At 37.8% G+C, this 142,372-nt stretch overlaps 6 protein-coding genes and 1 pseudogene across 13 annotated transcripts; 3 read left to right on the forward strand and 4 right to left on the reverse strand.

The window, feature by feature from the left end:
• Positions 1–8,259: 8,259 nt before the first annotated feature.
• LOC127435583 (ornithine decarboxylase antizyme 2-like) lies at positions 8,260–20,497 on the forward strand (annotated as a pseudogene).
• A 2,174-nt stretch (positions 20,498–22,671) lies between these two features.
• LOC127435582 (proteasome subunit alpha type-4) lies at positions 22,672–31,448 on the reverse strand. 3 transcript variants are annotated; one of them, XM_051689138.1, is made up of 9 exons: positions 31,366–31,448; positions 30,135–30,160; positions 29,900–29,942; positions 29,626–29,788; positions 26,232–26,309; positions 25,709–25,797; positions 25,495–25,625; positions 23,292–23,415; positions 22,672–22,949 (listed from the first exon to the last, which is right to left on the reverse strand). In XM_051689138.1, exons 2-9 carry the CDS (start codon positions 30,135–30,137, stop codon positions 22,795–22,797), a joined length of 786 nt encoding a protein of 261 aa, XP_051545098.1. In that variant the 5' UTR covers positions 30,138–30,160; positions 31,366–31,448; the 3' UTR covers positions 22,672–22,794. The 3 variants fall into 3 exon arrangements, with proteins under 3 accessions (XP_051545098.1, XP_051545099.1, XP_051545100.1); XM_051689139.1 differs by lacking the exon at positions 31,366–31,448 and adding an exon at positions 31,203–31,255; XM_051689140.1 differs by lacking the exon at positions 31,366–31,448 and adding an exon at positions 31,072–31,185.
• A 4,122-nt stretch (positions 31,449–35,570) lies between these two features.
• On the reverse strand, positions 35,571–59,768 carry LOC127435576 (iron-responsive element-binding protein 2-like). Its single transcript, XM_051689129.1, has 21 exons — positions 59,716–59,768; positions 56,454–56,549; positions 56,122–56,287; positions 55,896–56,033; positions 54,782–55,003; positions 54,608–54,677; positions 52,404–52,587; positions 52,187–52,326; positions 48,289–48,460; positions 48,096–48,196; positions 47,405–47,521; positions 47,157–47,316; positions 46,929–47,064; positions 45,050–45,134; positions 44,687–44,968; positions 44,501–44,605; positions 44,261–44,403; positions 41,062–41,209; positions 40,837–40,959; positions 38,196–38,381; positions 35,571–37,960 (listed from the first exon to the last, which is right to left on the reverse strand). The coding sequence occupies exons 1-21, from the start codon at positions 59,753–59,755 to the stop codon at positions 37,847–37,849; spliced, it is 2,928 nt and encodes a 975-aa protein (XP_051545089.1). The 5' UTR covers positions 59,756–59,768; the 3' UTR covers positions 35,571–37,846.
• Positions 59,769–63,671: 3,903 nt separating this feature from the next.
• Positions 63,672–69,379, forward strand: LOC127435580 (solute carrier family 25 member 44-like). 2 transcript variants are annotated; one of them, XM_051689134.1, is made up of 4 exons: positions 63,672–63,861; positions 64,423–65,116; positions 68,168–68,295; positions 68,386–69,379. In XM_051689134.1, the coding sequence occupies exons 2-4, from the start codon at positions 64,480–64,482 to the stop codon at positions 68,575–68,577; spliced, it is 957 nt and encodes a 318-aa protein (XP_051545094.1). In that variant the 5' UTR covers positions 63,672–63,861; positions 64,423–64,479; the 3' UTR covers positions 68,578–69,379. The 2 variants fall into 2 exon arrangements, with proteins under 2 accessions (XP_051545094.1, XP_051545095.1); XM_051689135.1 differs by lacking the exon at positions 63,672–63,861 and adding an exon at positions 63,919–64,080.
• A 2,641-nt stretch (positions 69,380–72,020) lies between these two features.
• skic8 (SKI8 subunit of superkiller complex) lies at positions 72,021–81,577 on the reverse strand. Of its 2 annotated transcripts, XR_007896255.1 has the most exons (11): positions 81,217–81,577; positions 81,104–81,131; positions 80,738–80,843; positions 78,909–79,081; positions 78,636–78,784; positions 77,174–77,267; positions 76,720–76,813; positions 76,504–76,596; positions 75,947–76,025; positions 75,313–75,706; positions 72,021–72,118 (listed from the first exon to the last, which is right to left on the reverse strand). XR_007896255.1 is itself a non-coding variant. In XM_051689137.1 (10 exons), the coding sequence occupies exons 1-10, from the start codon at positions 81,226–81,228 to the stop codon at positions 75,617–75,619; spliced, it is 918 nt and encodes a 305-aa protein (XP_051545097.1). In that variant the 5' UTR covers positions 81,229–81,577; the 3' UTR covers positions 74,971–75,616. The 2 variants fall into 2 exon arrangements, 1 of the variants encoding a protein (XP_051545097.1); XM_051689137.1 differs by lacking the exon at positions 72,021–72,118 and having other exon boundaries at positions 74,971–75,706.
• Positions 81,578–92,196: 10,619 nt separating this feature from the next.
• Positions 92,197–105,318, forward strand: crabp1a (cellular retinoic acid binding protein 1a). The gene is made up of 4 exons (XM_051689141.1): positions 92,197–92,399; positions 93,991–94,169; positions 102,074–102,187; positions 104,881–105,318. The coding sequence occupies exons 1-4, from the start codon at positions 92,327–92,329 to the stop codon at positions 104,929–104,931; spliced, it is 417 nt and encodes a 138-aa protein (XP_051545101.1). The 5' UTR covers positions 92,197–92,326; the 3' UTR covers positions 104,932–105,318.
• Positions 105,319–116,807: 11,489 nt separating this feature from the next.
• sin3aa (SIN3 transcription regulator family member Aa) lies at positions 116,808–138,050 on the reverse strand. 4 transcript variants are annotated; one of them, XM_051689124.1, is made up of 22 exons: positions 136,215–136,376; positions 135,675–135,736; positions 133,839–134,048; positions 133,375–133,569; positions 133,155–133,261; positions 131,504–131,789; positions 131,072–131,320; positions 129,912–130,064; positions 128,846–129,001; positions 128,254–128,340; positions 128,032–128,150; positions 125,805–126,015; positions 125,522–125,638; positions 125,180–125,418; positions 124,698–124,881; positions 124,029–124,611; positions 122,037–122,206; positions 120,627–120,800; positions 120,444–120,536; positions 120,206–120,300; positions 119,861–120,056; positions 116,808–118,553 (listed from the first exon to the last, which is right to left on the reverse strand). In XM_051689124.1, the coding sequence occupies exons 3-22, from the start codon at positions 134,016–134,018 to the stop codon at positions 118,323–118,325; spliced, it is 3,825 nt and encodes a 1,274-aa protein (XP_051545084.1). In that variant the 5' UTR covers positions 134,019–134,048; positions 135,675–135,736; positions 136,215–136,376; the 3' UTR covers positions 116,808–118,322. The 4 variants fall into 4 exon arrangements, with proteins under 4 accessions (XP_051545084.1, XP_051545085.1, XP_051545086.1 ...); XM_051689125.1 differs by lacking the exons at positions 135,675–135,736; positions 136,215–136,376 and adding an exon at positions 138,017–138,050; XM_051689126.1 differs by lacking the exon at positions 135,675–135,736.
• Between the last annotated feature and the right edge of the window lie 4,322 nt (positions 138,051–142,372).

A 142,372-nucleotide genomic window follows, 5' to 3' on the forward strand; every position in this document is an offset into this window, starting at 1 on the left:
TGTGCGAGTCTCAGAATGGGTGATCAACTGATACACCTCTGCGTCAATAAGGACAGAATATACCTAGGTGAGCATGCATAAAGAACAGCCTGAACTCAACGCATCACTGGTGACAGTTCCTTTGGCTGCATTACAGCATTTTGCCATTGCTTAGCAGTCTGTCTTTGAGATAATGGGTCAGAATTCACGGTGAGAGAGCTTTATAGCAGAGGTCGGGAGAGAGAAATAGGCAGTAAGACTTTCTATGAGACCTGTATGTGTAATGCATTACAAAGACATTCTTACTGCAAAAGAAAATTAATGATATTAAATTTAATATATATATATATATATATATATATATATATATATATATACACTACCGGTCAAAGGTTTTGAGACACTTATTCTCTATTTTAAGTTTTTTTTTTTATGTTTTAGAATAATAGCGAAGTCATCAAAACTATGGAATAACATAAATGGAACTATGGGAATTATGTTGTGACTAAACAAAATCCAAAATAAATCAAAACTGTGTTATATTTTAGCATCTTCAAAGTAGTCACCCTTTGCCTAGAATTTGCAGACATGTACTCTTGACATTTTCTCAACCAACTTCTTGAGGTATCACCCTGGGATGCTTTTTAAACAGTATTGAAGGAGTTCCCATCTATGTTGGGCACTTACTGGCTGCTTTTATTTATTATTTGGTCCAAGCCATCAATTTCAAAAACTTTTTTTATTATTAAATTTTAGTTTTACAATGAAATAAATTAATATGGTGGCACAATTATATTTTTGTCTACAAAACTAATTTCAAACATTTAAGCATACGCCTTCAGATCAAAAGATTTTTAAGATCATGTGAAACATTTCAGTCAAGCGTTTCAGAAGTTTTGACCGGTAGTGTGTCAGTAGCGGTTCTATCTTGTATGACTCCTTTTAGCAACTCCCCCCACCCCGCTAACTAAAGTTGTTGACGTTTTGGGGGATGGCTGGGGTTGTGGGTGGTTGGAGATGAGATGAGATGTCTGGTGGACTTCAAGGCACCCACTTTTTTGTGTGGGCGCCCCGTGCCGCCCCCGGCAAGATGCTGCTCCGGGCGGCTGCCCATGTTGCCCATGCTTAAATCCGCCCCTGTATACTGTATATATACAGGGTTGGGAGGGTTACTTTTGAAATCTATTCCACTACAGATTACAGAATACATGCTGTAAAATATCATTTGTAATGTATTCCGTTAGATTACTCAAGGTCAGTAACGTATTCTAAATACTTTGGATTACTTCTTCAGTACTGGTAGATTTTTTCACTTGTTTTGACTATAAAAACTCTGCCAGTACAGTAAGACAAAATACACGTTAAAAATACATTCTCTGAAAAACCTCAATATCTTATGCAGTGTTGTTTCTAAAACAAGATAAATCAAATTGATCTTGTTTTAAGGATTTATAGATATTTTTACAGGAAAACAATACAAAAATTATTATCAAGAATATGATTTTTGCTCTAATATCAAAGGTCTTACTAGAAAAAAGAAATTAGGATCTAACGTGAATTTTCTTAATAAAAAAAATATGATCATGTCTGGTAACAAGTGCATGTAAAATGGATAGAAATAGCATTTTAGCTTAGCGTAAAGCTGACAATTTACACAAGGTTTATTTCTATTTCTTCTGCTCCAAACTTACTTTAAACTTACTTCTCTGTCTGCTCGTACGAATGTAACACATCATAAGAAAGTGTTTCACCGCTGTTCAAACACTCTTTGGATCGCATCATTTATATGTATAAATGTTTTCCATCTGAAAGGACTAAATATTAAATGAAACAAATGACAATAAAATGCAAAGTAATCTCTTCAGTAATCAAAATACTTTTAGAATGTAACTGTATTCTAATTATCAATGATTTAAATTGTAACTGTAGTGGAATACAGTTACTTATATTTTGTATTTTAAATACGTAATCCTGTTACATGTATTCCGTTACTCCCTTCCGTTACTACATATATATATATGAAGTATATACTGTATATATTATGATGCATTAAGATTATAATACAGTTAGAATACTTTATATATACTTATAAAATAACTTAAATAGGTACAGCTGAAGTCAGAAGTTTACATAAATCTTAGCCAAATATATTTAAACTCAGTTTTTCACAATTCCTGACATTTAATCGTAGAAAATATTCCCTGTCTTAGGTCAGTTAGGATCACTACTTTATTTTAAGAATGTGAAATATCAGAATAATAGTAGAGAGAATGATTTATTTCAACTTTTATTACTTTCATCACATTCCCAGTGGGTCAGAAGTTTACATACACTTTATTAGTATTTGGTAGCATTGCCTTTAAATTGTTTAACTTGGGTCAAACGTTTTGGGTAGCCTTCCACAAGCTTCTCACAATAAGTTGCTGGAATTTTGGCCCATTCCTCCAGACAGAACTGGTGTAACTGAGTCAGGTTTGTAGACCTCCTTGCTCACACACGCTTTTTCAGGTCTGCACACAAATTTTCTATCGGATTGAGGTCAGGGCTTTGTGATGGCCACTCCAATACCTTGACTTTGTTGACCTTAAGCCATTTTGCCACAAATTTGGAAGTATGCTTGGGGTCATTGTCCATTTGGAAGACCCATTTGCGACCAAGCTTTAACTTCCTGGCTGATGTCTTGAGATGTTGCTCCAATATATCCACATGATTTTCCTTCCTCATGATGCCATCTATTTTGTGAAGTTCACCAGTCCCTCCTGCAGCAAAGCACCCCCACACTTCACAGTTGGGATGGTGTTCTTCGACTTGCACGCCTCACCCTTTTTCCTCCAAACATAACGATGGTCATTATGACCAAACAGTTCAATTTTTATTTCATCAGATCAGAGGAAATTTCTCCAAAAAGTAAGATCTTTGTCCCCATGTGCACTTTCAAACTGTAGTCTGGCTTTTTTATGGCAGTTTTGGAGCAGTGGCTTCTTCCTTGCTGAGCAGCCTTTCAGGTTATGCCGATATAGGACTCATTTTACTGTGGATATAGATACTTGTCTACCTGTTTCCTCCAGCATCTTCACAAGGACCTTTGCTGTTGTTCTGGGATTGATTTGCATCTCTAGGAGACAGAATGAGTCTCCTTCCTGAGCGGTATGATGGCTGAGTGGTCCCATGGTGTTTATACGTGCGTACTATTGTTTGTACAGATGAACGTGGTACCTTCAGGTGTTTGGAAATTGCTCCCAAGGATGAACCAGATTTGTGGAGGTCCACAATTTTTTTTCTGAGGTCTTGGCTGATTTCTTTTGATTTTCCCATGATGTCAAGCAAAGAGGCACTGAGTTTGAAGGTAGGCCTTAAAATACAACCACAGGTACACCTCAAATTCAGTACACCTCCTATCAGAAGTTAATTGGCTAATTTTCTAAAGGTTTGACATAATTTTCTGGAATTTTCCAAGCTGCTTAAAGGCACAGTTAACTTAGTGTATGTAAAGTTCTGACCCACTGGAATTGTGATATAGTCAATTAAAAGTGAAACAATCTGTCTGTAAACAATTGTTGGAAAAATTACTCGTGTCATGCACAAAGTAGATGTCCTAAACGATTTGCCAAAATTATAGTTTGCTAATATTTAATCTGTGGATTGGTTAAAAAATGAGTTTTAATGACTTCAAACTAAGTTTATGTAAACTTTTGACTTTAACTGTAAAGAGCGCAACAGTCTGTTTCTGGAAGTAAAAATCCCAAAAAAATTTCCATAGGCGATTAATTTTTAACGATAAATAATAAACCTTTAAAGAGAGAGCTACCGTGAGCTCCGAGGTTGTTACTTGTTACACGTTGTGTCCACGTTATTTCAATGTAATTTTTTTAAAATCACATTTAATAGCGGATTTCCTGGTGAAGAACTACATTACCCATGATCCTGAAGAGAAACGCTTGACAAATCAGAGGATTGCTGCAAACAAAGTGCACCAAATGAGCTCTGCAGCGACTGCCCATTCCAATGATGCACAGTGAATAACGTCTCCCTACACTCTCAAACTTCTTATTTATTCGTATTTATATGAATATTTTGCAATAAACTTTATTTTGCAATAAAATCAATAGTTTTATATTTTCACATAATTTTTTAATTCAATTACATCATTGGAAATGCTTCATGGGATTGTAGTTCATTCCCTCATGAATGACAGTACGTACACAGCCTTATCTTTTTGTCTGATTTTCAAATATCTTTTACTTCAAATCAACATTTGTAATGTTGTGATTCACCTAGAAGTGGGTTGGTTTGGTTCATGCCTTACAACTCTTTTATGAAGAATTTTATGAAATCACTATGGAAAAAATTAATGAGAAAATACTTGCGGAACGAAGACGGCTGAAAAAGTAGGCTGACACTGTTGCACTATATTATACCTAAGGATACAAATACATATAAAAATATATAAAAGATTGCAATATGTATTCTAAGGCTTCATGTATACCTGTTATTTATTTTATGTACATTCATCATAGAAAGTGTAACTAAAGAGGCTTTACAGTCAAGTCATAATAATAAAAAACTATAAAATAAGTAATGAATGAAGCAGAAATCAAGTAGTTTACTGGCTGAGATAATCTCTCCTTGCTGGCTCTGATCTGATTACCTGACACAGTAAACAAGCATTTCCTGGATTAAGTGCCAAACAGGAAAAGATACAATGGACCTTTTAATAGATCTGCAGGCTGATGCTGTCAGTGGAATAAAACATACTCCCTGTCCCATCAGAATGGTGTGTCCCACATTACTGCAATGTGCAATGTGTGTGTGCATGAGTGTGTGCAGGTCTACACTGAGAGATCATAATGTAGGACACAAATACTACATTAATGGGATTTTGTAGTCTGAATTTTATGATGATCTTATGATTTAAGGTTTTGTGCAAGTTCATTAGTACAAATTATTGATTTTTTGCTTTAACAACCTTCATCATTTTGGATCAAATACTTAATTGTTTGTAACTGATAATCTCCAGGCAGGACTATTATTACAGAGCATCATTATGGAGGAAATATATCTGTTGTTTGTTCCTGGTGGCAGCTCTCAGACTCATTTTGAGGGAAACCACACAGAGGGGTGTGTGTGACCAGGAACTGTGGCGTGATGCAAAGTAATATCTCCCATTAGCTCGTTAAACTTGTTTATCTGTTTCAGATTCACCACACCTAGCACTTAAGACACCATAACACAACACCAGGGGCGGACTGGCCATCGGGAGAACCGGGACTTTTCCCGGTGGGCTGGCTGAGAAACGGGGCCGAATGGGCTGAAATGGGCCGCCGTGTTATGCAGAACGGGCCACAAAACGGTGCCGTGATATGCCGAAGGGTGCAGCGATATGCAGAAAAGGACAGCAACCCCCCCCACCCCCGCAAACCCCCCCCAACCCGCCAGATTTCCCTCCCACCCCAAAACTCAACAACTTTTGCGCCAGTTTCTATGTAAAATCCTGGGCCGATTTCTCTTCCCAGTCTGCCCCTGCACAAAACACAATGAATGTAATATCAGTCAACAAGGACAAATGAACTATGAAATCCAACACTGAGCGAGAAATATACAGAATTAAAGTGCTTCCTCTATTATTTCTGTGGTTTCTGCTGTCATGAGACAAAGAAAAAGACAATTTTCGTGAAAGCGCTAATTCTAAGTGCAGTTTTCGTGCCAACGCAAAGCGCAAATGGGCATGTCTGGGAGTGTTTGTGCTAACTGTGGGTGTATTGTATGTTGATAAAGTGGCGCAAAGCGCAGTTTGCTGTTTTCCTGAGAAATAGGTCATTGCGCTAAGACATTTGAAATGCAGGTCTGTTTGCAGCGCAAAGTCTAAATTCAGTTCCTTCATTTGCAGTTTGGAGATTCCACCAGCAGGTGGTAATAAAGTTCATGTCCAGGTTCTGTGGAACATTAAATAATGTCTCTGACAATTACTGTTGTAGCCGTTTTATTAAACAAAAATGTATGACATTTGTGCAAAAGGGGCCGGTGGAAGAAATTGGAGGGGGTAAAATGTTTGGATTTGGTATGATTTTGACCACTTCCTTATTTTGATTATATTTTCGTGTAATTTGAATTTAGTAATATTTTTGGTTACATTTTTTGGTGTTTCAATAAATTAATTTTTTTTAATCAAAATCGACCAGTAGAAGTGCGTTCTGATAAAATCACTGTTAATACTAGCCATGATTTGTATGTCAATAGATGAAAATGATTAATAATACATACATTCTCTATAATTTAACAGAGTAAATCCAAATCTTGATGATAACCACATTTTACATGCGCATAAAATGAGCATTTCACTGTCATAGAAATCTTCTTATGAATGTGCTGTCTTTGTTTATATCGCCGGTGCTTGACAGGGTACGGACTATATCATAGGACACAGATGGTGCCTCAGAATTAAATTGCACTTGACCCAGCCCATTTGCGCCTTGCATGCGCGATTTCGCCAAACCCACTTGCGCCTAAACTTAGCGCATGCTTGCACTAAAATACCAAAACTTCATGGCCATGCCCATTGACTTTGCGCTTATGACTTATGGCATAGTGCTGCGCTTAGCACTAGCACTCTTAAAATAGGGCCCTATATATTTTAGTTTTGAGGTCATCTATATGCTAGTATGCAAAATTAAATTGCATTTTCACATTTAACAGTTTACAGTCTTTTTTTTCTGAGAAAACGGACCAAAAAATGACTCATCTTTCACTCATGGGCATGTTTATATTTTTGTCCTATAAAATACTCTCTAGAATGAGAAAGTCCCTTCCTCAAACACCAACTACAACCTATTAGCCAATCATGATTTTGACAGACTGTTATGTAAGCTAATGGTGCGATTCAGACAACTTAAAACTCATTTTCCACCTCCTACTAACGCTGCTTGATGTTGGACATCCCAATTGAGAAGTCCTCAGTGAACAGTGTCATTTTTATGTAATTTCCAAGATGGCGTCGACCAACGAGTATAACGCGGAGCTGGGTTTTGTGAAGCGTAAAAACTATTTTTTTTGTATTTTCACGGCACGAACTGTATGAACATACGCAAGCATTTCGTGTACATTAATTTTATGTCCCCCCCAAAATTGGCATGAGAACACTAAATGTTCTAGTTGAGTCATGGCGTGATCTTGTGGTGTGTACATTTGACCGTGACATGTGATTGACAGGAGCATATTGAGGTCAGAAGTGGGAAATTTTAACTCGGGTATTCCTAACCTAAAAATTCAACAAGTTTTAATTGGAAATACATCAACAAAGGAAAGAAAACTATGCTTGTCAAGTCATTTCATGGGGTCAGAACCCAGATTTCAACTTGATAATGATCCCCTACCCTGTTTCGAACCAATGTCATTCTAATGTAGAACCCACACCTCTTTGAGGTTCCATTACTACTGGAAATTCAACCCCAGTGCCTTGCAGAGTCAAAGCCAAAGCACTCTGGGCTGTGTGGGTTCTCCCTGGAGGTCATACACTTCACTCACTGAGACTGATCTTCACTCACCGATGTATCTGGATCACATCGCCTGGTGTCTGGTTCCTAATCCTTTAATTCCTTGGCACAGGGTCGTTTCCATTATCAGTTCTTACATAAGTTCTGTCCACACCATTCCCCAAAGTTCTTTTATCTGCGGAATGCCTTACAAAATAAAAAATGCAATTATAAGAGTATTTTCAGCATTTTTTATTTATTTTTATTTTTTTTTTTATTTTTTTTTTGCTAGTTAATTTCATTTCTAAGAATTAGATCATATGGTATAACACGATATTTGAGAATAAAAGATTAATTTTATGTTGTGGGGAGCAGTGTGTTCAGTTTACGTTTGCGTTTATATTTGCGTTTATATTTCGATTATATGTACATTTGGTGAATCAGAAATTCTTTTGAAAGTTGCAATATATAAAACTACATTTCCCATAAACACTCAGTGCAGCAAAAACAACACACTTCCATAAGCAAATTTCAACATGCTTCCGAATACCGTAAATTAAAGAATATTTATGCTTAAACTTGAATATAATTCAATATTATGCACTCATCAACGTTTAAAAACAGAGAAATTAATAAATAGCCCCACTGTTGCTTCTTTGTTTTGAGGTTTTCTCCTGCGCTCCGCTTCGCAGAACTCTTTTACCGTGCGCGCTGACGTAGTGACCTGGTGATTAATATTAATTAGGCCACGCAACGTTCGATTGGCGAGCGTCTCGCAGCTTAATTAATATTCAGAAACGGCTCCTCAACGTCACCGCGCAGATCCAGCGAGCTGTCAGAGTGCAAGGCGCACAGCGAGGAACGCATCGAGTAATACCATAACACTGAGATTTATTGACTATATGGTGAATTTATCCGTGGACTTTCTGCTCAACAGTCACTGTTCGGGTCATTAGAGTAAGGCAGTCTACGAGGAAAACATGTGCAACACAGAGGAGAGGTGAGAAGCCACTCTATTAAATAATGTTTTTTGTTTTAATATTGTTTACATGTAATACAGTTATGCAAAGGCATCGTTTCAATTTTAAATTGTAACTTGTAGTTACTTGTTATAAATTTGGAATGCATATATATAGCACGAGATATATTCATGTTTTGTAAAATATTCCATGCATTTGTATTTTTAATGTTTGTTAACATTAGTTAATGCATTCGGTATCATGAATAAACAATTAACAATGTATACATCATTTATTAATATTTGTTAATATTAGTTAATTGTTCATTGTTATAGTGCACTAACTAACTAATATTAAAATATATTACTATATGTTGAAATTAACATTAACTAAAATATAAATATATGCTTAAGTATTGTTCATTGTTAGTTCATGCTAACTAATGTTGTTAACTATGGAACCTTATTGTAAAGTGTTACCATGTTATTATACAGTATATAATGTTATCATAAAGACATTTATTGTTATTATTATCATGAACTGTTATTACTGTCATTTGTCTTGAAAACCATAAGAATTATTGACAAATTAGCATCATCTTCATAGGTGTTTGCATACAAACATCTGACACATGTAAAGATTTGTATGTACAAATAATAAATGGTCAGTGTTTCGTTGTGCTTAAGGATCAGACGCACTCTTATCAAAGCGGATTTAATGATGAGCAGACAGGATGAGTGTGAGAGACAGAGAGAACTGATGCTATAAATATTTCATCCATAACCTCATCAACTCAATTAGGATTCATGAGATGGTAACAGGACAGTGCTGACCGAATCATTACTGGCCCAAAGATAATTAGTTTTTCCTAAACTATCTAATTTCCCAGTGTGCAATTTCCTAATCTGGATTTTGCAATTTTGCATGCTTAATTTTGGAAAACCCAGCACAGACCATCAACATGCATCTTGTTATGCAAGTCTGAACACAAGAGTATCAGAAGTCCAGGTAAGAAGCTGATAAACCACACCAGATTTAAGACTATGGGGGACAGAACATTAGATAAAACATTACATAAGATATATTGTTGTTTAGCTGCACCATCTTTGTTTATACAAAGAAAGAAAATTCTGTCATCATTTACTTACCCTCATGTTGTTCCTAAACAGTATAACTTTCTTTGGAATACAGAAGGAGATGTTCGGAAGCAGTTGTTAGCCTCAGTCACTATTCACTTTCATTATATGATAAAAAAGATGCAATGGAAAAAAACATCTCTTTTTGTGTTCCACTTACAAAGACAGTCATACCGGTGAGTAAATAATGACAGAATTTAAATTTTTGCGTAACTGCACCATGCATTTTCCATGTGTGTGGGAAAATGTTTTCCTCGCAGGTCATGAGTTGACATCCCAAATCCATCCACACTCACATTCATGCGACATCCTGTTTCTCAACCTCACCTTCTGTTTGTGTTTTCGATGTTTGACTTGGCGCGAAGCCAGACTTGCACAGCTCTTCTTCTTTTTTTCTTTTTTTTTTGGAAGAATGTGGCAGCAAATGAATCAAAATCCAGATGAGTCTGCAACAAAATAGAAACATGTCAGACTTGTTGTCGATAAGGCATTTCGCTTGCTGAGGCTGCAGTCTGATATGTGAAAAACACAAACCTGCCATATGTCTCCAAAACGCGTTTACTGTGAGTTGAAGGTCAGACGACACCCTACGTGCCCCTCTCTAGCCAAATGATAACTGTTTTCCTGAAAGACTTGCTGTATCCTGTTTTAGTTTCAGCTGTTTCCTGGTCAATCCTCAGCCACTTTTTGGAGCGCCAGTAATTACGGCACTAAAGATTAACCTGATCTGGAGTCTTTAAACCAACACGGACAGTCACCCCACGCTGCCCCTTAAGCTCACGAGGTCAAGTCGAGTTAGGAATGGCTTTGGTGATAACACCAACAGCCATGTGTTTGTTTTCAATTGGAACGTTTTTCGCAGAAACTGAGTTTTGGAATTGTTTTGGGGTCGGATTTTGTTTTTTTACAATTCTTCTTACCTAAAACAGACATCATTATTACTATTGCTCATATTTAGAGTTAGTAAACAAACCCTTAACCTTAAGTATTAAACTCTGGTGTCATTTGTCCCACACGATTTGTGCTACAGATGCAAATCTGAAACTTTTCTTCATGCTGAACAGATCCAAGAAAGATCCACAGACCTGTTTTTGTCAGGCTTGTGATGTCGTGAATTGTTTCATTTTTTTAAGTTGGCTGGTCCAGAGTATATAATCAGAGACGGTGCAGGAGAGGGAGGTGTTTGAATTTAAGAGAGCGAGAGTATCGGCTTTCAAAACAAGCTGACATTTCACTTGCAGACATGCATCGCTCTATATAGGGACCAGGGGAGAAAAGAACGAATCAAGTGATCAGAAAATGTCTACAAAAATCTGCTCAGGCACTGTGATACTTTGTACTTAAAGGAAAAGTTGACCTAAAAATAAAAGGTCGTTGTTTACTTACCCTCATGTCGTTAGGCAAAATGTTAGCCTCAGTCACCATTCACTTTCATTTGGTTTGGAACAAAAGATGAAAACATTTACTATAAAATAGTAAGGAGGGTAACCGAAAGGGACAGGAGACGTCTTTGGCTTTCATGTGCGGACTATGCAGATTATGTTGCCTGGGTTACTTGTCCGGTTGCTAGGGTAGTGAAACCACGACAGCCTCCCTTTTCCCCTTTGCTTGTTATATAATTTGGCTCATGAGGGTTGCAAACAAACCACACTAGCTTTGAACAGCCATTTATTGTGGTTAGTATTTAGTCCAAGCCTCTATCAGCCCAGCAGAACATGTTAGAAGCATGTCAGGAATGGTTTAGGCCAGTGTCAGCTGATACTGGCGTAAGAGATATCATTGTTGTGCTATCAGATCAGCTTATTACCAATATGCCAATATATACACTCACTGAGCACTTTGTTAGGAACACTATGGTGGTCTTCTACCTCAAGGTTTGACATGTTGTGCATTCTAAGATGCTTTTCTGCTCACTACAATTGTACAGAGGGGTTATCTGAGTTACTGTAGCCTTTCTGTCAGCTTGAAACAGTCTGGCCATTCTCCATTGACCTCTCTCATCAACAAGGCATTTCCGTTTACAAAACTGCCGCTCACTGGATATTTTTTGTTTTTGGCACCATAAATTCTAGAGACTGTTTTGTGTGAAAACCAGGAGATCAACAGTTACAGAAATACTCAAACCAGCCCGTCTGGCACCAGCAATCATGCCACGGTCCAAATCACTGAGATCACATTTTTCCCCCATTCTGATGGTTGATGTGAACATTAACTGAAGCTCCTGACCCGTATCTGCCTGATTTTATGCATTTCAATGCAGCTACACAATTGGCTGATTAGATAATCGCATGAATAAGTAGGTGTCCTGATTTGTTGCATTATCTCTTTGATATATGAAATATAAAACATCAAATATATCAACATATATTTTATTAAATTATTTCTAATTGTCTTGAAAAAGAGTGTTTGGTGAAATTCCCATGCATTTAAGGGTTAAACTGTTTATGATCTTACCCCGATAAAGTAAAACCTAATTTATGTATAGATTAGCCTAAATTGACTATAGATTAGTTTAGTTCCATTTTTGTATAAAAGTTCTAAACAGAGCTTTTTAGAAACATGAATATTGCAAGACTGCATAAATGGGTGATGTTTTAGTATCAATGTGTGTCCTGCCTTCTTTGAGTGAAAGATCTCCCAGCGTGACATGAGGACATAAATGTCTGTTATTACCATTTCTAAAAGCCAGTGCTGTAACTCAAGCCCTTTGGGATGTGAAACGTTTTCAGCCAGGCTGCTATTTAGAGACTTGTTTTCACATCATGTGCTTGTTTATGATCTGTGCGAACTGTTTGAGTCTGTTATCTCAGACAAATCAGTGTTGTCTTTCCATAAACCTGAATATTGGTCTCCTAAAAAGATTAAGAAAAAAAAATGGTGGGAAGAAATATTTTCAGATTAATTTAGCTTCACATTAGTAAAAAATGTGTTCATGCTTTACTCAAACTGACTGTCTCAAGCATTGGCACATGTCTAATCAGAGGACTCTGTGTAAATGTGAAAACAGTATTGCAGAAAACATTACAAGGTGTCTGATAAGTAGGGATGCACCGATCCTATATCTGGATCAAAATCGGCTCCGATACTGACGTTTTTAACCCATATCGGTCCGACGAGCCCGATCCAAATCCGATACTGTGTGTTAGCCATGGTTGTTACCGTAAAGCTCCAAAAATTACAAAAAATAACCATCAAAACTCCATTAAAGTACTACATATGATTCCTGCATGTCTCTTGAAGAAATATGATAGCGTTGTGAACCGCAAAAGGCTGTGTTTAATGAATAAATATATATAGTCTGCACGTGCAGGGCTGCTGTTTTCTCTGCAGGAGAGGAATATGGTATCGGTGCATCCCTACTGATAAGAATGAAAGAAGAGAGAGAGAGAGAGAGAGAGAGAGAGAGAGCTTTGAGTTAAGCAGACAACCAGACGGGCATCTCTGCTATCAGCTGCCAACCATGTGCCAAGCATGCATTTGATTCTCAGATGCTGTAGCCAGAGTGAAACTAGCAAATCCAGATTGGACTGATGTCTTTATTAAAGCATTTCATTGTCCTGTACTCTATGTTTAATTTTTTGTGTTTAATATTAATGTTTTAATGCAAAGATCAGCTCCAGATGTATTCATTTATGAACTTATGAAGTGATTTAAACATACAGAGTTCTCTTCAGCAGACATGATGAGATGTTCTGTCTCTCTCTTTTTCTGTCTGGCCTGTAGTTGTGCGGTGCTGGGCTCAAGGCAGCAGGCTCCAGGGCCTCTGTGGTGCTCCTGATGCCCCTCTCCCACTAGCGAAGATCCCGGGTGGGCGGGGGACAGGCAGGGATCTCCCTCACAGCGTACTGCACAAGGTGAGAACACGTGCACGAATCCCTTCCAACCCAACAGACTTTTTTGCATTCTGTTCCATTATGTCTCACCTTAAAAAGGTTACTGTGAGGCACTTACAATGGAAGTTAATGGGGCCAATTTTTGGAAGATTTAAAGGCTGAAATTTGAAGCTTATAATTTTATAAAAGCACTTACATAAATTATACTGTTAAAACTTGTATTATTTGAGCTGTAAAGTTGTTTAAATCATCATTTTACGGTCATTTGAAGGTTTTAGGGTTCACAGCGTCATGTCGTCATGGCAAAGAAGTTTGGCCTCATTTACTTCCATTGTAAGTGCCTCACTGTAACCCAGATTGTTGCTTTTTTAAATGAAAAGAAGAGACAAGTCTAAATATTTTTTGTGGTAATCAGTATTATGCCACAAATGCTGTTGATTGAGCTTAACTTGTATTGAACCTGGAATATTCCTTTAATTTATTGCAGGTTTAACCTATGGACAGTGGCGTTGGGATAAATACCTGAATAACATTAACCAAGAGCTTTAGTAAAGATTAGGGCTTTTCCAAAAACACACAGACAACCAACCTGCAGCCCGAGGGACGAGAGGGGTGTGGAGAGAGAGCTTGTTTTTTTGTCACGTAGCTCGGAGGCATATTTACAGCTAGAATTTCCATTTGGCCTACATTTGCACAGCAGCGGCTTCAGGCACTTGAGCTCTACGTGCAATTGACCATGTGTGTGCGAGACTATAGATGTCAGCACTGTCTGTGTTCAGACATGTGACCGTTGGAAAAGGTTAAAGAGGGTTTGGATCATCTTTTAAAGCTGCAAGTGACTTTTGGCTTCAGTGAACAAATTAATTTATTTAAATTGACTGATATTAGTCAGGCAGACCCAGTCAAAAAATCTGCAGGATTATAGTGACTACATTACTGAAATTACTCTCCCATTTCAAATAACATAATTGGTACAATCCAAACTGCTTCAGTAAACACTGAATGGGGATGAATTGTGTACTTTTCCCTTTGTTTTGGAGGGTTAAAGGTATTTTTCTCTGAAGCAAAAGACCTTAGTGGTCTTACATGTGTCTCCACAGAAGAAATCTCAACAAGGTCTCAAACTGTGCTCAGATTTGCCAAGATAGCCTGTAATGAAAAGTTAGAGATTTTTCCTCATCAAATTTCAAGTGCCACTTAGTGGACATTTCACCTCAGAACTGCTGCGATAAGTGTAATTAACCACATAATGTGATTTTACAAAAATGTTGCCACAATCAGTTTTCACAAGATCAGGCTGGTATATCTGTAAATGTTTTAGGTTCAAAGCTAAAAGATATGGACAAAAAGCCACAAAAGTCCAATTTAGATTTCACAGGGTCTTTAAACACTATTTCTTCCCTCATTCCATCCCAGGACGAAAAGTTGACGGTGACCCAGGCAGGGTCGGTCAGTGGAGCGCCTCCTGTCCTGCACTTCCAGTACCAGCTGAGCGAGCGACGATTCTCCTTCTGGGACACGGTTCTTTCAGACGACTCACTCTACCTGGAAATCCCCAATGGAGCTCTCCATAATGGCAGCAGAGAAGGGTACGCACACATATGCCATGTGTAGGGCTACATTGCTCTATATTGAATTAACAGTGGGAATAGATACGTCTGTCTCGGCAGGGTTCTTTTTTAATCGTCTTAGTAGAACGAACGGCTGGTTTAATTTTAGTTAAAAATAGCTTGACTTGGTTTTCCATTTGACACTTTATCAATGGTATGAGATTGGGACAGATGCAGCGGATGGAAAACCGAATCCAGTTGCTCTTGACAAAAGTTCTACCAGTCGTTTCTTATTTAGATACAGTCATGTGTTATCTTGGAGGTCACTGCAGACATTAGAACAGAGGTTTAGACTGTTTTACCTTCATAACCAGCTGGTGGATTGTCAGCGATGTGTGTGTGTATCCTGACTAAAGTTAGTCTGCGGCTAGTACATCTGCATTATTATATAAGATCCAGATTATGTAAAAGCAGCAGTGCATCACCATCTCTCTCTCTCTCTCGACACTGCAGTTTTACCAGGGTGCTGGAGTTTGCAGAGGAGCAGTTGAAAGTCAGCTATGTGTTCCTATGGTTCTACAAAAACAGAGACGATCGATGTAAGGTCCATTTAAACACACATTAAAGGGACAGTTCACCCGAAAATGAAAATTCTCTCATCATTTACTCACCCTCATGCCATCCCAGATGTGTCTGACTTTCTTTCTTCTGATGAATACAAATGAAGATTTAAAAATATATATATATTTCAGCTCTGTTGGTCCATACAATGCAAGTGAATGGTGGCCAGAAATTTGAAGGTCTTAAAAGCACATAAAGGCAGCATAAAAGTAATCCATGCGACTCCAGTGGTTAAAGGATTAGTTCACCCAAAAATTCTTTAATGATTTACTCACCTTTAAGCCATCCCAGATGTGTATGTCTTTCCTTCTTCAGCAGAACCGAAATGAAGATTTTTATAAGCACATTTCAGCTCTGTTTGTCCATACAGTGAATGTGAAGGGTGCCATGATGCGGCTGGCTCCAAAAGTCACATTTAGGCAGCATAAAATAATCCACATGACTCCAGTCGATCAATGAATGTCTTATGAAGCAAATCGATAGTGTAAAAAATAAATTGATAATTAAAACTTTATTAGCTTTTAAAAAACACTTCCTGCTACCAGTTGACCCATCACAGGGCTGTCACATGATGTAAGCGTAATGGCGCATTCACGTGAGAAGTCGGAAGTGCGCGCTGTGTATACAACAGAGGAATGAACTTCATGCAAGAGTTAGGTCATTTCAAACAGCAAGACAGTGGTGGGCAGAAGCAAAACGATTTAAAGTAAACATTTTAATTAGCGATTTGTTTCTTACACAAACCTATCTATTTGCTTCTGAAGACATTCATTGATCGACTGAAGTCATGTGGATTACTTTTATGCTGCCTAAATATTACTTTTAGACCGTTAAACAGCCAGCAGCCTCACGGCACCCATTCACTTTCATTGTATGGCCAAACAGAGCTGAAATGTGCTTATAAAAATCTTCATTTCTGTTCTGCTGAAGAAGGAAATACATACACATCTGGGATGGCTTAAAGGTGAGTCAATCATGAGAGAATTATATTTTTTGGGTGAACTAATCTTCAGAAATGATATGATAGGTGTGGGTGAGAAACAGATCGGTATTTAAGTCCTTTTTTCTAAATATACACTTTCACATTCTTCTTCTGTTTTTGGTGATTCATGTTCTTTTTGCATATTGCCTCCTACTGGGCAGGGAAAATAATTTATAGTAAAATAGGACTTAAATATGGATCTATTTCTCTCCCACACCTATCATATCGCTTCTGAAGATATGGAGTAAACCATTTGGATTACTTTTATGCTGCCTTTGTGTTCTTTTTGGACCTTCAAAGTTCTGGCCACCATTCACTTGCATTGTGAGATGAGCTGTTCTTCTAAAAATCTTAATTTGTGTTCTGCAGAAGAAATAAATTAATACACATTTGGGATGGCATGAGGGTGAGTAAATGATGAGAGAATTTAAATTTCCCTTTAAAGAGATAGTTCACCCACTAATGAAAATTCTGTTATCATTTAATCACCCTTATGTTGTTTCAAACCCATATGGCTTGCTTTCTTCCAGAACACAAAAGGAGAATTTGAGTTTTTTGGTGAACTACACCTTTATATTGGATGATATGATTAATCTCAAAATTTATTCTGTTTTGGCTTTGTTTCACCTGTCCGTAACTGATGAACTGTCATTCTCTCTGCTTGTTATGGCAGTGTCCATCATGAAGACCTTCCACTACATGGGTTTTGAAGTCGTCAAACCGGGTCACCCGCTGGTGCCAGCCCGGCCCGATCTTCTCTTTATGGTTTATTCCATGGACAGCAGCAGTTCTGATGAAGAGTGACCATCATCACCCTCTCTAAATGCCCCCCACCCCTCCTCCTCACCTTCTCTGTGACCTGCCCCCCTCTCAATACCTTTGCATCAAAGTGAACTTAAGCCAGGGGCTAAGACACGAGGGAGGGTCATAGCTGGGCCGACTAACACTCTGATTGGTTCAGTTTCTATTATTATCCCACCGATCAGTTCTGATTGGTTGTTCTATCAGCAAGAGGTGGGTTGGTGCTAAAGTAGAAATCTAGCATATCCTTTCTGTTAATTCACATCATATATCCAACTGTCTATACGCTCGTATACTCTATGTATGACACTCAGAACACAATATAGATTGCAGAAATGGTAATAAGAGTATTATTACAGAAGGGAATGTATTTTTAATTGATTGTGAACTGTTTTCTTGTTAAGGTTTTGCTTTCGGGTGGTGGTGGTGAAACATGAATTTATTATTTTATTCCAGTTTGACTTGATTCCAGTCTGTACTGGTTTTGCTTTTTTTTTTTTTTCCAAGTCTCAGCAATAAATATCACTAGTTAATCATTCAGCATGCTCAGAGGAAGGAAGTTGCTTAGTTCTCAGCTCTTAGCAACTAAGATGCTTTGATTCACCTTGCTCATATTTAGCACAATTAGCCCTCTAACTGAGCCTTTGAATATTCATTAGGATTTTTGCTCTGTTCCATTAATTTCAGGCCATGTTCACACTTATATGGTTTGTTTGAAAACATTGATTTCACTATGCTTACGCCTCTCATACACACTGAAACAGCGTTTTCCTCCACTGAAAATGGAGTGTTTCAAAAACTTTCTCCATTACCACATACTTTTGAAAACGATGATGTTGGGAAATCGAAAAAATTAGTTTGGATGTGGCCTCAGAAAGTCAGAATTTCCGACTTCCTACTTGGAAAAGTGGTGTAGTCAGACATCCAACTTGGAAAATAAGGCTGCAACAAACTATTATTTTGATAATCGACTAATCTAATGATTATTAGAATGATTATTCGACTATTCGGGCGATTATTGCAATGATTAATTGACTATTCAGCTTGTGCCTTGACTTAAAATTTTGTATTAAATGTGCTTACTAACAATAAAGAGGATAAAATCATATTTTAAAAATACCTCTAAATGACATTCACTGAATTAAAGAAAAAAAAAAACTTTTTATTAAGTTTAACTCAGTAAAAAAAATTCTAGAATGGTAAACAATTCTATTTATCGTGTTTTTGTCTTGTTTTCCATTTAAAAATATCTAAAAATCCTTAAAACCAGATACATTTACTTGAGAAGCAACATATAAGATATGAAGAATTGCTTTCAGAAAATGTATCTTGAATAAGTGTATTTTGTATAAAAGTGTATTATTTAACTTGTTATATTCAAGATATATTCTCTGAAATCATATCTTATATGTTGTTATGTAATATGTTGCTTCTTAGGTAAATTATGTTGTTTTAAGGAATTTTAGATAATCTGTTTGGAAAGTCTGGACTGTGAGCTGTGTTTTCTTCCTATCCTCAAACAGACACCAGCTGCTGTTGGTGCTCCTCTCACACGCCCTCATTAGAGTTTAATGCGATCTCAAGTTAAGTTAAATGAGATCAAACGACTATTCGACAACTAAAATTTTTGTCGACAATTTTTTATTGTCAACATTGTCGATAATGTTGACTAATTGTTTCAGCCCTATTGGAAAATTGTGCGGAAATCTCGAATTCTGATTTTTGCTGCGATGTGGGTCTATAACGTCGCACGAACGTGGTGGCAACCAGGAAAATCTACACGGTTGATGATAAATATTTAATTTTACGCAAATAAGTGCATCAATGCGTCAAAGTTCCTAAATTACATATAATGGTAAACAGTAAATTATCGTCTCTGTTGATAATTGTACACCTGCAAAACAAATGCTAGCATTGCATAGCATCATTTGTCCTTCGCAGTTTGTGCCAGGAGACTTGTTTGTTGACAGTCAAACACTTGCAAAGCTATCGGTAGTGAACAATGCCATTTTGTTTCTTTGCATGTCATCTTCTGAGCGTCAGGCAATGGAATATTTTTATTGTTCGGAATCAGAGACATCAAGTAGGAATATCCCACATCTGACTTTGAATGGAACGCAGCATTCGACGAAAGAGCTTCAGTTCATTAGAACAGTGCATCATTCCAGACCCCAACAAGGCACTTGAGTATTAGTTTAAGTTTAGTTTAGGTTTTTCTCAGATTGGGTTTGAAGTTTGCTTGTGATATGAATCCTTTGAGTAGAAGTTGTCCATTCAGGTCTGTTGCTTTTATTGCTTCAAAATGAGAAGTCAGGCACAAGACGTACAAACTTTTAGATGCATGGTCATGTTTTTGATAAAAAATTATTCATTTAAGGTAATATTTTCCCTCATGTCTTTTACATGTTATTAAAAAATCCCAAACGCCCTGGTCTTTTCCTGGGCAAATGCATGGAGCAGAGGTCTTCAGTACGAGTCTTACCGACGTCCATCTTCATGTTTCTCACCTTTTGTCTTAACCATCTTAAACCAAACCAAAAGGAAACATGAACCAACCCCACCCTTGTCCGTTGAGGGCTTTAACACAAGCACTTTAGGAAAACACAAGCAATTTAGCTCACAATGCATTGTACATCCATTACAGAGAGATGTACTTTGAGCCGTTGAGATGTCTTGCGGTGTTTAGTGAACTTGACACACTTGCCAAAGATAATGGTCTCCATTCAAAGCTAACGCCTCACGTTTCATTCAGATAACACTGCTAAATCTACCGTAGCAGCCTTGGTCCTGGCGTAGTCAGGTATAACATGCAAAAACATTCCCATGAGCAAAAGCCTCTGTTTCTTTGATTATTGGTCATCTCTGTGGAAATTAGGTGCAATCTTTACATCCAATCCAGTTCTGGATGGCTAGCAGGGTGGCCTTTAGGTTTTGCATGTGTAAATAAATCTTACCTTTCCTCGTGGGCTGTTTGTTCATCCAATTAAAGTTTATTTTTATCTTGATCAATTGATTTTATTTTGTCTATATTGGTTGATTGATGGATTTTTTTGTAGTGTAGAATTTAGATTATATCAGATATTATCATTTAATGACAATCTACATACACTTGTGTACCTTAAATGTTTTCCTTATGTCCAAATAAAACATGAAAAACCAAAACTTGATGATTTGCCTGTTTTTTTTGTCCCCCAAATGAAATTGAATTAGAGTATTCCCGCTGAATTCCACCATGCAACAAGGACTTCCTCATCAGAAATGGACTGAGAAATCTGAAATATCACAAATAATACAATATAGAGCTGTTTAGTCCATTTTTAGGCCAACCATGAAGGCTAATTCATCATCACTGGTTCCCTCATGAATTTCCGATGAGTTAGCGGTTTTCGAGTACAATAATTTCTGTGGTTCACAGATAACATTTGAATGTTTTTTGTTTGTTTGTTTGTTTTAAGGTTCAGTACAATGACATTTTAAAATCCAATAATTAAATTTTGCAAACTATATATTGTATTTATAATAGGGTACAACGGGCTAAGGCACCTCTTAAGGAAAATGTGCTTTTTTTTCTGGTTCCAAAGTGTTTCAAGATTATATATATATATATATATATATATATACACACATTTTTATGTAATATTGATAGAGCAACATCATTTGGATGAAAAGAAATAACAAAAGTTTGTATTTATTAAAAAATCCTTGCAAACAGTTCATCCTATTTGTGGGTTCTTAGCATCAAAACGTTTGAAAACCCCTGCCTTAAACATGAATTTTGAACCTGCTATGTGTTTTTCCTAAGTTGCTAAATAAGGACTACAATTCTTGTCCACTTCATTAATTGTATAAACTCACATCATTGTGGTATTTGTAGTCCTTATTAGCAACTTAATAAAATTCACATTAGAGGATTGACTGTAATTTATGTTATCAAACAAAAGCATCTTCAAGCAATGTTAACCACAGACCTTATAGGTCTACTCATTTTATAAATTATAAATAATGTGCTTATGTTGTTGGTCCTCACTGTGGTTAATTGCCTTTTTCTGCGCTGATTTTGAGAGAAAATCTACATAATGATAAAATGTTATTTTTATTTTCATACATTTGTTAACTTTTAGGGGTATACTTGCATATAGATGTCTAATAGGCATACTGCAAGCCACAAAACTGCTATTTTTATGTTTATGGTGTCTCACGTTGTGCCTAACACCACTTACTTGTGTTGTAAAATCATTACTGGCAGGTGGGCAGGTTAACGGGCTGAACGAAGAGCAGATGTCGTTTCCAAAGAGACCCGCGGGTCATATGCGCTTAACGATCCGTGCTAGGTTACATCACGGTAATCTTCTCCATTAAAATGACCTAAATTCTCTGTGTGTAACACAAAAACGTTTCTGAGTTGCCGGGTAACTGAGTTCCACGGCTGACCTCTGAGACCTTTAATCTGCGTGCGTTTATGAAACGCGCGAAATATTCCCGCGCTTTTTAGAAAGCCCGCGAATCTTAACAGGAATCAGTCTGTCGTCTCTGATTGATACTTAAAACTTACCTTAACTACCCCTAACTTTTAAATTATACACACATATTGTTTTCTAGAAGGTATTTTAGCATCTTACAAAACAGTGTAACTATAGCTTCCACCAGAATTTTGTAACTTCAGTTATTGATACTACAAAGAACTGAGGAATGAGCTACCAATATCATTGAATAAAATGATAAAGGCTATTTCCCAATGTTTGTTCTTTTTGTATTCTTACATTCTTGTGGACTTACTTGACGTCATTACAACTTATAAAAAAGAAAATAGTTTAGAGGTTGTTGAATCTACACATCGCAGCACATCTCAAAACTTGTATGTATGCGTTTTATGTCCTCTTCTGAGTTTGCTCATTCAAGGTAGTTAGACAAGACTGATTTTCACTTGAATGCAAGAACAAGAAGGCGTTCACAGCTTTGAGAAACACCCAAAGATTCTTATAGCTTTTTACATTGTTAGAATATTCTATTTTAATCACAGTTTTACAGTAACTATGGTTATTTTACAGTACACTTATGGTTACCATGGTAAACCTTTGTATCGGTTAACTGGGTAGGGATGGAAGCTGCTCTTGGCTTACCCTAAAATACACCCATATAGAAACTAACAGCCCACACCATCCTGAAAGTTGTGGGTTACACAATATGCACATTGGCTGCAGAGATTTCCAGAAGAACACTTTTACATTTAATTTATTATTCAACATTTAACACCAGCTGTTGGTTGAAGTTAAGTGAGAAACCTTCTACAACTTCCTCACGACCTTGCACAACATTATCAGAAAAAACCCAGACCAATGCATTTATCTTTTCGTTTTGTATTTAATAAAGAAAATGACAGATTGACAGACAAAGCAATATGAATTTCTCAACAAATCCCAGCAGGGTTTCGCCTTTTAATAGAAAACAAGTGCAAGGTTTTATTTTATTTGTCTTTCTCCTTCTGTTCCTTGTCCTTTTTGTCCTTCTCTGCTTTGGCCTCTTCTGCTTCGTGTTTCTTGATCAGTTCTTCAACTTCCTTCTGCTTGAGGACTTTGATTCTAGTCTTGCCATTCTCTCGTGTCAGTGTGGCGATCTCGACTGCACAGATGGACACAAAGAAGATAATCATGATTCGATCTTAAAATGGAAAACTGAAACTTGGTTCAGTTTAGAATGGCTGAAGCACAATTTTTAAAAGGACAGTTTTAACTCTACAGTAGTTTTTTTTTTTTTCCTTTACTGAAGTTGAGTGTTGTTTTAACTGTTCTGTGCAGTGTGTGAGCAGCTGCATTAGGTTGAGAGCTCAGATGGGTCTGTATGGTGTCATGATCATTCATAATGAAGAACTTCGCTCTACACCAGACTGTCTCCATCCACAAGCCTCGTCTGCACGCTAAAACATTTATTCCATCTCCCTCACACATACACACACACACACACCTTTCTCTGCTGAGAGCTTGCTGACGTCCATAGTCTTGTTTAGCACTTTGACAGCAAGAGCGAGGGCAGCTGATAGTGTCATCTCTCCCTCTTTATAGTCCTGCTTTAGCATCGACACAGCCGCCTATAACACACACACACACCTTAAATCTCTGAGTTTGTGAGTGTTCTGAGAAAATCTCACTTTTTCACCACACATTTTCACAGAATAAAAGGGTTCAGGATTGACCAACAGGCAATTACAGAAGCATGTTTAGCACCATCTACAAGCCATATTATGATATTACTACAGTACACTAGTAGTTGGACATGGTGGTGTCAAATCTGAGAGTGAATTGTTCTTTTAAATAAGCTTGAACTGATTCACAATGAATTCAGAAATCATTTAACTGTGAGAGAAAACAGAGTAATACTGTGGACATGATTAAACAGTTAACATTATTTGGTATAATATTTATTTCACTAGAAAAGGAAAGAGAAGGACTTCTAGGAACACTTTTGAATGATGACTTCAAGGAATCCAGTTGTAATATTGCGTATAACTTTATATATAATGTTTAATTACACATCTAACGTTTACATTAGGGATGCACCGATGTATTGGCCGCCGATATTTATCAGCCAGTTATTGACCAAATTAAAACCATCAGCATATCGGTTATAAGTATGAAAATGGCAATATAAAAAACTGATGGTTTATTTATAATATCAACACACTTTGTAAAAACTAATAATGATAGTCAAAAAATGTAGAAGGGTTGGCATTCCTAAAAACATTTAATATTAAAATTTTTCTTGTTCTCACATTATTGAATAATGCTAAATAAAAGCTGTGTTTTAAAGGTGCCCTCAGTAACTTTTGCCTTTGTGTCATCTTGGACTTACACTGACACCTAGCGGCTTGGATGCAGCATCATTTAAAATCAATAGTTTTCCGTTTCAGATGCCATTGTAGAAATGTATTATTCACAGTCAGCCATGATTAATTTAATCAATGAGTGAAAGTGTCAAATAACAGGACGGTTACTGAGATTAAGCGAGTGGTATTCATCTGGTCATGTGATTCTAACATGGCAGCCCCCATGTGCGGACCCTCTCCATGTAGAATAAAACAGCTTTTATAAGGTTACTGATATGACTTGAGTCTTCATTTTAATGAGAGTGCTCATGATTTCCCCATATATATTGCAAAATTACAATTCATGTCTTTAGGAGTTAAACTTTTTTAATGAGGAAAATATTACGGAGTGCACCTTTAAAATGTAGTATGCATTTCAGTGCTTCATCAGCACTGTGTGAGCAAGTGGCGCCCTCTACCGGTCTGGATGGCAATATCCATTAACCATTACACCATGATAGAATTTAACAGGGTGTTTTATTCCTTTGGTTAAAATTTTATATTTTTCCATGATGTGGTTGACATTTGGAATTGCCCAACATTTACATAATATGAATTTGTGATGTTCTATTATATATAGTACATACATGTAAAATGTGAGTTCTGTTGTTTTGAACTGCAAAACCAAAAGTGCAAAAATGTAGAAGCACAAAACAACCTTTTTCACATCAATTTTCATGCTTGATATTATTTTATTCAGTCTTTTTTATCTTCTATTTATCTTTCATTGTGGCTCTCTTTAAAATGTTGAACTGTCATGTGTTCAACAGATCCAATCCACATTCAATGGAAATTATTTATTGTTAGAACAATAAAAAAGCTTTTGTACCTCTTTGTACATTTTTAGAGAGTTTAATTTCGGAGCAAAACAGTGATCTGATGACAAAATAATATAAGTGACAAAATACTGGTATCGGCCAAAAAACTTCATATCATCCCTATCATTCATATCATAAAAGTTCATCCCTAGTTTACATCTTGTGGCTTTTTTTTTTTTTTTTTTAAACAGTGTGCATTTTAGCATTGTGCCTTACTATAACTGGTTTTTGCTCTTTTTATTTTTAAATGAGGGATGAGTCTAAAATATTTTTTGTGGAAATTGAACCCAGAACATTCCCTTAAATGAACAGGACTTCCAAATGCTAGTTGAACACTTCAAGCTGGTCACAAGTACAAGCAGAAACAAAGAAGCAGACAACATGACAATATATCCATACTTGAAATTTAGAACAGTCTTCATTCGGTCTCTGAAGTTAAATACTTTTTATTTTTGTGCTAATGCTGCTGAATGTGCGTTTCACTCACTGCGCTGTTGTTGCCGATACATGTGGCCTTCCAGCCTCCGTAGTTTCCGCTGGGGTCACTCTGATAGAGCTGGAATCCGTAATGTTTGTCCCACCCCATGTACAGAAGAGACACACCAAAGGGCCTCTTACCTGACCACACACACAAACACACTGTTTACAATCAGCAGCCCAAAGCGTTAATGTAAAGTTGTGGTTTTATTTTGCAGTCGTACCTCCAAACTGTGTGTAAGCCTGTTTGATGTCACAAAGTGCAGTAACCAGCTGCTCGCAGGGGATTGGCTCCTGATACTGCAGGAGATACCTGCAAACACACACATGTCCTAAATCCTGAGGCTATGCTATGCATAATGAATATCAGATCATTTAACAAAAATATGATATTATTTGCAACAAAAGCTGGAAATGAGTTGGAGGAAAAAAACAACCAGCCATAACTGTTTAAATGTTTCACCACATGGAGTTGTGGGGCTACGACATAAGAAAAGCAACCTTTTAGCATAATAGCTAAAAACATTAGTAAATGGTCAGACTACAGTTCCTATATTGCAATGCATTATGCTGTAATTACTAAAAATGTTAACAGGACACTGGCCAAAAGTCTAAAATGTATTCGCCAACAAATTTTCCAGTCGCACCCAGTGCTTGGCAGGAGTGAATTTTAGACCCTGCCAATCATTTTGGCTGGCAAGCAACACAACACTTTTTTGAAAGGTGTCCAAATAAGGTTTTACTCACCTCTGTGCGATGAGTCTCAGTTCGTTTGTCAGGACATTGGCGTCTGAGGTAATTCCTGCTACGCTGCATGCCATGTCTCTGCATTTACACATACAACACATCTCTTACACATACAGATTTCTCAAGCACAGAAATTAACATTATATATCCTCCATATTACTTTAAGACTTTAACAGAACTAAAAAACTTGACAATGAAATTACTGACGAAAAATTTGTTGACGAAGGGTCTTGTCTTTCGAAAAGATGCATCATGATGATAATCAAAACATACCATTGACGAAAATAAGACAAGAATAAATATTGCAATATATAAACAATGCACTAACACAGAAAGAAAAATATAGAAAGAATTGACTCAAATAATCGAGTGCAGCCTATACGGTGTATGTGATATTAATCAGTGATATTAATCAGCTATATCCACAACATAAACGTAATATTAAAACTTACATCTGTGCAGACAATGAAGCAAATGAACAGGTGAACTTGAACTAAATTAAGTCAGAATGCATAACTTGTGAAAACGCAGTTTCCTTTAATGCTTTGCACGTGATGCAATTTAGTAAACTGTCTAAACGTGAGGAATTCACAACAGAGAAGCTTCTAAATAGCTAAAACATCAGTATATTCTTTATAAAGTATGCATTATTATATCAGGAGCTTAGGTTTTCAGGATAGTTCTCATGTTGTTTAATCATATGAAACATTTGAATCTTTAATATGTTTAAACATTTTAAGAGGTTTATACTTTTTTAAATATGTGAATATTTGGTTAAAGTTTGATATGTTACAGTTTGACATGCTTTTGGCATTTTGCTCACTATCGTCAACTAAAATTTTATTTTTGTTGACTAAAATTATATGCCATTAGTCAGAAATATTTACTAAAATTAAATATGTCATGTTGAAATTAGATCTGTCAGAATTAACACATTTACACATGCAATTAATTAAGTTTAAAGCGTACATTTTTCTTAATCATGATTAACGCACTTACCGTTAATACAGCACAAACCAACATAAACACTGGTTTGAAGGGCAGAAACTTTGCAATGTGTCTGCCAGGAGTCATTACACTGACGCACACTTCACAACACACACACACCAGAGCCCTTTTGTCAAGGCGAGCCTACAAGCTTAGCATAAAATAGCATAACACGGCAGTCCCATAGACATTCTTTGGGTGGTACTGTCACAACATGCTAGATGACCATTACACTCTCTCCTACGATAGAGCCGCGGCAGTTGTTATCTCAGTAAATAAAAGAAACTCTGCACACACAACAGCGCTTCCATGATAAAATGATGGAGAAAGGACCTCTTGACGTTTTTTGATGAACAAAACAAGCCAAGATGGGACTTGTGATAGAAATTAAGCATTTTTCAGCCTATGCAAGTCACATTTCTATTACCACTGAAAAGTCGCCAAGTCTTAACTATCAGCAAAACGCAGAATGAGATGCTTTTCATGTGGAGTTTAAAATGCAGATTGACGCTGGAGTTGACGCCCTGACGCAAATCATAAAACGCAGCTTCACGATTGCTGTAGGAAAGCAGACAGCCACAGTCTACCAAAAGATTAATATTGGATTGGCCCCATTCACTTCCATTATACAGTGCATTCAGAAAGTATTCAGACCCCTACATTTTAGTTTTTTTCACATCAGTCTACACTCCATACCCCATAATGACAAAGCAAAAACCAGATTTTTGATAACTTTGCAAATTTATTAAAAAGAAAAACTGAAATATCACATTGACATAAGTATTCAGACCCTTTGCTATGACACTTGAAATTTAGCTCAGGTGCATCCCATTTCTCTGAATCATCTTTGAGATGTTTCTACATTTTGAATGGAGTCCACCTGTGGCAAATTCAATTGATTGGACATGATTTGGAAAGGCACACACCTGTCTATATAAGGTCTCACATCTGAAAATACATATCAGATCAAAAACCAAACCATGAGGTCAAAGGAACTGCCTGCAGAGCTCAGAGACAGGATTGTGTCAAGGCACAGATCTGGGGAAGGTTACAAAAAACATTTGGCTGCACTGAAGGTTCCTAAGAGCACAGTGACCTCCATAATTCTTAACTGGAAGAAGTTTGGAACAACCAGGACTCTTCCTAGAGCTGGCCACCTGGCCAAACTGAGCAATCAGGGGAGAAGGGCCTTGGTAAGAGAGGTGACCAAGAACCCCATGGTCACTCTGGTTGAGCTCCAGAGATCATGTGTGGAAATGGAAGAAACTTGCAGAAGGACAATCATCACTGCAACGCTCCACCGATCTGGGCTTTATAGCAGAGTGGCCAGAAGGAAGCCTCTCCTTAGTGCAAGAAAGCAAAAATGCACCTAAAGGACTCTCATACTGTGAGAAACAAGATTTTCTGGTCTGATGAAACAAAGATTGAACTGTTTGGCTTCAATTCCAAGCGTCATGTCTGGAGGAAAACAGGCACTGTTCATCACCTGCGCAATACCATCCCAACGGTGAAGTATGGTGGTGGTAGCATCATGCTGTGGGGGTGTTTTTCAGCGGCAGGGACTGGGGGACTGGTCAGGGTTGAAGGAAAGCTGAATGCAGCATAATACAGAGATATCCTTAATGCAAACCTGGCCCAGAGCACTCAGGACCTCAGACTGGGCCGAAGGTTCACCTTCCAACAGGACTATAACCCTAAGCACACAGCCAAGATAACGCAAGTGTGGCTTAGGGACAACTCTGTGAATGTCCTTGAGTGGCCCAGCCAGAGCCTGGACTTGAACCCAATCGAACATCTCTGGAGAGACCTGAAAATGGCTGTCCACAGACGGTTCCCATCAAACCTGACAGAGCTTGAGAGGATCTGCAGAGAAGAATGGCAGAAAATCCCCAAATCCAGGTGTGCAAAGCTTGTCGCATCATACTCAAAAAGACTTGAGGCTGTAATCGCTGCCAAAGGTGCTTCAACTAAGTACTGAGTTAAGGGTCTGAATACTTATGTCAATGTGATATTTCAGTTTTTTCTTTTTAATAAATCTGCAAAGTTATCAAAAATCTGGTTTTTGCTTTGTCATTATAGGGTATGGAGTCTAGATTGATGTGAAAAAATAAATATTTAAAGCATTTTAGCATAAGGCTGCAACATTACAAAATGTGAAAAAAATGAAGGGGTCTGAATACTTTCTGAATGCAATTTAAGTGTCACACTGTAACAGATTTTTGCTTGGTTTTTTTTGTGTTTTTTTTAAGAAAAGGAGGGATGAGTCGAAATAATTTTTTTGTGGTAATCGATATTTTGCCACAAATGCTGTCGATTGAGCTTAACTTGTATTGAACCCGGAATATTCCTTTAATGTAAACAGTGCCCAGCCTGAAGCTTTGAATCAGATGTGAAAACCACAACTCACTCATTGAGTTTGTAAATCTTCTCAGAGAAGAAAACCTCATCCAGCAGTTTATGAATGTTTCTCCTCTCGGCTGCCAGCAACACGCCATCATTTGCCAGAATGCCCAAGCAGGTGCCAGCGTGACCGATGGCCTCCATGGCATATTCTACCTGATACAGACGCCCTGCAAACAACAAAACACACAATGAAACCCCGATTAGGGTACAGAAGACATGAAGTCAACATTCCAAATAATAATAAAAAACTTAAAAACAGTGGATAAAAATGGACTCACCCTCAGGAGAGAAGATTGTCGTTCTAGAGTCATACCTCCGAGACTAAAAATAAAACACACAAAAACACAGCCTTTTTAATTATAAGGGTCAAAGAGAGAGTGGAAAATGGTCTTGTAAAATTTAACAACAACTGTTTTGGTGCAAAGAACCTTGACTAATATTATAAGTTTAAAGGACATTAAGATGGGCCTTTACAACAGTTGATTAAAATGGACCAATAACTGTAAGACTCACCATAGTGTCCTCTGATTAAATTACTCCTGTAAACAAGAGAAAACATGCATCATTGATTAAAGAACCTTCCCATGCATACAATCTTCATAATAATAATTTATTTGATTAGTTTGTGCTGCTGTCAGAATCTAAAACATCCACAAAGCAGCTACAAATTGAAACAGAAAGCAGCCTAACATTAAAGAAATTCTTAAAAACACACCTCCAGTTCTCAGCCAAACACACTATATTTTATTATTAGAAATCATATGAGAATATGACGTATAAATGTGAGTTTTAACCCTTATGCATCAATTTAAAAAAAGTTGCTCAGAGGTCCTTAGAGGACAATAATGTCCGTGTCAAAAAACTGCCATAAAAATAGTATATATTAATATTATTTTCCACTTTCAGTGAGTTAATTTTTTAACCAACATCAGTCTTGATCATAACTACCAAATAGTCATTCATTTTCAGGATTTTAACCTTTTAAATGCCAGTTTGTTTACATAATGCCACTGCTGTTTTTCACTCACACACACTTCTCAATACACACACACAAAACACACTCTGACATCCATACCAACACACCCACACAATTTTAGCTGCATCATTTATTCAATTGGCCTGCAGTGCTCTATAATACAGCAAACAGAAAATAGGGGAAAAGCATGTATTTGCTCCATAGGCTAAACATGAGAAAAATGGCGCCATCTGATGGAAAATATTAAAAATGTACATTTTGAAGCCAGGGCTCCGGAATGAAAACATAATATCATAGAATTCATGATTCTATGCTTATTTGGCACTGGGATCAAATATTGCAGTTTTAATGGGTTTCAATGGGGACATTTTTGTCCTGAAGGTCCTGAGTGTAACTATTTTGTGTACACAGTGTATTATAGATGTATTATAGGAACTGAGGTTGAAATATTACAATTCCCCCCAAAATACACACCTTTGGCAAAATGTATGCCGTTGGCATTAACACAAAAATGAAAAAGACAAAAATGTCCCGAAGGTCGCACATGGGTTAAAGCTGCTTTCAGTTTCTCCAGATTGAATGTGTTTTAGCTTCAGCATTAGCACCTGCAGAACAGCATGAAGCAGCAACTTTACGCTGTCTTTAACGTATCCTTCACCTAGATGATCTCAGAGCGGCTTAGTCGTTTACCTATGCTGGGTATGCTTAGGTATATTACGAACACAACGCAGTAATTCAAAATATAGTAAAATAATGTTATTTTCATACCTAAAACCTTTGCTCGAGCTGCCTGGTCACTGTTGCAGGCTCGCGACGCCACTCAAGAATCTCACTGCAGCGGGAAGTGCGTCCACTCTGCATTCACCCTAGCTATTGTCACGTGTGTTAAATGAAGCTCTCTGATTGGCTCCCTTCAGACGCTTCTGTCTAAATTCGATGTTGTGCTAGCAGCTTAGTTTTAATTTCGATATCATTACAAAACAATTAAAGAACTACCCTTTAATGAAACATTTGCGTTGAATAAATGTACTTTGGAATGTTAGTAGGTTATGATTTTATGAAGTTTTTTGCCTTGTAATGACGGAAAATTACAATATTAACACTGAGCTTTATGGGATTTCACTTATTCATACTTACTTTTGCCCGCTTCCGGATGTTGTGTGCTGAAGAGAGTGGGCGAGATGGACAGAATATGGTCTTCTACGCCATTCGGAAATAAATCGTAGGTCAGTTCTCCAGCGCCTAGCGCACGGGAAGACCAACAGCAGCCATGAATTAAAGGAATATTCCGGGTTCAATGCAAGTTAAGCTCAACAGACAGATTTTGTGGCATAATGTTGATTACCACAAAAATTAATTTAGACTTGTCCCTCCTTTTCTTAAAAAAAAAAAAAAAAATCGAGGTTAGAGTGAGCCACTTACAATGGAAGTGAATGGGGCCAATTTTTGAAAGCTTTTAAAGTCAGAAATGTAAAGCTTATAATTTTATAAAACCATTTACATTCATTTTTCTGTTCAAACTTATGTATTATTTGAGCTGTAAAGTTGTTTAAATCGTTGTTTTTATGGTCATTTTAGGGTTTTTGTGTTTAAAGCGTTATGTCGTCATGGCAACAAAGTAGGAAAATTGGATATAACTTTACACAGAAAAGGTTAGTAATTGATTTTATCACACTAGAACTATTTTAACACGCATATTGTTTACGTCTTGTGGCTATACTTTTGAAACAATGTTTACAAATTGGCCCCATTCACTTCCATTGTAAATGCCTTACTAAAACCCCGATGTTTGATTTTTTTTTTTTTTTTTTTTAAGTAGGGACGAGTAAAAACTTTTTTTGTCATAATCAACATTATGCCACACATGCTGTCGATTAAGCTTAACATGTATTGAACCTGAAATATTCCTTTAAATATTACTGAAACCATTTTATTTGTCTTTTTCTTTAAAAACACAATCCACCATTTTTTTATTTGCTGTCAGATATTTTGCATGTGTTAAGCTGTATTCCTATATATTTAAATATTTTAATGGAAGATATATCCGGAGATATATTAAAGAATATGCAAACAGTTAATATCTCCCTCAGTCTCTCTAAGATAAATGATTGTGTTCACAGAGAAAGCAGTACGTTCTATCACATTTTAAGCAACTATAATGAGCTATGTCTCATTTATAGCTCTACCATACACCATGCATCTCATCCACAGGGGCTCCAAGAGCTCTGTCACAATTTGAACACTGTTTACGCCTCACATCCACACTGGAATGGCATTTTCCTCCACTGAACATGAAGACTTTCGAAAACACTCTCTAGTACCATGGCTAACCAAGATTATTTCCCTTATACTGTGTTAGATGTGCTCTAACTCCATTTAAATAATTAAATAAAACTATGATACTTTAATCACAAATGAGTTATGTTTACTTGTATCTAGTTAACTGTACATAAATAATTAAGTTCACTTTACTTGAGCACAAAGAATTATGTTTCCTTAGAATAAAAGCATGCAAACCGATTGCCTTTAAATATCTAGGTAAGATCAACTACTTAGATTTTACACTGTAATCCATTTTTAATTGAAAACTATGTTTTCAGCTTCCCAACATCATCCTTTCCCAAAGTATGCGGTAACAGAGAGAATTTTTGAAACTGACTTCTAGTGTGGATAAGAGCTTTAAATGTAACAAAATTAATGTTTCCATGTTTTCAGTTGAAAATTCAGTATTCAGTTTTCAGTTTCCTAACATCATTGTTTTCCAAAGTATGTGGTACTCAGGGCTGGCCCAGCCTACAGGCGGCCGCCTTGGGCCTCGACGTGCCTGGGGGGGCCCCACGGACATGTGCAAATTAAATGAACAAGTCATAAGATTAAGAAACATTGGTGATTTTTATTTTGAAATTCTCCACAGTCCAATGGCTTGTATCACACACACACTCAGAACGTGCAACACACGTGGACCTGGTCATTTAACATCCACATTACAATGACCGTGAAATCTAAAAACCAATTTTTTTTTGTGATTTTCTCCCCTTTTCTCCCCAATTTGGAATGCCCAATTCCCAACGCGCTCTAAGTACTCGTGGTGGCGTAGTGACTTGCCTCAATCCGGGTGGCGGAGGACGAATCTCAGTTGCCTCCGCATCTGAGACCGTCAACCCGCGCATCTTATCACGTGGCTTGTTCAGCGTGTTACTGCAGAGATGTAGTGCGTGTGGAAGCTTCACGCTATTCTCCGAGTCATCCACACACAACTTACCACACACCCCACCGAGAGCGAGAACCACACATTATAGCGACCACGAGGAGGTTACCCCATGTGACTCTACCCTCCCTAGCAACCAGGCCAATTTGGTTGCTTAGGAGACCTGGCTGGAGTCACTCAGCACACCCTGGATTCAAACTCGTGACTCCAGGTGTGGTAGTCAGCATCAATACTCGCTGAGCTACCCAGGCCTCTAAAAACAACATATTAAGTATAAAATGAGCTCTGGATGATCACAAAATAATCACAAATAACTGAAAGTTACAACAAATAAAATAACAGCAGTACATCTAAAATCGGCAAGAAGTAAAGCTAAGCAGTACACACTAATCTGCATAATTTATTCATAATGCAAAGCATTGCTGGGAACTGGAGTGCGGCTTCTTATAACAGTATTATTAGCCACAGATCGCACACCTTGCTGAATAATGCACTGACACAAACACATGAAATAAGTTATGAAAAATATTTCTTTGAAGCTATTTGAGTCTTTGAGGCTTATTTAGAGTAAAGGATAGCAGAAACAGTGCGTGTCAAATCATTAGGGCTTTTCACGTTTTCTCAAGAATAATCTGCTGGGGAAGAAATTCAGACACTGTCGATATACAGACGCAAAAAAACTCGAATAGAGTGAACATATGAGCAATTCATCTGGAAAATAACCAAACTATCTGCAAAGATCTCTGTTCTCTAAGAGGTGTGTTTATTCTTTCATTGTTTATAGATACAGTATAGGTGTTGTATTATAGGCCCTATTTAAAATATGCAATTTTATATATACTGTTACCCAGTATATTATCATGCTTGCAGTTCACATGACCAAATATTAATTGAGACACTGGTTTATTTGTATTTCTAGAAAAAAGTTGAAAGGCGATCAAAATAAAGCAATAAAATGGTGAGTAGTCACAGCCCCTACTGAGCTATACAGTATAGTGCTTTCCATTTAAAAAATCTGCTCATCATGTTTGCAGTGGTTCTAGGATGTTTTAAAGTTCTGACAATTTTCACACTGGGGGGCCCATTTTCACGATATTGCCTAGGGCCCCACAAACCCTTGGGCCGGCCCTGCATATAGCACACTGGATTCTCCTCAGTACTTCTTAGTGCACATACATCTGCACTTTTGTTAAGTACAATTGAGTAAAGAAGAATGACTTTAATTTAACAGGCTCCAAGTTCACCAGAGGTAACACTAATCACCCTAATAGTGACTTCACACAAATCACAACTATCAACCAGCTACAACAAAACAACAATAGTCATAAGAATTAAAACTACATTAGTTTTCTTATAACAGTTATTATATTTCTCCATTAAAGTTCTCTTGTCTTGACCAAACATACATAATTAATTCTGAGTTAGTAGTACTCAAAGCCAAAGTTTAATGAACGCACATATTTGAGTTATGTGACACTTCAAGTACTGTTTAAAACTAGTAAGAGTAGTAAAAAATTAAGCTTAAGCTGAGTCAACAATTTTTTTTTAACTTTAAGATAACTTAGTATTTACAGTGGTGGATGTGGCCTAAATTTTAAAATTACATTCTTAAAAACCACAAAGTAATATTAATCTTTGCTGGCTTGTTAATTTCTAAAAACACAATTAAAATAAACGCAAAATTAAAATAATTAAAATATCTATGCTGTCATATGCGGTGGAAACCTAAGGTATTATAATTGCATAAAGAGACAAACGCATCATGCTCATGTCACTGTTTAATACAAATTATTTACAGTAAAAGCATAGTTAAGAAAAGAATGACATTTATTTATTCTACTGTATTGTTCATTCAGACGCTCAGGAATTGCATACAGACTTCACATACAGAACATGAATGTAGCCAAAACACTGCAGGACAGCACAGCCCAGTTAGTCTTTAAAGGCAAACAGAATTTTAATGACGTTTAGATTAATATATCAGATGATGTTAATGCTTGGCCATCAGATGTAAAAGTCAGATATTAAAGAAACAAACAGTAATAAGGTGAAACTCATGAAAACATGTCCAATTTATTTATTACCCCAAAATCAAGAGAGAAAAAAATGCCTACAGAAAATGAAAACATTTCCTCTCCAAATTCTCATTACATTAATGCGTCCAGATGTTTTAACCTTCGGTTGTTTTTATGATTCTCAATGGAAATTCTCATGTACAACAAATGCTACCATGAGATATATATATATATACACACACACATACACTTTTCAATTTAAATAATTTTAACAAAATTTAACTTCATGTACAGTTGTGCTCAAAAGTTTGCATATCCTGGCAGAAATTGTGAAATTTTGGCATTGATTTTGAAAATATGACTGATCATGCAAAAAAACTCTCTTTTATTTCAGGATAGTGATCATATGAAGCCATTTATTATCACATAGTTGTTTCAAGGAGCACAATACGACGATACTTGAACAAAAATGAGCTGCATGGTCGAGCTGCCAGAAAGAAGCCTTTACTGCGCCAGTGCCACAAAAAAGCCCGGTTACAATATGCCCGACAACACCTTGACACGCCTCACTGCTTCTGGCACACTGTAATTTGGAGTGACGAGACCAAAATAGAGCTTTATGGTCACAACCATAAGCACTATGTTTGGAGAGGGATCAACAAGTATTGTGCTCCTTGAAACAACCACACCGTCTTTTTCCAGAGCAGCCTGTATTTCTCCTGAGGTTACCTGTGGGTTTTTCTTTGTATCCCAAACAATTCTTCTGGTAGTTGTGGCTGAAATCTTTCTTGGTCTACCTGACCTTGGCTTGGTATCAAGAGATCCATGAATTTTCCACTTCTTAATAAGTGATTGAACAGTACTGACTAGCATTTTCAAGGCTTTGGATATCTTTTTATATCATTTTCCATCTTTATAAAGTTCCATTACCTTGTTACGCAGGTCTTTTGACAGTTCTTTTCTGCTCCCCATGGCTCAGTATCTACCCTGCTCAGTGCATCCATGTGAGAGCTAACAAACTCATTGACTATTTATACACAGACACTAATTGCAATTTAAAAAGCCACAGGTGTGGGAAATTAACCTTTAATTGCCATTTAAACCTGTGCGTCACATTGTGTGTCTATAACAAGGCCAAACATTCAATGGTATGTAAACTTTTGATCAGGGCCATTTGGGTGATTTCTGTTACCATTATGATTTAAAAAGGAGCCAAACAACTATGTGATAATAAATGGCTTCATATGATCACTATCCTTAAATAAAAGACAGTTTTTTTTTTTTTGCATGATCAGTCATATTTTCAAAATCAATGCCAAAATTTCACAATTTCTGCCAGGGTATGCAAACTTTTGAGCACAACTGTACTTGGTTCTGGACAGGTTTCATGAGATTCACCTAATAACTCAATTTAATTATCATCATCAATGTAACTCATACTCTCAAAAACAGCAGACATTAAAGGGACGCTAATAATAAATAAACTGATATTTAACTGGATTGGATCAAACAAATAGTGCTTTGCTGTCGTGACAGCAAGATGTGGACACTCATGCAGAACAGTGTGCTGGGAGATGCTGGACGTTTTTTGTATGTGTGGACACTGTTAAAATCAGCACCATGAGAGAAGAACGAAGCCTGTTTTGAGATCAGAGCCCTGGTCGACAGTGAATTCATCATGCAGTATTTGAGCCCAACACTAGATGCGTTCACATGGACAGAAAGTTTCTTGACACATGTTGCAGGCGCTGCAATATGAAATGTCTAAATTAAACTAACTAAAGCTCTGACTCCACAAATTGACTTTAGGGTTTCCATTATGCCAATATGTGGAGAGAATGATTCGAAAAGTAACGCTGGACATTTAAGTGCAAGAACGACATCCTTCTGGAGTGGAAGATTGGGCAAACAAGAGGTACAGCTTTAAGAGTTCATCCACCTACTGAAGGCCACTAGGTGGCGCTTTGCTGATCAGAGGTCCACGTCGTGTCTTTGTGGCATCTTTGTGGCTATAAGTCTAATTTTTCTACTGTTGCAAAGAGCGAGCCACATACTTCAGGATGCCTCCGTTTCTGAAAAACACCATATCTAGCTCGTTCTCGAGTAAAGCCACCACGCTGAAACTCTTCCCTGTGCTCGTCTGGAAACAAGAGGAGATGAGAACACAAGCCGTCACACCACAAAGTAGTAAAGCTGTCTAAACTATGCTTTCCAAAAATAATACATTAACTTTAGAGATTATTTCATTTGAAAAAGTACAAAAATAAATAAAATAGGTATTTACAGACAAATTTACACTTGAGACTAGCACAATCAAGTCTGAGTCAGTCATATTTGATAAGTAGCAGTATATTTTTCTAGAGACAGGTCTGTACCTCTACTGTAAGCTGTTGTCTGGGTGTGAGCTCCTGTGGGAAGTTGATGGTGAATCGCTCTTTTCCACACAGCTCCAGTGAGTCTGCGTTCTGTCCTGGCAGGAACTGCAGTGGAGCGATGCCCATCCCCACTAAATGGTTCTTATGAATCTTCTCAAAGCTCTCCGCTATCACAGCACGCACCCCCTGAAACGGGCACACACAAACACATAGGAGTTTAGTGATAAATGTTTCTGAGATGTAAGTATTTTATCTGTAATGCAAACAGCAGAAAGAAATGCCAGTGATGGCAAGGTAGCAAAAGAACAGTGTTAAAGTTTGAGGTAAAATGACTGTTTAAAAGTTGTAAACCCAAATACAGATATACATATATAGAGAGAGAGATAATTGAAAGTAATATGTAATATAAGTGTGTTTATTCAACTTCGAGCACTTTTATGGCTAATTTATACTTACTGGGAGAACAGACTTCGCTTAGTTCGCCTACAAATGACGACGAAATGCAGTGACGTTTATGTTCTGCCAATGTGTTCGTTTGGTGAGATTTCTCCTGTTCACGCACATCTCTGAAATTCTTGAACTAGGAGATCTCGGCTGGTCAAAGAGTGTTGATAATTGGTTAAAACTAATAGTGGGTGTGGTTTGGACGTGACGATTTTTTTATTTACAATCGCGCATGCCAGCTGAGGAGTTACCTAGGTTACTGTTGTTAAAATGGATAACTTTGAAGCCAGTCTCTTAGAGATTGCGCGAAAGTATACTTTTTTACATGATTTGCAACACAAACTCTACAAAGACAGCGCAGCCACCACAAATGAGTGGAGAGAGACTGGAGTTTTTAAAAGTGGAATGGGCCGTGACAAGTTTAACTAAGCAAAGAAGCGACACAGCGCTAAAAGTGGCGGTTCACAGAGAGAAAAATCTGCATTATTGGCTTTACTTGTGGCTGGAATAGTACGTTAAACACCGTGACATCACCCTAAATTAACTCATTTTAAAACGCCGCCGCGCTCAATTATAAATACCAGCTTCGTTCGCCAAGGGTGTGTTTGTTCGCCCAAGAGAAAAAAAGATCGTCTTTTTCCAAAGTATAAACCAGGCTTTAGCAGTGTTAAAGCATTCTTCACAATCTCACAATTTTTTTTTTACATCTGTCTGCTAACAATGTAAAGTCATGAAAATTCCCACCACAGTGTCATAGATCCAGCACATCTCAAATTCTGTACTGTGTTCAATAAAATTGACATTGATGGAAATGACATTTTTTAATGTTTAAAAAAAAAAAAATGTCTGACTCCTTTGTCTTGTTAAGGCTAATTTCATTGCTAGCGTATGACGTATCCTAAATACACAAAAGAACAGGATTTTCATATTTTCACGTAATTTGGCAAAATGACGGCTTGATTGGCAATGACGCAGAATAAAAATACTCTGCTCACTAGTGATATATATATTGTTTTAATATAACGTCTCATATTTCATCTCAAGCATGATCTTCACTGACAATTTTGTCGACTTGGTTAAGTACACTAACTTCTGAAATGTTTTTAAAAATTAGGCACAAAATTGTTTAGTGTGGTGGAAACTACACAACTGTGGGATTGTAATTTTTTTTTTTTATTGATAGAAATCATTTTCAAATATATAAATATTGACAAGGTTAGTTTATTTCACTCTTTGTTTAGATTGTCATAGTTTTAAACGTGTAAAAATTAGAACTTTTATAATGGATTTATAGTTTAATATTGAAAGTCAGGCTCTGGGACAAGACTAAAACAGTCAAATCTATAAATAAAAGGCATTTGAAAAGTAGCAAAAATAAATTATGAAGGCCTGGCAAAAAGCTTCCAATTCAGTTTTTTTTTTCCCTCCCATTTTCTCCTCAATTTGGAATGCCCAATTCCCAATGCGCTCTAAGTCCTCATGGCTCAATCTGGATGGCGGTGGACGAATCTCAGTTGCCTCCGCATCTGAGACGTCAATCCGCGCATCTTATCACGTGGCTTGTTGAGCGCGTTACTGCGGAGACCTAGCACGTATGGAGGCTTCACGCTATCCTCCGTGGCATTCACGCTCAACTCACCACGTGCCCTACCGAGAGCGAGAACCACATTATAGTGACCACGCGGAGGTTAACCCAATGTGACTCTACCCACCCTAGCAACCGGGCCAATTGGTTGCATAGGAAGCCTGACTGGAGTCTCTTAGCACGCCCTAGATTCGAACTTGTGACTCCAGGTGTGGTAGTCAGCGTCTTTACTTGCTGAACAACCCAGGCCCCCCCCCAGTTCAGTTTCAATGTGTTCATATAACAATGACATTTGTTTGTTTTAACAAAAATCAACCTCTGGGACATGCCTGAAGATGAAGAAACACTCATAAATGGATGTACAATTGAAAAATAGGCCTACTTTTTAAAAAGATATAAAGTTTATGAAGACCAAAATAGATTCGACTGTGACTGAAATTATCTACAAAAAAAGTTTTGAATGGAGTCTGTATGTTAAGCTGTTCGGGCTGAATTAATTGCAAAATGTGTGACAAGAAAGTTAAGTTCCCTGTCAAGAAGGGATTTCAGTATAGTGCTTCCTGGCAAACACTGTAATAAAGATCACCAGACAGAGGAGTCTGGGTCTAGTACCAGTAAACTGGGTCCTTTAGCAGCCCAGTCCCGTGAGCTGCCTGAGCCGTACTCCTTTCCTGCCAGGATGATGAGAGGAACTCCATCTCTCTGATAGCGCTCAGCAGCATCAAACACATCCAGCTGTGACGGAAACACACACATCAAAACACAAAGCCAATACAATACCTCAGAGCTCACAGCCAGAACGGATCATGTTTGGACCGGTTCAGTCTGGTCACTTACCATCTGTCCTGATGGAATGTGCAGTGTTTTGGGTCCGGTCTTTCCGATGAGGCGGTTCTGGAGCTTTATGCTGGCAAATGTTCCTCGAGTCATCACCGCATCGTTTCCTCTCCGCGCGCCATAAGAGTTAAACTCACGAGGGGTCAAACTGCGACAAACATTTCAAGAAAAGAACTTAACAGGCTGAAGATAAATAGTGCTAAAAGTAATGATTTCAGATTCACAGATGAATCAGTCTTACAAATATGTTCTATTGACTATATTGAACTGATTCCCAAAGTATTTGCTATTAACTCAACTTAGAGAACTTTTAAAACAAACTATTTAACTTAATTAAAAAAACATGGTGATGACCTTAATCTCACAACAAAAATGTAAATGCCATACATGGACTTTTGTATACACTTATGAGGGATGAATCAGTTTATTTTAAACAGTTCATTCAAATGAACTGTGTAAACAATATGGGGATGCACTATATATCGGTGGCCGATATATAACAGTGTAACAAATTGTTTTATTTTTTTTGTTCCTGGGCAATAAGTGTTATTTCCTAATTGCTTATGCCTCAAAAGTATAGAAAATGGCTGTTATTATTCCCCACAAACTTTGCTTTTGTGACCAGGACAGTGATATTTTGAAATGTACCTATTTCCAATGAGAAAACAGGTGAATTTGTGTCTTTTCATTTACATAAAGTCAAAAAAACAACAACATATGAATCCAAAATCCAAATCATGTATTTATAAAAAAAAGTAATATTCAAAGGCGTGCTGGTCCATAATGGTAACAAGTACCCGTCTCTTCCCCTGGCTCACTCGGTGCACCTCAAAGAGGATTACAAAAGCATCAAGACCTTGCTGGATGCCTTGAAGTATGATGAGTACGGCTGGGAGGTCATAGGAGACTTCAAAATGGTGGCATTCCTGATGGGTCTCCAAGGAGGTTTTACCAAGTTTCCCTGCTATCTTTGCCTTTGGGACAGCAGGGACACCGAGGCGCACTACCACAGGCGGGACTGGCCACAGCGGACCGAGTTCTCTGTGGGGAGGAACAACGTCAAGTGGGAGCCGCTGGTGGACCCCCGGAAGGTGCTGATGCCACCACTGCACATCAAATTGGGCCTTATGAAACAATTTGTCAGAGCTCTAGGTAAGGAGTCGGCAGCCTTCAAGTACCTTCAAGACTTCTTCCCTAAGCTGTCTGAGGCAAAGGTCAAAGCCGTTGTCTTCGTCGGACCACAGATAAAGAAGGATTTTGGATTCATATGTTGTGTTTTTCTGACTTTATGTGAACGAAAAGACACAAATTCGCCCGTTTTCTCATTAGAAATAGGTACATTTCAAAATATCACTGTTCTGGTCATAAAAGAAAAGTTTGTGGGGAATAATAGCCATTTTCTATACTTTTGAGGCATAAGCAATTAGGAAATAACACTTACTACCCAGGAACAAAAATTGTGTTACATAGTGTAATTGGCCGATAACCGGGAAAGACAGTGTGCGTGTCTTTGTGAGGGAAAGACAAGCTCTGTTTGGATTATTTCAACCTTGTTACGTTGTCGGGATCATCTGCTTTAAGTAACGACATGCCATTTCCCATATTCTGTTTGTTTCATGATGCAATAAACGAAAACACGACTAAAACGCATGTTACTTAGGGGCGATAATTTTCGCATATTACTTCACGAAACATAAACAGACTGTGGGAAATAGTACATCATTACTTACAGCACTGCGATTAAAAGAAAACCAAACACAACCTAAAACGGAACATTTATCTTGAAATAATTGTCACAGAGTGACTCGAGATGGCTAAAAACACTATTTACTGAAACAAATATGCTTGTTGTATTTTACAAGTTGAGACTTTTCTAACGTTGACTCATGACTATTCGATCTGAATGATGTTTTTGACTATTCCCATTATGATTGGTGCGTTCACATTTCATAAGTTTTACAGTGAAACTGTAACAGATGAGCATTGTAACAAGCATCTGTAAATGAGCACATAAGCTCAATGCAAGCACATACATACACAAACCACCACTGTACAAGTCTGACAGCTAGAATACATATTACACCATGTAAACAGAGATTAGGGTTTGTATTGTGTTTTTTTTTTTTTTTTTTGTTTAATGTTCGTTACATGCTATTTATCGCCTCATTTTGGTTTAGTGCATTATTACAGCTGTTTGAAGTTCATTATACTCTCTCTGTTAGCGAGTCATCGGGATTACCGTAAACACTCATATAAATGGGCACCATACAATTTATGCAAGTGTATTGTCATTTATTTCTCATTCAAATCAGCATACATCTGTAATAGAGGCACATTTCTGGTTCATGTTAAATCTACCAAACCTAAAATAGCAGCAGGTCCAAATTCCAAGCTTTTAAATTACACATTTTTCAAATGAGAAGCTTTTAATGAATTAGCTAGCATTTCCAGGTTAAAGGATTAAAAATTAAAAAAAAAAAATTTTAAATATCGGTATCTGTATTGGCCACAATGAGCTGTGAATTATCGGTTAATTAGTATCGGCCAAGAAACTCCATATCGGTGCATCCCTACAAACAATGATTTGCTAAAATGAATCTGACTTCCCAAGGCCACTAAAGATTATAACCCAAAGAATAAATAGTGATAGATTGATATGTCGTCCAAGCCGATTAATCGGCCGATATTTGGCCATTTTGCAATTATTGGCATCGGCCGATAATCTGAAAGGGCTTCACTCCAAAATATTAGACACATGAAATTCAAGAAAATCGCAACAGAAATATCTCACTAATATATAGTCAAATTATATATATAATGTTTTAAGAGTGGTAATAATTATCGGTAACTGATAACCGTGTTCGCTTGGCTGATTAACAGAAGTGTTAACTTGTGTTAAAATGTTACCATTTCATTTGTCAATGGATAGTCAACACTTTATGCTTTCAAGGTTTTTTCTTACCAAGTTTATGCAAATCTGAGTAAATATTGCATAAGTGTTTGGTTCACTTTAGAAATTTCATGCACATCTGATTTGCTGTTGTTAAATTGTATTATGTTTATCGGCATTTATATTGGCAATCCTGATCTCTAGATATCGGTATCTGCATCATCCAATGATAAACCCATTGCGGTTGACTACTAATAAATAATAAAGTAGGATTGGAATAACAAAAACAGTGACTCCAAAGCATCTCACCGTTTGTTCTGCAGATATCTGGCAGCAGGACTGACTCTAGCAATACTACCAGCTGGAGAGATGTGATCAGTCGTAACTTTATCACCCAGAAAGAGCAGAGCGTGAGCACTGTCAATGGACTGAGGGGAACACACCTCATTAGACTGAACGAGAGAGGAACAAGAGGGGTGTTAATACTGAAGTGAAAAACTGTTAACGTGTGATGTTTGGAAGAGAAATCTGGATCTGAATGACACTCACCAGTTTACTGAAGAAGGGCGGACAGTGAATGTAGGTGGATTTGGGATCCCATGGGAAGAGGGCAGATTCGGCAGAGTCTAAAACGTTCCAGAACATATTTCCTTTCTGCACATAAAAAACACAGTATTCAACAAAACAGACAGAATAAGCTGCAGACTACTGAAGGAATAATGTGTTTCTTCTCACCCCCATCTTGCTCCTCAGCTCTTTGAACATGGAGGCAATGACAATGTTCTCTTCTGTGTGGTGCACCTCTTCTTTAGATGGCCAGATATCCCTCAAATACACGTCCTTCCCTTCAGAGTTCACACCCAGCGGTTCCATCTCCAGGTCAATGCTGATGGTGCCTGCGATTGCATACGCCACCACCAGTGGGGGTGAGGCCAAATAATTAGCCCGAACGCAGTCGCACAGGCGTCCTTCTAAATGCCTGTTCCCAGACAGCACGCCACATGCCACCAAATCACCCTGCACACGACCAGACAGTTAAGGTTAACAGAAGATCAGAAAGAAAGAACAAGATAGAGAGATACAAGAGCTCTGCTTCACCTGTTTAATGGCGTCCACCACACTCTCAGGTAAAGGCGCTGTGTTTCCCACACAAGTGGCACATCCATAACCAACCACCTCAAACCTGTTACACATACACAATCAAAAATCATATTGAGGTTGTTTTCCAAACCACTGGGAAAGTGTGCAACTGGGTTAATATAGTTTTGAAAATGTCTCCAGTTTTTATACTTATTTGATTTTCTTAGCTTTATTTTGTTTTGTATTTTGTAAAATCACATTTTAGTTTTTGTTCTTTCACCAATTCAATTTTATTATTGTACTTCTTTAATTTTTTTCCTCTTTTTCACCCAATTTGGAATGCCCAATTCCCAATGCGCTTTTAAGTCCTCGTGGTCGCGTAGTGATTCGCCTCAATCCGGGTGACGGAGGATGAATCCCAGTTGCCTCCGCGTCTGAGACCGTCAACCTGCGCATCTTTTCACGTGGCAAGTTGAGCATGTTGCCACGGAGACATAGCGCATGTGGAGGCTTCATGCCACCCACCGCGGCATCCGCGCTCAACTCGCCACACTAACCACATTATGGCAACCACGAGGAGGTTACCCCATGTGACTCTACCCTCCCTAGCAACCGGGCCAATTTGGTTGCTTAGGAGACCTGGCTGGAGTCACCCAGCACACCCTGGGATTCGAACTAGCGAACTCCAGGGGTGGTAGCCAGCGTCTTTTACCACTGAGCTACCCAGGCCCTCTATTATTGTATTTGATCAAATGAAATTATTTTTATTGTATATATACAGAGGCAAGAAAAGGTATGTGAACCCTTTGGAATTAGCTGGTTTTCTGCATTAATGGGACATAAAATGTGATCTCATCTTCATCAAATTCACAAGAGTAGACAAACAACAATGTGCTTAAGCTAATAACAAACAAGCAATTATAATCTTTCATGTCTTTACTGAACACATTTTATGACCCATTAATTCAGAAAAACAGCTAATTCCAAAGGATTCACATACTTTTTCTTGCCACTGTAACAAATATGTTATTTTTTATATTTTTATTCTATTGTTATTTTTCTATTTATAATTATTTTTACTGTTTTCTAAGCTATTTAGTTTTTTTCATTTTAGTTTAGTTCTTTTGCAAACTTACACTTTCCTTTTTATTTATATATTTTCACTATTATATTAAATATATATATATATATATATATATATATATATATATATATATATATATATATATATAATTTTATTAAATATATAATTCAAAATATATATTACATTTTTTAAATATATTTGTTTATTCAACTTGTTTTATTGTTTTTCTTTGCTTTTTAAAATTTTCATTTTCAGTTTGTAGTTTCACATTTGTATTTATTTTTGTTATTATTTAAGTTTCATATTTATTATATTACAATCAGGGCTGTCAATCGATTACATTTTTTAATCGAATTAAATACATGATGTGCCGATCAATTAATAGAATTAATCACAATTAATCTTATATAATCAATAATTGAGAAAGGCCCAGAAATAAGGATAATGTAATATATAATAATGAAAATAATTCTAAATGTAATATAAAATAAATATTATAATTCAGTTCAAATACATTACATCATTTACAAATATTGTGGCAGCAGACAAATAAAGCATTTAGGCAATACCAAAAAGTGGCTTTATAAGTCAAAATATTGTTTGTTTTATTTTCATATCATCATCACAACCCTATTATTGGCCTTCTCTCTGCGCTATTTTTAATCGTAGGTCTGTTCTCATGCGTCAGACGGACACTTTTGGAGCATCTCACTTTGGTTGCGTCACATTCATATAATTAAATCACACTAAATTAATGTGTTAAATCGACAGCCCTAATTTTTATACACTAGTATCTATACACTGTATATGTACCCGAGTTTCTTGAGGAAGGGCAAGACTCCACTGGTGTTCAGGTAATGTGTAACAGTTCCACTGCCGGGCACCAGACTGGTTCTGATATACGGTTTTACCGACAGTCCAGCCTCAACGGCTTTCTTCGCCAACAGACCTGAACCAAACAAACACACACTTTTTTCTTTAGATACACCATACAGTGCGACAACAGCTCAGATCAGATCTGAAGGTGCATTGATGTCTGACCTGCAGCCAGCATGACAGATGGGTTGCAGTTATTGGTGCAGCTGATGATGGCTGCAATGACGACAGACCCGTGTGCCAGGCTGTACTCCGCCCCCTCATGCAGGAAAGGGATCAGAGTTCCCTGCTTCTCTTTGGACACATGGAAGCCCTTAAATCCCACCTGCACACAGACATACAGCACAACATATTGACCAGACAGCTCAGACAGACAAGTGACACATTCTTCCAGAAAGATAGCAGGTGTGTACCTTCTCATTCAAGCAGTTAATAAAGTCTTCCTTCATGCAAGTTATGGCCACTCTGTCCTGCGGCCGTTTGGGTCCACTGATGTGAGGCACAATGGAGCTTAAATTCATCTCAATTACCTATGAGACCATCAAGGAAACATCAGTTCATTTAACAAGAACCTAACAACTTTAAAAATGGATGTATTTGGCCTGGGCGATATGACGATATAAATCGTGATGACGTTACAAAGTGCCAATCAATAGAGATTGTTTTTACCTTAAAGTGCTATGGAGGATATCAAATAGACAGACCGACATTCTAACCACCACTGACGAGGAAAACAGCTACAACATGGTGTCATGTACCAAAATATGGGGGTTTTAAACTACATATCACCCTTACTAAAATTATGTTCAATGATGTCTGATATTAGAGAAAAGCCATGTGTGCCTACAGATATTCATATATTCTCTATAGAGATGATTGCTATTGTGATATAAAATTATATCATGATATAAGATTTTGGTCTTATCGCCAACCACTAGGATGCATCACTGAAAACAGGACTTTTCTTGCTCTTTTGAAATAAGATTTTGATGTACTATATGGACATTAAAAACTCAAAGCCACTAAAAGTGTTTGATATGAGCTGTGAATACATGGTGTAACATAACCAATCAGCTCACATGCCAAAAAGAGACCGAACCGCACCTCTGTATACTGCGGCTCTTCTGATTGGTCGTCGTAGCTTCTGAAGAGTTTCACAGCCTTCAGGTAGTCTTCTAAAACCACAAGCTTCTCTTTACTGCAGACTGTCAAACAAACAAAATATTGATAAGTTTTTACATATACCTTTATTAATACTTCCAAGTTTTAAATGCAGTGTACACCGGATGGTCCGTACTGGTGTGTTTGAAGTGCTCCAGGGTGATGTCATCCACAGGAAAGAAGCTGATGGTGGCGTTATACTCCGGACACATGTTAGCAATGGTGGTCCGATCAGGAGCCGAGAGCTGTGACACACCGGGTCCGAAAAACTCCACAAACTTCCCGCTGATTCCAGCTTGACGCAGGTACTGAGCCACAAATTGAACAAAGTCTGTAAACTAAACATCTACAACCATAACTCTGCAGATGTTTAATTAGTTTGGCTTCATAACAGCAGATAATTAAAAAATGAAAATGTGAATTGGCAGTTGTTTTCTTATGGACCAAATTTTTAAAGGGATTATTCACCCCAAAATTAAAATTCTCTAAACATTTACTCACCCTCATGCCATCCCAGATGTGTATGACTTTCTTTCTTCTGCTAAACACAAATATTTTTAGAAGAATATCTCAGCTCTGTAGATCCATACAATGCAAGTGAATGGTGGCCAGAACTTTGAAGCTCCAAAAATCACATAAAGGAAAAATAAAAGTAGGGATGTCCCGATACTAGTATCGGTATGGGGTCCGATACTAGTATCGGTATGGGGTCCGATACTGCGCTCATGTACTGGTACTCGTAAAAATGCTCTAATACCAAAAAACGATACCATCTGACATACAAATGTCATTACGTTAACATTTAGCACACAGATTTAAATCATGACATGTGAGATTATTTTACCGCAAAAGCTGCAATTTAATTATATAAATATTTAGTTTGCATGAGCGGCGCGTTGCAAATGTGAGCTCTTGTGAACGTTTGGAGATGGTGCTTGTGCGATGGCAGCTGCATGTACCTTTTAATCCTCCTGGGCTCATACAGGGAACACAGTCATGTGCATTACATGCTCTGTTCGTAGAAGATGACAGAGAACAGAGTGCAAATTCACTTTGTTGCACGAGGCACAAACGAAGTACATATTATTTAATTAAATAGCAGCCTGGCTTTTCCAGAATGGGAAGCTCGGCACAACGTCAGAGCTACTTGGTCATAACAACACAAACACTTCACAATAAAACTCTGCCAAAATAAAAGCTCAATTTAAATTAAAAAAGTATGACAGAAATGTAATATTCACTGTTATACTACAACTAATAATAATAAAAATAAATCAATAGTAATTTTATTATATTTATTATACTTATATCTGTGATGCTCTGTAGTGTAGCACTTTATTTGATCAAATATAACTCCAATGTATTTTAGAGGTTCTGAATAAAAGCACTTCATTTGATAAAAATAATACAATATCATGTTGAAAATTGTTATATTTTAATTTAAAGTTTTAATGAATTTATTTATTTAAACACCATTTTGATGATAAAATAGAAATAAACTGTTGATTTCTTTCAGAAAAAAAAAAAAAAAAAAAAAAACAGGTATCGGATTAGGTATCGGCGATGCAATCACTTTGGGTGAGAAACAGATCAATATTTCAATCCTGTTTTACTATAAATCTCCACTTTCACTTTCAGAATGTGAAAGAATGTAAAAGTGAAAGTGGAGATTTATGGTAAAACAAGACAACCCTCTGTGGTCATGTTGGAGAAAGAATCGCCACTGGCTAGTAGATTTTTTTGACAACATGTAAGCATAATACAACTGAAAAAGATATTAAGCAAACCGAGAAAGGGGGCCCTCTTCATATACACCAATCAGCCACAACATTAAAACCACCTGCCTAATATTGTGTAGGTCCCCCTCGTGCTACCAAAACAGCACCAACCTGCATCACAGAATAGCATACTGAGATGATATTCTTCTCACCACAATTGTACAGAGTGGTTATCTGAGTTACCGTAGACTTTGTCAGTTTGAACCAGTCTTGTCATTCTCTGTTGATCTCTCTCATCAACAAGGCATTTCCGTCCACAGAACTGATGCTCACTGGATGTTTTTTGTTTGTGGCACCATTCTGAGTAAATTCTAGAGACTGTTGTGTGTGAAAATCCCAGGAGATCAGCAGTTACAGAAATACTCAAACCAGCCCGTCTAGCACCAACAAACATGCCACGGTCCAAATCACTGAGATCACATTTTTCCCCATTCTGATGGTTGATATGAACATTAACTGAAGCTCCTGACCCATATCTGCATGATTTTATGCACTGCTGCCACACGATTGGCTGATTAGATAAATCACATGTTGGTGCCAGATGGGCTGGTTTGAGTATTTCTGTAACTGCTGATCTTATGGGATTTCACACACAACAGTCTCATGTTGGCACTGTTTTGGCGGCACGAGGGGGACCAACACAATATTAGGCAGGTGGTTTTAATGTTGTGGCTGATCTGTGTATATGACTTCACACAATATAGTATATTGTACATTTTATTTTTATATTTTGCCTCATAATTTAAATTACATGTTAGCTTTTTAAAAATGTAAAAATTTCACATTTTTTATGATGTCAAGAAATTGCATTTTTAATAATGAGAAAAGCTGTTTGAAAATTCATACACATTTTTAACAAAAAAATTCACAAGGTTGGAACCCAATAATGAATACTAGGACTGTCACAATTATTCAATTTGGCAGACGATTAATCGTCTAAACAAATAATTGCGATTATCACGATTCATTGCCTGATTTAGGTCTTTCACGAATATGACAATTAGACTAATTACAAACAACAAAGTCATTTATGCAAATTTAGCTTGGGTTATATAATAAAATAAGGGTATATGATTTCCTTTTCAGGCTTCAAAAACATATGAATGTCAATCAAATATGAAAGTATTCATTTTAAAATAATTAAAATTATATTTTAATTATTAAAATATTTCTAAATAACTAAATTATACCTCCCTTATTTGTCAATTTAGTCTTGGACCATTTTTCTTTTTCTTTTTCTTTTGTTTGTTTTGTAACCCAGCCAACCTGTATAGCTATTATATTATATTATATTATGCAATAGTAAAATATTTCTGCCTTAAAATCTTCACTTTCACACATTATTTTAAGGCTCTCTGATTAACTCATAAGCCCTTATTTCTCATGAAGGAAGACTTTGATATTCTGTTTCTTGCATTTTATCATCTCTACATATAGAGTAGGAAGTCACTGCATGTCATTAACACGTCGTGAATGAACCCCCAGTGACAACGGACATTTGTCATTACACAGTCATTAAATTAAAGTGAAACTGGAGTGCTTTGCGTTCACTATTAAATGAATACGTTTATACCTCGTTTATACTTCCTCTGTAGACGGCGCGCATATCAGAGCGCTTGAGAAGCAGTTCATCTTCACGTGCTCTCAAGAGAGCTGCAGGTGACGTCCGCAGTGGGGTTTCATGAGTCGCTCGGAGTTCAACTGAATGAGACACAAATGCTTTTTCATACGTGCTCATGAGACACAGCATGCAGGGAAAAACAAGGCTGAATCCATCTTCTTAATCATCTGCTTTTTGTTCAGTAAAAGATTCTCGGTGCTTCGACACTACACAACTCAATCACTGTCGAGTGAAATGTTAATAGTTATTTGGATTTGGAAAAGTATTTGGATTGCTTTTATGCTTCCTAAATGTGATTTTTGGAGCTTTAAATGTCTGGTCACCATTCACTTGCATTGTATGGACCTACAGAGCTGAGATATTCTTCTAAAAACCTTTGTTTGTGTTCTGCAAAAGAAAGACATAAACATCTGGGATGGCATGAAGGTGAGTAAATGAAAGAATTTTCATTCTTCGGTAAACTATTAATTTAATACTTTAATGGCTTTTTTGATGTTTTGGAGCTTGACATACCCAGTCTGCATTCACTTTCATTATATGGAAAAGAGCAGCCAGTTTAGAAGCAAACCTTTTGAGCAAACTATTCATTTAAGAGCACAATATAAGACTTTAAGGGCACATAAAGCTCTTTGTACCTTTGTGATGCCCAGGACAATATCAATAGAAGTGGCAAGAGGATGGATGGAGCCAACAAGTTTACAGCCAATGACCTGTGGCAAAGTCAAAGACACTGGCTGACCTAACATGACTGCCTCTGATTCAATACCTCCAACACCTGTGAGAGAGGGAGAGAGTTAGGAATACCCATTTGTCAAACACAATGTGCCACAAATATCTCAGGTGTCCACTCACCCCAGCCCAGGATTCCAAGGCCATTGATCATGGTGGTGTGGGAATCTGTTCCCACTACACTGTCTGGATAAATAAACCCCTCCTCTTCCTGTACCACCTGACACAGGTACTCTAGATTCACCTGGTGTACAGCTCCAATATCTGGTGGAACTACGTTGACATTTTTAAAGGCTTTTGAACACCACTGGAGAGAGAATGTAAACACAAACTCAGCATTAACAGTGCCTTAAAGATAACTTTCTTTCTTAATCCTTTAAGCTCTGAGGGTGTTTTTAAAGATTTATTTTTTCTGTGGCATACCCAAAATTAAAGGCTTAAAACAAACAAAAAAAAAAAAAAAAAAAAAAAAAAGAGGGTCAAGGATTTGGTATAATTTTAAAGAATCATTTTCACATTTTTTAATGATATATATTATGAAAAATTCTGAGACACTCAGAATAAAAAACCTGAGCCAAAAATTAACTTTTTTTCTTATTTTTCTGATTTGACATTATATTTCTCAGAGTGTAAATAAGGTAGCTCCGAAAAACTTTGTTGCGTTTCCAATCATGTCACCTGTAATGGAGTAAAAGTTTGTGTTGATACAACAAAGCAATCAAAAGTTAAAGCATTACAAAAATGCCACACCAACAATCATCCATGCGATTATCTAACCAGCCAATTGTGTGGCAGCTGTGCAGTGCATAAATGCAGATACAGGTCAGGAGATTCAGTTAATGTTCATATCAACCATCAGAATGTGGGAAAATCTCAGTGATTTGGAGCGTGGCATGATTGTTGGAGCCAAACGGGCTGGTTTGAGTATTTCTGTAACTGCTGATCTCCCGTGATTTTCACGCACAACAGTCTCTAGAATTTACTCTGAATGGTGCCAAAAACAAAAAACATCCAGTGAGCGGCAGTTCTGTGGACAGAAACGCCTTTTTGATGAGAGAGGTCAACAGAGAATGACGAGACCGACAAAGTCTACGGTAACTCAGATAACCGCTCTGTACAACTGTGATGAGAAGAATATCATATGTGGGTTGGTGCAGTTTTGGTGGCACGAGGGGGACCTACACAATATTAGGCAGGTGTTTTTAATGTTGTGGCTGATCGGTGTATAACAATGACTAAAGGTATGCTCTCTCTCCAAAGCATCCAGGCATGAGTAACGAGATCTCATTTAGTTTCATTCTGTGTCATTTGAGCCATCACTGAGTCTGTGTCATGTACTTGGCGCCATCTCCTGGTGGCTATATGTAATTAGAGTGAACGATCCTCTCTGCCCATATTTGGATGACTTCCACCTCTGGTTCCAGTGATCCGAATCCTAATACGATTTGGTTTAGCGTTCCACGACACTGAAAAACATACTACATCATTTCCGATGAAGTCATCTGATCCAGGAAAGCTAACGTGTTTTTAGCCAGATAGCACATTTTGTGCTGTGTGCACATAATGCTTCATGTGGATTATCTAATGATCTATGCATCCAATTACGTTGTGTGTGGGCTCGTTTTAAAGATAATCGACGACTCTAAGTAATGATATGTGATATTTTATGTTCTTTCGTGAAGTTATAAGTGCAAACGTGGCATATAAGCAACACCTTTTTACATTTAACATGTATGTCAAACACATATACTTAGCTATTACTCCCTATATTTTTGTCTTTAGGTAAAACAAATAGGCAGGTTGTATTCTTATCTTTGAGAGCTTTCCAATGACATATGACACATTGCTAATTGACCAGGTTGATGTTTTTACTAATTACAATAATATGTGCAGTGCAGAATTATAAATAAATTACCAAACTGGAACACTTCTGATTTGTCTGCAAATTGCAAAGCACTTGTTAATTTTTGGTCATAATGCCTACATGTGTTGTAAAGTACAGCTTCTAAGCTTTAAAATGATACCTATTTTTTGTTGGTCAAGACTGTATTAATATTAAAATATTAATATTTTGATAAGTTCTTTCTTGGCGGGCCCATCCGAGCTTTAAAAGTCCTTGGTCTTGTTAGGCATGATTCATCTGTGCATGTTATTCCAAAGGGAAAAAAGCGTATATTAAAATGTAATACTCAATATTATTTAACTCGTAAATGTCACATTACAGATAATACAAGCGGTTTCATGTTGTCTGAAATAAATATTACAAAATGCCTACAAAAAGCTTAAAATTGTCTAACAAGCTTTGTAAAATCTATGAAGAATCTCACCTTGAAGAACTGCAGTCTCTCTTTGTTTCTGTTCAGCTCCAGCTCTTGATTTCTGATCATCGTTTCAGGCCTGCGAGTGTCAGATATAGTTCACGTCAGAGATGAAAGTAAACAAATTAAAGAGTGTATTTTAATGTGTGTGTGTGTGTGAGTGTGTTTGAGTTGTAGCCGTACTCTGACACAGGCTGTAAGTGGAAGGGGCACAGGAGGGGTGTGTTCTCTATCTGTACTGATGGAGTTCGGCCACTGGGAGCATCAGAGCACGAGGCTTTACTACAGCCACCCCTCTGACCCAGTCGATGACCTCCACACTGAGTGTTACTGCTGCTGCCACGGGAAGATGACCGACCGGCAGGAGATCTGTCGTCCACGGGGGTCGGAGGGGTCTGGATGGCACTGTAAAATGGGACAAAACCATTTTCAGTTGCTTGAAATTGCACAACTGGTTAACCCCGTCCACACTGAAATCTCATTGGTCCAATTATGTTCTATATAGCATTATATTAAAATACAGGTTTCACCACACTTCGACCAATGAATTTCCATGACTTTGCTGGTTATTTTTGGAATAACTGAATAAGGATTTTTTTTTAAATCATTTGACTTCAGAAAGACTTCAATTTGGGTGATTCACAAGAAAACTTTCAAGAAAATGTCTTGGTCCTATTTTACTCCAAAATCAAAAGAAATGAACAAGAAATTATATTTTGCATATAAAAAAGGAAGCCTATGTTTGGGGCCATTAAGATTTCAATTCTTGTTACCGCATAACAATCATGAGTCTCACAGAATAATTTATTAGACTTCTGAATTATACTTTTGTGTTCTTTTGAAGCTTGAAGAGGTGGTCACTATAAACTGCCATTGTATGACATCACTGAGCACAACATTTTTCACAGTTTCTCTCTTTGTGTTTAGAAAAAGAAAGAAAGTCATATAGGGTTATAACAACACAGGGGTGAGTAAACAATGACTGAATTTTCATTTTTGGGTGAACTAATCCTTTAATAAAAATTATGTGATTGTCACTTTGTGAAGCAAAACTACTTTGGTAAAAAAATTTTTTTACTTGACTGTGAAAACTTGTTGCATCATGCTAGGTTAAGACGCAGTGTCAGTCATGGAGAAAGAGTATTTACACTCAGCTAAGCACAACACATTACCACCCTAATTACAGGACACATCTTTAAACACATTTAAGTTAATGCTCTAATCATTGGGTTTTAAGACATAAATACTGTTTATATCTTTTCTCTAACCCCTGATGAGTCTCTGCATTCACTCTCACCATTTGCTGTAGTCGATCTGCAGTGAATGATCTACGATGAGGTCTGTAGGGCATTTGGGGTTCACCAGGTTTGGATCGACTCCCTGCTTAGCTAAAGCATCTCTCATGGCTGCCAGATCCACCATTGCAGGAATTCCCCTGTAAATACACACACACACACACCTTCAGAAAACACTCAACCTTACAAACAGTTCAGTTACTGTAGACAAACAGTTAAAAAACTCACGTAAAATCCTGCAGCAGAACCCTGGCAGGTAAAAACGGAACCTCGGCCTGGTTCTGCTGCGTCTGCCAGTCCAGAATATTGGTGACATCCTCAGTCTTCACGTAGAACCTGTCACACTTGCGAATCGCAGACTCAAGCAAAACCCGCATGCAGAACGGAAGTTTCTCTATAATATGAGAGACAGTTCATTTTTTTAGGTTTATATGGCTTCTTTTACAGCCTATACAAGCTTGATTAAGTGTTTTATTATCTGTTTATATCTGTCATGTGTTATACAGTGATAAAATCATTATCTGACAGTTAAAGGAGCCCCCAAAAAATGTGCAACTCACCATATCTAGCATCACTGAGCTTCTGTGGGTTGAAGTATCTCCGCTCTTCATATTTTTCACACCGTAGTGTGTCGATCAGATGCTCAAATGGATGGTCTGTACAGAACAAAAGCCTTTATTTGCTTCTTTTTTCTTTTTTTTCAAACTCATATGAATCTCATTGTGAAACACAGAGGAAAGGATTGGCTTATGTGTGTGTGAACGGCTCAATAAAACCTCATTGATCTGATTTATATTCCAGTTTGGATGTGACTGTGCACTCTGCACCTGCTACGACTGAACAAAATTAAAACTGAATTTCCTGCCTCACATGCCAGATCTAATTTTGAATTAAAACGTAACACAGCCTGTTTATCTTTACCGTTTCTCTTCTTTATGTTCACCTTATGAATATTCTGGTATTTAGCTAAACACATATTTTCCAATGAAGACCCTGTGCACAATATAAAACACTTAAAAGATAAAGTACAACAGTATATTAGCAGTATATTCAGACTGTGTGTGACTTCAGCAGTATGAGATGATACGTGCACACATACACGCTTATCACCGGCAGCCTGCAGTGCTCCTGACTCCTGCTCGGGTTAGATTAGTTTAGACTAAACAGCAGCAAATGAACAGAAACCTGCATCTGTTGTATAATGAACACAAATCCCCAGTTAAAACACAAGAATCAATCTGTGTGCTTTATTAACGACACAATGGATAAGACACTGGACGGGGAAAGTAAACAATACTCGCACTGCCAGGCAGGAGAATTTATCAGGATCAGTCCACTAATGTGAAGAAATAACACAAACACTTATTATATAATGTGGTAGGCTAAGTTAATTATACCACAAACCACTAAATCTACCCCTTACAGAAATGTTGCCATTTGTAGACAATAATTAAGTGGTTTCTCTCCCAAAAGTTCACACAATGTAGGATTTACAATATAAACTATAGATACACACACACACATATATATATATACACCAATCAGCCACAACATTAAAACCACCTGCCTAATATTGTGTAGGTCCCCCTCATGCTGCCAAAACAGCGACAACCCGCTTCTCAGAATAGCATTCTGTGATGATATTCTTCTCACCACAAAGGAGATCAGCAGGTACAGAAATACTCAAAGCAGCCAGTCTGGCACCAACAATCATGCCACACTCCAAATCACTGAGATCACATTTTATCCCCTTTCTGATGGTTCTGAGCATTAACTGAAGCTCCTGACCCATATCTGTATTATTTTATGCACTGCAGTGATGCCACACGACTGGCTGATTAGATAATTGCATGGATGATTGTTAGTGCCAGACGGGCTTGTTTGAGTATTTCTGTAACTGCTGATCTCCTGAATAGTGCTGAAATAAAAAAAACATCCAGTGAGCGGCAGTTCTGTGGACAGAAACGCCTTGTTGATGAGAGAGGTCAACAGAGAATGGCCAGACTGGTTAGAAATAACAAAGTCTGCAGTAACTCAGATAACCGCTCTGTACAATTGTGGTGAGAAGAACATCATGTCAGAATGCTATTCTGAGATGTGAGTTGGCGCTGTTTTGGCAGCATGAGGGGGACCTACACAATATTAGGCAGGTGGTTTTAATGTTGTGGCTGATCGGTGTATAGTATATATTTATGCGCCAATGTCATAAAAAAGCCCGGTTACAATATGCCCAACAACACCTTAACACGCCTCACTGCTTCTGGCACACTGTAATTTGGAGTGACGAGACCAAAATAGAGCTTTATGGTCACAACCATAAGCACTATGTTTGGAGAGGGGTCAACAAGGCCTATAGTGAAAAGAATACCATCCCCACTGTGAAGCATGGTGGTGGCTCACTGATGTTTTGGGGGTGTGAGAGCTCTAAAGTCACGGGGAATCTTGTGAAAATTGATGGCAAGATGAATGCATCGTGTTATCAGAAAATACTGGCAGACAATTTGCATTCTTCTGCACGAAAGCTGCGCATGGGACGCTTTTGGACTTTCCATCACGACAATGACCCTAAGCACAAGGCCAAGTTGACCCTCCAGTGGTTACAGCAGAAAAAGGTGAAGGTTCTGGAGTGGCCATCACAGTCTCCTAACCTTAATATCATCAAGCCACTCTGGGGAGATCTCAAATGTGCGGTTCATGCAAGACGACCAAAGACTTTGCATGACCTGGAGGCATTTTGCCAAGATGAATGGGCAGCTATACCACCTGCAAGAATTTGGGGCCTCACAGACAACTATTACAAAATGCACACTGTCATTGATGCTAAAGAGGGCAATACACAGTATTAAGAACTAAGGGTATGCAGACTTTTGAACAGGGGTCATTTAATTTTTTTCTTTGTTGCCATGTTTTGTTTTATGATTGTGCCATTCTGTTATAACCTACAGTTCAATATGAATCCCATAAGAAATAAAAGAAATGTGTTTTGCCTGCTCACTCTTGTTTTCTTTAGAAATCGTACATATATTACCAATTCTCCAAGGGTATGCAAACTTTTGAGCACAACTGTATATACACACACACACATATATATATATATAATTGTCAAGATGGAATAAACTTGCATTATTCTACTCTATTCTAGGCAAATAATGACTACGTTTTACCTTTTTAGATTTGCAGCCCTTAAAATAGTAAGGACTGTCCTCGCAAGATGTTTAAGACGTTTTGTTTTGAGTAATTGTATAATTGAGAGTAAATATTTAGAAATTTGTCCCTAACTAAATATGAGAGAAACACATTGCGGTGATACCACTGACCAGTGATATTATTTTCAGATGGTAACACCACGGTAATGTACGATAACCATATTCATATCCAATGGTACTTAAATGGCACTGCAAGGTACGTCAAACATTAAATGGTATAGCCGGTTCATGCCCCAAAAAACATGGTATTGCCATGGTACTTCTGAGTTAGTGTAAACAATATACAACAGTTGAATATTGCACCTAATAAGTTGTATCAAGTCCTAGTGAGCTGTCTGCCTAAACATCATTATAAGCATCATGGACGCGTTCAAACAGATGTTGTCGGCTCACTTGTTTTGACATCCACCGCACGCGAGCTAGTGTATTCGGTCTCGAGCTGTATGTCAGCTTTAGCTACGCTGCTAACGACAAAACCGCCTCCCTCATCCTCATATAAGTGATTCTCTGATGACTGTCTGGATGCACGAATATAAGTTAACATATGAAAGGTTGCATAAACCTGTGTCAGTGGTGTAATCAAGGCGATTGTTTTTGTCTAATAAAATTCTCTTACCGTGCTGAAGCGTACCGAGCGCCATGATGAATCCTGACATACACTCTTCTCTCTCGAACCACGACAACCGGCCAATCAGCGAGTACCTCCCTAGAGTACTGTCCAATCAGAACACAGTTTGTCCCACTGCACCGTCCAATCAGAGAACAGTTCCTCCCTAGAGAACTATCCAATCAGAGTACAGTTTCTCCCACTGCACGGTCCAATCAGCGAGTACCTCCCTAGAGTACTGTCCACTCAGAGTACAGTTTCACCCACTGCACCGTCCAATCAGCATCTGCTACAGTAATGTTTATGAATAGCTGTCAAGTGGATGTAAAAATCACGATTTCTTTGTAATTATTATATTTATTTTGATAATGAATATTAATATATATTTATATTTTAAATGTAATTCAAATATTTGGAAGGATATGTTTTATTGGCGGGAGACAAAGGTTCCCTCGCTACTACATTTAGAAATCTCTAGACTGGGATGTGTGTGTGTGTGTGTGCGTGCGTGCATGCGTGTGTTTTGTAATGCTGATTTTATCTTTAATTTCTAATGTGCATGAAAGAGGAAGCTTGCAAACGTTAAAATACTATACAAGGATTAGATTTGTTAGGAAATGAGTACATTACTTTATAACATTTTGTTCCGATGTACTTGTATTGTAAGCATTTTGTACCATGCTTATCTTTAACTTAATGCTTTAAATGTGTACTCTGTTATTATTTTCCTCATTAAAAAAGTTTTATTCCTAAAGAAATTAATTGTAATTTTGAAGCAATGTATAAACACATGAACACTCACATGAGCTGAAGACTCCAGTCATATAAGTAACCTTATAAAAGCTGTTTTATTCTACATGGAGAGGGTCCCCTCATGGGGGCTGCCATGTTAGCATCACATCACCAGCCAAATAGTACTTTCTTAATCTCAGTAACTGCCCTGTTCTTAGACACTTTTACTCATGGATTAAATTGATCATGGCTCACCATGAATAGTGAATTTCTACTATAGCATATTTTTTACTAAAAACTATTGTGTTTGATTGATGATGCATCCACACCGCTAGGTGTCAGTGTAAGTGCAAACAACATAAACAAAAAATTACTTATAGTGCACCTATAATTTTGTATATCAATGGAAAATTTCACATCAATATAATGTAATGCCCTAGCTTCAAATCAAAGTCTTTCTAGCAAGTCAGTCCACAGGTGGCCATCTTTGAAATGCTCTCAGGCAGCTATTTTTCTATGTAAACAAGCCACACACAAGTTCAGCTACTATCTTACTGAATGGGGAAAGACCAAAATTTCCAAGACGGTTGGTCAAATTTATGATCAAAGAGCATATTTCAAATCAGCAGTAAAATCAGATTTGCCTGCAGTGCTCTATAATACAGCAAACAGAAAACAGGAAAAAGCATGTAATTGCTCCATAGGCTAAACATGAGAAATATGGTGCCATCTGGTGGAAAATATTAAAAATGTACATTTTGAAGCCAGGGCTCCGGAATGAAAACATAATATCATAGAATTCATGATTTTATGCTTTAATGGCACTGGGATTAAATATTGCAGTTTTAATGGGTTTCAATGGGAAAATTTTTGTTCTGAAGGTCCTGAGTGTAACTATTTTGTGTACACAGTGTATTATAAGAACTGAGGTTGAAATATCAAAAATTCCCCCCAAAAATACACACCTTTGGCAAAATTGATGACGTTGGCATTAACATAGCCAAAATTATCTAAAAAAACAAAAATGAAAAAGATAAAATGTCCCTAAGGTCGCACATAGGTTGAGATAAAACATTGTTTCAAGACCAAATGTTGATTTCAGTGTTAAGTTGGAAGGTATAAGTATCACACACACACACACACACACACACACACACACACACACATATATATATATATATATATATATATATATATATATATATATATATATATATATATATATATATATATATATATATATATATATATATAAATCAATAACAGCTATATGGAGCCTAACAGCTATCTTAGAAAAATCTGTCAAAATTTTTAATTTCCCTCAGCTAAAAGTTTTTGGAATTCACAATTTCAAAATATTAATTGGGAAGAAACTTTTAAAATTACAAGACGATATTGTGTGACCAATAAGATTCGTGTGGTTTCCTTTAAGACTTTTTACCCTGTTAAACAGGTTATTGCAAGATTTAGGAAAGACACTGATTTAAAATGTGTTTTTTGTAACATTGAAATTGAAAGCATTGTACATTTTTGTTTGTTTGTTTGTTTGTTTGTTTTTTGACTATCTATACAAAAAAGTTCTGGTGTGATTGTGAATATTTTATTATGATGATTACAGGTATTGATATACATTTAAAGAAAGAGGGTGTTTCATTTTATTTTGATAGTAAAACTGAACATAAAGCATGGTTTATTATTATCTTATTGTTGATTTATGGAAAAAGTTTTATTCATAAATGTAAATGGTCATTACAAAAACCAAATTCCAAACACTTCAAAATAGACATTAACAGGAGTAAAAAATAAAATTAAAAAAATAAATAAAAAAAGCCAAAGGACTATAACCTTTGTAAAGCCTTGAATACCCCCTTTTGAATCTTAATATTATATGCTTACTATATATAATGTATAGCCTTATATATTTTGTAGCCTACTCTGTCGATATACCCTTTTGAATGTTCTTGTATTTTCATTTTATTTTATTTCTCTTCGTTGTTCCCAACTGGATTGTTTTGTTGTCATGTTGTACTGTTTAAAGCAATAAAAAAAGGAAGCTTGCCAAATGGAGACTGCCGTCTTTGCTCATGGGCGCTCGTCCCGGGATCGGGTGTCACGTGACTGATCACTCGTCAATGGGAATAGATAGGGGAAAATATAAATCAATTTCACGCTTTTAAGAGCCATTCAAAATCAGTCCGTCAACAAACATCTGCACCGTTATACTCCTTTTTAGATTAAATAATAATAATAATAATAATAATAATAATAACAATAATAATAATGATAATAATAATAACTTTAGGGCTTCACCTAAAGAGTATAAAATTATAACAAAGGTCATCCCTAGTGGTATCAAAACTCTTCAGAAAGGAGTGCAATTTTCTTAATCCATGTCTTTAAACAATATCGTTTCACTAGAAGTAATTACTGATGACAAGTTTAGCAATCGTTTTGTTGGCAATGTTCTTAATAGAAGGTTTATTCCAGCATCTTCCTTTCAATGGATGGCATTAGAAGATATTAATTGGACTCTAGTCTGGTCTCTTCCCCACAAATATTTATTTACTAATAAGATTAAAGAAGTAACATTTAAAATATTGGACAAATGTTATCCCTGTAATAGTAAACTTTCAAAAATATTTTCAAACTGTGGAGAAAAAAAAAGTACTTTCTGTGATCAAGAAGAGCAACTTTTTGGTGAATGTGTTTTTATTAAAACTTTTGGAATGAGTTATGTACTCGCCTCTTAGAAAAACATACATTAACATGTGTATTAACACTTTCAATATAATCTTTTTCTATCATAACACAAACCCTCAGATTCAGTATATTATTAATTTATTTATTATTCTTGGAAAATTCTTTATACATAAATGCTAATTTTTCTGTAAGACACCCCTGCTTTTTTTTTTTTTATCTTTCTTTTTTTTTTTTAAGTAGATTATGATTCTTATATTACATCTATGTTGGGAACAAATAACAAAAAAAATGTCACCGACTACTAACAATATACAAACTTTTGTAATTGTTTCTCTCTGTTTTTTTTTTTTTTTTTTTTTTCTGTCATGTGATTCTTGCCATCATCTGTCATGTTAAACGTTTTTGGCATTAATAAAAAAAATTAAAAATAAATAAATAAAAAAACATCTGCACCGTCCAATCATCAAACAGTTCCTCCTGTGCTTTTGTCCAATCAGCAGCCAGCAGCGATCGCTTCGCCTGTCACTGTGACATATGAGAATGCGCCGGAAGTGTAGCGGAGCAATCGCTCGGCATGGCTTTCTGTCAGGAGCTGCTGGTCATGAATCGATCCGAACTATTGCTGTTTTTAGAGGCATAACAGCGGATTTATCGCATGCCAAACCGCGCAGCTCCATTTCAGCCCACTGGACGGTGAAACAGAGAACATGGCGAGCTTACTGGGTTGGTAATGTTGTCTAAGAGGTCACATGTAGTGTCATACACTTGTAATGTGCGAGTAGAGGAGAGCGCATGAGAATTAGATAACATAAGGAAAGGGAGGGGCACAACATGAGCTGTTTTGTGTGTTGGGGTTTGTTTTGTAATGCGCATGTGCGATAGACCTCACAGACTGTCATATTTGCTACTTCACAATGAAAAGGTCACACCGACTCTAATCAGGCGAGTTGGAGCAAAGACAAACATTCACTCTGTGTGTAAGCTGAATAAAAGATGAAGTAAAAGGAGTCGTTTGGAAGATGATCTGATCTAGTGTCTGTCACTGGCTGTTTATGTTAATTTAATGACAGATGACTAGAGTTGCATCATCAAGATAGTGTTTCACCTAAGTAAGGGAAATTCTGAATTTTGACCTACTCTCGCAACTCTGGAGTGCATGCTTATAATCAGGAGTCACGTGCCATGACCCTTGATCTCCGTACCTACAGCACTAGAACAACAAGATCATCTCCTCAGAAGCAAAAAATGCAGCTCATTTCAAATATTGTGCTTTTGTCTCTTCAGGTTGTACTGGCGAGGAGCAAGCATGTTTGTGAGTGATCTGTGAGGTCATCGGCAGCAATGATGCAACAGAAGCGTAACATTAAGATTATCGAATGGGAGGATCTGGACAAGAGGAAGTTCTACTCGCTGGGCATTTTCATGACCATGACCACACGGGCGACCGTCTACCCGTTCACCCTTATCCGCACCAGACTGCAGGTCCAGAAAGGGAAGTCGCTCTATAACGGCACCTTCGACGCCTTCTGTAAGATCCTGAAGGCCGAGGGCGTACGTGGACTCTATCGAGGGTTCATGGTTAACACATTCACCCTGATCTCGGGTCAGGCCTACATCACTACATACGAGTTAGTGAGGAAATACGTGTCCTGTTACTCCTCCAATAACACGGTGAAGTCTCTGGTGGCGGGCGGCTCGGCATCACTGGTGGCCCAGAGCATCACGGTGCCCATCGATGTGGTGTCCCAGCAGCTGATGGTACAGGGTCAGGGGTGTCAACTCACCCGGTTTAAACTTAAGCCCAAGAGGGTGATGGACACGTCGAAACACACAGTAACATTCGGTCAGACCAGAGACATTGTGGTTCAGATTTTTCACGCGGATGGATTTCGTGGTTTTTATCGTGGGTATGTAGCGTCGTTACTCACCTACATACCCAACAGCGCCGTCTGGTGGCCCTTTTATCATTTTTATGCAGGTAAAAAAAATGCTTCACTTTCACAGTTAAAGGTATTTCTGTTGATATTCGAACTCAGCTGCCAAAACAAACACACTCCTCCCTTCAGTGCTCCTTTGGAAGCTCCGCCCCCCAGATCCATGCACGCAAATTCATTCCTTTTACCTCTCTGAAAAGTCTCGCCGATGTTGACGCTAGCCCTCGACTTATCATAATCCTTCTTTTTTAGTTTATATTCGTCTGGAGTTTAGAAAGTTTGCATCAGCCAGATTTGCTGTCGCTATTCTAATTAATTTCTCTCTCGCTCTGCCCCCACCCCCCATCCTGTGCACGCGCAAGAACCACCCCCTGTTGCTGATTGGCTGGAGTAGTGTTGCGTGGCTCGGTCCGATCCACTTTGTTTTTGTCCCATTTACAGAGCCAGGGCTGTGTACAAAGACTAGATTTTTTTTTCAGCCCACCCACAGAACGGACAGATAGCAGACTGTGAGGAGATGTTTGCAGAATTTGACAAAGTGTATTGGATTAGAATTACTGAGTGCACCTTTAATGGCCAAGTATACCACAGTTTTCTGTGTACTGGCATGTCTTGTGCGCAGTGAACGTGATGCAAATTTCATCATCAGCACAGTACGTGCGGACTGTCCGCATGCAGCCTAGTTTTCCTAGACAGGCGGACAGTCCGCCTCTCTGCGTACACAAGCCGTTGACTGTGCTAAAATAATACCGTAGTGCACTTGCGTCGAATATGACCATATATGCTCCATATAGAAATCTATTAAAAGGTTAGTTCACCCAAAAAATGAAAATTCTCTCATCATTTACTCCACCTCATGCCATCCCAGATGTGTATGACTTTCTTCTGCTGAACACAAACAAAGATTTTTAGGAAAGTATCTCAGCTCTGTAGGTCCATACAATGCAAGTGAATGGTGGCCAGAACTTTGAGGCTCCAAAAAGCACATAAAGGCAGCATAAAAGTAACCCATATGACTACAGTGGTTAAATCCATGTCTTCAGAAGTGATATGATAGGTGTGGGTGAGAAACAAATCAATATTGAAGTTCTTTTTTTATTACCAATCTCCACTTTCGACCAGCCCTCTTACACCGTGTCCTAACCAGACGCGACACACGATAAAAGGTATCTTTTCCATGTTAATCAAAGGTTTTGTCCTAACCAGCCGCGACACACGATGAGCGACAGGGCTTTCTATTTTTTAAATGGTTTCTATTTCTGCGACGTCGTGCCAGGCAGTGCAGTCAATAAATAGGTCTAAAATTATTCTTGTTACCTCGTATTAAATTCAGCATCTCACTAGCCGGTTCAGAACCACTTAAATTTTGGCTGAGGGTGTCACACACCTATCGAATGTTGTGCTTGAGGTCTCGTTCTCTTTAGCCGGAGCTCTGTTACACACACACCGGCTCATTCCAACTTTCTGATTCCCTGTTACATGGAGATCGGCGAAATAACAACAGGAGTACCGCGTGAACATAAACAATCGGAATAGACTGAATAAGGATGCGATTCATCATAAAGTAACTTCCCTGTGTATGCGTGTGATTGTGTATTTATCCCTTCGGGCTTGCTGTAGAATGCGTTACGGAGCTTCAGTGAGAAAATTAGTTGCGTTCAATAAACACACTGTTCCGTCTGTGATTGCTCTGATTTCTACATTTTGTCAGTAATCCTCATTTGAATATCGTGTTGTGAATCTTATCTCGTCACGTCTGGTTAGGACGAGGTGTTATGTGCTTTCAGGGGAATTCTTTTGTTTTTGGTGATTTGAATTCTTCGGCATATCGCCACCTACTGGGCTGTTTGTGCAAATATGATTTATTTCTTCTTTTTTTTCCCCTATATCCCTCCCTTTTGTGGCAATATGCACAAAGAATTCAAATCGCCAAAAAACATAAGAACTCTCGTGAGCGTGCACAGAAGGGGTGGTCGAATAAATATTGATCTGTTTCTCACCCACACCTATCATATCGCTTCTGAAGACATGGATTTAACCACTGGAGTGTTATGGATTACTTATATGCAGAGCTGAGATATTCTTCTAAAAATCTTTGTTTGTGTTCAACAAGTCATACACATCTGGAATGGCATGAATGGTGAGTAAATGATGAATTACATTTTTTTGGAGAACTATTTCTTTAACCCTGTAAAGCCTGATGTATGAAATATTGTCAGAAAATTCAAATGTACAAAATATATATATATTTTAAACATTTAAAATTTCTGCCTGTTATTGTCCCTATATTTACTGCTTCTCAAATGAGTTTTTACCTATTTTTTTAGCATTTAAAAGTTCATTTTCTTCCACATTATCTGAATAATTCTCTTTTTCCTCCCCTTTTGACTATATTTGTAAAACAGATATTGAAATTACTGAACAAACAAGTTTTATTTATCAGTTTTAGGCAAAGCCATTTTTTCCATGATATTTTGACTGTCCTGTGTCTCTTTCTACATAGATGAAAGGATGTACCGGCATGCATATCATATAACTTCATATTTATTATATTTGTCTATTACAGCATATCAGATTTAATTGAAAACACTTTTTACATCTCAACCCATAAAATCATTAACTGTTTAAAAGTGAACATGTTCTAAATGACTGTGAATTTGAGACATCTTTGCTCTAACCAACAAGACACTTGGTTGGTTGTTCCATACTGGGTAGCTCCGCCCCCTGTGAAATTCTTATTGGGCCAATATCCCACTCCACATAGCTGTATGTTAAACCTCAGATATTTTTACTTTTGGTGAGTAAAGAAAAATCACGTAACATTTGCGTGCCACGGTGTACAGGAGAAACGATTATTCTTCATTCATAGTATTTATTTAATTGTGCTTGGCACTTCTAAATCTGAATAAAATCCTGTGAATTTCAAATTCTGTTCAATATCTAGATGTATTATGATTGGTGAATGTTGGACCTAAATCTAAGAGCTGACGTAATGTTTATACGCATAGAAATGTGTTTGGAAATCCATGTGCTTCATCATAAACATGATTAATCTGTAAACATAAAACTCATGGAATTGAGATTTGTGTTTTCAGAGCAGCTCTCCAGGCTGGCACCTGCTGACTGCCCGCACTTGATCCTGCAGGCTGTGGCCGGACCGATGGCTGCAGCTACAGCCTCAACACTGACCAACCCCATGGATGTGGTCAGAGCCAGAGTACAGGTAACACACTCACTTATAACCTTTCTCAGACCTCCTTAAGGTGATTAATATAGAAGTATCTCTGTGAGTTAATACAGTGTGTGTTTGCAGGTTGAAGGTCGTTCATCTGTTATCGAGACATTTAAGCAGCTCCTGGCTGAAGAGGGCGCGTGGGGTCTCACCAAGGGTCTGTCTGCTCGCATTATTTCCTCTACGCCCACCTCCATCATGATCGTCATTGGTTACGAGACTCTGAAGAGACTCAGCCTGCGGCCTGAACTAGTGGACACCAGACACTGGTGAAAAAAACACACGGACTCGCCCAAACTGGGTGTTGGATCGCTATACCTCAGCCCTGTTCCATGGGCCCCTCTCGTCCCGTGCTTCTGACCTTTTAAACGGATGCCTTTTAGTTATTTTCATGAGTTTTATGAGGACCAGGCAATATTTGACAGATACTAAGGTGATCAAATGTGAAATTTTCTTTCTTTTCTCCCATTTTTTGAGGATTTTGTATAATCTGTAACCTTTAAGTTGTTCACGTGAACTATTTTTGTGTGTGGCCTGAGCTAGAATATTTGTAATGTAACTAATTCGTTCTTTTCGCCTGGTGTGGGCTTATCAGAGATTTTGAAGTGAAAATGGCAAGTTTGACTCTTTCTTGCGAATCTCTTGATGTGTTATACACTCCGTCTCACAGGAAGTGAAAGACTTTCAAGGTTTCCATGATCAGTTAAATTTGTATAGTGAATATACATTTTTCTAGTTATGAAAATTTGGCTAGAAATGGCTCTTTGTGAGTGCAGTCTCTTTTTAAAGGAAAAAAAAAATCTTAATCCAGTATTCGCAAGAGACTGGACAAGACATGGAGAGTCGTATTTTGTCTGTTTTTAATATACCTTGTATTAACCTTTTAAAAAAAATAAAACAGTGTTTGGGGGCCAAAGCTTATTATAGTTTAAAAATTTTATAAATGTAGTCATGTTTCAGAAGATGGCCGTGATAGGTTTTTTGCCTCAAATGTGCAAAAGATTATTTTCAAAGTGTCTAATTTGAATCTTTGTCACAATCGTGAGTGCATTAAATGAACTGCACAAGAATAAAACTGATTGGATTTATTTATTGCTAGTGTAGAACAAGGGCGAAGCCAGGAAATTGCTTTTGGGTGGGCCTCAATAAAAATTGGATGGGACAACTTTTTCACCCAAATTTGTTTTCTCATAATTTTCCTTAGTAACAGAAAAGTACCACATTCAAACAGTTCTTTCACACTTTCAGAAAGCAGAATTTATGCATTTTTAATTATTATATATATATATTTGAAGTAAAAAAAAAAAAATCTCTAATATTCTGGGTGGGCCTGGGTCTAATTTGGCCCACCCTTGGCTACGCCACTGGTGTAGAGCACAGTCACAGATCTGCTTCAAGTGGTTGAACAGTGAGGAACTGACAACAGAACTGAATGTGGAGAATTTTTGGAGAGTTTAAACATAAATGTGAAGCTTATAATTTTATAAAAGCATTTGCATTAATTCTTCTGTTAAAACTCATCTGTTGTCCATTCCCTTGGTTCTTAATATGATAGATGTGTTGCTTTCTCGATGATCAATAACTGTTTGTGTAATAATTGTTCAAGAGTCCCTGCTTTGTCCTGAGCAGTGAAGCTGTCTGCTTTTCTGAAGAAAATCCCCCAACTACTGTACATTCTTTGGATTCCCAGCATCTTCTGCACATCTGAATTCTTCAGTGGCTAATCACCTTATGCGCCAGACAAACTAGTGCGCAGCCATCTTGAAAATTTTGTCTCGGAACTTCCATTCTAGCGGTCGCTATATAGATATCTATGGTGTTGATGTCAAAGTGTAATTAGATAGCGAAATTGATTTACAGGTTATAGAGTTGTCAAAAGTTATCATGAGTATTTTAAAGTGTTCAGAGGATGTCATAACAACTGTAAGCAGAGCGGGGAGATTTTAAAATAAGAGTATTTCATTCATAAATACACAAGACCCTACTTCATGCTGTGGACGTATTGATGTGCCTGTTTAAACTCCAAGAGACAACACAAAGTCAGTAAAAATATCTCTTAAGACACCTCTAGCTGGCCATCTTTTCGTGTCATTCACCCACCGTGCTATTGTTAAGGTGAGTCGATTTTTCTTAGGGCTGGGAATCGTTTTCCGAAAATAATCGACTCATCGATTCCGAGGTGTGGGGAATCAAGAATCGACTCGAAACGTTGGAGCTTTGGAGTCGATTCCTTTCAGGGAAACCGGTTGATATTTTCGGACTGTGTTTATTTCCTTGACCACTAAACTACTACACACTTCAGAAGCCTAACAGCACTAAATCGACAAAAGTCTTATAAAATGACTGCATCTTGAGTCTTTCGTAGTCCGTCAGCTTCTGTAAATCCGCTCCGTTTGTTCATCTGTATAATGCAATCACACAAGCCCTTCAACAAATCTTCTTTCCAGTATAGTCTGCCGGTGTTACGGTTCAACTGGTTTTCATATTAACTGGTGACCTTCCGTTTTACATCAAATGTGAATGACCGCCTGCAGATTAGTCAATTCCAAAAATCATGCTTCTGACTCAATATTTTTTGCTCTCCATTAGATGTAAACTTACTATATGATGCTGGCATCTTTGTACAGATTCAAATAAGTGGTATTATTAGATCAAATGGCAGAAGTACGCAATATTAAAAGAAGAAATAACCGAAGTAGGAGATTCGAACTCGGCCATCAATAATATGATCAGCAAGCAGTGCTGGGTAAGTTATTCCAAAAAAGTTATTAATTACTAACTACTAATATCTTCTACAGTGTATTGTCTGAAAAGTAATTGCATTACTTATTACTAATTACTTTCTAAAACCCTTATCAACGTCGATCAGATGAAAAATACAAGGATAGACATGAAACTGTTCTTTCAAATAAATCCTATAAAATCAACTGGCCAAAGAATTTAAGGGGCCAGCGTTAACATATAATTTAACATTAGACGTTAGTCCCCTTTCTGCTGGACAGTATGGATTGAGAAGGGTGTTACTACGCTGGGTGACCTGTATGAAAATGGAGCGTTGAGATACTTTGAAAATATTCTACAGCAGTTTGGGATTCCCAGATCTCAATTCTTCAGGTATTTACAGCTGCGCCATCTACTCTGTACCACCTTTGGGTGTAGTACACAGCCCCCTAAAGCAGCAGACACTCTTGGGATGGTGCTTGCTGCTTTTAGAAAAGGTTATGAAGCTTCAGCGTACTATTCCTGGCTAATTCAGAGTCTAGGGGACGGGGTTTTAACATCTCTCAATAAGTCATGGGAGAGAGACTTAGTACTGGAAGATGGAGAATGGGGTAGGATTTAAAAAAATGTCCAGTCTATGTCTAGGGATGCAAGATGCGCCTCAATCAATTTAAGATTCTGCATCGTTTTTATTGGACTCCCTCTAGATTGTATAAGCTTGGCCTTAAAGACACACCTACTTGTTGGCGATGCCAGTTGGAGGATGGGGACATGGCCCACGTTTTTTTGGTTCTATATTAAGATTCAAGAGTTTTGTTCGAGGGTTTAAAATTTTATCTGTGAGGTCTTGAGCACTCAGATTTTATTTAGCCCCAGACTTTGTATTTTGGGTGTTAACATAATGAACAATCATATAAAAAACTGGGTCCTTACCAGCGTGTGAATTCTTAGGGGATGGAAGTTGGCTGGTGCGCCTTCATTTCAGGAATGGTGCACAGAGTTGGGCAGAGTGGCGGCTTTTGAAGAGATGACACATAGACAGCTGGGCAGTTTGGGTGCATATGGTAAGAAGTGGGGCACTTATTTGGCCTTCCTAGAAGGTTGCCAGGGGGAAGCAGTGGAGAGGGACAATTCTGATTAAATATATGCAAATTAATTAATGTGGAACCCTTTTTCTTTTTCTTGGTTAGGTTTTTTTGTCATCGAGTATTTTCTTTGGACTGTCTGTTTATATGTGTGTCAGTTGTTATTCAGTGTCTGACCACTGGGATGTATGTATGTTAATGTATGCACCATTTCACACTAAACACACACTCATGTGAATACAAAGATGTGCCTTTAAATTGTCACTGTCTAGTAGTTCAAATGAAGAGTGCGCTATAGTGTCTTTCTGATCATATTATTGATGGCCGAGTTAGAATCTCCTACCTCGGTTATTTATTTATTTAATTTTTTTTTATATATATTGTATGAAATAAGCCACAACAACCTGGATTTTTAAATAAAACTGAAGTGTATTGTTTGGACATTTTATTCAGTGTAAAAAAGTTAGTGGACAATTATGTACATTATAATTGAAACCTTTCTAAACAAGAACTCATGAGCGGTAACAGAACATACCAATGTAGGTCAAACGGTGCTTTTAAGATAATTTGCGGTAGTTCTTCGAAATACAGCCGCATCTACTCAAACTTCCCTCAGATGTATCTCATGGGATTGAAGCATCGTGCTTTTGTATGTGTATATAGCAAGGGCGTAGCCAGGTAATTACTTTTGGGAGGGCCTCAATAAAAATGGATGGGCCAAATTTTTGTTCTCCAACTTTTCCAGAAAAGTTGAAAGGTGGCGCATTCAAACAGTTCTTTCACACTTTCAGAAAGCAGAATTTATGCATTTTTTAACTATTTTATAAATATATATTTGAAGTAAAAAAAATAATCTCTAGGTGTACCCCACTGGTACATGGGCCCCAATTTAATTTTAGAATGAGCCTATTAATAGTAAATGTCATTCATGCTATTATAAATAGTGCAAAGAAGGCTTTATAGTGAGCTGTTTATTATGAACTTACCTATAACTTTACATCCCGTTTGTTTTTGTTTTTTTTTGGAATCGAAAAAATGAGTCTGGAATCGACTCTTGGAATCAACAGAAACCAGGAATCGGAACTGATTCTCAAATTTCTGGAATCGGACAGCCCTAGATTTGAGTGTTAAAGCGGGACGGGGGAAGGGTGCAACTATATTTATATTTACACACATGTGAAACGGTATGTTTTATTTTATATTACGTTTACAACTATTTTAAGCACATTACAATAGTAATTTTCTTTAATGTTATGAACTTGCATGTGTAATAATACCAGCGGTCACTGTTGGAAATTTCATATCAACTACACATTTTAACACAAATTATTAAGTTGAAACCTAAAAATTAAGCAGAATTACACGTATAACAATTAAACGCTTGTATTATGAACAAGTGCAGTGTGAAAACTTATAAAACAAAAGGGGCATACAAACTTCTGCACTTAACTGTACAGGTGCATCTTAATAAATTAGAATGTCGTGGAAAAGTTCATTTATTTCAGTAATTCAACTCAAATTGTGAAACTCGTGTATTAAATAAATTCAATGCACACAGACTGAAGTAGTTTAAGTCTTTGGTTCTTTTAATTGTGATGATTTTGGCTCACATTTAACAAAAACCCACCAATTCACTATCTCAAAAAATTAGAATACATCATAAGACCAATAAAAAAAACATTTTTAGTGAATTGTTGGCCTTCTGGAAAGTATGTTCATTTACTGTATATGTACTCAATACATGGTAGGGGCTCCTGAGGTGGTATGGAAGCCCAGGTTTCTTTGACAGTGGCCTTCAGCTCATCTGCATTTTCTGGTCTCTTGTTTCTCATTTTCCTCTTGACAATACCCCATAGATTCTCTATGGGGTTCAGGTCTGGTGAGTTTGCTGGCCAGTCAAGCACACCAACACCATGGTCATTTAACCAACTTTTGGTGCTTTTGGCAGTGTGGGCAGGTGCCAAATCCTGCTGGAAAATGAAATCAGCATCTTTCAAAAGCTGGTCAGCAGAAGGAAGCATGAAGTGCTCCAAAATTTCTTGGTAAACGGGTGCAGTGACTTTGGTTTTCAAAAAACACAATGGACCAACACCAGCAGATGACATTGCACCCCAAATCATCACAGACTGTGGAAACTTAACACTGGACTTCAAGCAACTTGGGCTATGAGCTTCTCCACCCTTCCTCCAGACTCTAGGACCTTGGTTTCCAAATGAAATACAAAACTTGCTCTCATCTGAAAAGAGGACTTTGGACCACTGGGCAACAGTCCAGTTCTTCTTCTCCTTAGCCCAGGTAAGACGCTGTCTGTGGTTCAGGAGTGGCTTAACAAGAGGAATACGACAACTGTAGCCAAATTCCTTGACATGTCTGTGTGTGGTGGCTCTTGATGCCTTGACCCCAGCCTCAGTCCATTCCTTGTGAAGTTCACCCAAATTCTTGAATCGATTTTGCTTGACAGCAAATAAGGCTGCGGTTCTCTCGGTTGGTTGTGCATCTTTTTCTTCCACACTTTTTCCTTCCACTCAACTTTCTGTTAACATGCTTGGATACAGCACTCTGTGAACAGCCAGCTTCTTTGGCAATGAATGTTTGTGGCTTACCCTCCTTGTGAAGGGTGTCAATGATTGTCTTCTGGACAACTGTCAGATCAGCAGTCTTCCCCATGATTGTGTAGCCTGGTGAACCAAACTGAGAGACCATTTTGAAGGCTCAGGAAACCTTTGCAGGTGTTTTGAGTTGATTAGCTGATTGGCATGTCAAAATATTCTAATTTTTTGAGATAGTGAATTGGTGGGTTTTTGTTAAATGTGAGCCAAAATCATCACAATTAAAAGAACCAAAGACTTAAACTACTTCAGTCTGTGTGCACTGAATTTATTTAATACACGAGTTTCACAATTTGAGTTGAATTACTGAAATAAATGAACTTTTCCACGACATTCTAATTTATTGAGATGCACCTGTATATATAGTTTGTGAAAAAGTATATTCTATACATTAGATTTTTTTTTTTAATGTACAAATTCCATGTAGCCTATTCTATCCATATAATGTCATATTGCATGTGTAATTATGAAACATTGATTACAGCCCCTTTAATTTGCAGACTGTAATTCATACAGTATTTATTTACACACATCTGCTAAAAGACCATTAAAAAAAGCTCAAAGCCAGCCAAACTAAAAATAATTTTTCTAACCTTATACTGCAGTGGAGGTGCAGTAACAGCAGGAGGCCTGTAGAGGGCAGAACAGTGAACTAAATGACTGGTGTTTGCACACTGTACACAATGCAGATATCACAGCAGGTCAAATAGGGAAAAACTTCTTTAGAAAACAAAAACATTTATTTGTATCTCCATATACAGATGTTGAAGTTGGCAATGACACCATGAAATAAAAAATCTCCATGAATTCTGAGGTCTTGAGTGGGTGTGGTGTGGTCTTGGCCTGCTGGATACGAGATTCCTAGTGATTTTTCAACTGGCCGTGTCTCTGGGAGAATCACATGGGACAGTCGTAAATATGGATGGCTCTGTCGTCGCCCGCTGATACGATCTTTGAGCCGGTGGGGTTGTATTTCACACTCCAAACCTATACACACACAATATGTTTGAAATCACATGATGCATACCCCCACAAAACGTAAAAGCACTGTTATAAGCGGACAATAATAGCCTAATGTTTACCTGTATCTGTTTATGTTAATGCATATTTACTGTATATGTTTATGTTCTTTTTTTATGGCTGTGTCAAAGACAAATTGAACGGATAATAAAGTGTTAGCTGAAAAACAAAATGAGACAGACAGATGCGGACAGACAGGTGACTCACTTGGTCCTGATGATCAAAGAACGTATTCACACACGATCTGCTGCTGGTGTCCCAAACTTTAACGCTCTTATCAGATGAGCTGAAAAACAAATAAAGGATAAACTGGGGCCTGGGTAGCTCAGTGGTAAAAGATGCTGTCTACCACCCCTGGAGTTCGCTAGTACGCTAGTTCGATTCCCAGGGCGTGCTGAGTGACTCCAGCCAGGTCTCCTAAGCAACCAAATTGGCCCGGTTGCTAGGGAGGGTAGAGTCACATGGGGTAAAAATTTGGTTCGTTCTCGGTGGGGCACGTGGAGAGTTGGGCGCAGATGCCGCGGTGGGTGGCGTGAAGCCTCCACACGCGCTACGTGGCAACGCGCTCAACAAGCCACGTGATAAGATGCGCAGGTTGACGGTCTCAGACGAGGAGGCAACAGAGATTCGTCCTCCGCCACCCAGATTGAGGTGAATCACTACGCGACCACTAGGACTTAAAAGCGCACTGGGAATTGGGCATTCCAAATTGGGTAAAAAAAAAAAAAAAAAAAAAAAAAAGATATCAAGACTTGGAAACAAACCTTGATACAAAGTGTGTGTTGTCAGGTGAGAAAGCCACATTCAGCACCCACGACCCGTGACCGCTGAGAGTCCCGGCCAGATTAGCGTGCTGCCTGTAACACGAACACACAATAGCAGACTTTTAAAGAGATTCATGTGTATTTGGAAGTGAACGACACATGTTGAAGGGAGAAAACGTGGCACTGATTCAGCTGATGTTCTAAGACCAAACGTACACATCATAAATCTTGATGTAGCCATCGTCTGATGCTGTAACCAGCAACTGAGAGTCTGGAGAGAAGGTCAGAGATCTGATGGGCATAGCATGACCTGGAAAGAGAGACAGCATTTTATTTTTCCTACACACAACAGGTCAATCCAACAACTACCATTCAACGTTCTTTCCAGCCATACATGATTGAGGGATGAGATGAGTGAAATATGCAGGAAGACGGAGAGGAAAAATGTAGTCGCTCTGTGAAGGGAGCTGAAATTTACGACTCTGGAGGGACAGCCAGAGGACCAAACATTTCAATTTTTTCCACCGGAGTCACAAACCCTACAGTCATTTTAATCCATCGAGCAGATTGCATCAGAACCAGACTAATGAACAGAATGTCTACAGAACAGATCCTCTCTTTTAATAGAGAAACTAAAGATGGCTTGAATCATGTGGGAGCAGATTTTCACCTTCCAACGTGTGCAGGAGTTTCCCAGTCGCAATATCGAAGATATTAATGATTCCATCTATAGCACCGCTGGCTAAGTACTTTCCATCTGGACTCTAGAGAGAGATCAGGGTCAAGGAAAATCTTTTCGTGAGACAAATCAGCATTAGAGAATACAAAATTTAAGATTGATGATACAACATTACCACAGCAAACACTGACTCTATTCATCATCTGCTTTTTAAAATAGAGATAAATTCAACAATTTTCGTGAATCAGTTCATTCAGACAGTTCATTTCAATGAACCCTCCACCTTTTTTGTAGCTAAATAAATATTTGGATAAATACTGCTGCTACTAAAACTATGTTCTCTGTAGGTCCATACAATGCAAGTGAATGGTGGCCAGAACTCTGAAGCTCCAAAAAGCACATAAAGGCAGCATAAAGGTAATCCTTATGACTCCAGTGGTTAAATCATTGTCTTTAGAAGCAATATGATAGGTGTGGGTGAGAAACAGATCAATATTTAAGTCCTTTTTTACTACAAATTCTCCTCGATTGCCCAATAGGTGGCGATATGCACGAAGAATGTGAATAGCAAAAAAACTAAAGAATGTAAAAGTGGAGATTTATAGTAAAAAATAAGTTATATATTGATCTGTTTATCACCCACACCTATCATATTGCTTCTGAAGACATAGATTTAACCACTGGAGTCGTATGGATTACTTTTATGCAGCCTTTATGTGCTTTTTGAAGCTTAAAAGTTCTGGCCACCATTCACTTGCATTGTATGGACCAACAGAGCTGAAATATTCTTCTTAAAATCTTTGTTTGTTTTCAGCAGAAGAAAGAAAGTCATCCACATCTGGGATGGCATGAGGGTGAGTAAATGAGAGAATTTTCATTTTTGGGTGAACTATCCCTTTAACACGCATTTTTTGCTTTACTGTGGCAGTAACAACCCTCTATACTCAAGGGGGCGAAAGAGTTACCTTTAAAAGTCTGCACCATTAAACTGGATGTGTTGTTATTCATGCAAGTTGCAATAAATATATAAACTTTAACCTACTTGCTCAGCAATATTCTTTTTAAACTGTTGCTCGGCTATGACAGTAGTTGACTTTAAAGAGAAAACTCACAGTAGAAGTGGACAGTTCACACTAATATCCACTATAGCACCCCTTGTGGCAACGTTGAGAATGCAACGTGTATTTGCGTTGAGTTATAAATTTTCGGAAAGCAACAATGCATGAAATTGAGCTTGCATAGCTAAAAGTGTATGCGCCGATGTGTACTTGCATAGCGTATGTTTTGGCTTTACATTCAATAAATTAGCGAGCACTTTGTGAATCAGTAGTACGAACGAATCGTTAATACAACAACAGGCCGTTCGCAAATTGCCGATGATGCTGATGGCTTTTAATGATGCTGCATTATTTTAGATATTCTATGTTTTGTTTTTTAATGTTAACAATCTTACATAAGCGATGCTAAGAATGAATTTCCCTCTGGTGTCTAACGAGTGCTCCTTTTTCCCGCTCTCCACACCGAAGATGTTGACCTTCCCTAGATGGCTGCCGGTGGCGATGTATTTAGAGTCCGGGGAAAAGGCCACCGTCCAGGCATCAACTGAACACAGTAAGGAAAGAGTTTATCAGATCATGAAATCTTCCTACATTACCCTCATGCATTAAGACAGGACTGTCAAAATTCACAGGCCCGACATTAAATTTGTACAGGTGTGTGAACCCACCTGGGCCTGCATCCATGGACTTGATCTGTTTGCCCGTCTCCAGGTCCCACAGGCGAATGTGAGCATCCAGAGAGCTGGAGGCGGCGATCGCCCCATTTTGACTGATGTCCACCGAGACTATGCCCAACTGGTGACCCTCCAGGGTCCACTGTAGCTCCAGTTTTTCGTCCGACCTGCGAGCCATCACAAGATGAGAGGTATGTTCGGAATGGCATGCAATAAACTATATTTAAAAATGTAGCATGCAGCATGTATGTTGTGCGAAGAATGCAATTTTTTGGTATGCCCGTAAAAATAGTGATGTTATGCCACGTGACATCTAAGCTTAAAACATTTATCATTGCATACTGCATAGTATTTCACATACTATTTTTGAAAAACAGCGTGGAGTATACAATACATACTCTGCTGTACACTAGCATTCCATTCACTTGACTTCATATAACAAGAATAGGCATACAGACGATAAAATACTACACATACACTATATTGCCAAAAGTATTCGCTCATCTGCCTTTAGACGCATATGAACTTAAGTGACATCCCATTCTTAATCCATAGGGTTTAATATGACGTCGGCCCACCCTTTGCAGCTATAACAGCTTCAGCTCTTCTGGGAAGGCTTTCCACAAGGTTTAGGAGTGTGTTTATGGGAATTTTTGACCATTCTTCCAGAAGCGCATTTGTGAGGTCAGACACTGATGTTGGACGAGAAGGCCTGGCCCGCAGTCTTCACTCTAATTCATCCCAAAGGTGCTCTGTCGGGTTGAGGTCAGGACTCTGTGCAGGCCATTTAAGTTCTTCCACACCAAACTCGCGCATCCATGTCTTTATGGACCTTGCTTTGTGCACTGGTGCGCAGTCATGTTGGAACAGGAAGGGGCCATCCCTAAACTGTTCCCACAAAGTTGGGAGCATGGAATTGTCCAAAATCTCTTGGTATGCTGAAGCATTCAGAGTTCCTTTCACTGGAACTAAGGGGCCAAGCCCAGCTCCTGAAAAACAACCCCACACCATAATCCCCCCTCCACCAAACTTCACAGTTGGCACAATGCAGTCAGACAAGTACCGTTCTCCTGGCAACCGCCAAACCGAGACTCGTCCATCAGATCGCCACTCCAGAGAACGCGTCTCCACTCCTCTAGAGTCCAGTGGCGGCGTGCTTTACACCACTGCATCCGACGCTTTGCATTGCACTTGGTGATGTATGGCTTGGATGCAGCTGCTCGGCCATGGAAACCCATTCCATGAAGCTCTCTACGCACTGTTCTTGAGCTAATCTGAAGGCCACATGAACTTTGGAGGTCTGTAGCGATTGACTCTGCAGAAAGTTGGCGACCTCTGCGCACTATGCGCCTCAGCATCCGCTGACCCCGCTCTGTCATTTTACGTGGCCTACCACTTCGTGGCTGAGTTGCTGTCATTCCCAATCGCTTCCACTTTGTTATAATACCACTGACAGTTGACTGTGGAATATTTAGTAGCGAGGAAATTTCACGACTGGACTTGTTGCACAGGTGGCATCCTATCACAGTACCACGCTGGAATTCACTGAGCTCCTGAGAGCGGCCCATTCTTTCACAAATGTTTGTAGAAGCAGTCTGCATGCCTAGGTGCTTCATTTTATACACCTGTGGCCATGGAAGTGATTGGAACACCTGAATTTAATTATTTGGATGGGTGAGCGAATACTTTTGGCAATATAGTGTATAAAAGAAAAAAACACACATTGTCCTTACCAGTTGCTGAAAATAAAACGTATATATATTCAAAAGGACACCTTATTTGCACTGAAATTTTTCATTCATTTAATTTTGAACGTGATTTACCATTTCCACACTTTCACCAGATCATCCAGAGAGCCGGTGACGATGGTTTCTGATCCATCTTTCTCACTGCGGCCCCATGCCGCTGTCCAGATGGCATCCTCATGAGCTGCAGAAATACAGAAACTCATTGACCGTCTCAAAACCTAGAGAGCTGCCTACCTTGAAAACCTTTACAGGCGTCATAGGCATATTCAAGCATGCAATTTGTGTTTCAAAACCTTGCGAGCTGCCTATGATGGCCAAAAATGCTGTCTAGGTAAGCAGCTCACTAGGTTTTGACATCCAAAATGAGCTCTCTCTGACTGTAATCAGCATATATCAGTGAAAATAGTGTATGTGTGTGTGTGTGTGTGTGGGTGTACTCACCATGCTCTTGCTTGAAGAGTATACTGTACTGAAAACAAATCACATTAAATCATTATGTTGCAGTGAATAAGAGAAACTCTGCAGGTGTGTGTTCATATTTGAGGTGAACTCACTTGTGTGCTCATAGTCTTTGTTTCCAAGCCTGTTTGTGAAGGGAAATAAGCTCCGACGAGTTTATAAACGCGTGTATTATGTGAAAAAGTTCAGCTCATGCGTTTATAAGTTTATAAACTCATTTTATATACAGCTGCTATATCTTAGCATACCATATGCACAGATAAACTGTTTCTGTAGGTCCACGACTCGTCCTGAAGATATTTTTATTGCATCCGCGATTGCGTCAGAATGTTGTTTAAAATTTGTTATGATCACCAGCGGACCGTAAAATCAGATGAAGTATTAAATCACTTTATAAACAATAACAAACACGAACCGAGACTGACTAGAGAGCCGCCATGACACCTGCGTGCAGAGCACTATGGGAACAGACGCCTGACTCCGCCCCTCCTGTGATTCTTTTTCAATGACTCCGCCCCTCCTGTGATTCTTTTTCAATGACCCCGCCCCTCCAGTGATTCTTTTTCAATGACCCCGCCCCTTCTGTTATTCTTTTTCAATGAACCCGCCTCTCCAGTGATTCTTTTTCAATGACCCCGCCCCTTCTGTTATTATTTTTCAATGACTCCGCCTCTCCTGTGATTCTTTTTCAATGACTCCTCCCTTTCTGTGATTCTTTTTCCATGACTCCGACCCTCCTGTGATTCTTTTTCCATGACTCCACCCCTTCTGTTATTCTTTTTCAATGACCCCGCCCCTCCAGTGATTCTTTTTCAATGACCCCACCCCTTCTGTTATTATTTTTCAATGACTCCGCCCCTCCTGTGATTCTTTTTCAATGACTCCTCCCTTTCTGTGATTCTTTTTCCATGGCTCCGACCCTCCTGGAATTCTATTTCCATGACTCCACCCCTTCTGTGATTCTTTTTCAATGAGTCCGCCCCTTCTGTAATTCTTTTTCAATGACCCCGCCCCTTCTGTTATTCTTTTTCAATGACACCGCCCCTCCTGTGATTCTTTTCAATGACTCCTCCCCTTCTGTGATTATTTTTCAGTGACCCCGCCCTTCTATGGTTATTTTTCAATGACCCCGCCCCTTCTGTGATTATTTTTCAATGACTCCGCCCTCCTGTGATTCTTTTTCAATGACTCCGCCCCAGTGCTTCGGTAAGTCATAATTTTGAGACAAATAGTAATAATTATGAGATAAAAAGTCACATTTTTTTATCTAAAAGTCACCTCATAAATATGATTTAGTATTTCATAATTAATTCTTATTTCATTTTTAATATTTGCTTTATTGGCATGATTGTTTTGCATATATTTACAATTTTGTATTATTAAAAATTTAATAAAACATAATTATGAGATAAAAAGTCTTTGTTGAAATAAAAACCTAAATTATGAGATACAAAGTCATAATTATGAGATTTAAAAAATCATAATGAGATAAAAAGTCGTTATTATGAGAAAAAAAGTCATAATTGTGAGAAAAAATGTTAAAATTACGAGATGCAAAGTCATATGAGATACTATGTCATAATTTTGAGATTAAAAATTCAAGATTTTTAGAATAAGAGTCAAAATGATGAGATACTAATTCATAATTATGAGATTGATGTCAACATATTTAGATAAAAAGTCATGAAATAAAAAGTCAAAATGTTGATATATAAGTCACCTCATAATTATGATTTAGTAGCGTCTCATAATTATGTCTTTTTATCTCATAATATTGATTTACCAAAGCATTGTTTTATGTGGCAGAAAGAGGCTTTCATATCTGTGATTCTCGATGACGCCGTTCTGATGTAATTTTTTGCCGTTTCAAGCACTTTATTAGCAGGATTGTTTTGCATATAATATTGTCAATTATTTTTATTATTATTATTATTATTATTATTATTATTATTAATATACAAAAATAAATCTAAGTAATTTCATTTTATTAACCATAAAGTAATAAAATAAAATCTGAAATAAAAGATAAATAAAAATGATAATAAACAACTAAAGATTACATTAATTAAAATAAAATAATGCAATAAAATAAACATTAACATTGGATTGCTTCTAGACATACACAAATGAGTAGTGAATTTGGTAAACTAAGCAGTGATTGGTTGGTCCTAGTTTCCCAGCCTATCTCTCAGCTGTTTAGTTCACAAAACTGGCATGACAAATAATTGTACATTTGTATTACCAAAGCATTTGCAGCTTAACTGCATACAATGCATATATCCAATATAAGTAATTTATCTCTTTATCCATCACTGTGTACCAGAATATGGATGTATTTTGCATATCTAAATATCTTCTAACTAACAGACTTAATTTCTTTTACTCAGATTTTTGTTTAATTTTGATGTTACCTTCATAATTTAAAACAATTCTCTTTGCTGCCACTGTGTTAAGGCACTAAAAATTGAGTCACAATAGAAAAGCAGAATACATTTAAAGTCAAATCAGAGTTCGACAGAAGGGAGTCCATATGTGATGTGGGATTTTAGCCCTTTTATGTCTCAAGCAGTGAGAGTATCTCAGCTAATGCCCTTTGAGGTGCAATGTGCCTCTCAGAGGGAATTCAGTATCGACTGACCTAGATCTGACAGAGCCAGAGAAAGACAGGAAAGAATGTGGTGTTTTATGGTTTCGATGAATGAAATACTGTCTGTTTTATGGCTCGTAACTGCTCATACTGTCTTTAAATCAGCAGGACATTTCATTAAACCAACTGATGGTTAGAAATATTGGTGATTTAGCAGAAAAGCCCAACCCACAAAAAGAACTACCCCAGACACCCTTACAAAAAGTATTGTTGAGGTATCATGGTACAGTGATAGTATCAGATGGTAATATCATAGTACTTTGATATATACCATGGAACTGTTTGATATGGCGTTTACATATTTACTTCAAGGTACCTTTTAAAAAACAATATCACCATGGTGAATGTTTAAAAAACATGGAGCTTTGCTATATACCACGAAGCTGTTCAATTACTATGGTACTTCAAAGAATATCATGATATTACCATGGTGCATGTCCAAAAAACATGGTAACACCATGGTACCATGTCCAAAATATGGTAATACCATGGTACATTGATATATACCATGAAATTGTTCAATTACTATGGTACTTCAAAGAATATCGTGATATTATCATGGTAAATGTCCAAAAAAACTTGGTAATACAATGGTATGATGTCCAAAACATGGCAATACCATGCTACCTCAAAGAATATCATTATATTACCATGGTACATGTCCAAAAAACATGATAATACCATGGTACTTTGATATATACCACATGTCAAACATGGTACCCATGGTATGATGTCCAAAACATAGTAATACCGTGGTACTTTGATATATACCACAAAGCTGTTCAATTACTATGGTACTTCAAAGAATATTATTATATTACCATGGTGCATGTCCAAAAAACATGGTAACACCATGGTATGATGTCCAAAACATAGTAATACCGTGGTACTTTGATATATACCACGAAGCTGTTCAATTACTATGGTACTTCAAAGAATATTATTATATTACCATGGTACATGTCCAAAAAACATGATAATACCATGGTACTATGTCCAAAACATGGTAATACCATGGTACTTTGATATATACCATGAAATTGTCCAATTACTATGGTACTTCAAAGAATATCATGATATTATCATGGTAAATGTCCAAAAAACATGGTAACACCATGGTATGATGTCCAAAACATGGTAATACCATGGTACTTTGATATATACCATGACATTGTTCAATTACTATGGTACTTCAAAGAATATTATTATATTACCATGGTAAATGTCCAAAAAAAAAAAAAGAAAAAAAAAAAAAAAAAAAAAAAATGATAATACCATGGTACTATGTCCAAAACATGGTAATACCATGGTACTTTGATATACACCACGAAGCTGTTCAATTACTATGGTACTTCAAAGCATATTGTGATATTATCATGGTAAATGTCCAAAAAACATGGTAATACCATGGTACTTTGATATATACCATGAAATTGTTCAATTACTATGGTACTTCAAAGAATATCATTATATTACCATGGTACATGTCCAAAAAATATGATAATACCATGGTACTATGTCCAAAACATAGTAATACCGTGGTACTTTGATATATACCACGAAGCTGTTCAATTACTATGGTACTTCAAAGAATATCGTGATATTATCATGGTAAATGTCCAAAACAATTTGGTAATACAATGGTATGATGTCCAAAACATGACAATACCATGGTACCTCAAAGAATATTATTATATTACCATGGTACATGTCCAAAAAACATGGTAATACCATGGGACCATGTCCAAAAAACATGGTAATACCGTGGTACTTTGATAAATACCACGAAGCTGTTCAATTACTATAGTACTTCAAAGAATATTATTATATTACCATGGTAAATGTCCAAAAACATGGTAATACATATGGTAATTGATATATACCATGAAATTGTTCAATTACTATGGTACTTCAAAGAATATTATTATATTACCATGGTACATGTCCAAAAAACATGGCAATACCATGATACCATGTCCAAAAAACATGGTAATACCATGGTACCATGTCCAAAAAACATGGTAATACCATGGTACCATGTCCAAAAAACATGGTAATACCATGGTACTTTGATATATACCAAGAAATTGTTCAATTACTATGGTACTTCAAAGCATATCATGATATTATCATGGTAAATGTCCAAAAAAAACATGATAATACCATGGTACTATGTCCAAAACATAGTAATACCGTGGTACTTTGATATATACCATAAAACTGTTCAATTACCATGGTACTTGGTAAATAGAATGATATTACCATGGTACATTATAAAAAATAAAAAAAACACATGTACAAAATGTATATATAAAACATTTATAAATATAGAAAACTGATGATTTTTGCTGCTTTCAATATTTGTTGTATAAAAAATGTCCAATTTTCTCCACAAACAAACCTCAAGTTTCTAACATATTAGTCATACTTGACCTTAAACCACAGGACATATGAGTGAAAATTAAGTTAGTCATTGTACTTTCATGCAGCATTAAATCCTGAAACCAAATCATCTGTTTGTCATCAGTGTAAAGGCAGGTGGTTAATGTGTTTTCCCTCGTTTTTCCCCTGCTTTTAATTGCTTTTGGCCCATCTTGAGCTTAAACTCAGTAAGGACACTCAACAAAATTTACAGTCGGCGTTTAGTGGTAATTAGCGCTTAATGTTCTCATGTCGTTGTGCTTCCTGTAGTACCAGTCCATTTTCTCCACAAAACAGCTCCTCATTTTCCCTCATATACCGTTTCTGTAAATAAAACAAGATGAACAAGCTGTTTGTCTGAAAAATACACTGTACTAAAACCTTTTAGCGTGCCTTCTGAAAACCAGTTAGCCTTTAAGGGGTTGTGGAGTTCGTTTGTGTCCGTCTTTGAAAAGAAAAACTCAGCGTGTGGCGTCTGCGCAGCCTCTTGAAGGTTCTCAGACTGCAACTGAAAAATGATGGCTCCTGGTTTCTCATGGTTTAATACACTTTGATAAATGTCACTACTGAGAGCAATGAGCTAGGCAGCCTTTTCAGGGCCACTGGAGTGTTTATCTCGGGGAACTGTGTTTATGTTCAAGCACTTTTGAGGGCAGGAAACTTTAGAATTGAAATATAAAGCCCTGAAGCTTGTGTCTAAAACTAATTAAAACCTTGAACAGAGAGTATTTTGTCATGTTCAAGGACTGTAGCTGTGCTTTTTGTGCAGGATTGTTCAGACTATGATGCTTTTGAAGTAGAATTTTGAGAGGTCATAATGGCTCTCTGGAATACTTGACTCTAATTGGTCAAATTCGGCAATCTGCGGTCAGATATTTTTGTATAATGACCGTTAAACTGTAAAATTGACCGTTGTTACCAGCAAACATTTACTATGTATCCACATAGTACCACTTGGCTGCACCATTATGATTCTGGTTGCCACTGGACTGTTTTCTGTTTCGGAAACGAACAATTCAGATGGAATACAACATCCAATTTAAGTGTTTGTTGGAGTAAAAATTAGTTCATGCTCAACTTGTGCTGTTGTTGACTGTCATTAAAACTTGAAGTAGTTCATGATATTTAATGTAACTAACTTAAATTAAATGAAGCTTAACATTGTGTTTGTTTTTGAGTTGCCACAGCATGCAATAGACTGGCATGTCTTAAGGTCAATATTAGGTCAAAAATGGTAAAAAAAAAAAAAAAAAAAGCAGCTTTGTCTAGAAACTCATCAGTCAATCATTGTTTTGAGGAATGAAGGCTATACAATGCTTGAAACTGCCAAAAAAAGCTGAAGATTTCATACAAAGGTGTACACTACAGTCTTCAAAGACAAAGGACAACTGGCTCTAACAAGGACAGAAAGAGATGTGGAAGACCAGATGTACAACTAAACAAGAGGATAAGTACATCAGAGTCTCTAGTTTGAGAAATAGACACCTCACATGTCCTCAGCTGACAGCTTCATTGAATTCTACCCGCTCAACACCAGTTTCATGTACAACAGTAAAGAGAAGACTCAGGGGTGCAGGCCTTATGGGAAGAATTGCAAAGAAAAAGAAACGTTTGAAACAGAAAATCAAAAAGAAAAGGTTCGAGTGGGCAAAGAAACACAGACATTGGACAACAGATAATTGGAAAAGAGTGTTATGGATCTTAACCCCATTGAGCTTTTGTGGGATCAGCTAGACTGTAAGGTGCGTGAGAAGTGCCCCACAAGACAGCCACATCTATGGCAAGTACTACAGGAAGTGTGGGGTGAAATGTCACCTGAGTATCTGGATAAACTGACAGCTAGAATGCCAAGGATCTGCAAAGCTGTCATTGTCAAAATAGTAATTTTTCACGTTATTAATGTCCTGACTATACATTGTGATCAGTTGAATGCCATTTTGGTAAATAAAAGTACCACTTTCTTTCCATAAGAGCAAAATCTGTACATTATTCTAAACTTTTGGCCGCCATTGTACCTGTTCTCAAGCAATGAAATCAAGTTGTAACAAAATGTGTTACTTTAGTTCATTTCAATTAAGCAAAAATCCTTTTTTGAGTGATATTGAGCCACATATTTTTTATTTGCCAATGTTTGAAAATGTAATACTCTAAACAAATATATATATATATATATATATATATATATATATATATATATATATATATATATATATACACATACACACACACACATATATATGTATATATGCATGCACACATACACATTCTCATACACGTATATACATACACATATAATAAACATACAACTCTAAACTATATTCCTCTCTCCACAAACCTACTCCGAGAGCCCCCCCAAAACATCAAATATTTACCCCATTTCCCATTAAAAGTATCCCATATCCCCAGCCTTCTACATATCACCTCTTCAGGCTCCCACCCTTCCTATCTCCTCGCACCACTGTCGAATTGAGAGTGCTCCCACTGACTTCCAACCCCTTAAAACAAACTGCCTGCCTATAACCTATCTTTCTTTCTTGATATTTTGTGACTTTTCCTCATTCAGGGCCACGAACTTACATGCAAAGTGAGGACACACAGATGTGTTGTGGAAAGTCTGCATAGAATTTGTATACAATGATGATGTTTGTGGGTCATGGTGACCCACACACTTTCATGTTCAAAGGCAGCCATACAGACCCAAAATTAAAATTAAAATTCTTTGATATATGTTGTTATGTTGGTTATTTACTACCATGTGAAGGCAAAAGGGAGCTTTTCCACACTGGTTTCAAATATGGCATCAAATTTGGACAGTCTGTGATTCCAAATCAAGCTATGCATGAAATATGCAAATGTACACGGGCAAGCCACTAGGTGGAGCACCTGAGAAAACCAGGGGATGCGGGTGGTGCTTAAAATGAGTAAAGTGCTACAAGGTCATTGCATTACCTGTTACAACTTTTTTACATCCTACCACCTTGGTGTCGAGCTACAGAAATGAAAGCAGAAATGAAAGCAGAAATGAAAGTTCCGACCATGATCGGAACAATAAAATAAAAAACCCAAAACAAGCCTGAGCTTCCCAGCTTTCTCTGAAACGGCAACAGTTGTTTCATACTGCCCAAAGCAAGAATGTTCTTGTGATGAGTACAATGCACAAAGATGCATCACTGAGTGCAAGAGAGGACCTGAAGCCAGAAATCATTCGGGACTATAATTCCACCAAAGGAGCTGACAATTTAGACAAAGTCACATCAGCCTCTAGCTGCCAGCGCAAGACTGCCCTTTGGCTCTTGGTGGCTTTTTATAATATTTTAGATTTATCTGCCTATGATGCTTTCATCCTGTGGAGTGAAATCAATCTAAACTGGAATGAGGGCAAATTGTACAAACGTCGGCTTTTCATGGAGGCACCCAGAGGCACTCCTATCCACCTTTGTTGTTTTTCATAATGTGATTTTTGGTGAATTGTATTGAATCCAATTAGGGTCAATTTGACCCCGACCATAAAGATTATACCCATTTTTTTTAAACAGAATACGAGAGTTAAAAAACAACAGATATATTCGTTATATATTTAAGTGTGACCTGTTCTTATAGAGTTAAAGGTGCTGTAAGCGATTTCAGCAGTTGTACTTCCATGAGACTGAGCCGTTGGATTAGCCACGCCACCTCTTTTCAAAACTCCGAATTGCCTTTATGTGCTATTGGAATTTTCCTACTTCCCACTTCTGAAGTGGTAATTATGAGTACGTCGTGTTCATGTGCTTTGTTGTCGGAAAGAACAGGAAACATGGACAGCGCCAGGTTCATTCATACATATTTCTTGAGGAACTTTTATTTTGAAACCATAATACATATCACTCAGCTTGCTGACGATAATGGAATTTTGGTCAAATAAAAGCTATTTTCACGGTGTAAAAATGTACAACATGCATGAAATGGTTACCGATAAATTAATATGACCAAAACGGCAAGTGCTAACAATTAGCTGTATTTAGAAAAATGAACAAAACCTGTCATTCACTACAGAAACTGTACTCTCCTCCGCCATGTTGAAAGTTTAGGACTCCTCCCATCTCGGCAACTCAGGTATCATCTAGAATTCCGAGTTTCCCACTTGAACTTCCAACTTCGCTGGGTCATTTATGTGCTCGGAACTCATAATTACAATATTTCCGAGTCCACTTGAAGGGCACATTAGATACCAAAATGAGCTTTATTGAGAGCAGAAACGATTGTTAAAAACAACAGTAGTAAAATAGCGCCCTCAACTGACAACTGTTATGAGCAACATGGCATAAAAATGCATTATGACTCAATAATTCGCTGCAACTACAATACAATGACAACGCACAAAATTATTGACAGGCAGAAAGCATCATTGTCTGCGGTCCACAGACACATTTTTGTTTGCTGTTTACAGAGTCTAGAGCTGTCACAGAGACCGGTGAGATCTCTCAGGGCACTTATTTCATTAATATCTTTCAGGGAGTAGGACATTTTTTGGCAAACATTTCCATGAAAAAATAGCTTACAGCACCTTTAAATTGTATGTTAGATTTCTGCAAATGGGTAGCTGATAACATGGACATGAAGTGTAACCTATATTTTTAGAGGCTGTAATAGCCCTCCATTTCTTTCAGGGTTTTCCCAAAATGTAATCACTATGAACTTTTTTGCAGCTCACTTCAGCAGTCTGACAAATGAACGGTGGTGTGACAAATGAATTTCCAAAAATACAAATCATTTTATATGTCATCTCTTAATTAACATGAGGTCATTAAAATTATATAAGAGTTAAAAAATGTGGTTTAAAATAGTTTTAAATGAAATTTAAATTTCAAGCAAACCCAACCTAATAATAGTGCGATATCACAATATCGCAAAATCCTACGAAATTGCACAAGCTAGCTAGTACACAAATGTACAACTTTTAATCCCCTAGAAAAAATAAACTAACCAATAAACGTTATTATGATTTTTACTGTTTAACCCTTTACCACACCCCCTCCCCCTCCAGAGTTTTAGCACATTTAAGCACAATGTTTGAACTTTTCAGATGGTCCCTTACACACCGTAGACAAAATTTCCAATTAATATCCAAGTTAAATTAAATTTACTCTGCAGGGGTGGTCCCTCTTGAACGATTTCGCCGTGACGGCATCTGACCAACTTAAATATGGGACAAATTTGCATACCGTACTGATATGATACAGGACGCATCATTTCATCTTTTTTTTTTTTCACCCAATTTGGAATGCCCAATACCCAATGCGCTTTTAAGTCCTCATGGTCGCATAGTGATTTGCCTCAATCCGGGTGGCGGAGGACGAATCCCAGCTGCCTCCATGTCTGAGACCGTCAACCCGTGCATCTTATCATGTGGCTTGTTGAGCGCGTTGCCACGGAGACATAGCGCATGTGGAGGCTTCACACCATCCACCACGGCATCCATGCTCAACTCACCACACGTCCCACCGAGAGCGAACCACATTATAGTGACCACGAGGAAGTTACCCTGTGTGACTCTACCCTCCCTAGCAACCGGGCCAATTTGGTTGCTTAGGAGACCTGGCTGGAGTCACTCAGCACACCCTGGGATTTGAACTCACGACTCCAGGGGTGGTAGCCAGCGTCTTTTACCACTGAGATACCCAGGCCCCCAGCATCATTTCATCTTTAAATATGGGATGATACCATATTTTACAGGGCAGTTGGCAAACCTAAACCTAACCATACAGTTTGAATGCTTACCCAAACCCTAAACCTACCCATGATTAAGGAAAATCACTGTTGTGTTTCACAGAAGAAAGAGAAACATCTGTGTTTTGAACGAGCATTCTTACTAGAGAAACATTAGTCTCTGGTTTATGGCTGACGCTGGAACAGGTTGTTGGATGCAGCAGTCTAAAGAGTGAGACAGCAGCACTGCCAGTGGGCGGAAGAGAGAGAGAGAGAGAGACAGAGAGAGTTAAGGCGAGAGGGGAGGGACAGGGTGAGCAAGAGACACAAGACAGTAAGGCAACAGACGACCACAAAGAGAGGAGAGAGAAAGAGTAGATAAGGAGAACAAGTGTAGCAAGGGACCAGAGAAGAGAGAGAAAGAGAGAGAGCAGGACAATCCGAAGATCAAGATGCCTCCTAACTTCGCCGGCACCTGGAAAATGAAGAGCAGCGAGAATTTTGATGAACTTCTGAAAGCTCTTGGTAAAATTTAATTTCATCTGATCCATCCGTGTAGCTGTAATCTTTGAGCATCATCTTCGACCTCCACGATTGTCTCGTTTCAAGACGTTCATGTTAGAACAGAAAGGGCTGGAAACATCTTGGAAAAGATGTCAGATGTTTCAGGCTACATTTGGGTCTATAATATGAGAGTGCATGTTTATTCACATTCATCACAGACTAAGTCTGGAGCCTGCAGGACTGTCTGTTAAATGTGGGTCACTAAACAGATAAAGTTGGCTGTAGGCAATTCTGTATATGTACAGAAGTGTGTGTATTTTAAACATAAGCGATTTGTTAGATTTAAACAACGCTTCTATATCGGAAGTGTCTGGAAAGAAAACATGGCAGCCTGGAGCTAAACTCTGGGCGTGAAGGTGAGACAAATTGTATTGCTCAGATGATGTTTTATATAGGAATCAACTTTGTCTGAGATGTTTTTCCTAAAATTCCTTTGGAGGAATGAAAATAGGCACACATGAGAAAATTGTTAATATACAGTAAGAGTACAGAGCTATAAAATTAGGCTCCGTAAAGCTAATTTGATTATAAATGTTGAGTTAATATTGAAATCTCTGAGTTTTGATGGCAAACTTTGGTCTATTGGAGATTCTTAGCACAGATAGAGGAGAGAGATTATATGAGAGATTACTGAAGGGGTTTTCTCAGGAGAGGCATCTAAGAAGTCAGAGACTTAAGTCTCCATTTAATCTAATTTCTGTCTTGGAGAAATATTTGAGACATTAAAGTGATCTCGTTTAAAATTTGTCTTTCCACTTGGGAAGATAAACAGAGTGAACACAGCTTTTGTCAGACTATTCAGTGTGATTTATGATTCAAATTTTGCATGATGCAAAGAAGTTACATAACTGGATGTTTTTTTTAGGTTGCAAAGCTGTTAATGTGGTAAATTCTTAGTTTTTTCCATCGAGGGTGGCTGACTTTTTCTAAAGTGGGTACCAGGATGAGGTTTAGGGAAGCAAGACAGGAGAGAAGAGAAAAAAAAAAAAAAAAGCAAAGAAGCAAACAAAAAAGAAAGAAAGAAAGAAAGAAAGAAAGAAGAATATCACATAATGATTTTTAGCTGCCAGCTTGTCTTACCGTAAAAACGGTGCTATGTTCCAAACCAGAGAAAAAAAGAAAACTAAATTAAATATCTAACTTCTCAAACACTCCCAAAATTCCTTAGATTCATCTTGAGGGATCATGAAACATTTGTGGAGTTTTGCATGGCAACTTTTCTGAGGACTTTATAATTTAAGAGAACATTCAAACCTTGAATTATGTGAAATTAGAATCAAGGGTAAAACAACAGTCCAGACAGGAGATTCAGCTTAGAAATACTCCAAATGAAAGCTTTCTCATTCTTTCTAACTTTACAATTTACACGAGAACGAATTTGCCATCTCGTACTATTATTACGACTTTGGTAATTGGTAGTTAGACAGGTTAGCATGTCATAAAATTGCAGACCCTTTGTTGTACACTGTTTATGTTTGCATGCAAGTGTTAACATCAAGTAAATTACTTTAAAAGTCATAACTACTTTTTGATACATTCTGTGCTCCTCCAGGTGTGAACGCTATGCTTCGAAAAGTGGCCGGTGCTGCTGCAGCCAAACCCCACGTGGAGATCCGACAGGATGGTGAGCAATTCTACATCAAGACCTCCACCTCTGTACGCACCACTGAAATCAACTTCCGCGTTGGAGAGGAGTTTAACGAGGAGACGGTGGATGGCAGGAAATGTAAGGTGAGACATGCTTGTTTCAAAAATAATCCTCAGACCCAAACCAATGAGAAAACAGCAGATCTAACCACTGTTCATTTAAACATCTTAATATCAGACACATTAACCCTGTATATCTAATTAACACAGCATTAAGAACATGAAGTCAGTCAGTAATATACTACATATTTCTACATATATTTGCTATGTAAGGACGGTGATGGAAACCAAAGCAGAGGTCCAGAATTACAAAGACAGATTGTAAAAGCAAGACACCAACCTGGTTGAGCTTCACTACAAGCAGTTAAGCCCTTAGAAACCATCCAGATCCATGGCATCAGGACAGAAGCACATGAACAACTGTCATCTGATTACTATAAGTAGAAATGCCATTAAAAATCATGAAATTGATAACAAGTGATAATATATAAATCTTAAAGACCTACCATGAGCTTGAAGGTTGTTATGCAATGGTATTTAGAAGCTAAAAGTCAGTGTTATTTCAATTTAATTTAGAAAATGGTTTAATTGCCAAATTCCCAGGGATGTAGGCTACATTACCTAAAATCCTGAAGCGCAATCCACCAACCATGGAAACGGGAATCGTGGCAGTCTCCACAGTGGGGAATTTTTTTCAGGCTAGCAGAAGCTAACAGGGTTATATTAGCTGGCTACCTACCTAATGCTGCGCTTAAATGATGGTGTTTTCTGCCCCAAAAAATCTTGATTTTCACCAATTTTTCAGGCTAGCAGAGGCTAACAGGGTAATGTTAGCTAGCAGCCTACCTAAATTTACGATTAAATACAGTACTGGTGCTTTCTGATAATATATACACTGATGAGCCAAAATATTATGACCACTCACAGGTGAGGTGAATAATGTTAATCATCTCCTAACGAGGCCACATGTCAAGGTCTGGGTAGATTAGAGCAATCAGTTCTCGTAGTCAACATGTTGAATGTAGGAGAAATGGGCAGGAGTAGACCTGAGCAACTTTGACAGGGGCCAAATTGTTATGGCCAGACGACTGGGTCAGAGCATCTCTGAATTGGCAAGGGTTATGGGGTGCTCCCGGTCAGCAGTGGTGAGTAACCACTGACAGTGGTCCGAGGAGGGACAAACCACAAACCGGCAACAGGGTGTTGGGCACCTAAGGCTCATCAATGCGCAGGGGCAACGAAGGCTATCCCGTCTGGTCCAAACCGACAGACGGTCTACTGTGGCACAAGTCACAGAAAATTATAATGATGGTTGCGGGAGGAATGTGTCTCAACACACAGTGCATCGCACCCTGCTGCGTATGGGGCTGCATAGCCGCAGACCAGTCAGAGTGCCAATGTTGACCCCTGTCCACCATTGAAAGTGCCTACAATGGACACGCGAGCGTCGGAACTGGACCTTTGAACAGTGGAAGCGAGTTCAATGTGTTGCCCTGGCCTCCTAATTCCCCAGATCTCAATCCGATTGAAAAGTTACAATTTATTTTATTTTCATCAATTTTCAAATGCTGTGATTCAGCTTGGAGCTGGTTGGTTTGGTTTAAAGCTTAGAACTTTATAGAGATAAATGATATATTATAGACATGTATACGGAGGCCTATGGAGAAAATTAATGTGACAAATACTTCCGGAACACTGGCATTCACTGTTGAGTGAGTTTAGCTTAGGTCTTGTACAGTTGCTGCTGCCTGTAACTGAATAAAATTCTGGGAACGGAAGGCTATCTTCCCCGGACATCTCGGACTCTAATTTCAGCAGATACACGCACAGACACGTCTATGTAGATTTACATTAGCTCACAGTTACAAAGAATCACCTTGCATCTATCAGGACAAATGAGCCGCTAACGAGCATGAATTTCCTCAGTGAGAGTTTGTTCATCTTCTCTAATTTCCTTTGAGATGAATCTTAATCTCTTGATATCATTCTTAATCGTGTTTTCAGACATTTTGCGGACGTGCAGTTTTTTTGTTGCTGGCGCTAGGAGTCGAATCCATCCTGTAACCTGAACAGATCTAGTGATCCTTGCCGTGATCTTCAACAAAAGCCATTCTACACAATAAAATTTGGAATCTCTCTGAGAAACAAAACCCTTATATTTTTTTTTCAGTGACCTTAACAAACACCGTGTTACCAAGTGAAATGATAGTGTCATCAAACTGGGAGAAATCTAAACCTTCAGACTGCAGAGCTCAGCAGAGGGTCATTTCTGATGGGTTTTTGGATATGAAAGTTGAGAGGTTTGGGAGTAAAACCCAAATGAATGTTCTAGACAAGGGCAGGAGGGTTGCTAAATAAAATCAGCATGGATTTTAATTAGAGAATGTCAAATTATCAATGAGTGATGCGATAAGCAACGAAAGCTATCTCTTTCATGTAAATCAGAGCTTTTGTCCTAACAAGCTGCGACCGCAATAAGTGGCGGCGGCAATGACAACTGACTGGACATTTTGTTGATTGCGTTGCACTGAGTAGCCCCACCCACTGTGAACTCTCACTCATCTTTCTCCAATGTGACTCGGCTGTGTGGCAGTTTCGAATTTAGTATGGACAAATAAAATCTTTTCGCCAGAAACTTGTCGCATCGCATCTGGTTTGGACATGGTAATACTGTTTGAGGTATATATAGGTCACATCCTCACTAACACATTTTGGTTAGAAAATGCATTGATTTTGCTACATTTAAGCCTCTCATCTACACTGGAAAGGCTTTTTCATCAACCGAAAACTGAGACTTCCGATAACACTCTCTCTTACTGCATATTTTGGAAAACAATAAACACTGGGAAACTGAAAACGGATAAGTGTGGATGTGGCCACAGTCTCAAAACCTCGCAAGCTAACAGCATTCTTGGGCATCATCACTGTTTTTGAATAATCAAATGCGCCTTTACAGTGGCCAAAAATGGAATTTGGTTTTGAAACACAGCTAGAATCTTTAATGTCAGGTCTTAAAAAGAAAAATACTCGTTCAAAGACGATTCATTTCTCATGGAAGTGGATTAGTTTTTTCCTAATAGAGAAAGACAGAGAGAAATAATGAAAGGACGGTTGTATAGACAGATTTGACCTCATTTTGTTTTGGAACAGACAGTAATGGGAGGGGGATTATTTTGGAGTCTTGTAGCCCCTGAGATGTGATACTGTCTGTCTCAAACAGTGTGTGTGTGGTGACTTCTTAACATGTGTCTTTACTACATAACTATGCTTTTGGCATCAAAATTGTTGAAAAATTTCACAAAATGTTAAAGATAAATGGAGATAAACTTCTTTAGGGGACGTTCTAAAAATGAAGAATGGTTTATAATGACACTAAATAATGTCTTTATTCTTTTTTAAAATGCCAAATGTTTAGAGTAACACCCTGTCTACACCAGATGCATCCGTTGACGTGATGCAACAGCTTAAGACTAGGGCTGGGTATCGCCTGGCACCTAACGATGCGATACATACAGTATTGCAATACACATGTCACGATTCGATATATTGCGATACATCACAATATCATAATTTGATTCGATAACAAATCAGTTCCAATTTCAATTCCAATGCATTTGGATATATTTCAGTTATATACTGATGTCTGATGAAGAGCATGTAGCTCGAAACATCACGTTTTTGTCTCTTGGCGAGCTCATTAAATTAAAGTTGCTGTAAGCGATTTTTTTCATGGAAAGGCATGTGAAAAATGTTCCTACTGCCTGAAAGATATCACTGAAATAAGTGTCGTGAGATATCTCATGGGTCTCTGTGACAGCACTAGACTATGTAAACAGTAAACAAAAATGTGTCCGCGGGCCGCGTCAATGATGATTCCTGCCTGTTTATCATTTTGTGCGTTCTCATAGTATTGTAGTTTCAGCGAATTATGGAGCCTTAATGCTATTTTTATGCCATGTTGCTCATAACAGTTGTCAGTTGAGGACTTTTTTTTCCACATCCTTCTCTCTCTGCACGATGTCGGTCTCAAAAGCTCATTTGGTATCTTTGGAGCGTGGGGTTTTGTAAAGAGAGGGTGTGGCTATTCCAACAGCTCAGTTTTGGCAATTCTAGAACGGCTAAAATCGCTTACTGCTCCTTTAATTTGGAAGTAACACGCTGCAACGGACATTTCCAGTGTAGACAGCGTCATTGATAAGAATGGGAAACATATGCATTTGACGCACCGCATCTCGTAGACAGGGTGTTAGGGTTTAGCTAGGGTTAGTAGTGTGTAAGTCAGGTCTCAGTGGGGGCCAAATATCAATAACACCAACATTGAAACCGACATTGTGGATGAAACCTACAATTAAATGGCTTGAAACAGGAATAAAACAAAATTTTGTCTTAATTAAAATCGAATTATGCAAAGGTTTCCTTAAGGTTTAGGTTTTGGGGTAGGTGTAAGGTTAGGGTATAGAAATTATAGTTAGCTTAATGTCAAACAATAGAATTCAATTGAAAATCATTACTTTGATTTGTATTTTTATGCGTCAGGTTTTGCCTACATTGTGGGGACCAACCAATGGTCTCCATGAGAAAAAAAAACAGCTAATAAACATATTAAATAATGTCTTAATGTGCCTAAAAAAATGTAAATTGTTGGTGTGAGGGTTAGGTTTAGGGGCAGTGTTATGGTTTGGGAATAGAAGATTTTTAGCTCAGTATAAAAGCAATAGTAGTCAATGGTAAGTTCCCTCTGTGATAGAAAAGCAAATGTGTGTGTGTGAGACAGTATGTGCACTGTCACACTGTGCACATTATTACTGAGAGCAATACATCAGATCCCCGCCGGCCAAACTCACACCCCATATGCACTGCGATGTGAAAAGAAGAACACTCCCTTTATAAACAATAAAGCATCAAGTGTGTGATTGCAATGTGAACAGCTTTGTTGTCTCTGATTGGGGACATGTAATTCCACTTGTTGTGTCCTGTTTTCATTAAAAATTACTATTCTAAAAAGATAGTTCCAACCCTGAAATCTGATGCGATGAGCCACTTTGAAGTAAAATAGCCAATATACACACACCTGTGACCATGTGACCAACCCGCATCTCAGAACAGCATTCAGAGATGATATTCTTCTCACCACAATTGTACAGAGTGGTTATCTGAGTTACTGCAGACTTTGTCAGTTCGAACAAGTCTGGCCATTCTCTGTTGATCTCTCTCATCAACAAGGCATTTCCGTCCACAGAACTGCCGCTCACTGGATGTTTTTGTTTTTGGCACCATTCTGAGTAAATTCTAGAGACTGTTGTGTGTGAAAATCTCAGGAGATCAGCAGTTACAGAAATACTCAAACCAGCCCATCTGGCACCAACAATCATGCCATGTGATTATCTAATCAGCCAATTGTGTGGCATCAGTGCAGTGCATAAAATCAGGCAGATACAGGTCAGGAGCTTCAGTTAATGTTCACATCAACCATCAGTATGGGGAATAAATGTGATCTCAGTGATGTGGAGCATGGCATGATTGTTGGTGCCAGACGGGCTGGTTTGAGTATTTCTGTAACTGCTGATCTCCTGGGATTTTCACACACAACAGTCTCTAGAATTTACTCAGAATGGTGCCAAAAACAAAAAACATCCAGTGAGTGGCAGTTCAGTGGATGGAAATACCTTGTTGATGAGAGAAGTCAACAGAGAATGACAAGACTGGTTCGAACTGACAAAGTCTACGGTAACTCAGATAACCGCTCTGTACAATTGTGGTGAGAAGAATGCTATTCTGAGATGCAGGTTGGCACTGTTTTGGTGGCACGAGGGGGACTTACACAATATTAGGCAGGTGGTTTTAATGTTGTGGCTTTAAACTGCCGCAAAACATGTAAGGAACCCACATTATATAATTTTGCAAAAATGGCGCCACAGTCACGTAACTTTCATGAGAAGTAAAAATTTACGATATAAGACTTGAGAAAAATTGTTTTTGTTTTTTTTGCAGTGTAGGCTAATAACTAAATTGTGTGAAAAGGCAGGAGACTCAGGCCACGTCCACACTAATATGTTTTCATTTGAAAACGCATTGGTTTTGCAATGTTTACAGCTCTCATTCACACTAGAACAGCATTTTCTTCCACCGAAAACAGACAAAAACGCTTTCCATAACCGCATACTGCAAAATAATGACATTAGGAAATATAAAGTGGTGTTTTCAAACGAAAACAGATTAGTGTGGCTGTGTCCTCAAAGTAATCCAGTCATTTTTTTTAGGACGGTTGCTATAGCGACAGACTGCTCACCTGCCACAGGGCAAAAGGCATAGACTCAATGATCGTCAGCGAGAGAAAATGAAATGGCGAGAAAGGATGGGTGGCAAAACAATGCCATAGCTAATCGACTCCTAGAGCTTTTGTTTTTGGGTTTGGTTTGTATGTTGCTCTGATTCATTTCAAAAGAGGGATTTTATAATTGAGTTGCTTTCACACACTGCAAGAAACTGCAGAGAGACAAAATAAAGCACAGCAATACTGTGGGGACAAATGTGTGTCTCCATGAAGTGAGCTAAATCTGACAAAACTTCCCTTTGGGGACATCCTCAATTGGAAAAACGATTTTTAAAATGCAAATACTGTTCTTTTAGGTGTAGGGTTTGCGTTTGGTTTAGTCTATAGTCATTATAATTAGCTGTAAATTAAAACAATAGAAGCTATAGTATGTCTTTATTTAGATAGCCATGTATACGTGTGTGTGTGTGTGTGTGTGTGTGTGTGTGTGTGTGTGTGTGTCACTGTCGTCAAGAGTTTTTGTTAGTCTAAGCGAAACGAATGAGTGTGTCAGGACGCTGTACACAGTCTCATTTTAAAGGGATTTCAGATCAAGCTGCATAAATGAGTTTAAACATGGTGCTGGAGGTGAGAGAGAGAGAAACCGAGAAAAGAGAGATGAATGCCGTACGATCGCTGATACTGTATCGCTGCAGTTGTCTAATATTTTTATCTATGTCGTCAAACACATACACACACACACACACACCCCCCACACACTCTAGCATTAAAGGGATAGTTCACCCAAAAATGAAAATTCTCACATCATTAACTCTATATATCCCAGATGTGTATGACTTTCTTTCTTCTGTTGAACACAAACAAAGATTTTTAGAAAAATATCTCAGCTCTGTGCTGTAGGTCCTTTCAATGCAAGTGAATGGTGACCACACATTTGAAGCTCTAAAAACACATAAAGGCAGCATAAAAGTAATCCAAACAACTCCAGTGGTTAAATCCATGTCTTCAGCAGAGATACGATAGGTGTGAGTGAGAAACAGTAAATATTTAAGTAATGTTTTACTATAAATCTCCACTTCACTTTCTGAAAGTTAAAATGGAGATTTATAGTAAAAAAGGGATTGAAATCTCACCCACACCTATCACATCTCTTCAGAAGATATGGATTTAACCACTGGAGCCTTATGGATTACTTTTATGCTGCCTTTATGTGATTTTTAGAGCTTCAAATGTCTGGTCACCATTAATTTGTATTCTGTTTTTTAAGAAAAGGAGGGAAGAGTCAAAATGTATTTTTTTGGTAATCAATATTATGTCACAAATGTTGTCGATTGAGCTTCACTTGTATAGAACACGGAATATTCCTTTAAAAAGGAACCCGAAAGTATCATAAAAGTACTGTTGTAGGCCATGCGATTTGTTTGTAATATTCCAAGTCTTCTGAAGCCATAGGATAGGTTTTGGTGAGAAACAACCCGAAATGAACACACAAGCCACTGTAAACGAGCTTCTCTCATTGCGCCCATGAAAGTGCAACAGATGTCAAGATTTTCACTGAAAATTAATTTTGGGTTGCTATTTTAAGTTTTAAAGTATGGCACTATTCACTGCCATTGTATGAGGGTGAGTATTTTATATCAGAAATTTCAGTTTTGGGTTCAACTATTCCTTTCATGCAGTGCTCTAACTCTAATTGGATGTGTATCATCTGTAGAGTTTGCCCACGTGGGAGACAGAGAATAAAATCTACTGCAAACAGACACTGGTGGATGGGGACGGACCTAGTACATACTGGAGTAGAGAGCTGCGTGGAGATGAGCTTATCTTGGTGAGACACACACAACCCACACCAGCCTGTATAAAGATTTTGTCGCTCAGATGTTGCTCTTTCATATCTCATAAGTGTTTTCTGTTTTATTTCACTGAAGCATTTGTAGTATTTTGGATATAAATGGGAGAATCCTGTTTCTGATTTTTACTTCTCCAGAAAGGAGTGGCTTTACGATTTTATTTTATTACTTCAGACAGGAAACAGCTTATGGATTTTTTTTCCATATAGCTCAACGTTTTAAGTCAGAGAGAGAGAGAGAGAGAGAGAGAGAGAGAGAGATTGTTAATGGAGCAAATCGATCAGAGATGAACAGAGTAGCTCTCAGACTCCTTTTCTCACTTCTGTCTCATGTGATTTACACACTCAAGGTGTCCTTTACAAAATGTGTTGTTTTTTTTTGTTTTTTTTTTTGCATTGAGACATTATTTTCATGATCACTAAGCACATTTAAACCCCCTCCCCAAATCTTTGGTAGCCTGCTGTATTGTGACATTTTTTTTAATGTCATTCTCATTACTGTAATGGGAAAAAAAAGTAAATATATAAAGTACATTTGTAAAGTACAATTGTGGTGTTGTTTGTTGAACTGAATTTAATGCAATTTTTTTTTAATTTTTATTTTAATAAAATACAAATAAAATAAAAAAAGGACAGAAGGATGATTTTAATTACCATATTCAATTGCTGTATTACACTTATATATATATATATATTACATATAAGGATGAAATTGTCATGAAAATTTCACAATGCAAGAAAATCTTTTATTTATTTTTTTTTAGGTAAAATATTAATTATTTTCCAAAAATACAATATAAAAATACAATGGTAACACTTTACAATAAAGTTGTGTTCATTTACATTAGTTAACTACACTATTTAAGATGAATTTACAATGAACAATACTTTAATGAAAATTTCAACATACAGGCTACTAATACATTTTTTAAATGAAAAATTTTATATATACAGGTGTCTCTTCAACTTCTGGCAATTTCACGTACCAGGGAAGTTTTCTATGAAACCTAGCAGATTTCTAGTTTGTTCTTGTTATTGTTATATGAAGGTCACATTAAGATTGACTTAGAAACGTTTACCATGCCTTCATAATTTATTTGTGGTACTTTTGAAATGCCTTTTATGTAGATTTTGCTGAGGAACCCCAAGACCCATTTTTCAATAATAAACTATGAAAATACATATGAAAAAAACAATAACAAATTATTACGTTTAAGTGTAATAAATGTAAATGTAAACAAATAGTGAAATAAAAATAAAACATTTAAATATTTTTGTGCCATTTAAATAATTTTGAAAATTATTACTATACATTTTTCAAAAATGACGACACCTAATAAAGTTTTTATTTTCAGAAGTTAGTTTGAAAACAAAGAAAAATCAAGGTAAAAATCACTAGATTTTATATATATATAGCTGACAAAATTACAGCTTGATTGGAATGATGTCCAAAAAAAAAAATAAAAAAAAATATATATATATTTTTTTTAAATAAAATAAATTATATATATAATTTATTTTATTTTAATTTTTTTATTTTTTTGGACATCATTTCCAGTCAAGCTGTAATTTTGTCAAATTATACAAAAAGTGTATAATATAATATATAATATAATATATAATATTATTTAATTTTGTGTATTAAGGATGCATAAAATGTTAGCAATTAGCCTTAGCAAGACAAAGAAGTCAGCTATTTTATTTCAAAAACATTAAAAATGTCATTTCCATCAGCATCATTTCCACTACAGAATTCTATTAAACACAATGTGGTGGAAATTTTCATGACTTTCATAAAAAATTTACAGAAACGACAAAAAATCTCCTGTTATGCTTTTGGGCTGAAATATGACCTGGTCATTTCTTTGTGAGATTCACCCATTTGAAACTGAATAAAGTGTGGAACAAGCACCCATACTTCCTGTGAAAAGAACATTATAAATACAGTTTATATACCATAAATTCAGAATAGCATCAGAATAACATTTCAGATCTCTCCTCCAGCCACAGCATGTTATCTTAAAGATATAAACTATGATTAACTGGAAATATTCGAGCTGATGTTCTTGTAATACACCGGCATGAATCCAAATTCGACAATAAAATAAGAGGGTTATGAATCAGTTCCAGGATAGAGACTCTTGACGGCCCCTGAGAGTGCATGTCAGACAGTTATTCACACAGGAATGTGAAAAACTGTCCATAACAAATGCAGGTCTGACCCAAATCACAGCCTCACTCTTTAAATCTGACATTCAGCCAGTGTGAAAAATTCTCACGGGTTTGCAAGTGAATTCAGAGTTCGAATTCTGCAGAACAACAATCCCAGAATGCAGCATTGATTGTCTTTGGCGTTTCACTGTGAATCTAGGACACATTTCCATAAGACAGACATGCTTCGTTTAGTCTAGTCCAAAATAAAGTACATAAGGGATTATTGGAGGCTCCGATTGTCTTTATTTCGTAAACACAACATGATAGAGGTTAAATGAAGGACGCTAGGCTACGTGCTTGCTCAGACAAGCATAACAAACCGCTAACCATAAGTATTCAACGGTTTGTGCTGTTACTTTTCTAAGTAACTGGACTTAAAATTTTTGCCTGGCGAACTCTGAAATCATTTACATTTTCTTCCGAAGTCTAATTTTCGTGTTCCTTTCTTTAATTCTCAGATCTTTGGGGCAGACGACGTGGTTTGCACACGGATTTATGTACGAGAATGAGGTGGACCGCTATCAGAGACAGCAACCATGAATAACGCAACCAGTCAGCCCTGCATCCCAAGATACCCTCTGTCCAAAACAAACCCGAACCCTTCAAGCATGTCAAGCAGTGAACATGCATCTGTGCTGTGTATTGTGGAGTTTGAGTTCTCAACTGTAACCTTCATGTTGCTCCAGTTCAACATTATTCAACACTCTTTAATTATAACTTTCTTTGTCCTTTTCTTTCACAGATATGTGTATTGTAAACAAAAACAGGAACCAAAATAAAAAAAGAAACCAAACATCTGAATAGTCTCAATCTCTCTGTTACATATTTTCCAAAGGTTGAGATGTCAGTATCATCTTTTCTAGAAACCTAATAAAGATTCCAAAGTAGAACCAAAAGGGTTTGCCGTAAGTTTCATTCTTAAAAAAGAACCATATAACCAACTCAAATACTATATACACAAACATGATTCTTGATAAGAAGACGGTTCTTTGACCAACCTCAGAAACTACAAAGAATCTTTATAACTGGTACTTGACACCTTGTCATTGTGGCGGTGACTTTTGCACAGACAAGCACCACTCACATTTTCTTCAGAAAGTGTAAAAAATCTAGTTTTTAAGAGTCGTTTGGGGAGAATCTAGCAGACTGTTCACACTGGCTGACTTTTGGATCTCATTACACAGATTTTGCCCCACAGTCAGATTCCAGCGGGTGGCAGAGGCAGATAAGGGAGCAGATGGTTCCATCCTTTATGGGATGCATTTTTCGCAGATGTTGAAATGTGTGAACAGATTTAGGGAGCTTCATGCTCAGGGAAACCCATTATATGAATTTCCCTAAAGAGAACACAAATTCAAACACACAGACAAAGAAAGCCTAAGCACTACGTCTACACTGAGAGCGAGCGATGCAACATGATAAAACTAGAACATTCCCATTATAATAAAACAAAGCTGTCTACACAGCAAGCAAGTGGTGCGTCAAAACTAGAACATTCGTTGATCAATGACACTGTCTACAAAACTATTTATGATTTAACAAAACTGTCTACACTGCAGGCAAGCAATGCAACAAAACTAAAGTGCTTCAGTTATAAACAAGAAAGTGACCAACGCAGTAAAACTAGAGTGCCTCCGTTATAATCAACGACACTATCTACGCTGCAAGAGAGCAACGCAACTAAACTAGGATGCTTTTGTTGTAATCAACGAAACTGTCTACACTGTAAGCGAGCAACAGAACAAAACTAGAGTTCTTCCGTAATTATCAGCGAACCTGTCTACACTGCGAGCAGTGTTACAAAGTAGAACACTTCCATTATAAATCAATGACGCTGTCTACACTGCAAGTGAGCAACGCAACAAACTAGAATGCTTTTGTTGTAATCAACGACACGGTCAACATTGCAAGTGAACAAAAGAACAAAACTAGAGTGCTCCAGTTATAATCAATGATGCTGTCTATAATGCAAGTGAGCAACACGTAATCAGCGATGCTATCTACACTGCAATACAAGAAATTCCACCATTGAGTGCTTACGTAATCTCAGGTTACTTTAGATTGAGGATGTACTGTGTCAGCTAGAAGACAAATTAGTCATTTAAAGAAACAAACTGACAAACTCAAGCCGAAGGGTATCACAAAGTGTGCTTGTGTATACTGGTAATTCATCACTCACACAGGGGTTGGTAAAAGTTTTGACTTCAAAAACATTTAGCATTATTAGGAATGAGGCTGTTGTTCAGGATTCAGGAGTCTGTGGGAGACAGACGGAACTGTTTTTGCCCCTGGCTGCAGTCAGATCAAAGCTGATGGATGAGGCAATGCATCACTCCAATGAGCAACACAGGATACAGTCTTTACTGTCTCCTGCTCTTACCCTCTCTCTCTGTCTCCCTCTCTTGCCATACCCAGTAAGACGATGACAGAAAATCCAACAGGGTCTCAATATTGCCTAGAAATGTCTGAAACATCTAGAACACAAACTGCACGGAGACTCCTCTCTTCTGCTCAGACAGTGCTGTTGACACGTGGAGGATGTGTTTGTGTGGCCGCCACATGAAGAGAAACCCACAAACTAACTACCAGACAGGCGGTTTACAGAGTGTAACCACATATGCTGGCGAAAAAAGTGAAATGAGCTGCAGAAACTTTTTAGACCACATTTTCAAGTAAAGCCTTCCAAAATTCAGGTCTGCACCAAAAGCGGACTTAAATTGGTCAAAATTGAACATCTGTCTTATTTATACAAATTTTTTATTGATTTGTTGAGCCGTTAACGGTTACTAAGGGCTTTTTCAGGGGCCCTGGTAAAGCACCTGCTCAGTGGCGGCCCTAAAAAACCCAAATGTGCAGTTTAATTCCCGCTGTTAAGCTGTAATTGTGTTCGGACTCTATTTTCCCAGCGGTTCTGCACGTCTTTGCCTTCGCTTTGGCTCAATTGAACGTTCTAAATCACTGTCACCAACAAACAAACCTCAAGACACAAACAACAAAACATCAAACGCCGTGGAGTGATTTGTCTTCATGCCACAGGAGCTAAAAGTTATTCTTTCAACATGCTGTTTCACAGCGTTGAACAGCACAAACTCCCAAAATGCCGGTTGCCAGCTCCTCTGCACACCGCCCTGATTTCTGACCTGCTACACTGTGAAAGAATGAGTTCACCCCACAGTACACACACTCAGAGAGCCTCGGGCCACCGTGCGAGTGAGTGCCATTATGTTAATTTGATGAGGGGTTTGGTTTGGATGCTCCTCTTTGCGCTGAAAGAGCTCTTTGTTAAGAACGGTCAGCAGACACAGGCTCTTAGAAACACTCAGCCCTCTATAAGCTGGAACGGGGTTCCCTGCATCCTCCGAGGGGCCCACAGTGGCAAAACGAGGCCAAAGCCTTTGTGAACTGGAACAATTAGAGCTGAATTGTTGTTTAAAGTGAAAAAGACAGTAAGAACAAATGTGAGAGAGATAACGAGGAGATTTTGACTCACTTTCATTCTTGGTTTTGATGCTCCAGCTGCTCAGAAAGGAAACATTTTTCCACTTAGATCATCGTTGAGGCTGCATCCCAGTTCGCAAAGTATTTATCCTAAATAGTATGCAAGGTTACAGTTAGTACATCCCAAATTATAGTGTGCAGAAAGTCACTTTCCACTGGATTTTTGGGCAAACTCTTTGATGCTAACATCAGCCACACTCCTTGTGCTTTTTGTGTAACTTCTCTTTCAACTTTTTCAATGTGAAACCAAAGATGCCCCAGCAACTGATTATAGTACGCCAAAGACACCCAGTTGTATTCAGTGGATTTTCAAAATGTGCATACGTGCATGCTTTTGTGAGCTAATATTATCTGCATCCCATTGTGCTACGGAAAAGGAGTTTCAAAAAACGCAAAGCTGAAGTTACCAAAGTACTTTTGAAGTGTATGAACCTGAAAGTGAACTAATAGTGAATTTTAGGCTAGTGAATTTTGCTAAATGCAATCAGGATGCAATTTTATGATGTGGTAGTATTAAATAATATATATACTTTCTCATCACCAGTGAAGTATAACTTGCAGGCCATAGTAGATATTTAATTGCAGCCTAAGACAAAACAGAAGGCTGCAAGAAGAATTATTATTATTTCTATCCCCTTTTTCTCCCAATTTTGGAATGCCCAATTCCCACTTAGTAGGTCCTCATGGTGGCGCGGTTACTCACCTCAATCTGGGTGGCGGAGGACAAGTCTCAGCTGCCTCTGCTTCTGAGACCGTCAATCCGCACATCTTATCACGTGGCTCGCTGTGCATGACACCGCGGAGACTCACAGCATGTGGAGGCTCATGCTACACTCCGTGATCCACGCACAACTCACCACGTGCCCCATTGAGAGCGAGAACCACTAATCGCGACCACGAGGAGGTTACCCCATATGACTCTACCCTCCCTAGCAACTGGGCCAATTTGGTTGTTTAGGAGACCTGGCTGGAGTCACTCAGCACGCCCTGGATTTGAACTCGTGACTTCAGGGGTGGTAGTCAGCGTCAATACTCGCTGAGCTATCCAGACCACAAGACGAAAGAGTTCTTAAAGGAATCCATATGACAAAGGTTCTATATGGCAATATATGCAAAACACATATATGACAAATATGTTCAAATATGTTTTTTACTGATATACAAAAGTAAAATACTTCTACATACAGTATATGCAACATATACTTCAAAATTCTAAAATAATGTCCATTTTCATATATTAAACATATATTTTCCCAAATACTAGTGGAATTTGAATACGTATATATATATGCTCAAATATATGAATAATAATTTAAATACAGTGTCAAGAAAAAGTATGTGAACCCTTTGGAATTACCTGGATTTATGTATAAATTTGTCTTAAAATCTGGTTTTAACTATCTAAATTACAATAATGAACAAACAATCTGTTTTAACTAATAACACTCAAATCATTGTATTGTTCTTGTACATATTACATCATTCAAATATTCACAGTGTGGGTTGGAAAAAGTATGTGAACCCCTAGGCTAATGACATCAACAAAAGCTAATAAGAGTCAGGAGTTGACTGGAGGTGTGGGTTCGATCTACTTTGACTTTAAAAAGCACTCAAACATTTTGAGCTTGCTATTCACAAGAAGCATCTGCTGACGTGGACCATGCCTCACAAAAAAAGATCTCAGAAGATTTATGATCAAGAATTATTGCTTTGCATAAAGCTGGAAATGGTTACAAAGTTATCTCTAAGAGCTTAGATATTCATCTGTCCACAGTTGGACAAATTTTCTATAAATGGAGATGATTTAGTACTGCGGTTACTCTCCTTAGAAGTGGCCATCCAGCCAAGATGACTCAAAGAGCACACCGCAGAATGCTCAATGAGGTAAAAACAGAACCCTAGAGTGACAGCTAAAGACTTGAAGGAATCACTGGAACTGGTTAACATCTCTGTTCATGAGTCTACTATACAGAAAACATTAAACAGGCATGGTGTCCATGGTAGGACACCATGAAGGAAGCCACTGCTTTCCACCAAAATCATTTCTGTGTGCCTGAAATTTGCCCAAAACCACCTTAACACTCCACAACGCTACTGAGAAAATGTTTTGTAGACTGATAAAACTAAGGTTGAATTGTTTGGGAAGAACACACATCACTACATATGGTGTAAAAAAGGCACCGCATACCAACATGAAAACAGTACGGTGGAGGGATCATCGTGATTAAGAGCTGCTTTGCTGCATTAGGGCCTGGACCGCTTGCCATCATCGAGGGAAAAATGAATTCCCAAGTTTGTTAAGATATCCTACAGGATAATGTCAAGGTGGCTGTGTACCAGCTGAAGCTCAGTAGAAGTTGGGTGATGCAGCAGGGCAATGACCCTTAACATCCAAATAGATCCACTACAGAATGGCTTAAAAAAAAAAAGAAAATTCACCTTTTGGAGTGGCCCAGTCAGAGCCCAGATCTAAACCCAATAGAGATGATGTAAAATGACCTCAAGAGAGCCGTTCACACCAGACATCCTAAGAATATGGCTGAGCTGAAGCAGTTCTGTAAGGAAGAATGGACCAAAATTTCTTCTGAACGTTGAGCTGGTCTAATCCGCAGCTACCGGAAGCGCTTGGTTGAGGTTATTGCTGCCAAAGGAGGATCGACCAGTTATTAAATCCAAGGGTTCACTTACTTTTTCCACTGCACTGTGAATGTTTAATTTAAAAATTATAATTGTCTGAGTGTTGTTAGCTTAAGCACATTGTTGTTTATCTATACTTGTGACTTTAAAGAAAATGAGATCACATTTTATGACCAATTAATGCAAAAAAACCAGCTAATTCCAAAGGGTTCACATACTTTTCTTGCCACTGTGTGCAACATGTACTTCAAAATTCTAATAAATAAATAAATAAATAAATAAATAAATTGCCATTTTCATATATTAAACATATTTCTGCACTGGAATTTTTAGGGTTCAATACAAGTTAAGCTCAATCAACAGCATTTGTGGCATAATGTTGATTACAGTTTTACAAAAATCGTTTCGACTCGACCCTCGTTTATAAAAAAAAAAAAAAAAATGCCGGTTACAGTGAGACACTTACAATAGAAGTGAATGGGGCCAGTCAATAAACATTCAAATGCACATTGTTTTAAAAGAATAGCATCAACACAAAAACATTATATGTTAACAAGATTTTAATATTCATCTTATTTGTGTAAAGTTACAGTATATCCAATATTACTTTGTATTCAAAATGACGTAACACCAGTAACCCTTGTAATCTGGTAAACGCTGCAACAGCAGTATATCCCTGATTTTTTCACACTAAAATCACAATAACACATATAATGTTTATTTCTTGTGGCTATACTTTTGAAACAGAGTGTATTTTAGCATTTATGGACTGGCCCCATTCACTTCCATTGTAAAAGCTTTACTGTAACTGCAAGTTTGGCTTTTTATTTGTATTTATTTTTTGAATCAACAAAGGACAAACTGAAATATTTGTAGTAATAAACATTATTCCACTTACACTGAACCTGAAAAATTCCTTTAAATGACTGGACCGTCCATGGAACAACAGGAGATTGGTTGTATCTCTTTTCATAGGGCTCAGCTAATGAGAAGACACGTCACAGGAGATTAGCATGCAGTAACTCTGAAGGTGTGTTCACAGTAATCGCCAGATCTCTGTGTTATTGGTCGATCGTAGCCATTCCAGTTGTTTTTTGCCTTAATATTATTGGTAGGCTGCTCATCTAGCCATAACTATAGAACATCTGAGCACAAATTGGATGTGTAAACTTGACAAACTTTGGATGGCTACTTCCTGTCTAAGTGGGTGGTTCTTGGCCAGAATAAGCTTAAATATGGACCAGACTTAGCACCAGTAGCCAAAAGTCTGGATCTGCATGACTAGAGTTTATTTTAGTTTATCTGCTCATAGAGATGCCAAATCAAACTAATGAAGGTTCCCTCCCATACACACACCTCTGACAGAGCATATTGTCTCTCTGTCTTGTTACCTCGCTGTGGGAGTCTCACTGCACCTGTCAGCCCAAGCGCCCGTCAGAGCCACACACGACAATCTGGGTCACTCTGACTGGGCTGAAGAAAGAGATCCATCCTTCACCTATCCAAAACCATTTCGTCTAGCCTCTAACACACACATGGGGTCCACTGAGAATAGAGAAAATATATTCAGACCGGATGAATTATTTTTTAACCATTTGCTTGAAAGTATGAATTTTATTATGCTGCCGGACCTGTTGGTTCCTGAGCCTGATCTGTATTTCTTATTTGATATGACTAGTTTAAGGCATTACAATTGTCACTATTTATATTTGTGCATAAAATGTTAACATTTCTTTAACATTCCATTCAGATTAATGCTCTCAGAGTGCTGTGCAAATCTATAGAGAATCAATTACTGGCCAAGACATTTAAGTCTTGGCTCAGATCCAAACACTTATTACCGCCAGCAGACAGAGACATACTGACTATAACATGGGCTATTCGGGTATAATGTAGATGAATTGGAGTAAAAGGAGAAGAAACCACACAGTCCTGTTGCAGACAGATGTACAATACTCACAGGAATCTGCAAAAGGCACTTACAATTGAAGTGATGTCACACAATGGCAGTTTATGGTGACCACTTCTTCAAGCTTCAAAAGAACACAAAAGTATAATTCAGAAGTCTAATAAATGATTCCATGAGACTCATGATTGATATGAAAGCATAGGATAAGATTTGGTGAGTGTGATGAGGAGGAGGGAGTGGCCGGGCCGTGAGGGTGCACGGCCAGCGCTGAATCAGCTGATCAGCAGGAGAGCGAGATAAAGGGGAGCCGGAGAGGCCAGGTTAAGAGAGAGAGAGAGATGCACACGGCCGCGCTGCATGTGTGTCTGTGTCCTTATGTTTTATGTTGTTTTAAGTTTATTTATATCATTAAAGTTTATGTTGACTGTTCAGCCGGTTTCCGCCTCCTCCTTGCCCGTCCTTATACTGTGACAGTGAGAAACAAATCAAAATCTAATGTATTATTTAGTGAAAATGATCTCTGACCGTTGATCTCCTGTGTGTGTTCATGATAGAGCATGAGACAGTTCACCAAGCCCCCTCGCGACATTTGGGCGTTCAAACGAAAACTCGTTTGTTTATCTAAAAACAGGTCCTCCACAGCGATAACGACAACAGAACACAACACAGCTGCACACAAAACAGAGAACAGAACTTACTAAACATGTCTGAAGAGTTTGTAGTCGAAGAATTGATGCATTTCTATGCCCGGTCTTATTTTTAAAAACTTTCTGGACCGGTGCCAGTTCACAGCGGACGGAGTTGCCTGCGCATTGCCGAAAATAGAAAACAAGCGATCGATAGAATTAACCGTCGCTCGTCACTGCTGGTTAGGACAAAAATCTGATTACATAGAAAAGATACCTTTTATCATGTGTCGTTTGCCGTCAGGTTAGGACACGGTGTGACTGTGGCTGCCTGTAGCCTCCTCTATGTTTCTGTTTGATTTCTGAATACTCTGTTCATAAAAATAAGGCTGAGCATAGAAATGCATCACTTCTTCGACTACAAACTCTTCAGACATGTTTATTAAGTTCTGTTCTATTTTTTGTGTGCAGCTGTGTTGTGTTCTGTTGTCGCTATCACTGTGGAGGGCCTGTTTTTAGATAAATGAGTTTTCGTTTTATGTCGCGAGGGGGCTGCGTGAACTGTTGCTCTCGTGCGCTATCATGAACGCCCACGGGATATCAACAGTCAGTGAACATTTTCACTAAATAATACATTCGATTTCGGCTTGTTTCTCACCAAACCTTATTGTATGCTTTCACAGCAATCATGAGTCTCATAGAATAATTTATTAGACTTCTGAATTATACTTTTGCGTTCTTTTGAAGCTTGAAGAGGTGGTCACTATAAAATGCCATTGTATGACATCACTGAGCACAACATTTTTTCACAATTTCTCCCTTTGTGTTTAGAAAAAGAATGTCATATAGGGTTATAACCAGGGTTGGGGAGTAATGAAATACATGTAATGGGATTACGTATTTAAAATACAAAATATAAGTAATCTCTTCAGTAATCAAAATACTTTTTGAATGTAACTGTATTCTAATTACCAATGATTTAAATTGTAACTGTAGTGGAATACAATTACATTCAAAAAGTATTTTGATTACTGAAGAGATTACTTTGCATTTTATTGACATTTGTTTCATTTAATATTTAGTCCTTTCAGATGGAAAACATTTATCCATATAAATGATGCGATCCAAAGTGCATTTGAACAGCGGTGAAACACTTTCTTATGATGTGTTACATTCGTACGAGCAGACAGAGACGTAAGTTTAAAGTAAGTTTGGAGCAGAAGAAATAAAACTTGTGTAAACTGTCAGCTTTACGCTAAGCTCAAATGCTATTTCTATCCATTTTACATGCACATGTTACCAGACATGATCATATTTCTTTATTAAGAAAATTCACGTTGGATCATAATTTCTTTTTTCTAGTAAGACCTTTGATATTAGGGAAAAAATTTTATTCTTGATAATAATTTTTGTATTGTTTTCCTGTAAAAATATCTAAAAATCCTTAAAACAAGATCCGTTTGATTTATCTTGTTTTAGAAACAACACTGCATAAGATATTGAGGTTTTTCAGAGAATGTATTTTTAACATGTGTATTTTGTCTTACTGTACTCACAGAGTTTTTATAGTCAAAACAAGTGAAAAAATCTACCAGTGCTGAAGAAGTAATCCAAAGTATTTAGATTACATTACTGACCTTGAGTAATCTAACAGAATACGTTACAAATTACATTTTACAGAATGTATTCTGTAATCTGTAGTGGAATACATTTCAAAAGTAACCCTCCCAACCCTGGTTATAACAACACATGTGTGAGTAAACAATGACTGAATTTTCATTTTTGGGTAAATTAATCTTTTAAAGGTGCTCTAAGTGTTTTATTTATGGAAAGGTATGCAAAAAATGTCCTACTCCCTGAAAGATATGAATGAAATAAGTAAGTGTCGTGACACGTGAGATATCTCACCGGTCTCTGTGACAGCTCTTGACTCTGTAAACAGCAAACAAAAATGTGACTGCGGGCCGCGGTCTCTGAAGCTTTCTGCCTGTCAATCATTTTGCGCATTCTCATAGTATTGTAGTTGCAGTGAATTATTGAGACTTAATTCCATTTTTATGCCATGTTGCTCATAACAGTTGTCAGTTGAGGGCGCTATTTTGCTGCTGTTGTTTTTGACAACTGTTTCTGCTCGATATTGGTCTCAAAGCTCATTTGATATCTTTGGAGTGTAGGGTTTCGGGAAGAGGGGGCGTGGCTAATACAACAGCCCGTTTTTGGTAAATTCTAGAATGGCTAAAATCGATACAAGCTATTTTTTCATGGAAAAGTATGCAAAAAATGTCCCTACTCCCTTAAAGTTATTAATGAAGTAAGTGTCCTGAGATATCTCACCGGTCTCTGTCTTCAAACCGTGGACATTGACGATTTTCACCTGTCAATCATTTTGCTTGTTCTCATTTGAAGCGGATCACTGAGGCTATGATTCATAATGTTTGTCATTTGAGGGCGCTATTGTGCCACTGTTTAATTCGACAGACACGGTAACAAACAATAGACCTTTTTCACACTCTGGGTTTTGGAATGCGGAAGTAAACGTTTGCAGGGTAAACTTCGACAGCGGTGAATGGGAAACCACAACAAAATTGTATTTTAACTTACACATTTGCTCCAAGAGCAAAAGAAAAAATCCACGATTACGTTTGAAAGACTTTCCAGAAAGAGAAAAAAAATAGAGAGCAGTGGATTAAGACAGTCAGATGGGAAATGCCGCCAAATTTAGGGTCACTCTCCCAGCAGCTGTAATAGAAACCCCCCTCGCAGCTGTGGTAATTCATCTTTTAAAACTAATTCCAGGGTAATATAACACAAAGAATAATGTTATAAATTTACACTCAATATTTTAAAAAATGTCTACTATAATACAGTTGCATGATTAAGCTGATAAATAAGCCGGAAATGCGCCATCAGTCTGTGAAAAAGGTCCATGCTGCTGTTTTGCTCAGTTTTTGTCTCTAAATTATTTTTGGAGGGCGGGGATTTGGAATGAGGGGCGTGGCTAATTCAAGGGCTCAGTAAAGTGAAAGCTTCAGAACGCTACAATCGCTTACAGCACCTTTTAGGCATTAAAGCTGTTGAAAACGATTTTAGCCGTTCTGGAACTTCCACGAGACCGGTAAATTAGACACGCCCCCTCATTCCAAAACCCCGCCCTCCAAAGATACCATTACAGGTGTCAATCAAAAATTTGCTGTGGCATTGTGGCTCAGAAATTGACTCAATTGGTCGAGCTGCATAACAGATAATAATTATCCTGTTTTTAATCTTTACTGTGCATTTTAAATGTAATTAATGTTCCTCAGTGTCATTATTGAGATGTAAATAATTGTCCAAGGCACCTCTGAAGTAGTAGGTCAACTCTGTTGTCACACGGTACCGGTTACTTTTCTCAGCGCTGGTGAGGATGGATCAATAACAGCCATTTGGGACTTTCAGATAAGGATTTACAAAAACAAACAAACTATAAGTAACATTTGCCTTCCAATGGAACACACAATCCAGCTCCTGAGAAACTGCAAGCATCATATTTAAAGAATCTCGGCGCCCCCTGGTGGCCAGAGATGAGAATTCATGCCTGACCCTTTACAAAACGGATGAATAGATATTCAGCTGCAACAGTCAATTAAAACATTTTAGAAAAGTTAACTTTAGTAATGCTATTTTATGTTTTACTGTCAAAATTTTCTACAGAGAATAAAAATCAATTAGTCAGATGTTTATGCTACAAATGTAATTTTTATTCATTTAAATAATATGCAAATAAAGGGTCTATAATGATCCACAGAAAAGACATGCGTTTTGACTCATTTTTAAAATGTGTATAGATATTTATATTTATATTTGTCCAGCAGAAATCTATCCAGAGTGAAGACTGAAACATCTGACAACGATAAAGACCTTTACATTCATAGAGCTGTGTATTTGTCAGAGGACACAGCTGAAGATTTTTTTTTCCCCAAAACGGTCAAGTGATAAAAGTGTACAGAAAACGAGATCCATATTCAAACTTCAAAAATTAAAATGCTTTTTTTTTTTTCTTATAAAAACTTCCATTTCAAAAACAAGAACCTGGATACATTTCTACTTTTCGAAATTAACATTTAACTAAGAAAACAAAGAAAACACACAAAGGAGAAAGAAAACAAAAATAAACCCAACCTTAAAGGAATAGCTCTCTTAAATATTACAATTCTGTCATTTACTTATCCTCATGTCACTCAAAACTCATCACCATTCACTCTCATTGCATTATCTTTCCATGAAATGAAAATGAAAGGTGATGAGGATGTCATTTTGTCCAACATTTCCTTGGAACAGGAGTGAGTAAATGACAGAATTTACATTTTTGTGCAAACTATCCCTTTAATAATCAACTCCCTTTGGTAAAAATGGTAATAAACCGTCTTGCATTTTTCATCGTTTCCCACGTGGATTCCAGCATCATTCTCCCTTAATGCCACACTAAAGCACTAAACACAACACGCACATCTGGCATAAAAAAAGGTCTGGCGATATTTACATTTTATTTACAAAACTTTGTGTGTGTTTGTGGTTCACATGTATGTTCAATGTAAGCTGGTGTACTGTGCAGACATAAGTGTGTTTACCAATTCTATACCGATAGATCTTTATTGCCAACTCTTTTTGCCTTTCAATAAAAATGTTATTTGTTCGCTCTAATATTACAGTTTTTTTTCACCTTAAATCTTTGCTCTCCTCTGAAACGTGGTAGAATAAATCTCTCGCTCCCAAGTTAAGTGCACTTATCCCAAAACTAGAGGAACCTATGAACATGTTTTCCGTTTTCATAAAAAGTCATTACAGTGACGCATCTCATTCAGACACGTCAACTCTTCTGCCACAGATTTAGTAAGATCTGCTGCCTGTGAATATTATTAACACTATCAAAACCAGTGAAACACTTATGCTCAACCGGCTGTTTAGAGTTACAGAACGAATTAGATATATCAGGTGAGTGGGCTGGTCTGCTATAAGAGCTGTGCTGATTGGTCCAGACTGAGTTTGACTGACAGGTCATTAGCTTTTTGTTTTGGCACTGGGGGACTTGCACTTCTGCATGAACAGCTTGTATAAAAGGAAAAAACAAAAACAAACACTGTTAAAAAAATTGTGTGTATATGTCACTGCCACAGGACAAATTTGACAGTTTAGCTTGGCCCTGGCATGTGATCTCTAAGCTACGCCCCACACTCCGCCCTGTTTGCTGACGTCACTGGCTCTTGTATGCGCTGCCGTACTTGACTCTGTATTTATTAATACGCTGGAAGTGAAGGGTTTCGGGGTCACAGGTGGTGGAGCAGGGCAACAGTCCCTCCCGCCCTTCTCCCATCAACCACCTGCTGGTTTCAGCAGCCATGTCTCTGGTCACATGCTCTTTCACCCACCGCTGAGTCCACGCCTGAAACCGTTGGTGTAAACGTGTGCTGACGCGCTCATGAGACTGAAAGAGAGAGCGAGACAGAAAAAGAGGTCAATCGCAATGCCGAGGGTCACTAAAGGCCTATTCAGACTGAGCTAATTTTTTTCGATGCAACAATATTTAAAAACTAAATCGATTTCAGTGGACCCTTTTGCACAAACTGCAAAAATGTGAATCTTTTTTCACTGCAGCAAAAAGTAAACAATGCATTCCAATGGATCCCCTCGAACAAACTGCGAAAAACTGAAAAAACATTTTGCTGCGAAAATATTTTTAAAAAAAACAAACAAAATGCTACAATTGACCCTTTTACACAAAGTGAACATTTTCGATGCAACAATATTTAAAAATAAACAATCCATTCCAATTGACCCCTTTGCACAAATTGCGAAAACATTTTAGCTGAATAAATATTTAAAAATAAACAACCCATTACAACTGACCCTTTTGCACACAAATAAATAAATAAATAAAATATTCACAGTGAAAATATTTAAAAACAACTGATTCCAACTGAACCCTTTAAACAAATTATCGCTGCGAAAGTATAATTTTTTTTTTACAACCTAATAGAATAATGCAATAGACTCTTTCGCACAAATTGCAAAAATTGAACACAAATTTTCACTGCATCAATATTTAAGAAATAAACAATCCATTCCAGCTGACCCCTTCACACAAATTGTGATAATTGTATTTTTTTCGTTGTGACTATTTTAAAGCTAAACAACAACCATTTTTTGCTGTGACAATATTTTAATGCTAAACAATACATTCTATTTGACCACTTTGCACAAACTGCGAAAATTCACATACTGTGAATGAAATAACAAAATAACTTACTGACCAATAAAACAAAAGCTTTTGGGTCAGTGTCCTAAACTGGCATTTCAGATAGATGTCGAGTTGTTAATATCGTTGGTATCGGAGTACAAGAAACAACATATTGGAAACATTTTAGAGATGGGATGTATTTTTAATTAAAACACTTGAATAAACGGTGCGCTTTGTTTTCGTTCAGGTGTGCAAACTAAAGCTCTGGGTTAAATGCAAGTTCAGCTCTATTGACAGTATTTGTAGAACAACGTCGATTACGGAAAAAATAAATAAATAAATAAAATGGACTCGTCTCTCCAAAAGCAAAAATCAAGGTTACAGCAATTTTAAGTGTCTTATATGTAATTTTTGCTCTTTATTTAAACTGAAGAATGAGAAATGACTTTCTGTGGTATTTGACATTATGCCACAAATGCTGTAGATAAAGCTTAACTTGTATTGAACCCGGAATTTTCTTTAAACTGTCAAGAAAAGTGTGCTGTGATTTTTACCTGGTGGGCTCTCAGCAGTGCTGTGCGTCTGTACATGTAATCTTCTGATTTAAAGACATACACCATCTTGTAGGAGTTCAGTTTGAACATGCACTCCATCCTCATGCCCTCTGGGTTCTCCTTTCTGCCTCCATCCTTCGCCTCTTTCTCCTGAGACTTTCGGCCATGCTGACACTTACGGATCTGCCGTAGGTTCCTACGAAAACAAGGAGATAGATGGAGAAAGACAGCAAAAACAAAAGTGGATGAATAAGTTATTTGTTTATTTATAAGAAGCTTAACTGCTAAATGACAACAGTCTTAATGCTAAAGACACAGAGGTCAAAGGTCAATAAACACAGGTACCTTGGCAGAAACACAGGCTTCTGGGCCAGATGATCCCTCAGGTCTGGAGATGTGAAATCAGCTGACAGATAACGCATGACGTAATCGGACCAGCGCTACACACACACACACACACACACACACACACACACACACACACACACACACACACACATCAGCGTGAGAAACACATAATATTGGACAGTAATATCTGTCTGTCGTTTCTGTGTATATTCAGTGTTTAATCGCTGTAGTTCACCTCTATCTCCACAGGCTCATCTGAATTCTCCTCTTCTGTGTCCAACAGCTCAACTGTCAGCTGAATGTTTCCTCGGTTCTTCATAAACATCAACTGTAAAGAGAGACAGTCGATGAAAATAACTTCTGATAACATAAAAATCTCCAATCATAGACTTTCCATGAGCTGTTGTTCAAGTTGTACCTTAAAGCAGTTTTCATCAGACATGAGCTGCTCTGCTTTGCGCTGGTAAGACGTTTCAGCCGCTGCTCTGCTGCTCTGAGTTAGCAAAGATCCACCTGTGGCTGAGTGACTGCTTTCATTCAGGTACAGTTCTGTCACCTGAACACAAATCTCTTCACTCACTATGTGCTGGAGCTACAGAGATGCAAAGAGAAAACAAGAGACTTCTATTTTAATTCTGTAAGCAATACATAATTTTTAGACTTCCACAAATGAAATTCACTAAATTGACTCTATATGTCAGCGCATCCTAAAGTTGTAAATCTTTCTTATAACTTTCTGGCAATTTTACAACTCCTTCATTTGGCAAAATGCCAGAGCTGATTGTGTTAACCAGTGCGGAACCACTGGCGCGTCCAAAAGAGGGCACTGTGTCATAAAAAAAGTTTACGCTTAAAATGTTGAAGTCTCCGAATGCATACGTCAGGCATATGAGGTATCATTTGAAAGCTTAGAATCTGAATTTTGCCATATAACCATCACTTCTGCATTTATGTTACATAAAATATCAAAAAAGGCCTGAAAACATTTGGATCGCAAATATGCGCCACCTAGAGGTCATGTGGTAGAAATATTAATATGAATATAAAAGTAAAATAGCACTTAAACAGACAAATCATATATCAAATGAAAGCTCTCATTCTCAGGAATGTGAATGTACAGTTTTTTTGATGCCAGAAAACCACAGTTTAAAAAATTATCTAAAGATCACAAAGTGAAATATGATATCTGTATGACACCAAATACAAAGTCTCTTATGTACCGATCACTGATGCTGTAAGACCCAAATAACTAAAAACGCAGGCAGTTTTCTAAAAAAAAAAAAAAAAAATTTTTATATGCAAAAATATGCAGTCCAGCAAGAAAAGCATGCTAAACAAATCATTGGAAATATATGTTATCAACTATTGATGATACTATTTTTCTCATTGCAAAGGGGAGCATCTCAGCTTACTAATGACAATTAGATTGAGCTTCTAGTCCACTCAGAGGCCGAGATATTCTATGAAACAATGGGGGTGGTGCATGAACTGAAAATTAGACTATTCAATTAGTCTATGGACCAGCACATCTGTGTGGGCTAAAATGCGTTAGAGCGCCACCTACATTTCAAATTGCCATTTTGCGATGGAAGGTGATGATAATTTTATTTCTGATACTTGCTGCCATCTAGTGGAACAAAATAAGACTTTTTGGAGGGAGATGGCGCAAACAGAACCAGAATTACATGCTTACAAACTTAGGGGGAAAATAAAAAAGATTCATATTATTAATATGAGACCAATGATGAGCTTTTAAATTTGAGTGTGATAAATTGCAGGCAGAAGCCCCAAAATGCCCCAGAGTTTAAGGGGTTAAAGCACTACTAACCTGTCTGACAATGTTCTGGATGAGTTTGTCCATGGTGAAGGCAATGTAGGCGTGAATGGTGAACATCTCTCGGAGAGAATCTTCGTACTGTGACGCCTCCATATTCCCATCCAACAGATTACGCACCATCTCTAGAAACGCAGAGTAATAATCCTCCACTTCGACGTCCACTGAAAGAGAAAGACAGAGAGCGTTTTTTAAAATCAGTCCAAGACATTTCAATCAGACAGATGACCCTTTATTGCAAAGAAACTAATATTTTTCACAACTTTCTCAGTCTCTAAAACAACTTTGCTTTTTTGCTGATGTAAACAAGTCTGTATGGGTGGACAAAAAAATATTAAGCAATAATATCACTTTTTCCACAATCCAATAAAATCCTTGTGCATAAAATCAAGTCACGAACTACATTATTTACCCTAAATATTCTGTTTCACTCTGAAAAGTGTCATCATAGAAGATAAATGCATTGCGAATGCCTTTTCACGTCAGCTTTAATTACAGATCTAAAGAGCCGTTTTGAGCATGCTTTTGTGTCCGTCTGCTCTCTTTTTCCATTGTTTTTCTATGTAAACATGCGCTTTGACCGCTGCGCCTCATCTAGACGTTTTTAGTATTTCGCACAGAAGTGCCACATTTTTAGATATATTGTCAGCTAAAAAATTCTTAAAAAAAAAAATAAAAACAAATCACATATTAAACAGTGTCTTGAGACACATGCGTTCTATTATATGCTTTGAGACTAGATTTTTTAAGTGCAATAATGTGTTCTGTCTGATTGCAACCTAAGACTGCTTTATGCCTTTACAAACAATATCTAATGAAATAAAAGTGCTGCTTGCCGTAAGTTAGCTGTGAGGAGTATGGACATTTTTTACAGTCTGTGATAATGTGTTTCAATGTTATTTAGAAGCGTAAATCTAGCAATCTTTTCATATCTTTTTTTATTATTTAGTGTAAAATTATAACATTATACTATGTGTTATATTACCCTGACATTAATTTAAAAATCTGGTAACACTGTACAATAAGGTTCCATTCGTTAACATTAGTTAATGCATTAGGTATCATGAACTAACAATGAATAATATATTTATAGAGCATTTATTAAAGAATTAGTTAACCCAAAAATGAAAATTCTCATCATTTACACACGCTCATGCCATCCCAGATGTGTATGACTTTCTTTCTTCTGCTGAACACAAACAAAGATTTTTAGAAGAACACTTCAGCTCTGTAGGTCCATACAATGCAAATGAATGGTGACCAGAATTTTAAATGCAGCATAAAAGTAATCCATACGACTTCAGTGATTAAATCCATATCTCCAGAATCAAATTGATATGAAACAGATCAATATTTACACATTCCTATTTTTTGTTTTTGGCGAATAACATTCTTTGTGCATATCGCCACCTACTGGGCAGGGAGAAGAATTATATAAAAAAAGGACTTAAATATTGATCTGTTTCTCACCCACACCTATCATATCACTTCTGAATACATGGATTTAACCCCTGGAGTCGTATGGATTACTTTTATGATGCCTTTATGTGCTTTTTGGACTTTCAAAGTTCTGGCCACCATTCACTTGCATTGTATGGACCAACAGAGCAAAAATATTCTTCTAAAAATCTTCATTTGTGTTCAGCAGAAGAAAGTCATGCACATCTGAGATGGTATAAGTGTGAGTAAATGAGAGAATTTTAATTTTCGTAGTTAACCTTTACCTAATGTTAACATATACAACTTTTGATTTAAAAAATCTATTAGTATATGTTGAAATTAACATTAACCAAGATTAAAAAATGCTGTAAAAGTATTGTTCATTGTTAGTTCATGTTAACTAATGTTATTAACTAGTGTTAACAAACGAAACCTTTTTATAAACTGGTCTCCCATTCACTGCTAGAGAAGTTTACCGTGCTACACTACTTCCAGGTTCGAAACCAAAAATGTAAAAAGTGTCCATTGTATACTTTCTATACTCACTGGGCTCCTTCAGACGCAGCTGAATGGCCGTATTTTCATTTTTGTCCCGTTTGAGTCCGAGCACCTCCCTCTCCCACTCGCGCTCTCTCAGGTCCTCTTCGATCTGCCGTTCGGCCTGCGTGTAGAGCCGCAGCAGCCGCGAACACAGCGTGTTGTGCAACCGGAGAAATATGTACCAGTTATTATTCACGAAGTACAGATTGTATGCATCCTCGCAGGAGTGAAGCCGTTGAGCCGTGGACAAGCTAAAGAGCAGTTTGGACTTTGTCGGGCTGCCACCAACTCCTCCCGTTAGCCCGTTGTGCTTCTTTGATGCTCCCTCGTCGAGGTCCATGTCTTCTTCATCATCCTCTTCCTCGGCATCCGAAAGCACCCTCCGCTGGGAAAAGAGCATGCTGGGGATAAAATGGTAGATGATTTGTTTGATCTTGTATTTGTCCTCTTTGTTGATGCTGCTTTGGCGTTTCACGTGGTGGATGATCAAAGCTGCCGCGTCTTCTAGGATCTGGTGGTCTTCGTAGGTAAGTGTTATGTGCGGGCCACTAGGGGTCGTGCTGCTGTCCTCCGAAGCCTGTTCTTGCCGCTAAACAAACACACAACCATAAACCATCTTTTCTTTGAGAAAAACAAACCCTTGTTACTTCCTCTAAATGATAAAGAGCGTCTCACCTCATCAAAGATGCTCTCGATCTCATTGAGAAGCGTTTTAGAGCGCAGAACCTTAGTGTCATTCTGTTTGAAGTTAAAGCCTTGATGGTCGAGAGATTTCAGGTAATATTTCTCATTCTGCTCTCTCCAGATCTTGTTAAAACCCCGTTGAGCTTCACGCCACTCTTCCTCTTTCAGCTTAAGCCTGAAAAAGAAATCGATACGAGACATTTCAGTGCTACGTCACTTCTACTTACCTTCACTTTGCTCAGGAAGCAATAAAACTTGTTTAGTACCTTTAAAACTTGCTATAAAGTGATGCTTCATCAACAACAACAACTTTAAGAATCCAAATTCAGTTTCATATTTGGTTGTAAGATTGTAAATTAAGGATAGAAAAATATATCAGCCAAACCAATTGGGCAATATTTGGCCAATACTTGGAGACCGATTTAACAGAAATATTGGAAAAATCTATTTAAGCTATATTCATTCTCTCTAACCTCTTGAGTACGATGGGCACAGACACTGCTGGGTTCTTCTTCAGCCCATCGATGATATCCAGAGCTTTGTCTCCATATATCCTCTGAATGGCTTTTCGATGGATGATCTCAGAGGAGCCACCCAGACTGTTGTCCAGCTGAAATTTTGCCTGCTCTTCTGCAGACATCCGAGACAGCTTCTTCTGAATCAACTCCAGAACTCGAATGGTGGCCAGGTTTGTTTCCAAGACGACATCCAACTACAGTGAGGAATCAACACATTCGTTAACAAGAGGGGCATCACACAAACGTTTTAAAACCAGCAAAAGAAGAACTTCCCGTGTGTGCGTGGAAGTGTCTCACCTCAAACCGCTCATCCTCACATCTGTACATGTGCTCTTCATACTGAGTCTTCTTTGAGCTGACGAAGGTAGAGTCCTCAGACCAGGAGGGGAAGGAAACCCAAGTATCATTCAGCACCTGATGGATTCAGATGAAACCAAAATCAGTCTGTAAATGATCATAACAAATTTAAAATCTTCTAACAAAGGAATATTAGAAGACTACAATTCAGAAATCAGTATCTTCCGATTTGTTCAGTGGTTCTACGCAGGTCATGGGATTTGTAGGTAAAGTTCTGTCTCACCTCTTTACAGAGTGGTGTTCTGCCAGTGCATTTGGGCAGCTGGTAGCTCTTGGGTAAAGCTCTATAACTCGAGCCCAGACGTTTGCATGAGGCATAGTCAATTTCCATGGCGATTCCCTCAGTGGCTCGTTCTTTAGGGTATGCCTCCATGTGTGACATCTCCTTATAGCCAAGGAAGTTTTTAAACCAGGTAAACAGCTCAGGAAATTTCCTGACAAAGAAAATTCAAATGATTTGGTTATTACATTTTTAAGAATCTAAAACACAAGCCCAATACTACAAAATAAATACAACAGATACCGCACTCATGTACTCGTAAAAATGCTCCAAAAACCGATACCATCTGACGTACGAATGTCGTTACGCAAACATTCAGCGCACAAATTAAAATCACACTGTGTCACGTAGCGAACTGCTTTTCCGGGAAGTGAGAAGCTAGTGTTAAAAACACACAGAAGTAGGGCTGGGTATTGATACATATTTCCTGATTCGATTCTGATTCACTAGCTCTCAATTCGATATCGATTTATTTGGGTATAATTCACTTATAATGTCCCTTTTACTTACATATGAAAGAAATTCTCTCCCAGTTAATGCTGTTAATTATACAGGGGGCCTTTTAACCAGGTACATTATGAAAATATTATTTTACTGATTTAATATTGGTCACATTTTGGCTTTTAAAAGATTAACAAATCCATGTATTCAATCAATAAATAAGATATTATATTTCATATATCATTTTTTTGTTACACGTTTATTGTTTAATTGCATAATTTGTACCATTTACAGGTATTTACATTGATTTGTTGAACACATGCTAAAAGCAGTACTGTCTCTTTAAGAAAACCGGCATTTCTGTAAATGAGCGCATGTAAATGAGAGAGACTTGAATGGCTTTACCTCATCTGTGCTAAGTCTGATTACAATTTAATGTTTCTTTTTTGTTGTTTTTGATCAACAACTGACTGTAGAGAACAGAATTAAGAGAGACATTATTCAGTGACAAACGGTTGTGTGGATCTCGTCTTTGGACTCACATTACTTGGAACAAATTTTACTCTCAACACACAGTGAAAGGATCTCACTGCTGAATACTCCACCACTGTACTACACAATTACTAGCGAGTAAAAGGTAAATATTTACCAGTCAGTTGCCAAATATATACATTCTAGTCGCATAGCGCAATATTTGGTTGCAAATGGAAGCGATTTCCTATCATTGTAGTGGAGGGTTGCTGCATAGAGTAAAAGATTGAACTTGGGATTTAAGAATCGATATCGTTCAAATGAAGATCGTGATGCATCGGAAAATCGATATTTTTACCCACCTCTACACAGAAACAGAAAGGGCTTCAAAATAAAAGCTTCTGCCAAAATAAAAACAGAAATATATCACAATTTTATAGTTATAATATTCACTGTAAAACTATTAATAATAATAATTATGACAATAAATAGTAATTGTATTATATTTAAGTTATATCGCACGTCTGTGATGCTCTGTTATGCAGCAAATTTTTTGACAAAAATAATGCAATATTATGTTGAAAATTAATTGTTCTATTTTCATTTGATTAAAGTTTTGAGGGCCTGGGTAGCTCAGTGGTAAAAGACGCTGGCTACCACCCCTGGAGTTCGCTAGTTCGAATCCCAGGGCATGCTGAGTGACTCCAGCCAGGTCTCCTTAGCAACCAGATTGGCCCGGTTGCTAAGAGTCACATGGGTAACCTCCTTGTGGTCGCTATAATGTGGTTCGTTCTCAGTGGGGCGCGTGGTGAGTTGAGCGTGGATAGCGCGTGTGGAGGCTTCACGCCATGTCTCCGTGGCAACGCACTCAACAAGCCAAGTGATAAGATGGTCTCAGATGCGGAGGCAGCTAGGATTCGTCCTCCGCCTCCTGGATTGAGGCGAGTCACTACGCCACCAGGAGGACTTAAAAGCTCACTGGGAATTGGGCATTCCAAATTGGGTGAAAAAGGGGAAAAATCCAACAAACAAAAAGTTTTGATGAATTAATTGGTTTAAACACCATTTTGATGATAAAATTTAAATAAACTGTTGATATGGAATTCAGAAAAAATAAAACAAAAAACAGGTATCAAAGAGTACAGAAAAGGAAGTATCGGTACGCATACTCGTTCTCAAAAAAAAAAAAAACGGTATCGGGAAATCCCTAAAATATTTTCTTTTAAGCAATTTAGTCTCCACTTTAACCCAGACTTACCCCAGGAAGGGAACCATAAGTTGAACCAGCTCAGCACGTGAAATAATCTCTTGGTTAAAAAGGACCAGGCACCGTACAAAGTTGTCATAGGCCTCAGCACTCCTCAAGGCTTTCCTCACCTACAAAATATCATTAATGTTAGTCAATACAGCTGGAAAAACTAGGCCTTTGAGATGAAAAAAAGAAGAAGCAAAAAAACAGCATTAATTCAGTGCAACTCACTTTGTCAAAGAAAAGAGACTCTGTTCCACCATGTTTGCTGCCGTCGGCCACAGATGAATCTTTGAGATTCAATAACTTAGGCTTTTTCTAGAAAAAAACAACAAAAAAAAACGATTTGAGAAATCAAGCAAGTTAGCCCATGGAAAACAAATAAAACAGATCACTGAATGAAGATGTTTCAGATCAATAAGTTGAGAGCAGTCGTCATCAGTTGTTGGTGATTAGTGGATTTTTTTTAAATAATTGAAAAAGATCTAGCCAATGAAATATTGTAGAGCTGTGCATAACTAGGTTAAAAATCATTTTAAAAGAGACTGCACTCACAAAGAGCAATTTCTAGCTGATGAAATATTTTTGAGCTACCCATAACTAGTTTAAAAATCCTTCTGTAGAGACTGCACTCAAATAAAAGCAATTTCTTGCTGATGAAATATTGTTCAGCTGTGTATAACTAGGAAACTTTGTATTCTTGGTGTCTTTTTACATTTCCATGACTTTCCCAGGCCTTAAAATCACAAACTTAAAATTCCCTGATATCTTCAAAATTTCATATTTTCTGCGTGGGTGTTTAGTGGTTGTGGTGGCAGCGTACCTTCACAGGTGGAGTAACAGCTGTAGTCGAATGTCTGCGGATCTGGCAGCCGTTCTGATTGGGCCTCTGCTTGTTATTGAGCTGTGGTTTCTTGACCGTTCCACCGTGATCGTTACGCACGGATTCGGCCTTCTCCGCTGTTGTCTTGCCCAGCAACTAGAGGAAGTGCAGAGAGAAAGAAAACGACAATTAACATGTCACTTTTTATCTTTGTGTTTAAACTGCAGAAGACACCACAGGTCAAAAAGTGACATTTGGTTCATCTTGTTTTTAGAATGTTCAGGTTGTTTTGAATTATATTCTAAAACTATAGTGAGCCGAGGCCACTGATACTGACCTGTTTCGGTGATGTCACTTTCTCACCCGCTGCCGTCATATTTATGACCATCAGCGTGAGGAAACAATGGTGGTGAATGGAAAAACACCCGTAAAACAATGGCCAAAAAAAAAAGATAACACCATGCCAAGTCCCAGGAAAGGTGTATACAGGTCTGAAGACAGCACAGATATTGTCAAATTTGACTTTTGCTGACATTTAAATATATTCTATCCACGATTTACTGCCGTACGCCGGCGATTCTGTTGTGTGACCGGCGAGTACACAAGCCTATTACGGTACATCACCGTAAACATCTCTCATTTAGAAGTGAGGGGCAGTTCTGTGGATGGAAATGCCTTGATGAGAGAGGTCAACAGAGAATGGCCAGACTGGTTCGAACTGACAAAGTCTACGGTAACTCAGATAACCGCTCTGTACAACTGTGGTAAGAAGAATGCTATTCTGAGATGCAGGTTGGCGCTGTTTTGGCGGCACGAGTGGGACCTACACACTATTAGGCAGGTGGTTTTAATGTTGTGTCTGATCGGTGCATATAGAACTGTCTTTGAAATGAGATGATTTCCTATTAAGCAAGTAGGCACACTGGAATGTTTGGGCATACAAATCTGACGCCGCAATTGCTTCAGTGTTATGATGTCATCAACAATCCAGTTCTGTATTATAGATCAGTTGGTGTGGCTCAAGTGGGCAGGGTCACAGAGGCGGCGGGGCCATGATCAAACTCACCACAGAGCTGTTGGCGTCTGGCAGGAACTGGCCGAACTCTGAGAGAAGATCTTCCTGGTTCTTGAAGAGCTGAGCTACTTGAGCGTAAACCTCCTGCTCTGTCAGGCTCGGTGTGTAGCTCCCGCCCGCTTCTTTCGCATTACGCTGCTCCTTCTGTTTCACAAATCACCAAAAAACCAGCATTAGACACAACTAGAGATGCAAGTAAAATATACTCTATCCATCTATCCATCCATCCATCCATCTGTTAGTTTTGTAAAGAAATTATAATTACTGACAGGGAGAAATTGAACTTGAAAGCAACTTAATTTTGGTTCTTGTCTTGTCAGCATAAATTTAGAGTAAGTTTGTGAGGGCTGCTGGAATTATGGAGCCCAAATGTTTCATTATATCGAGTGAGAAGTATCCAATAGGCTAAATTCGGAATCGCATACTACCATAATATTTGTTTATTGATACGGCAGAAATAGTAAGAGCATTGTGGTAGAGTATGCCATTCTGAATTTAGCCATACTCTTAAAGGAATATTCCGGGTTCAATAAAAGTTGAGCTCAATTGACAGCATTTGTGGCATAATGTTGATTACCACAAAAATTAAGGTTTTACTTGCCCCTCCATTTCTTATAAAAAATAAAAAATAAAAAAAAATAAAAAAATCTGGGTTCCAGTGAGGCACTTACAATGGAAGTGAATGGGGCCAACCATTTAAAGCTACAAAACATAAACAACATGCATGTTAACATGATTTTAGTGGTATAAAATTGCTTACTAACTTGTTCTGTGTATATATCCAATTTTACAACTTCGTTGCAGTGATGATGTAATGTCAACAAACCCTAAAACCCTAAACAATACTGTAAAAATTATGATTTAAACAACTTTACAGCTCAAATAACACATGAGTTTTAACAGAAGAATTAATGTAAGTGCTTTTATAAAATTATAAGCCCCTCCAAAAATTGGCCCCATTCACTTCCATTGTAAGTGTCTCAGTGTAACTTTTTTTGCTTTTTTTTAAAGAAAAGGAGGGACAAGTCAAAAATAATTTTTTGTGGTAATCAACATTTTGTCACAAATGCTGCCGATTGAGCTTAACTTGTATTGAACCTGGAATATTCCTTTTAGTTTTATATTCAGTGTTGGTAGGTGTCAGACCCGACCTGGTATGTGTGCAGGATTTCGAGGAAGGACTTGTAGATGTTGGGCTGGCCCTGGAAGCGGTTCTTAATCTTGTTGACGTAGTTAATGGCGTGGTTGAATTCCACAGGCTGGTTGTTCTGCAGCGGCGGGGCGGAGGGCATACTGCTGACGGGGGTGAGGGGCTGCGGCGTGGGTGACCGTGGGGAAGCGTACGGCGGGATGGATGGATTGGGGTGACTGCTTGGAGTCAGAGCCGGAGACTGCAACGGCTAGAGAGAGGGATGGAAAATAAAATAAAAAAATCACTGCCCCTGATCTGAACTACGGCAGGCTATAGCTAAAAAAAGTTACATGCCAATATTTTTCAGTCTTTATTTGATATATATCTCCATATTTATGAATCCACAATGTTTTTCTGTAAAACAACACAACACTTTTGCTCATGCAATTACCTTGCTTTTCGGTGTGGGCTGGGTGGGTGGCGTGGAAGCCGTGCTGGTGGGGTTTGCAGGTGTCTGGTTTTGGTGTTGTGGCGCTGGTCCGGTGGGGATGTTCTGCACAGAGATGCCGTGAGGTGTGATGTGGTGGATCTGACCGGGCGTGGTCACGTTAACCAGGTCATTGGTCTGAACTTCAATCTTGTATCCCGGTGGAAGAAATGTGTTAAACCCCATAATGAGATCAGGGTGACCCTTAAAGAGCTGGGACACCCTGCTGATTACGCCTGGGGTGTCAATACTGCAGAATGACAGAGAGAGATGACAGATGAGCATGTTAAAGAAGAATATAATCTCTGAATGCTGTTCTGAGACGCGGGTTGGCGCTGTTTTGGCGGCACGCGGGGGACCTACACAATATTAGGCAGGTGGTTCTAATGTTGTGGCTGATCGGTGTATATTGAATATCGTCAATAGATTGAAAACTATTGAGATATAATTTTTTAAGCCATATCGCCCAGCACTAATTCTAAGTCACTGTAAATTAGCTGATTTAAGCACACGTGTGACCGCACATCAATTGTTTTTTATATTAAATGTATAGTTCACCCAAAAATGAAAATTCTCTCATTTACTCACCCTCATGCCATCCCAGATGTATATGACTTTCTTCTTTCTGCAGAACAGAAGCAAATATTTTTAGAAGAATCTCTCATCTCTGTAGTTCCATACAATGCAAGTGAATAGTGACCAAAACTTTGAAGCTCCAAAAAGCATATAAATGCAGCATAAAAGTAATCCATACAACTCCAGTGGTTAAATACATGTCTTCCGAAGCAATATGATAAGTCTGGATGAAACAGATCAATATTTAAGTCCTTTTTTTTTTTTTTACTACAAATCTCCACTTTCACTTCCACATCATCATCTTTTGTTTTTTTGGCGATTCACATTCTTCGTGCATATTGCCACCTACTGGTCTGGGCTGGTCAAAGGATGAGATTTATAGTAAAAAAAAAAAAAAAAAAAGGACTTAAATATTTAGCTGTTTCTCAGCCACACCCATCACATCGCTTCTGAAGAAATGGATTTAACCACTGGATTATTTTGATGCTTCCTTCATGTGATTTTTGGAGCTTAAAAGTTCTGGCCACCATTCACTTGCACTGTATGGACCCACAGAGCTGAGAAATTCTTCTAAAAATCTTTGTTTGTGTTCTGCAGAAGAAAGAAAGTCATCATCAGGGATGGCATGAAGGTGAGTAAATGATGAGAGAATTTTAATTTTTAGGTGAACTATCCCTTTAATGCACCATGTTCCTATAATCATATGGCTTGCCAATTGTAAATTATATTACTAAGAACTTGAAGAATTGTTAACTGTGATTAATATTATTATTAATAAATTTAATTACTGAACATTGGTGTCTTTTATAATGTTTTATAAAAGTGGCTTGCTTAATGTATGGAGTGATTTTACCACCATTGAGGGGGTTCTAGGCACTCTACTTCATATTGTCCTTATCAGTGTTAAAAAAAAAATCACTGTAATGTATGCCTTGAGTGGCTTTTTGCTTTACTTTAAAGTAAAAGTAAAACCTGTGAAACAGAAGTTTGTGTGTATTTAAATGTAATGAGAGAAGTGAGATAAGCTGAATAAACTCACCTCTGAGATTTGAACTCTTTCATGATGTCCAAGAAATCATTGTAGACCTGTGGCTGACTGCCAAATTGCAACTTCACCTGGTCCAGGTAAGACAGGGCATCTTCTACCTGCAGGAGAGAAAATGATGATCCAATTTAGTTCATACATGTTACTGATATTCATGGTAAATCACCTTTTGTTTGACTCCCCATCCAGCCTAACACAACATCCCATGTCCCACCTTGAGTCTCTGGAACTGCTGCTGTCCCTGTGCAGATGCAGAGGGCGTGGGTGGGTGGGCATTGGCGTGGCCTTGGCCTTGCACTGGCGCTGGACCGTGGGATTGGACCACTGGGCTGTGAAGGTGAGCCCCGCTGTGGACCGCTGGGCTAGGAGTGTGACCATGACCACTTGAACTTTGTGCCACATTGGGCACCTGAAAACAGAAACAGTGAATAATGCATGAAGACGTTTCTTAATGCTGAAATATTTTCTAGGCAAGTATGAATGCAGGCGCTTCTAGCTATGTGAGATCGATTATGTGCGTTGTTGTTTTATAAAATGTTTTATACCGCAATTTGGAACAACGCAAGTAACCGTTACATTCTCAACATTGCCACAAGAGGCGCTATAGCGGACATTAGTGGGAACTGTCCACCTCTACGTTGAGTTTTCTCTTCAAGTCATGATGGTGAGTTTCAGTACCTGGTACCCCTGAGGAACGGGGTACTGTATTCCTGGAGTAGGCTGCATGGCGTCAGTCACAGCCTCAAATACGGCGGGCGCCGGGGCAAGAACCCTATGCTGGAAGCCCTCGGCGCTGCCAGGAAGGCGGCGTTGTTGTGGGGTGAACACTGGCTCCTGATCCTCTAAACGCCTCCTCATGCTGTACTCATACTCAGAGAACACTAAGTCCTGGGAAGACACAAAAGAAACATGAAATACCATGATATTTTCGTTTAGACCCTCGGCCAACAGGATATCATCTAGTCTAGACAGCATAACCACTTACCACACACTGGTCCGGTATTGTTCACTAACTGGTGCATATTGTACACAAAAGTGGCAAGAGCTTTTTTGCCAATGAGACTGACAAGCTCCAATCTGATTGGCTGGCCTTACACAATTTGCACTAGTTTATATCATTTTGCCAGAATACAAAGTCGTGTTCACAAGGCTGCGACAATGAGCTCTTCAGAGGAAGATATGGTGGTTTGACAACATTTGAAAGGGTCATGGCAGCAAATCTAGCTCTTGGCCAGAATAAGCTCCAATCTGATTGGCTGGCCTTACGCGATTTGCACTAATTTATATAATTTTGAAAGGGTCATGGCAGCAAATCTAGCTCTTGGCCAGAATAAGCTACAATGTAGGGCTGCAAAATCGTGAAAAGTGTCAATTACTGCACTGATGTTGCGAAAAAATTTTATACTGTATATACAATGTATTTTTTAGTCTGTTGTGTGCAAAAATGCACTGACAAATCAGAAACGTTTAAATTAATCTATCGGCATATCAGTAATGACAACCTAGTATTCTAGTATTGTTGTATTGATCACTCTCTGTGTATAATATATTCGAAATTGTAAAAACACTTTTGTACAAATAAAGTCATTCAGGAACACAGTCCTCAGCTTGTTTTGGACATGTAGCCTACATAAAAAAAAAATTAAAAATAAAAGTGTTTTAATATTACAATACAAGTTAACCTCAATCAATAGCATTTGTGACTATGTTGATTACCACAATAATGTATTTTGACTCATCCCTCCTTTTCTTTAAAAAGCAAAAAATCTGGGATACAGTGAGGCACTTACAATGGAAGTGAATGGTGCCAATCCATAAACGTTAAAATACTGTTTCAAAAGTATTGTTACAAGACGTAAACAATGTGTGTTAACATGATTTTAGTGCCATAAAACCACTTAATTTTTGTGTAAAGTTATATCCAATTTTGCAACTGTGCAAATGCCGCAAACCCAAAAATGACCGTAAAAAGACAATTTAAATAACTTTAAAGCTCAAATATAAATACGTTTTAACAGAACTCATTTAAGTGCTTTTATAAAATAATAAGCTTCAAATTTCTGCCTTTAAACCCTCCAAAAATTGGTGTAATTATGTTATGTGGTACTCAACATTATGCCACAAATGCTGTTGATTGAGCTTAACTTGTACTGAGCCTGGAATATTCCTTTAATGTAAATTATATTAGTCGAAATAATCACAATTACAATATCAAGCGAAATAAAAAATGTTTACTAAATGTGGACCATCTAGGCTCACATTAGCCGATTAAAAAAGTGTAGAACAGAACCTTTGGGTTCCAATACATCCAGAAAAACCAAAAGAAACATCACTCTTCACCATACATTTGGGTTAGACTAATGTTTAATTAGTGGATGGATTTTACAGATTTTTATTTTTTAGAACTTTGATTTTGATCAAATATGACCTAATATTCAGAACACCTGGCAAAGCTTGAGAAGTGAAAGAGACTCTTTAAAGTGTAAACAGTGATTGCTTACAGTGATTGCTTACATTGGTTTGTGATCCTTGTACCAGTTCAAGTTTGTGCTTTTCATTAGTGTAATATACTGTTTCTGCCAAAGAAAACATAGTTTTAACTGCAACCAAGATTATAGTGGCTGCAAAAAGCAGTGATGAAGATATGCATTCAGGGTCAACAGAACATGTTCGACATTTGGAGAGAAAATGAAAATATAATTTGTATTCATCCATTCATAAAACACGAAAACGACACATATAAACTTATATATAGTGTATAAAGCATCTGTGTGTTTGTATGTGTTTAAAAATATAAGCGTGTGTGTATGTGTGCGTATATGTATGTATGTGTGTACATGAGTCCTGCACATGCGTGCAAAAATGCTAGCTAACTAACTCGCGACTGAAAATGACAAACTTTCGCCAGGAAATCATTCACATTCATCACATTCACTTTTATAACTGAAGCTCGAGACTTTCATTCTGAGAGAAAAGCTAGAGATTTACAACTAAACCTTAAAACGTACTGAATGAAGATGAGTAAAGTTGATATTTTGGAGCTCTGGGACTCACCAGCTCCTGTTAGCGCACTGTACAACACAAAACACCAGACAGTAGTTAAAACATCAGCGAAACACTAAAACTGTGTGTGAAAACACCGTTAAAACTGTTTTAAAAGCATCTTGCGCAGAAAATCCTGCTGAAAACAAGCGGTGCGGATGGGCGGGGCTAACTTGTCCTTTGGGCAAAGTCTCCGCCCACTATGCTCTCTGATTGGCTCTTAGCTCAGAGGACGCCATTGGGGAACAAATAAATCCGTATTTTTTATTGAAAGCTCACCCTGTCACTCAATGTAGATATTAGAATTGTTTGAAAGGCTGAGACCAAACCCGCCAGCGTTTCTCTCACACACATAAAACATTCACTCACTCACACACACAGAGAGTTTGAAATCGAGTCTCGACACCAGGGAAACTCCTGGAAGGGCAACTTGCTTTTAGCAGCGTGTGAACTAATTTTCTCGGAAGTCTCGAGAGTGAGCAGCGAAATGTTCTGGCTTTACTTCATTACATTTTAGATGTATAGTAAACAATGCACGATCAATCTATTTGATATTAATATAAACTTTATTTTGCCCGGGCACTACGTCTGAACGCTTTCAACAACTTCCTGAACTTCCTGCCACACGTGACCGTCTGACATTACGCCACAGTTTACTCCCAGAGAGGATGACCAATCAGAAGCCCGAATTCCCTTAGATAACACCCCTTTTTAGAACAGCTGCATCTGATTGGCCGGAGACTCGGAGAGGGCTCAACGCATGACGTAATCTCTCAGGGGCGTTCGTGCACAGAAATCCGTGATTCTGACTGGCCAGGCGCTCTGAGAGGCCGTTTTGAATGACGTGAGGCTCACATTATCGTGCTCCGCCCACGAGAGGCGGGGCTTAGGCTAGTGCCCGGGATCCCTCGCCCCGTCCTTCCGCAGTCAGTCTGAGCTGAGACGGGAGAGTGAGTGTATGTGTACATCGCTGCGCCCCTCAGGACGCGTTTCTTTTAAAAAATACTGACGAAACTCGATACAAACCGAGACCCAAACAACTGAAAGTGACAGAATAAAAGTGTTCGGACTGATTCTGAAGCAAAGCGCTCAAAATATCCAGCATGTTCAGCGAATAGTATAACACGACACCGAACAAAAGATCGACATATAAACACCCTCAAACGCGTTTATTAGAGAGCGACTTCATAATCTCGTGTTTTCTGGATCGAACAAGCACACACGAACATGACACCAGAGCTCAAACATACACGCCTCTATCATGACATGTTGTCCTTTAGTAATCAGACCCAAAGTCAAAATGAGAACTAAAATTGCGATCGCATGAACATGGACTCTCTGTTTGCGACCATGCAAAGATCTGAAATGCGAGATCTGATCATGCATAACAGCAGAAACACGCCAGATGATCCAATATTCTTTGTTTACTGGGAGACTGAAGGGGAAAATGTCTAACCGTGTATGTGCAGCTCTTCCCTCCCCCTCTGAACACCAAATACAGCGCTACAAATCTAAACATTGCCTTCAGATCGAAAACCAAGTTATAAAAAGACCACATGAAAACATCAGAAACATATATATGTACTTGTGCAGCATAAGACACAGAAACACGTCTTTTGATCGTTAGTTGGCCAAAGCTTTGCCCCCTTTTCTATCCTTAATGTGCTATGATCTAACAAACAGCCCCGATTACGACATTTTAATCTACTGATCAACCGGCCCCTTGCAGAAAGCGCTCAAACACCGACAGAAATTTAGATTTGATTAAATAAGCATCAGATAAATTTGTTTTCTTTTGCCCAGCTGCTACATACCTGCGAAAAAGAGCCTCGCACTCCGGATTCGTGTTTGGAACAAATAGTAGGGAACGCCCCCCTCTCCTCCCATTGGTCTACGCTGCCGTTTACGTCATCTGGATTTGAATATGACCCGCCAAATCCACAAGAACATAGATGTGCTCACTGCTCATAGTGCTCAAACACCTGTGCTGTAGTGTAGGAGCAGGTGTAGTTTCTGAGGCATGTTTGTCTCAAATAACACTTGATGCATATAAATACACCAGATATACCAGCCTAACTCAGACCTCTTTATGCGGACCAAAAAGTGAACTGAGAGGAAAAAGAAGCATTCACGCTGTACTTGGCCTTATAAGTGGACTCAGGTCTCTTTTTAGTCTATTTAAGTTTTGGTAGAGTCTCAGTCCACTTTGCATTCACATTATCCACTAGACTAACTATTTTAGCTATGCCAGTCTTATTACAACAACACCAACAATAATAAAATCAATATTAATTTAGAAGAGGCATTGAAACTTGGTCTGGCTGTGAACCTTCATGCTTGCACAAAACTCATGGAGAACTTGAGTTGTGTGTAGTTGGCAATACATTACATTTAGGCTATATTTGCATTTAGTCATTTAGTAGATGCTTGTATCCAATAGTTTGATAGATCTTGTCAAATCTCTTTTGATATCTCTGTAAAATAAAAACTGCCATTGAATTTTGTCATTATGTTTGTATGGTAACCTGTAATGTGCAAAAATATTTTACATAATGCAAACGTGAAAATAAAGTGAACTTGGTGCTTTGCGTACACAATGCACAGTATTAGTCAGTGTTAGAAATTAAAGGGTGCTTGGGGCAGAATTGCCACTGAAAGAGACAAAAATCTGATATAGTAATATCTGAATCATTACCTAATAAATATTCTATTCTAGGCCTAGTTATACATATTAGCTTTCACATAAAACAGAGAGTTGATGTTATAAAAGAATATTCCGGGTTCAATACAAGTTAAGCTCAGTCGACAGTATTTGTGGCTGATGCTGATTACCACAAAAATGTATTTAGACTCTACATACAATATATAAACAATATGTGCGTTTGCATGATTTTAGTGTGAAAAATCACTTACAAACCTTTTCTGTGTAAAGTTTTAACCAATTTTACAACTTTGTTGCCATGATGACAACGTTGTAAACAATAAATCCTTAAAACGACAGCAAAAATGATTTAAACACTTTTACAGCTCAAATAAAACAGGAGTTTTAATAGTAGAATTCATGTAAGTGCTTTAATAAAATTATAAGCTTCTCATTTTTGCCTTTAAACCCTCCAAAAATTGGCCCCATTCACTTCCATTGTAAGTGCTTCACCGTAACCGTGATTTTTTTAATAAAAAGAGGGACGATTCGAAGTGATTTTTTGTGGTAATCAACATTAGGCTACAAATGCTGTCGACTGATCTTAACTTGTCTTAAGCCACATTCCAAATTTTGACAAATAGGTACAGGTACTCAGCCCCCCAGTGTGCCGTTTTCACTTTTTTTGTTGTTGTTTTTTTTTTGTTTGTGTCAAATTTAGAATATATTAAAGTATGATTCCCCTCCCCCCTATTTTAAATGTTTTTTTATTTAAAATAAAAAATAAATAAAACCTAAAACTTAAAATTTGATAAAAAAAAAAAAAAGTATTCATACTCTTCGCAGTTACTAGGTTAACCTTGCTCGGGTGCAAGATATTGTCTTATAAACATCCAGTTTGTTGCTCTAGTCTCACTAGTGTTGGAAATGAGCGCATCAGCTGCTTTCAATTACTTCATTTGCATAAATACAGTACTTCTCTACTGGAAATTGATTTACAAGCATAAGTTGCATATTTATTTCCAACTGATTACATGGGGGATTACACCCACTGTTGCACTTGTGTATATGGTTGAGTGACAGTAAAGGGATTTGATTGATTTGAATTGATATTCAGTTGTACTTTACTCTCCACGATACCCTTCTATGGAACAACAGATACAGTATATACTGCACAGTAACATTTTTATAAGGAGTCGTTTCCTATAAGCATACGGAGTGTCCTTATATGGTTGTCAATGGCAAAATTCTTTTATTTTTATAATTGTTGTGCAAAATTTCATCTTTATTGTTTAATAAGTTCTCTTATTAAAGCAATTCCTGTTTAATTTTTACAGCTTGCAAAAAAAAAAAAAAAAAAAAAACATTTAAAAAAGGTAAGGTATTCACTGCTAAACCCTTATATCCCCTTGTTTGTGAACAATATAATTTTTTTAGATAACAATTGTAACCTAATTTAAAGGTGCTGTAAAGCAATTTTAGCCGTTTTACTTCCACAAGACTGAGCCGGATTAGCCACGCCCCCTCTTTCCAAAACCCCACCCTCCAAAGTTACCAAATTAGCTTAATTGAGACCAACATTGTGCAGAAACGGTTGTTCAAAAACAACAGCAGCAAAACAGCGCCCTCAACTGACAACTGTTAAGAACGACATGGCATAAAAATGGCAGTAAGCCTCAATAATTTGCTGCAACTACAATACTATGAGAACCTGCAAAATGATTGACAGTTTGAAAGCATCACAGACACATTTTTGTTTGCTGTTTGCAGAGTCAAGAGCTGTCACAGAGACCAGTGAGATATCTCACGAGTCACGACACTTATTTCATTAATATCTTTCAGGGAGTAGGACATTTTTTGCATACCTTTCCATAAATAAACCACTTAGAGCACCTTTATCTCTAGATCTTTATCAAATTCACAGAAGAGATATACAGTTGTGCTCAAAAGTTTGCATACCCTTGGAGAATTGGTAATATATGTACCATTTCTAAAGAAAACATGAGTGAGCAGGCAAAACACATTTCTTTTATTTCTTATGGGATTCATATTCAACTGTAGGTTATAACAAAATGGTACAATCATAAAACAAAACATGGCAACAAAGAAAAAAAAAACTTAATGACCCCCGTTCAAAAGTCTGCATACCCTTAGTTCTTAATACTGTGTATTGCCCTCTTTAGCATCAATGACAGCGTGCAGTCTTTTGTAATAGTTGTCTATGAGGCCCCAAATTCTTGCAGGTGGTATAGCTGCCCATTCGTCTTGGAAAAATTCCTCTAGGTCATGCAAAGTCTTTGGTCGTCTTGCATGAACCGCACGTTTGAGATCTCCCCAGAGTGGCTTGATGATATTATGGTCAGGAGACTGTGATGGCCACTCCAGAACCTTCACCTTTTTCTGCTGAAACCACTGGAGGGTCAACTTGGCCTTGTGCTTAGGGTCATTTTCATGCTGGAAAGTCCAAGAGCGTCCCATGCGCAGCTTTCGTGCAGAAGAATGCAAATTGTCTGCCAGTATTTTCTGATAACATGCTGCATTCATCTTGCCATCAATTTTCACAAGATTCCCAGTGCCTTTAGAGCTCACACACCCCCAAAACATCAGTGAGCCACCACCATGCTTCACAGTGGGGATGGTATTCTTTTCACTATAGGCCTTGTTGACCCCTCTCCAAACATAGCGCTTATGGTTGTGACTATAAAGCTCTATTTTGGTCTCGTCACTCCAAATTATAGTGTGCCAGAAGCTGTGAGGTGTGTCAAGGTGTTGTCGGGCATATTGTAACCGGGCTTTTTTGTGGCATTGGTACAGTAAAGGCTTCTTTCTGGCAACTGAACCATGCAGCTCATTTTAGTTCAAGTATCGTCGTATTGTGCTCCTTGAAACAAATACACCGTCTTTGTCCAGAGCAGCCTGTATTTCTCCTGAGGTTACCTGTGGGTTTTTCTTTGTATCCCGAACAATTCTTCTGGCAGTTGTGGCTGAAATCTTTCTTGGTCTACCTAACCTTGGCTTGGTATCAAGAGATCCCCGAATTTTCCACTTCTTAATAAGTGATTGAACAGTACTGACTGGCATTTTCAAGGCTTTAGATATCTTTTTATATCCTTTTCCATCTTTATAAAGTTCCATTACCTTGTTACGCAGGTCTTTTGACAGTTCTTTTCTGCTCCCTCATGGCTCAGTATCTAGCCTGCTCAGTGCATCCACGTGAGAGCTAACAAACTCATTGACTATTTATACACAGACACTAATTGCAATTTAAAAAGCCACAGGTGTGGGAAATTAACCTTTAATTGCCATTTAAACCTGTGTGTGTCACCTTGTGTGTCTGTAACAAGGCCAAACATTCAATGGTATGTAAACTTTTGATCAGGGCCATTTGGGTGATTTCTGTTACCATTGTGATTTAAAAAGGAGCCAAACAACTATGTGATAATAAATGGCTTCATATGATCACTATCCTTAAATAAAAGACAGTTTTATTGCATGATCAGTCATATTTTCAAAATCAATGCCAAGATTT

The sequence above is a fragment of the Myxocyprinus asiaticus genome, chromosome 46, assembly GCF_019703515.2.
Source record: "Myxocyprinus asiaticus isolate MX2 ecotype Aquarium Trade chromosome 46, UBuf_Myxa_2, whole genome shotgun sequence".
In the NCBI taxonomy this organism is placed as follows: Eukaryota; Metazoa; Chordata; class Actinopteri; order Cypriniformes; family Catostomidae; genus Myxocyprinus; species Myxocyprinus asiaticus.

Bases quoted from the DNA above. Each gene is read 5' to 3' on its own strand.
- sin3aa (XM_051689125.1), bottom strand. From the start codon at position 134,018: ATGAGGAGGCGTTTAGAGGATCAGGAGCCAGTGTTCACCCCACAACAA. The intron at 124,882-125,179 runs GTTAGAGAGAAT...TTTCTTTTTCAG, and splicing joins GTGCCCATCGTACTCAAGAG to GCTTAAGCTGAAAGAGGAAG. The intron at 122,207-124,028 runs GTGAGTATAGAA...TTTCTCTTTCAG, and splicing joins GCTGCGTCTGAAGGAGCCCA to TGGACGTCGAAGTGGAGGAT.
- skic8 (XM_051689137.1), bottom strand. The intron at 78,785-78,908 runs GTGGGTTCACAC...TACTGTGTTCAG, and splicing joins GTCCATGGATGCAGGCCCAG to TTGATGCCTGGACGGTGGCC. The intron at 76,026-76,503 runs GTTTGTTTCCAA...TTTGTTTTTCAG, and splicing joins AACACACACTTTGTATCAAG to CTCATCTGATAAGAGCGTTA.
- LOC127435582 (XM_051689138.1), bottom strand. The intron at 23,416-25,494 runs GTGAGTGAAACG...TGTGTGTTATAG, and splicing joins GTATCGGCAACAACAGCGCA to GCGGCTGTGTCGATGCTAAA. The intron at 22,950-23,291 runs GTGTGTGTGTGT...CCATCTGTGCAG, and splicing joins CAAGCTCTCAGCAGAGAAAG to TCGAGATCGCCACACTGACA.
- crabp1a (XM_051689141.1), top strand. From the start codon at position 92,327: ATGCCTCCTAACTTCGCCGGCACCTGGAAAATGAAGAGCAGCGAGAAT. The intron at 92,400-93,990 runs GTAAAATTTAAT...GTGCTCCTCCAG, and splicing joins TGAACTTCTGAAAGCTCTTG to GTGTGAACGCTATGCTTCGA. The intron at 94,170-102,073 runs GTGAGACATGCT...TATCATCTGTAG, and splicing joins TGGATGGCAGGAAATGTAAG to AGTTTGCCCACGTGGGAGAC.
- LOC127435580 (XM_051689134.1), top strand. From the start codon at position 64,480: ATGATGCAACAGAAGCGTAACATTAAGATTATCGAATGGGAGGATCTG. The intron at 65,117-68,167 runs GTAAAAAAAATG...TTGTGTTTTCAG, and splicing joins CTTTTATCATTTTTATGCAG to AGCAGCTCTCCAGGCTGGCA. The intron at 68,296-68,385 runs GTAACACACTCA...GTGTGTTTGCAG, and splicing joins TGGTCAGAGCCAGAGTACAG to GTTGAAGGTCGTTCATCTGT.
- LOC127435576 (XM_051689129.1), bottom strand. From the start codon at position 59,755: ATGTCAGGATTCATCATGGCGCTCGGTACGCTTCAGCACG. The intron at 47,065-47,156 runs GTCAGACATCAA...TGTTTGGTTCAG, and splicing joins ATCTGTCATGCTGGCTGCAG to GTCTGTTGGCGAAGAAAGCC. The intron at 38,382-40,836 runs GTACTAGACCCA...TGCCCGTTTCAG, and splicing joins CTAAAGGACCCAGTTTACTG to GGGGTGCGTGCTGTGATAGC.